The 144179-nt window shown below is 44.8% G+C and overlaps 1 protein-coding gene across 1 annotated transcript; it reads left to right on the plus strand.

Moving 5' to 3' along the window:
• Positions 1-12959: 12959 nt before the first annotated feature.
• Znf366 (zinc finger protein 366) lies at positions 12960-72931 on the plus strand. Its single transcript, XM_036207384.1, has 5 exons — positions 12960-13135; positions 54993-56329; positions 59748-59939; positions 70164-70338; positions 71934-72931. The coding sequence occupies exons 2-5, from the start codon at positions 55007-55009 to the stop codon at positions 72470-72472; spliced, it is 2229 nt and encodes a 742-aa protein (XP_036063277.1). The 5' UTR covers positions 12960-13135; positions 54993-55006; the 3' UTR covers positions 72473-72931.
• Positions 72932-144179: the final 71248 nt, after the last annotated feature.

Raw genomic sequence — 144179 nt, forward strand, 5'->3', positions numbered from 1 at the left:
TGATAATAGAATTTTAGGATTCTAAGTGGGCATCTGTTTTCTTTCTCTGGGCAGATAATACAGTTTTACTGCCTTTTGACTTTGAAAATTCCGGTTTTTACTCCTTTGAAGGTAACATGTACTCTGCCCCATGTACACACACTCCATCAGTTTTCTGCAGCTTTACTATGGTGCTTCTGGGAGTGCCGTGTGTCACACGCTAGTCTTCCTGGAACTATGGATTTATGTCTTTCATCGGCTTTTAAATCACCTTATAGTTGGTGACTAAGAACCCCAGGGCTTCCATCTGTCTGCAGCAGAAGCCATTTGGGAATCACAGCTTTAAGTAGGGTGGTCGATGAGAACCCTCACCTCTAGGAGACAGCAGATTTTGGCTTTGTCTCCCTCACACCGACAACACAATGCAGCTGAGTTACAAACCAGTTTTGTAAGGATTAGCAAGTGCCCTGAGGATGAGATCCAGTTGAATGTAGTCTTCTCTGGGTTTTCTACATCTAGCTTTTCATTTTGTAAACCTTCACTACCTTCTTAATACTTTGCCACTTTAAGCTTTTAAAAGTTCTTTTCATCCATTTCTTCCGGCACCTTTAATGGGAGACGTATCCAGATTGCCTAGTCTTCAATTATTGCAAACGCAAGTTTCTACTGCCATAGGTAGTCTTAAAGGCAAATCTCCATGATTTTCTAGTTCCTTTTTTTGATTGTAAACTTGTCAGTCCTTATTGGACATTGTTCTTATACAAAAGATTACTAGAAACAATTCAAGAGGGGAAGGATTTTCTTTGGCTCATGGATTGAGAAGGCATTTAGCATGGTGGAGAGGAAATAGTGGAGAGCGTGTGGTGGAGATAATGGTGGAGAGGGCATGGTGGATGGGGTAGCTCCAGTTGTGACTGTTCACCTTGTCTTATCTCTGTAGAGCAGGAAAGAGACATTGGACGGCAAGTAGGGCTGGCCATCAGTCCCAAGACCTCAGTGACCCACTTCCTTCATCGAGGCCACACTTCCCAAAAGGTTCCACAAGCTTCCCAAACAGCATGAAGTGCCGACCCTGTGGGGACATCATATGCAATATACACATATATCCTATACTACAGTGGAAATAACATTGTGTGTGCTCCAGGGAAGAGCACAAGTGGCCCTGTGGCATCCACTCATTTGAAATCCTGAGACATTTATGTCTTGAAATGAAAAATATCCACACATACAGAAAGATGTCAATGCCAACATAAGGAGAGGGGACCGGAAAGATGGTTTAGCATTTAAGAACACTGACTTCTCTTCCAGAGTACCTGAGTTCATTTCCCTGCACCCATATGGCAGGCCACAACTGTCTGTAACTCCAGTTCCAACAAATCTGATGCCCTCTTCTGACCTCCAAGGGCACTGTACACACAAGGTACACAGACCATCATGCAGGCAGAACACTCAAATACATGAAATGAAATCTCATTTTTTCCAAAGGAGAGAAAACCCCAAGCAAAACAGGAGCAAGGGGGAGATATCTGGTATAAACTGCTAAAGATCAAGGCAAAAAGTCTAAAGGAACACAAAAGTTCTCATCATGGATTCATTCCATACCAAGTAAAATACAGCGTGGCGAGTTCCTGAGTGGGCCAATGGAGGCAAAATTACTGCTCCCTAGGACTCCAACCGTGCAGGGCCAGATGGGAGTCAGGTTAGCATGGTTGGGGAGGAGATTCATAGCTCTTCACTTCTATTTGGGTGGAGAAATATCTTCTAGTGGTGACCGGCAGCTGTGAGCTTGATGAAGACAGGGTTGTGACCTTCGAGAGATGTTTAAATTCAGAACCAGACATGAAACTGAGGCAGGAGGATTCTGAGTTGGAGGCCAGCTTGGGCCACATGAAGAGGCCTTGTCTTCAAAACAGGAAAAAGAAAAGAGAGAGGGAAAGAGAAAGAGAAAAAGAAAAACTAGGGAAAGAGAAGGAGATCCCCACAATGGGCTTGAAAATGGCCTGTCCAGAAAGTCTTGTGTTTCTTGGAGCCAGGGGGATTTTTGAAATGGAATCAGAGGGAAAAAACCTGGGGTGGAGCAGGGAAAGCCGGGAAGGTTCTGATCACCTCACAGTGTTTGTCTCTCAGGAGGCTCCCTTCCACAGCTGGAGCATCCCTCCTCCTCTGGGGAGCTTCCTGCACACACACTTTATGAACTGTGCAAAGGCGGACGCCTCCCTGCCCTTTCCCCAACAAATCACGTCTGTGGGGAGGGGTCGTCAGAGGAGTCAGTTTCCCTGGGTTGTCACCCCGTTTTAATGACTGCGCCCCCCCTTTGTAAACGGCGTCCCATTTTTGTGATTGAAAGCACAAAGCATATTGTCAAATATAACTCCTGAATTTGCTTTTTTGTGATGATGTTTTCAAGAAATACTGGGAAAGAGGCTGGAGAGGTGGTTACAGGGAGTGAAAGCATTTGCTACACAAGCATGGGTTGGGATCCCAGCACCACACCTCTCTCTTTCTCTCTCTCTTTCTCTCTCTCACACACACACACACACACACACACACACACACACACACACACACACAACTCACTCACATATACACACATATGCACTCACACATACACATACTCACACACATGCACACACACATGCATACACACACTCTCACACACACACTCACACATATGCATTCACACATGCACACACACACATATGCACACACATGCATACACACACTCATACATATGCACACACACATGCATACACACACACTCATACATATGCACTTACACATGCATACACACACACTCACACATATGTACTCACACATGCACAAACATGCATACACACACACTCACACATATGCACTCACACATGCACACAGTCTGGGAAAGGTAAGGACGTTTGTATGTGTAATGTAACGCTCCTTATCCTCACCTCAACTGCACTTCTCCAGTTCTCCCCAGCATTATATTTTAGCAATATCGCTACGGGAAGGAAATAATCCAAGGAATAGCAGCAGGCTGAGAGCCTGATGTCAGTCAAGACAAGGGCCTGCTGTCAGATCCCAGACTTGAGCACCACCTTGGAGACTCAGGGACCCAGCAGAACCCAGGCCAACCTCCCAGCCCGTCTGCAGCTCTTCCTGTAACCAGAGGTCTTTTCCTGTGTTTGAACTCACCACCAATGGCTGTCCTACCAAAGGTAAACAGCAGAAGTCTGGGCAATCCTCTCTGTTCCCAAAAGAAAGCTTTTAACTTTTCTTTTGGAGGAGGAAGGAGGGGGTCGTTTGAGGACTGGGTGGAGGAAGGGAGGGAGGGGGTTAGACCAGAGGAGACACAATGACCCCAGAGGGTGCCCTGCTGTGACTCTTTCTTCTTGCTCTCCCTCTCTTCACCTCTCTCGTTATTTTTGGCTGGCTCCTTTGTGCAGGCTACCTTCCATTCACTGACAGCTGCTTTGAACATCAGTCATAGCGGGTCACCTGCCAAGCTGTGTGCCTCTGGTCACATCCCTCTGAGTGCTCCCATTTGTTAGCTTCAAAGCCAAGCACAAGTGCTAACTTGTCTCCTTCAGAGTGGGTATTAAAAGAAGAGGAAGCCTGGGCCAGAGTTACGAAACCTGTGATATTAAGGCTGGAAGAAGAAGAAATAAGAAGCGAAGAACAGTGGCGGCCCCTGGCAGGCCCTGCTGGCTGGTACGGAGAAGGTGGCAGGAGGCAGAGCGGAGCGTGTCTTGTCTAGTTCTTTCCACTCTGGATTTAAAAGCGCATCTCAAGGAGGCTCAGCCCGTCACACAGGTGACTCAGCACCAGTGACATCGCAGGAATGGGTTTGAAGGAGAATCAGAGAGAACGGCCGAAGGACAGCGCTCCACCCAGGCTCTTCCTTCTGCTGTCATTTTCATTTTTATTTTTTGTTCAGTCAGTCATTCAACAAATGGTTGTGGGGCAGCTCGCCCCCGGAAGTGACTTCCTGACACTACACAGGCAGCCCTGTTCAATTCCCATGAAACATTCTGTTATCTATATTTTACTTTATATATTACTTTAAAGTAATGTAAACCTTTAGACAAAGGGCTCTGCAGTTTTGGGTTTTTTTTTTTTCCATGCTTAAACATTTCTAATGTCTAACTTTCTGAGCATTAACTGGTATGCACAAAACAGGTATATATTTTATGCTATATAAAACAAATGAATAATTCTGTCACGACTTAAAAGTTACTAAGAACAGATACTTAAAAAGAACCTGCCTGAATGTCACTCCCCCACTCCCTAACCCCATGATGGAGAGAAACCAAAACAGCAAGGAGATGTCATGGTGTTGGTCTGTCATCTCTCAGGGGTCCCCACTGTCTCTGCCTATCCTCTCCTAGGTCAGGTATTTGAATGCTCTGAGAAGACTGAACTCAACCTCATTTGGTTGGTGTTCAGGATGCAATGGTTAGCAGTTCTATTTAGCGTCAGGGTCAGACTTTTAGAGAAACGCAGGAAGGTTCTCAGCTGGGATATTTGGTTTGCAAAGTTCAAGCCAAAAGCTGTCAACTAGAAGCCTCCTGGGAGCTAACTGTACTAGTTATCTTTTGCTGCATATCAAATTGCCCCAACCCTTAGTGCTAAAACCAGCAATAATGAAAACCAAAACAAAATAACCGGGCTGTGGTTTGAATAGATATCCAGAAATCATGTGTTAGAAAGTTAGTCCCCTAGTATAGCCATAATGTGAGGGAGTGGGGCCTTTAGGAGTGATTAGATCATCTTTGCAGGTGGATTAATACTGTTCTCTCAGGATTGGATTGGCCACCACAAGAATGGGCAATTATGAATTGAGACCTCCCCAGAGGTTCGACTCCTCTACAAGTGCCTGCTTGCTCTTACAGTTCTCTGTCATGCCGAGACAGAGAACGCTCCTCACCAACTAGAGCTCCCCAAACTTGGATAGCTGGTAGACCCATCAGCTACATGAACGTTCTTTTATGCATACCACAGCAAATGGATGGAGACAAGCAATTATTGTCTTATAGAGCCTATGCACCAGGAGTTCAGGATATGTGGGTGTTTTGTCTCAGGATCTCTCATGAGGCTACAGTGGGCATGGCAGAGTCTGAAAGGGCTGCTGTCACCTGAAGGCATGACCAGTGCAGATAGCAGACAGCCTGCGCTCTCCTCCATGTGGTCCTTTCCATAGGCTGCTTGGCTGTCATGACAAGCAGCTCATTCCCCAGTGCAAGTGACAGGACAAGAGTGGGAAGATGAGAAGCCTCGCTGCCTTTGATGACCTTGTCCCTTAGGTCCCTCACTGTCACTTCAGCCTGATTTATTTCTCCTTTAGGAGTAAATCACCAATTCCTGCCACAGGGAAAGAGCTAGGGCATCAGGTATTTTTGAGCCAATAAAGTAGTACCAAAGAATTTGTGGGCATATTTTAAGATTATCCTTAGGTTCCATTTACAGATAGAATTTGTTTTTCTTAGAGAATTTTATAACACATTGCAGGCACACAGCTCTTTTAATTTTAATTTTAAAATATTTATTTATCTAATGTGTATGGGTGTTTTTTTGTTTTTTGTTTTTTGAGACAGGGTTTCCCTGTGTAGCTTTGGAGCCTTTCCTGGAACTCACTCTGTAGACCAGGCTGGCCTCGAACTCACAGAGATCCACCTGCCTCTGCCTCCCAAGTGTGGGGATTAAAGGTGTGTGCCACCACCACCCGGCACGTATGGGTGTTTTATCTGCATGTGCGTATATGCACCATGTACAGACCCGGTAAACGCAGGGTGTCTGATCCCCTGGAACAGGATCTGTGGATGGTAGTGAGTTGCTGGGTGGGTGCTGGGAACTAAATTCAAGTCTTCTACAAGCACAAGTGTCCTAACTGTTGAGCCATCTCTTCATCACCAAAATATTACTTTATCTGTTGATACTTTACCGCATATTTTTAAAGCATCTCATTATTATAGTCAACAAAATTAGTGATAGTTCTACAATATTTAAAGAAATAATCTGTGGTTCTGATAGCTTAAAACAGGGATTCCACAAAGAAGTTCTTATTTCTGTCTTTTGTTTTTCTTGACGGTGGTGGGGAATGGTGTGGTGGTTCAGGACAGGGTTTCTCCATGTACTTCTGACTGTTCTGGAACTTGTTCTGTAGACCAGACTGGCCTCAAACTCACAGAGATCTCCTTGCCGCAGTCTCTCAAGTACTGGGATTAAAGGTGTGTACCACTATGCCTGTCTTTTGATTTTTGAAACAATAAGGTCTCATCACCTTAGGTCTGTGTTCTCACATAGTTACAGACCTTTGATGGCTTATGACTAACCAATTAATCCTGCTCCCCATCATACCCTCTTGTGTTATACATGAACATTATTTTACACATTTGTGTTAGCTGCTTGGCTCATTTAAATATTTGTTTTTGTGTCCAAATACAGTGCAGAGCTAAGAAGGCTAGATAATATAGGTTTGAAGAGGAAAGGACCCTGACTCTTGTGTGAGCTGAGGCTCAGAAGACAGAGAACAGAAACTTAACTGGGGCTTGGGTTTTATTAGAGTAGCCATGACCATCTTTCTCTGGGGAAAGGGTTCTGGGGTTAGTTAATAGGTCTTTGGCATTCTGAATGCATGTTCCTGTGACAAGTCTTGACGATGAAGGCCTGGAGCCACAAAGAAGCCAGCCAGCTTTTGCGGTCCAGATCAGGCCAAGGTTCAGTGCTAATTTCTTTTGTGTCCTCTGTCTGGGACAACTAAATGTGGCATCAATGAACAATAATGACTTGGAGCTGTCAGCCGATTTAATGTCTATGAAAGAAGTCTTTTCTTGGTTTTTATGTGGTATAGACACAGAGGCTCCTGGAATGCTCTCTAGAGATCCTGTAAGGAGGAGGCAGGCCTTGCCTTTTGTACTACACTTTTGTACTACAGATGTGAGTGAGTACTAGAGGACTTGAGTGCTAACCTCCGGAATTACAATACACCCAGTTACTTCAGAATGCAGATAGGGACAGTATTATACACAGATTATATATATATATAAAATTCTCTCTCTCTCTCTCTCTCTCTCTCTCTCTCTCTCTCTCTCTCTCTCACACACACACACACACCCCTTTTTTAGTTTTGTGAATGTATATCCTAAAATTCTTCCTGAAGATCCAGTTCACCAGTGGCCAATAATTTAACCATGACCACATAAATGAAGCGCCCATGAGTTTGAGAGCTTGTAGATAGCCTAATATGGATGCTCCTAGACAATGGTGTGCCCAGAGACTGTGGAAGCTTTGTTTTGTTTCTCCATATCCCTTTCTACTTATCTCCATCTGGTGTTCATAGTCATCCTTTGTAGCATCCTTCATAACAAAGAACTGAACAGCTTGTCACTTTCCTGAGTTCTGAATTCTGAGTTCTGCTCTGTCAAATTATTCAAGCCAAGGAAAAGGTTATGAAAGCCCCAGCTTATAGGCAGATTGTTAAAAACCCATGTTTGTGCCTGGAACAAGGGAGCAGGCTCATGAGACTGAGCTCACAGCTTTTGGCCAAATGGTTTCTCTATGTAGACCTTGTCAGGATTGAACTGAATTAGAGGACACTGATGTCTGATGCAGAGATATTTGCCTGCTTAGTGTGTATGGAAATGTGTGTTCTTGCAAAGGTAGTTAGGTACTGTGTGGCCAGAGAAGCTAAGTCTGTATTTTTTTCCTTCTTCTTAGTCTCAGATAATCCTTACAACCATGTGTGCTCAGTTCTAATACTACCAATCCACCGTGTATAGCAGAGTTTGCTTAGACAATGTTCTAACACGGAATAGCTAACATGTATTTTCTTCATCTCTAGCTGTTTCAACTTCTAATACATCACCCAAACTTGCCTTTTTCAGGCAAGCTTCAGAAGCGCTTGTAGCTTTCTGGCAACAGCACTGGGCGGGCCCAACTCTGGGGTGTGGCTGTTGATAAACTTAGGTATAAGGACACATGTTGAGACAGTAACAGAAAGGCGAGGCGATAGGACGCCAGAGTGGAATAAAGGCAGGTTAGGTACTCAGATTGGCAAGTGGGGGTGGAATTAAGGGTGTGGTGGAAGATGTTTGACACTATGGATCTTTCATAAACTATTTATGCCACACATTGTCAATCTTCATTTTCTTGTCATACAATCTATCGACATATCTGTCAATCTGTCATGGTTATCCTGTGTCCAGGTGTTAGCATGCCTGGTTGGATTTCTGATAGTCCTCACCAGGACCATCAACATAGCCTGTGCTTTACAACTAACTACCTGTCCACATTCACTCTTGCCTCTCCACAACCTGCCTTTGCATAGGGGCCAAGCTAGTCTTTCTGAAATGTCTATGTGGCAATCTCATCTCTCATATGAAAGCTTTAAGGGTTTTACATCCTTCTTGTGAGCAAGTACAGATCCGAACTCAGACCTACCATGCTGTCCTTATGTGAGTTTCCCCCTTACCATCTTCCCTTGGCACATGCTTGTTCTTTGGGCCTCAGTTGACACACAGTTTTCCCTGGAAAAGGCTATCTAAGCAATGATATTTGTTTAGGTATCCAGGCATGATTTGTTTAGTTTGCTTAATATAGCTCTCACCTCTACCAGGCAAACAAAATCCAGAAGCATACCGACCACTCACAGCATGAAGCCTTCAAACCCACAGACTTCTCACTAAATGATTGTCTAGTGAGCGTCTAGGCCATGCATTTTTGCTTCTGCAGTATAAAGCACAATTTCTCCAATTTTAGGGACCATTTGTTGTGTTTTTGACTACTTGACAGGCATTGCTTATGTAGAGGGCAAAACCAGTTGGTTCTGTGGCTTAAAATTAGGGGCCTGAACCAGAATTCCTGGGATTTGTCATTTTACTGATGGCGTGATGCTGAAATGGTGCCACAGTGCCATGACTACGTGTTCTCAGCCACAGAGGGGTGGACAGTGGCAGCACCTCCTTCCCAGAGCTGCTGTGCCTTTAGGTAGATCATGACATTCGAAGAATAAACAGTGTCATAGTCAATATATAATGAATATGACAGACTTCCTTCCCCAGTAACCCGTTCAAATGAATCCTTCATATCAATTTTCAGGCAAACAAAACAAAATAAACTAAAACTAAGAAGGAAGAAAGACATGAATGTTCCCAAGATTTTGAGAGGCATATTTTGAAAAACATCAGGGCTTGGAGAGAGAGAGAGAGAGAGAGAGAGAGAGAGAGAGAGAGAGAGAGAGAGAGAGAGAATGAACAAAGACAATGGATATTTCAAAGCATTTTCAGGCTGGGGATTCAACCAACCCTTTGGCACACTCAGATGATATGATAGGACTCTGCGTGTCCACATGGAACCCAGAAGGCATTAGAGACTTGCTGTCTGTAGAACCCCAAGAGACGAAGTCCACACCACGAGGCTGGAGAACAGGAGACGTGGTCTCCAGAAATGAGAACAGTGCCCCCATAGCTCGTTTCAAGTTCTCAGGCACTCTGCCAGCATCTCCAAGGTATCACCATATCCTCAAACCAAATCCATCTGATTAAAAAAGAAACCCTGACACTGCGTATCCCAGGTGTGAGGAGGAACTGGATGGCAAAGGAAGTCAAACCAACCAAGCAACCAACCAAAAAGAGTGAGTTGCTCTTCCCAGAGAGAAATGAGACCCGCCTCTGACCTTTAAGAAGACATCTGGTAGGGACAGACGCGATGCTGTAGAGTAGAAATGATTCAAAGCAGCAGACGTGTAAACGGTGGTGTAGTCCCAACCTGAAGTACCGGGCAGCAATGAGATGGAATGAGCTCAGTGCTGGGGAGGAATCTCGAAAAATGCCAAGGCTGAAAACCCCCAGGCAGATAAACAGAAGCCAGGTTCATACTTCACACAACTTCAAAAGCAGCTGTTGTTAGACATTACGACGATGATGATGTCCCCTGAGGAAAGGTGTGGTAGAAAGAACGTGAAAGCCCTGCTTTTGTGGCCGTGGACGCGGACCGCACAATTTGTGGACTTTCACTGAGCAAGACAAGAAGCTCTTGGTTCGCTTTTCAGAATGTACATTCTGTTTCAACCCTACCTCCACCATCTGGGACTGAATTACTCCCAGGGTGAACAGAAGGCCTCCAAATTCATTGATATCATAGCCGGAGACGTCCGTGAGTTGGGATGGTTTAGAAGTGGGAAGCTGTGATGAGCTGAGTTCACTGAGGAGAGAGGAAGCTGGTGCTGATGTTGGGTTGCTAGATTATTGTTTTGGTCCCATCCTGGCCTTTCTCCAAGTCCCATGGGTCTATGGCCCTTTCTGGCCTACTCAAATGATCTCTATAGTGAGTCCTCATGCTATGTGGCGATTATGGAGGTGGGAACCAACGTCCAGGTTACAACCATGCCACGCACACACATCTTCACACTTGCTCAGTACTAGTGCCCATTCCCCTCTCCCTCAATAGGATCCAGACCAGCCTCCAGGAGCTCACTAGAGCTTAGGGGCTGACTCAGATCTCTCTCAGGAGGCCTAGTGGGAGGGACTGAGGAAGCTGCAGTTTCTGGGTGTTGGGATGAGGCTCCTAGGTGGCTTTCCAGATGACTGGCAGTGCAAGGAAAGAGGAAGAAGCCTCCCTGTGGTTCTAGCAGGCAGGTTACAGCCAGGTGTCTGCATGGAGCAACCTCGGGGAGGCCCATGGGCATCCCAAGAGCCTACTAGAGGTTGACACCCGGAATCCAAGGCCAGCACACTGAGTGGACATGTTCCTGTCCAGGCTCTGCTGGGTGGGTCAGCTAGCCATGAGAAAACAACAGGGTCCAACGTGACAGTCCCCACACTCTGAAGACTTGAAAGGGAAATCCTTTGGATTGGGTCTGGACTCCTGGAGCTCAGCCTGGCCTGGCCTGAGGCTGCAAGAAGAATAGCAAATAGGAAGGGCCATGGGGTGTGAGTGGCTCCTGAGGTGGTGAAGGTTTCTTGGCTGCAGGGACTCTTGTCTGTTCCCTCCCACCTCATTGCTGTGATGACTGATGCCCACCCTCTCCCTATGGCTCCCACTGGCCTCTCTCTCATGACCTGCTTTGTATGGTAAGCCTCTGTGCTGCACAGCCTCCGTGCTCCACATCCTCTATGCTCCACATCCTCCGTGCTCCACATCCTCCGTGCTCCACAGCCTCCGTGTTCCTTACACAGCCTCCGTGCTCCACAGTCCCCGTGCTCCACAGCCTCAGGACTCTTCCCAGCTGTGCTCACTGGTGCCTCCCCTCTGAAGTCTCTGCTTCAGTTCTTGCCATCTTCGCTCTCTGGTGTGTGTTTCTCTGGCTTTCCATTTCCCTTTTCCTCCCCTCCCTGCAGATGCAGGATGCAGAGGAAGGCCAGCAGAGGGCAAGAGCCCTGGAGAGGACTCAGGAGGCAGATGAGTGCTTGCTCCCCACTGGCTGAAGGGCAGAGGAGTTCTGCTGGCTGTTGGGGCCCTCACCTGTGGGGATAGGCTCACTCATGGCGGGAGTCTCTGTGGGAGCCTTGGATGCATTGCAAATGCAAAGAATGGGGTCCTCCCAGTTCTTATAGACACCCAGACTACCCTTCTTACATGCCCTTTCTGGTCTTACACACATTTAACCCACAGGTAGATAGGCAGGCAGATAGACAGAGACCAAGATGTAGCTAGAAAACATGGGATAAACCCTCAATGTTGTGGACCATAGTACCTGGTGAAAGTGTCATATGGACTCTGAACCTAAGCCTCACTTTCTGTGAACTCACCTTCACATGGCAGTCCATCAGGTATACTCCCCACCCCATTTTTTTTCCACTGTCAAGTAAATCAAGGAAGCAGCTTATAAGCAATATTTTTTGTGCCACCAAAAAAGGACCACAACTATTGGTTCCTGTTTGTGGCGACAATGGTCTCAACTGAGTGAATGAATGGAGGGCTCGAGACTCACAAAGATAATCAAAGCTAATAGCACGACTTGAATCCAGTTCCCTCCGTAAGTGCGGGCATCTCTCACAGAGTCCAGGCCTGCCCATTGAGCCCCAGCTCCCTCCCCTGAAGTCCAAGCATTCCTCACAGAGCCTGGGTCTGCCCACTGAGCCCTGGCTTCCTCAGTAAGTACAGCCAGGCATGCTTCACAGAGCCTAGGCCTGCCCACTGAGCCCCAGCTCCATCTTCGGTAAAGGATGCTCAGTCCGTTTTTCTCTGCTCCTACTCAGCCTTCCCACCCTCCTTAAAAAAAAAAAAAAAAAAAAAAAAAAAAAAAAGACTGATTTATCTAAGACCTCGGCTGTTTCACAGTATTTTCAAAACAAATTAGCACTCTTCCTCCAGAGTTCCAGAGGTGACTATATCCAAGAGAGACAGGGCATGTAAACAAGAGTCAGATCTAACTATGGCCGGCAGCGCCAAGCTAAAGCGGCATCTTTTCCTTTTTCGTCCATCAGCAAAGATGGAACTGGACTTGGCCCACTGCACAGAGCTCAGTGAGCAGTGCGTAAATCTGCTTTTTGGTCGGGAGGAACTTGAAGAACCTGGAATCAGCCAAGGAAGGGTGGTTTCTCAAAGCAGCTAGGAAAAGCCAAAAGGCCTGGGTGGCCAGCCACCATGCCCTTTGTTAGAGGCTGCAGGTTCCCTTTGGTTAGCATAGTGGCCCCAACTTTGCCCAGCTGAGAGTCGACATGACATGATTTGTTCCTTTGGGGCTGTATCAGTTCTGCAAGCCAGATACCAGAGGCTGCGGCTCAGGAGAGCCTGCGTTTGTTTGGACAGGACAGGGCCACTCAGGAGCTCTCCTCTCAGTAAAGCTCCCAGAGCAGAGAGCATATCTGAGGAATTCTTTTCTGTAAAGATTTTCTTCCTTTCTTCTCTGCACCCCCCCTCCTCCAACATTTTTGTTTAAGAGAAAATGAGATGTCTATCTTCTGTTTCCTTATTTTTTTTCAGGAAAGCGAAGGGTTGTTGACTTCCTCCCTCTCCCCTCCCTTCCTTCCTTCTTCCCGAAGGTACTCATCTGAGAAAAAGAGAACGAAGTATTGTTCCTGTTCTCTGTCTTAAGTCATTTGAAACACTGGCCCTGCGAGTTCCCTAAGTTCCCCTGCAATCTGTACACAAGAGAAAGAGGGAGAGAGAGAGAGGGAAAGGCAGAGACAGCCAGAGACCAGGTAAAGCGGTGGGGCTGCAGCCACTCAGCCCTCAGGAGCTGGTAAGTGACCACAGAATCCTTTCTACCTTCATTTCAATGTCCTTGCGATGGAGGCTGACCCGGCATCTTCCACAGAAACCACTGGGCTGCTCTTTAATCAAAAGGTGTGACTGATGGATGGCCCAGAATGTAAACTCATGCCTCTTTGCAGAAGAGAATATGAATGCTTGGCAAAGCTGAGCCTGGCAGAACTGGAAATAGAATTGTATCGGGGCTGTGTTAAATCGGAATGTTTTGGCACGGACAACTTGGTTGGGTTAACCAGGAGCCACTGGGACATGTGGTGTGCCCTGCTGGTGGAATCGCTGCTCCCCCTGTGCTGCATCCTGGGAGCCCTCTCAGGGTGTCTGTTGGGAACTGCTATTTGCTAGGGGTTTTGTTGAATTGTCTGATGTGAGGCGCCCTTCTGCTTTTTTATTTCTCTCCATTCTGTATTCCACCTTCCCAAAGAGAACTGCTCATGTGTGACTGTTGCTCTGCCACTGAAGTGGGAGAAAAAGAAGGGGAACGTCGCTCTGAAATGGTGCTGCATGTGAGGGGGCTGATGGGAGGGGTCCCACATGTGGGTGAAATGTAAATGTACTGTCCACCGTCAATGGGGGGGGGTGTCATGTGCTACCCAAAATAAGGTGAAGATTCCTGGGCATGTAGCTTTAGTTTTGAAAATCGGCGTGTGACTGGAGCGGGAGGATTTAGATTGATTGCTCGTGTCAGGAAGAATGAAACACTAAGCCATGGATGCAATTGAAAAACAGTCACTCGGAGCCTGCTTTTTTAAGTGCCAAATAGAACACAGCAAGGTAGCTGGGCGTATACACACAGTGCCACCAGCGTTTAAACATCTCACTGTCTCCCACTGCATTTGTTAGAGAGGATAATGTTACCAAGAACTTATTATGGCACACCATGAGGGAGCCAGGATCATGTTGTCAAAAACAGGTCACCAAGGTCAGGCCAAGACTGGGGCATGCATGGCTGCGGCTACTGATAATTTAATCCATTGAGGCGCTGGATGGGTAGAAGGCGATGACCATGTGCACTTCTCAAACTACTCGTTTCTATGGTATGTATGGGTTGAAATCCTCAGGTTGTAAAGAGTGTAATAGAGGCAGCTAGCCATTTTAAGATTAATTTGGCCAGTTATGTTTTAACCATGACAAGTACTCAATCTTTATTTGAAACTGAGCCATCATCTTAATGAAGATGAGAAAATCTGATAGAACTGGATAGTTAATATAGGGTTTGTTCCATTAACAGGCTTATTTTCCTTTGTTTTGAAAAAAAAAAAAATGCTTCTCCTAGAATTCCCATAAAACAAGCTACATGAAAGAGGTGTGATTAGCAGTTGCCTACTTAAGGATGCAAATGAGTGTGTAACAGCAGTGCCCAGCTCTCCCCCCTCCTGCCCTAGCCTGTCCTCACACACCTCAGGGCAGCAGCCTCCAAGGCTGATCATCTTGGGTGTCTTGTATTAGTTCTCAGCAATTGTGACCCCAGAAGAAAAGCAGGGCTGCGCGGGGTGACTTCTTTTGGTTTCATTTCTCATGAAATTATTAATGTTGTGTCCAATTAAAATACTAGCACAGGACTTTGCTTATTGAGAACAAGCCTCAGATGTGATGTGATGGGAGACAAATGGCTTCAGGGTCACTCTGTTTAAAGACAAGTCAGGTAAAAGTGGGGAGACCATGTTTACCATGTCCCTTCATGGTGGCCAAGGCTAAGGAGCCAGAGTGGTGAAGTCATTGCCAGGATAGCTGCTGGATACTGTGGGGGTGGGCGGAAGTTCAGGAAAAAATCCTTCAGGGACATTAATTAGCCTAGGTCACTGCTGCTCAATTTATCTCTTATCCAACTCCAAAGAGCCAGTTGGCATTTGTGGAAATTTCCAGAGTGACTCTTCTTTAGGGACATCGTAGGCTCCTTTTTGATATCATTAGGGAAATTCCAGTTTGGAATGATATAAGACTTCATCAGTTGATTTCTGCCAAAACGGTACCAATAACTAAATTACCAATGGCCAATCTCATTTGGGGGTGTTAGGGGCTGAACTTAGGATGTGTGCTAGGCACTTGTTCTTCCGCTGGTCCCTGCCCCACCTTCAGTTAAATATAGTTTAGATCTCTCGTCATGGTATGTGTCCCCCAGGGCTATGTGTGCATGGGTGAGCCCAAGGAGAGCAAGCAGAGTGTGAAAAATACAGGCTGTAGCGATACAAATTGAGCTTGAATTTCAAATTTGTTGCCTGCTGATTGTGGGGTTCAGACCTGGTCTTTAAGTCTGTGTCCCTAATTGTAAAACTGCATTAATACAATATATTCTGAAGATTAAGTGGAATTACGGATAAGAGGCAGTCAGCACAATGCTCGGAAGGTCATAGGCATCAATCACTGTCAGCTGGGATTTTTTTTTTTTCAGAGCTGTATATTAGTACTTAGGTGGCCTGTGTTTTGACAAATTGAGAGAATAGACTAAAATTCCCATTGTTTGGGTAATTATTCTTGCTCGATAATATACCAATGATTTAGCAGAAGAAATTATTCCTTATAATTTTCAAGTTGGGCACACACCAAGTACACATATCCTGAACCTTGAATTCACCTGAAACAAAGGCTGGTATTGTAGGATAGGCTCATGTCTATCCTTGGGTTTTGTTGTTGTTGTTTTGTTTTGTTTGTTTGTTTTTCTTTCTTTTGAGACAAGGTTTCCTATGTAGTCTTGGCTATCCTGGCACTCACTCTGTAGACCAGGCTGGCCCCAAACTCTTAAAGATCGTCCTGCCCCAGCTTCCCCAGTGCATAACAGCCACATTCCAGCCTTCCCTGCTGGGAAAGGCTTCTTCGGGACCAAACTTCTCCACTTAGATGCACGTGGGAAGGGAATCGAATGATGCTGCAGACATCTGTGCCTCCTTTCACCCACTTCCCCATGTCCAAGCTTTTCACTGTGGGTGACCTTTACCCTGGCTGTGGAGGAGTACAGACATTCATTCTGAAGATGGCGGTGACTGTGCCATGGCTTAGAAGGAAAAACAGGGGAAGAGACTCAGAGCTCCCTCTCCCTAAGCATTCCAGCAGCAAGTCCTCATGCTCAGACTCCCCAGTAGGAAGGTCCCGGCCAGCACTGGGTGTGTGTGTTGGGTGGGGGAGGAGGCATGCATGAACCAACTATTTTTTTCTCCCTTGTTCTAAACTTCATAACCAGCATGTCTATTAGCTCATCAAGCAAAAATGATGCTTTTATTTAGCTCCCAAACTTCCTTCCACTTTCCGAAAAGAAAACATGGAACGCCAAAAACAGCCCAGACTCTACCCCACAAGCCCAAGCCCTTGAGATTGATTCTCTAGGATAAAGGCTCTGATACAATGCAGACTGGTACCCATACCAATGTGCTAAAGGTGCCTTTCAATGTGGTGTGGTGTTGGAGGAAAAAAAAAAAAGATTAGGAGCCAGAACACCTATGTTCTGATACAACTTTGGCCACTCCTGAATGATCCCTTGGATACCTGAAAGATGCAGATTGTTTTCACTTGTATGGACCTCTGTTTAGAGATGACGGGGCTGGACAAAGTCAGTGATGGGAGTCAGTGAGAAGACCCACACAAGAGGGACTTGCTTCTGTCAATTGCTGTATGCCCAGGACTAGAACAGCAGCACATAACATATAACAGACACATAATAAATATTTGTTGATTAGATGAATTATGAAAATGGGCTGTCCAGTAAAATGTGCTGTCTTTATACAATGCCAAATGAAGCAATTAATTAATTAAGGCTTTCGAGGTTGGGGAGGTCAAGCTTTGGGCAAAGGGAGGGTCTAGCTAATCCCACACTGCCAGTTTGGCAATTCCACACTGGTGTTGACTGGAGCTCTATGGGCGTGTTCTATTGGTATGGATGGGGCTGCTACACATGTATTCCAGGGTCCTGCTGGCAGGCAACCCACATACTTGTTCATGGGAGATAAACATTTATCAGAGAGATACACTGGAAGACTATTGGTTGTATTTTATTTTCCATTTGTTTTCTGGGCAGATGATGGGTTAGCAAATTGTTTTTGGCCAGGGAGTGGGAATGATTATTTGTTTTCCTTCGACTGAAGGTCGATCTACAAGCCAGGACTCGGCTTTGAGAGAATGAATGCAGCACTCTTGAGTTTACTGTAGGCAAGGCTGTGCATGCAAATGAAAGGGTGTCCTGGCTGGTGAGAGACAGAACACTGTGGGGTGAGTTCAGGGAGGGAAATGGGAAGCCCTGTTGGGTGTATCTCACTTAATTAAAAACTGTGAAGATAGGCAAAAACTGGTTCTCACCAGTCTTACATTCATTTGGCAAATTTCGTGGGGAAAGTATGAATGTCTAATAGCAAGCTGAGATTGGGGGTGATGTTCATTACCTTTCAGAACCCCGTCCAGGGTTTCTACTGTTGTAGTAGAGCCTGAGAAAGCTCTGCCTGCCCGTGTTGATGAAGCCTGTCTCCTTAGAACCAGGGCCACACAAAGGCTGTTCTGGTCCAGTCCCCTATTTCCTTCTATAGATTGTGGCCCCATGTTGACCTCAGTCTCTGTATCTGTGGATACCAAGTCAGGGCATGATGATGTAACCGGAGATCATGTTTGGGGTAGAGCCCATACCAGGTTTGGGGCCCTCCCCAAGCTTCACATGCACCAGAGCCTCCTGAGGTAGGTAGCAGGTGTTTTACTCTCCCATCTTTGACCTGCAGATGTGCAGAGAAGCCAGAGAAAGTGCTGTGCTTCCCCAAACTGAGCTTGCTGTGTTCAGCTTCCTCACTAAGAAAGGAAGAGCATCTGTAGCTGATACACCTTTAAAACTGGCACACCCCTTCAGGCAGGACCCTACAAATGTGGCCAGAGGGTCCTCAACAAGACATCACCTAAAAGCCTGTTAGGAGTGTGGAGCCTCGGGCTCCACCCCAAACCTGCTGGATGAGACTCAGTCTTTCAGCCATTGAACCCCAAATCACAGTTCCACACAATTCTGCTACCTGTTCTAATCCAAGCAGCACCAATAGGTGTTAGGCCTGCTGGACACAGGGTGAGGCAGGCCCCTGTTTCAAGGCATTACAAAACCATCTGAACTGTGACTCTGATTAAGACAATGGTAGTGGCATTACCAGACTAGTCTCTGATCCGCTCAGCTCAGGGCAACATTTGACTTGTATATGGTGGTATCGCCCAGCAAACAAATTCTGTCCCAAAGATCCCATTCCTGCAGGGTATTGCGTTTCTGGTGTATTTTAGGTGCCAAAAATCAAAGGCAGCCAGGGCAGATCCCTGGTTCTAGAAGATAGCAGGAATCTGGCGTCCAGAAGCAAAGCAATACTTTGAAAAGGAGCTCTGCCTTTTCAGCAATCTGAGAACCAATTAAACAATACGCTGATTTAATTTCCAGCACAGAAAAAGCCATCTAAAATGAGAGAGAGAGAGAGAGAGAGAGAGAGAGAGAGAGAGAGAGAGAGAGAGAGAGAGAGAGAGAGAGAGAACTCTCTTTCAGCTTCTTCTGTAGAAAGCTCCACAATATCCCCCGGTCAGCCCAGTGTCTCCAGGATCCTGTGTCCAGCATCGGAGCCAAAGTGGAGATGCCAGGACACACACTTCACGCCCCTCATCTAGAAACGTCTGCGGAAAGAATCTTTAGAGTTTCCTTTCTGCCGGGGACTCACCGTTCCCTCTCAGAACAGAAATCAAGAAGGGGCTATTGTTGGAGGGGTGGGGAAAGGAAACAGCGGAAGGAGCGAGGGAGAGCACCGGAAGAGCCGGTGCTTGCTGCAGCGGGGACCCGAGAGGGCCTGTGCCCGGAGGGACCCGGTGGCTTCTCCTCCCTCACTGCCCCGCTTCCATAGCAGTCCCGGGAGCAGAGGAACTTCGGGCTTCAGCGGTCTCGTGGGGCAGCTCTTGCAGCAGGGCCGGCCACTGTGTTTCTTGCTGACTGGTCTTCTAGTTCTGGCATCCTCCTGTAACCTCCCCGAAGTTCTGGGGGCAGGGCACAGAGCAGGATCTTCAAGTATTAAGATAAAAAAAAAAAAAAAAAAAAAAACGTGTATCCTGACCCATTTGAATACTCTGGGGCTCTGTGCTTAAACTGTTGAGATGGGGGTTCCTGAAATACTGGAGGTGGATGTTGTGGGTTCAGAAGCATGCATGAAGGGCTAGCTTCATCGGTAGGTTTTACAAGACCGGTCTACTGTGTGTATCATCTTTTCAGCCCTCTAGAGAAGCTGGGATTGCGTATGCCTGTGGTCATCTCCTCCCATGTGGCCCATAGCCCTCATATACACCGGCTGTTTCCTACTCAATCTCTGGTGTGTAGTCATCCAGGCAGAGAACTTCAGAAAAAGACAATTCTCGTGTCCTGGCTGCAGCTCAGGCCCCACATCTGAGCACAGAGGTTGAAGTCTAGGTTTTAGTACACAAGACCCTGCCCAACACTGCATTATTTGGAAGAAGGTGACCCCACTTCACGTGTCTTCAAAACCTTTCCCTCCCACAGGGCAGTATGGTATGACTACCCTCTGGCTCTCCTGAGAGGAATATGTCTCACGACTTTAGTACATTCCTTTGGGAAGGATGATTCATGCAGAGCTAATCCCATTTCACTGCCTGGATGTAAAGTGCTAAGTGCAATTGTTCTTCAATTGCTTTGGATGTCTTGGGAGGGAGAACTGGTTTACTTGATAAGATGCTGCCACTTACTGGGCATGCCAGAGAGTCATACACATGTCTGTGTGAACACTGAGCCATTTCAAAATCACTGGCCTTCATAGAAGACTAAGAGACCAAAGATTAACGTAAGTTACTTATCTAACTGGAGAACATCATATCTGAGAAGGTGGACCGATTCTTAGTGTTCTGTATATCCAAGCCGATATCCTTCATGTTTTCCTTAGCACTTGAATTTCATCGGCATGAGGCACTGGGGAGAAGGTGACGGACGAGCCAAGGGCTCCTAGAAACAATTCGTAAAGTGTTTCATCTGCTTACTGAGTGCAGTTGAAGAAGGGGTAGGAGTCATGAGAATTAGGCCCTTATTTTGGGGAAATAAACTAACAGCATGCTGTGTTCCTTATGTTAAAATAAACTGCAAATAGACTAGGGACATCAAATGTTAAAAATGAAAACATTCGATGACTCTAAAATTACATTAACATGATGTCTTTTAAAGAAAATGAAAGAATGGGGATGGGGGTGGGAAGATGGTTTGGGGGTTAAGGGTTTTGCTGCTCTTGCAGAGGCCCCAAGCCTGGTTCTAGCCACGTCAGGGAGGTGGGGGGGGGAATCTGAGACCTCCTTCTGCTCTGTGTGGTCACTGTGCTCATATGCACACACCCCCACCACACACATACATAATTTACATTTTTTTCTAAGAATGGTATGGTGACAAACACCTTTAATCCCAGCTCTTGAGAGGCAGAGGCAGAGAGATCTCTGTGAGTTCAAGGCCAGCCTGGTCTACATAAGGAGTTTCAGAAAACCAGAGCCACATAGTGAGACCCTGTATCAAAACATATCTCTTATCCTTAAATGAAAGAATACATATTTTTTTAAAAAGAGAAAGTTTTTTTTCTTTTTTATTTATTATATTTGTGTTTTAATTTTACATATCAGCCATGGGTTCCCCTGTCCTCCCCCCTCCCGCCCTCACCCCCACCTCCTCTCTGGCCCCTCCCCTCCATTCCTATCTCCTCCAGGGTCAAGACTCCCCTGGGGATTCAATTCAACCTGGTGGATTCAGTACAGGAAGATCCAGTCCCCTCCTACCAGGCTGAGCAGTGTCCCTGTGTAAGCCCAAGGTTCCAAACAGCCAGCTCATGCACTAAGGACAGGTCCGGGTCCCATTGCCTGGGTACCTCCCAAACAGTTCAAGCTATTCAATTGTCTCACTTATCCGGAGGGACTGATCCAGTTGGGGGCTCCACAGCTTTTGAATCCAAGATTAGGGAGGCTCCAGTTGACCCAGAAGAAACCTTAGCATATATTATACATTTTTTTTTTTTTGAGACAGGGTTTCTCTGTGTAGATTTGCACATTTCCTGGAACTCACTTGGTAGCCTAGGCTGGCCTCGAACTCACAGAGATCCGCCTGGCTCTGCCTCCCGAGAGCTGGGATTAAAGGCATGTGCCACCACCGCCCGGCTATATTATACATTTTATTGAAGTACAATAAAGGGTGTCTTCAGGCCCTGAAGGTAATGAACAAACAGAGTCAGGTGGGGTGAGGGCGTTTGCAGAGTGGATCACAGAATGCCCAATGGAAACAAACACGGGGAAATAGCACTAACCACACACTTCACGTAAAATGAAACACAGCTGACTTGTAAACATGTAAAAAAAAAAAAATGAACAATACTCATCCCACTTCATAATAGGAAAATACAAACTAAAACTCAGATGTCAGTTTCTACCCACTTGATAGACCCAGATAAACACATGGAGTGTCTAGACTCTGGTGTGACTTAAACATATCAGATTTCTAAAATAAAAAAATATTTGTAACCTTGGTTGCACAAAGATGACAAAGATGTTTTATCATCATCATCAACACATACATACACACACACACACACACACACACACACACACACACACACTGACACACACACACACAGACACAAAACAGCAAAAGGAAAAATGGATAAATGGGATTTATCAAAACTAAAAACATTGTTCTTCAAGAAAAAGATATCACTAGAAAAATAAAATGTCAAAAAGTAGGAGAAAATATTTTCAAAACATTTATCTGGTGAAGGCTTTATTTCTGGAATATATAAAGAACTATTTGAATTTCATAAGGATACACTAGCCCAACTAAAAATGGGGGACATTTTCTGAATGTATAAGTACAGAGGAAATATAAAACTGGAAAAGCCCTTGCTGCATTATGAGAATGCAGACTTGAATTCTGCAGGGATCCTTTGGGCACCTGGTTAAATGTTCCAACCCAAGAGGATGGAAAACACTGACAGGGATATGCAGACTGGACTCTCCCTGTGCACTGATGGTATGGATGTAAAGGGTTACCGATACTTTGGAAAACAGTATAGGTATATACTCACCATATAATTCAACTTTGCTTCTAAAACAATATGTTTATGTGAAAACTTGACATATTCCCAATAGAACTGTTTGTAATAATTCCAAGCTGAAAATAATTCAAAGGGCCATCAGTTGGTTAGTAGATAGACTCTGGCATGTTTATGCAACGGAATACTCTCAGGCATGGGAAGTGGCTTCTGATACATGCGTTACTGTGGGTGAATCTCCGTGTCAGAGGAGCCAGGCACAACATTATTGAAAGACACTGGCATACAAGAATTGCTGACAGCTTTTGTTTGCATGAAATTTCTAGAAACACAAAATGATGGAGACAGAAATTAGATTTGTGATTTTCTGGAGCTGGGGGTGGGATTATTGAAGGACTGTTATGAAGTGTGAAGGAACGTTTGAGGTTGATGAAATTATTCTAAAAGGATTTTAGTGATAGTTGGACTTTCTAAAATGCATCACACTGAATATTTAAAAACACTTAATTTTATATTTTGTAAATTATAACTCAGTAAAGTTGATTAAATAACAAGAGGGGGTAATATTATGGAAATCTGTATTTTCTCCTAAAGGAATACTATCCAACCTGTATGGTACAGGGGAAAGGCTCTGGTGCCTTGATGAGATAGAATGAATCATTTTTATAAGCAAATGGAAAACCAGAATCTAGTTTCAATTTGCATAGAATATCTCTAGAAAGATATGGTAGACTTGCTAATAGAATTTAACTTTGGGAAAGAGAGAGAGAAAGAAAGGAATCTTGAGCTCCAGGTCAGGCATGCCAGGCCCCTAACCCTAGGACCTTAGCCATGTGACAGAGCTGCTGTTCCTTCAGTCAAAAAATGAACAAGCTGGACCAGTAACGTCTAAGGATGCATCTGGTTTTAAGTTCTGTCGTTCTTTAAGAATGACCTCATGGTTCTCTTTTCGTCTTATTATTCCATCACCAACTTGTCATGAAATGCCACATCTAAGGGCGGGCAAAGCCTCCTCGTTTATTAGTTCCCATCCTCTTGGCAACACGTAAAATCTGGGTGAGCTGGCAGCCTAGGAAGCCAGCAGAGCGCGCGTGCGCACGCGCGGTAGCTAGACAGGATTCAGGAGTAGTCCCAACCGCACGCTAAGACTAGCTCTTAGAGATGAACCGCCCCCATCTTGCTTGCCCGCGCTCTACGCAGGCATTGTTATCTCTCCTATATCTTATGTATGGCAGGAACTGGAAGGCATGGCACTGTTTAGGTGCCAACTGAGAGGACCGATTCTTGGGATCACTTAGTGCAGTTAGGAACTCACACCTGAGTGCTATGTGGGAATCCTTTGATTAAGAAGTGGAACTGTCTTTTTTCATAAGACAGGTGCTTTCCTGAGGGTAGAGAAAAGAGAGGCCTCGAGTTCAGTTTGAGGCTTAGCCCTGTGAACTGGACCTCCTTAGGTGGATGGGTTGACTTTTTATTTTTGTGTGTTCCAACAACCCCATGGGAGAGGCTGCAATATGTTCTGCTGCCCTTTAGCTGATGTCACAGAGGGAAATGTCTTTTAGGAGTCTGTCCTTTGGCATCAATGCCAGCCTAGAACTGAGATAGATGTGGTTGGAAGTTATGAGACTGTGGCTTTGTGCAGTGGCTTGACACCATTAAGTTACCATGAGTTTCAGTTTGCAAGCTGAAGGTTTCTTAAATTCGATAGGCATGAAATGCTATCAAACATTAATAGCATTGTGTAACCTCTCCATAGCAGCCATCCATAAAATCTGAATATGTCTTCAGGTCAAAGGGAAGCAAGCCATCAAGCCAAAAATCTCCTATCACTTGATGAAGTATAAACCCCCTGTTTCAACTGCAGTTTTAGGCCAGAGAGGAAGCCATCTAAATACAGATGGCTCTCTGTGGATGCCTGTGACTTCAAGCATCTTGGCCTTCCTGGCAATGCACCCTGCCCCACACACATCTTACTGCAGAAGTATCTCTGATGCCTTTTAAGTGAGGTGAATGTCCCCTGTGTGCCTGTGAGGTTACAGTGAGCCCCTCTGGCACGCACTCTGTCCTATTCTTGACCTAGAATTTAGAGAACACATTTAGTACTTTGCTCTATGAACCCATCTTTCAAGGGTGTTTGTCGTTCTTAACCACATGAAAACTAGACAGGCCAGAGACCGTACGGTAAACCATTTTTGTACTGTCCCAGACAGAAGCCCTCCGAACTCATCATGGTTTTACACTAATTCTGTGAGAGGCTTAAAACAACATCTCATGGGGCTGGAGAGGTGACTCAGAGGTTAAGAGCATTGGTTGTTCTTCCAGAGGTCCTGAGTTCAATTCCCAGCACCCACATGATGGCTCACAACCATCTATAATGAGATCCAGTGCCCTCTTCTGGCATGCAGGCAAAACACTGTATACATAATAAATAATTAAATCTTTAAAAAAATAGTTTCTAGAAGGGTCCAAGACATTCAAAGTGTGGGAAGATATGAGAAGCTCAGATGGGTCAGGCAGTGGTAATGTATGCCTTTAATCCCAGAGCTTAGGAGGCAGAGGCAGGGGGATCTCTGATTTCAAGGTCAGCAGAGTAATCTACAGAAAACAGCCAGGGCTAGACTGGGAAACCCTGTCTCAAAGGAAAAACAAAAACAACATTTCATATCATCCCTAGAGATGGGGAAGCTGAGGCCCCAGGCACAACAAGGACCTGGGCAGAGGTCAGCATAAAGGATCTCAGAATGTTGAGTTTCCATAGAGTATATCCCGGGTCAGGCTCCTAGTGTCTGCAAGCCAGCTGGTTGGGAAGGGTAAGTAGCTGTAGTATTCAAACCTGGTTTTACCATGGCAATGAATTATCTAGAAATCAATGTAAAGATGTTACGGAATTCAAAGTAGCTTTTATTTATTTTGTGGGTTTTTTTTTTTTTTTTTCAGACTCATTCAGGATTTGTAAAATAGGTTTATTCTTCAAATTTGTAAAGTGTCCCCATGCTGAGAAGTCTGGGATCTACTCTTGGAACCAAACCTGGAGTTTACTAACACATTGTAGAGGGATCTTGGGGGAAGGATTCTGGTGACAGTGAGCTTTTCCACCTTTGTGTGTTTGATCAAAGTATTTGGAAGTATTCGTTATTTAATAATTCTTTCTTTTTTTCTATTTATTTATTTATTTATTGGCTTTTTTGAGTCAGGGTTTCTGTGTGTAGCTTTGACTGTCCTGGAACTCATTCTGTAGACCAGGCTGACCTCGAACTCACAGAGATCCGCCTGCCTCTGCCTCCCGAGTGCTGGGATTAAAGGCCTGTGCCACCACCACTAGCTAGTCTTCGTTATTATTGCCGTATTTCTTCTTTTATCAACAATCTCCAAAGTCATAGTTCCTTCTTTTGTTGTCCATATGACCTTGGGCAACCTTCCAGCCTACCCATATTTTAGTTCCTTCACTGAGAAGAGTGAAGAGAAGAACCTTACTGCCTTGGATGCTGTGACAGTCATCTGAACAAGCACATGTGATGTCTTCAACGAGGACAACACTGCTTTTGACACACTATTGAGGCCAAATAGACATTCTGGCATGGAGTTAACGAGAGAAAACGTGAAGGAGGAAGCAGGGCCGCTGGAGATGGGCAGTTCCTCACCCACATTCCCTTGGTCCCAGCCAGGCAGTGAAGACAACCTTCATGCAGATGCTCCATTTGTGGAGCGTGGGCTTGGGGGAGCTCAGGCTAGAGGATGGGAATGTTCCTGGATCTTCAGGCTCAGGCGCCTTTCCAGGTTCATATCCCTATTGTGTTGATGCATCAAAACCCACATGTAAGGGGCCAGCAGCTTGAGCTTGGGCCTAGAGCTTGTGTGAGGCACACTTTTCTCTCCATCACCAATGGCTGTGAAAGGAGACAAACCTATGAGCCCCTCTGCACCAGAGGACAGGAGCCAAGTGGTGCTGTATTGCCACAAACCAAAATGCTGAGGGACATGGTTATCCGAGGGCCAAGGGGAAGTGTGAGTGAACTTTCACCGCACACTCAATATTTAGCCAGCTGATAATTTCGCTTCCAGATCATCTCACGGAGGGATATTTAACTTTAGTATTATCAGCAACCTTCTGGCTTAACAGAAACAGTTGGCTTGGGGGTTAGAGTGTTTGGGGGGGGGCTGTTAAATTATCAATTAAATCTATTTAACTGATACATAAAAATTGCACGTATTACTGGGGTGTCACATGAGTTGAGGTTTTTGAATATAAGAGAAAAGAACCTAATGGTAGAGTTTAAAATGGACCACTTTATCCTGAGTTTGGTACAGGCTGACATTGTTTTTAAAAACAGAATTCTGAGGCAAGTCAGACAACCAGTTTCTGAGAATCAGTCATTTTTCTGAGGATAATTATTCTTATCATGGCAGCTACTGTTCCTTGGGCACCCCGTGTGTGGGGGGGGGGCAGGGGGGTTATGTTGATGCTATGGACCTTAAAATAAACAAGATTAAATTCAAGCCTTCCAGAAAATTAGCAGCAATATGGAAAGGAATTCAGACGAATGCTTTCACCAGCCCTGTCTCTGCCCAGTGCCATCCATATTTTCTAAGTATCATCTCTTCCAATATTTAAACATAAGGCACCAAGTGTCCAAGCTTCTAACAGGATTCCATAACCTACAGGTGGCCTCATCCATGTCCATAGGCTGTGGCTTTCTGTCTCCTTACCAGCAAATTGCACTCCTGTGTGCCTGCTCTCTGATTTTCCTGTCCATCACGGCTGACCCAGAACATGTCCCACCTCTTGTCATCCACGATGGCTTTAGCCAGCAAAGAGAAGAAGCAGGCATCTTGGGCCCATTTTCAAGGTGAGCACAACCACCGTGGCTGTCTTTTAGAAAGCCCAGGTGAAGAGCACTGGGCTGGGCAAGCAAGAAGATTGGAATGAAAATTATAGATTTTTTTTTTTTTTTTAATCTCCAGCCCTAACCTTGTCTCCAGTCTCTTTCCGTCACTTGTGTAGCCCTGAGACTATTCCCCTCACCAGTATGTCAGAAGATCAAATGTTAGCATTAACATTGATCCATACTCCCTTGCTTGATAGCCTTTCTCTTTTATACTTTATAATATTGTAATAACCCAACAGGTATCGTTTTTTATACTCATTTTTTTTTTCTGCATGAAAGAAACAACTGAGGCTCAGAGATTAAGCAGCTTGTTATAACTGGTAAGACAGAGTTCAGACCTGAGGCCCCTGACTTCTAAGTGTATGCTCCTCCTTTATCAACCTTGGTGATATAGCATGCTTGAACTTACTTAGAACCCTGCCTGACTGCACAGATGCTCTGCGAACATTCCTTTCTCATCTTTCATCTTCTGTTATCTCCTCCCCAAGAATCACAACAACCTAAAGCCCAGGAAGAGAGTTTCCCACAGGCACGGCAGATCCCCAGGTGGGCAGTTGCTCTCCCACCTGAGCCTCTTCTGTGATCGGTAGCACAGCCTACAAGGTCCCTGCGACAGCTGCGGGGACGAGTAGCTGAGGGCCAAGGAAAGTCAGAGCACTCATTTTAAACAACCCCTCAGCTTCTCCTTTTCCCTTTCTCTACATCTTTCTACTCCATCCCACACCATGCCTTCAGAGCTCCATGGCACTCTACACTGGTCCTGCCGTCTTTGAACTCCAAGTTCATAGGTCAGTGCAAGATGCAGACAGCACTGAAGGTCATCTTAGGGTGGGCTTTTCCTTGGCTGGTTCTTCCTCCATGGAGTCCTTTATGACCTGCTGGAGGCTTTCTGTTACATCACTTCCAACAGCTCCCTCACCCTTGTTCTCAACTAAGAGCAATGTAGCACCCCCTGGAGGCATGTGGGAGTAAGAAGCGTGCTTTTGGTGGTCATAGTGACCAAGGCCTACTGTTGGTGGGTAACGGTTGGTGGTAGGCAGTGGTGTCAGATTTTTTCCATGTACACCCTATTATGGCATGATAGAAAACAAGTCCCCTGGAGAAGGTCAGGGCCATCACTGCCTTCTCAGCATTGACCCTCCATGCTGAACACGATGTTCCTTCACAGTTCTTTGGAACAACTCTTGAATAAGTGTCCTCCTATGTCACCTCCCTACATTTCCTCTTGTCTCTGAAGAGAGGCACTCTGCCGCTGAGCACATTCCTTTCATAAGTAGATGTGCTAGTCAGCTGTGGCATCCACATTCCATTCCTCTTTCCTCGCATCTCAAATTCATCACCAATTGAGGTCCGAAGCACCAGTGAGTGTCTTCTGAACTCATCACCTGGGATTACCCTTCTCAGTATAGATTAAGGACACCGCTTTGTAGAGTAATTTGGGGCAGGAGGTTTTCTTTCAAAAGTAGATTTAGGTGCTTTAAAAAGGTATCGAGTGGATTGTTTCATTGACTATCTTGATCAGTGAATAAGTCTGTGCCCCATGTGAGGTGCTCACTCCCTGATCTCAGCACAGTGCTACACAGCGAGCACCCTGTGATGCCTTCAGCTTCCGTTAATCTTAATCCTACCTTCTGAGTAACCCTGTGGTAAGACCCCTAGCTCCTTTTCCCTTGGCAAACTTCAGAGAGAAAATTCTCTTCCCAGGGTGGAAATGCACAACCCCTTTCTTTCCATTAAGTTTTTCTCATTTTGTTAAAGGGTTTTACGGAATACTTTAACAGGTCTTAGAGTTCATTTTCGTCCTTCCTAAACTGAAAACACACCAAAGAGTAGTCTAGCTTGTGGCTACTAGGCACAGGCAGGCAAGGCCCACATTTGCCAACAGAAGCAAGTACTAATATTTAGTTAGCCCTGGCCTTCTGCCATGCATAGAGACTACATTTGAATTCGTCTGCAGATCCAAAGTGTATTTGTCAGGAAAGAGAAAGGTATGATTCAATACAAAAAAGTCCTATTTCTTCACTGGGAAAGACAAAGGAAAACAAGGATTTATTTTTGCTTTGCTCTATATCCATTAAATGAATAAACTGTGGCTTTGACGCTGGTATCTTAACTTTGGGCCCTAGACCAATATAATAAGTGTCATTGAAAAGTTTCACGTGGCTACAGTAGGGACAAAGGAAATGATGTGGAATCGTAAAACCACTTCTCGAACATTCTAAAGAAATGGCCCATGACCCTTGTGCTTATATTGCATCAAGTGTCATGTTCGTGTCTACTTATAATGGGCATCAGGAAGTGTAGCCTGAACACCTGGGGGATGGGTATTTGGGGTAGTTGTGATTCTTGTTCACTGAAGCGCTGGAAAGTTAGTAAGTGGCAGAACTGATTGCCAAACTCCGATTTTGTGATGTTGTCTCCTGAGCCGTGGGTATCTATCTCCTGAGCTCTGAGCTCCTTCGAGGTGGGTGCCTTCCACAGAGCGCTGCATACATGGCACCTGGCCTGCCTCTATATGCTACTGTTGAGATAGTAACTCAGGTTCAAGGGCGTATGCATATGCCCTTGAGAATGTCTGGGCTGAAGCAAACTCAAAATCATTGCAGATCAGCCACTATTCAATTTTTTTCTCCCATTTTGAGTTCCCTTCAGGGGCTTCGACACATCTAGTGTGCTATGTAACAGAATCTTTATTTCTGAAAACATGGCAGGTTTTTCTCTCAAATCTCAGGTGTTGTTAGGTTTCTTTGCTTACTGCTTTTATTTGCTAAGACAGCCATGTTCTCCTCAGTTCAGCAAGGCTTCTGCCTGGTGGATCTTCAAGATCCAAAGGAAAGGTTCCAGAAGGCTTCAGTTACTTTCAGAACAAACAAACAAAAACAAACAAGCAATGATCTCCAGAGGGAAACCCCTGCTCTGAGGAACAGTGAAAGGAGACCAGCTCTTAGAGAATCATTCCTAATGTCTCATCCCCTGGGGCACAGTGCCATCAATTATGTCACAGTTATGTTAGGAAGTGCTCAGTGAAGTCAGTCCACCTCTGACTTTTCTAGTCCAAGCTTCCCCAACAGAAGTGAAAAACTTGAGAAATACTGAGTTGTCTGTAACTGGCAAATTAGACTTCAAACTGTGTCTCCCATGTCCTGTTCTGTACTTACACTCAAAATGAAAATGTTTTAAGTTAATCATCACTACAGAAGATGGTACTCTATGGTTCCCACCATCCCTTCCACAGCATCCCAGCATGTAATGACAATATACTCATCATCTGAAATTGGGGCTCTGGGGAAGGCAAGGGTTGGGGCCAGGTTTGTGATATATGAGTGTACCCCTTAGCAGCTACAGCACCTTAGAAAGCAGGAAAGAATAAAGCAGAGGAGGATGTGAGGAAGAGTAGAAGGAACAGCAGGAGGAAGAGGACCAGGAGGAGGAGGGGGAGGAGCAGGAGGAGCAGGAGGAGCAGGAGGAGGACTATGAAATGACATCAGGAGACAAAGAGGACTCAATACAGACAAGGAGAGCCCCCACATATGGCCGACAAAAGTATATGGCAATAGCTTCCAACCAATTTACTGATTAATGCAGTTACTAGAACACTACATTTTTTTTTTATTAATTATATTTTTTGTGCATTAAAAAAGACAAAGTACTTTGTTAGGAGCAAAACAAGCTGTGGGTTGAGGCAAATGGTTTAACCTTGCTGGTGTCCAACCCATAACTCAGGGGCTGCCCGACCTAATGAAGCATGAAAGCACAAAAGTCTCTCAAGGTGACGAGTGCAATTTCAGTCTCATGTATTATTAAATAAAAATGTCTACTTAGGAAGGAAACTCTCCAGTCACATTCCATCGCCCTAAGAAGTCATCAACACTTAGAAGAGTCAGTTGTTCAAGTTCCAGGGCAGAGGATCTAATTGTTGATCACTAAAAATGGAAAAAATATAAGAACAAAGACACAAGGCGGGTTGTAACAATTGACATGCTCCATTAAGGCATTGGCTGCATTCGGAGACAGGTTCCTGAGCCGAAGAAGGCTTCATTTACTGGAATGGAAAAACCTAGGGCCAGGAAATTGCTCAGAGGCCTCCTGTCTTCCTGTGAACAGTGAGATGCACTGTGTGTTGGCTGTTTGGATCAGAGTCTCGGTTTTAGAAATCTCTTGAGTGGTGTCCTTGGGAAAGAAGGGAGTTGTGTGGTGTGTTTGTGTGAAGTTGGAAGAGGAAGGGGAGCTGGAGAGGATATAGGGAGGAGTCCTTTATATTCTGTCTGGAATGAAATTAGCACAGTACTGTGCTGGGAGATTCCTAAGCCAATCTGAGTTTAGGAAGTTGCCAACTTCCTGATCCCCTGAAGATATAGGCCCAATATCTAGGCTAGGATGTTAAGCTCAAGATGAGACATGTCAGGAAATAGTTAATGTCCATGTGCTTATGGAGCCTACATTCTAGCAGAACATCAGTGAAAGATGAAATAGGATGCTGGAAGACATGACGTCAGGGTCCATAAGCTTTGCTATATACAGAGGATCTCAGGTGCTCTGACCAGAATTAGGCTAATGAATGATCTGTGGATAAATGCCCATGAAGGCTGTCTGTTCTCTCTCCACCTGAGGAATAAAGGAAGAAGGTACATTAGCTATGGGGTGGGGGAGGGGGAGTCTCTTCTTCCTTCCTACCATAAACAGCAGTGCCTCTTACATTTGAAATTGAACAGCTGTGGAATTCGTGGACATCGGTGTAAGACTATCTCAGTTTTCCATAAGGAAGGCTCTCATCACTGACTCTAGGCTAAAGACAGTTTTTCCTTCTTGGCTTGCATGTGGTTGGTCCTGACCGTTCTTTGCAGACTCTTTTATGACAGCTGGAAAGTGGGGAATTGTCTTTTTGTAAAAAAGTGACAGAACCCCCAAAAGACTTCTCATGTTCAACAACAACAGAACAACAGCACAAGATTTTGTTAAGGGAAATTTGAATACTGACTTGACACTTAAATGGTTAATGGTTTTGTTTTTGTTCTTATCAACAATACTGTTGATAAGACTAAAATAATCAGACTAAAATAATTACAAATAATCATCTTTCCACATCTTCAGGTTATGCCTCTACAGATCAACCTTGGATTGAAAAGAAAGTTTTCAAATTGTGTTTGTATTGGACATGTACAGACATTCCCCCCTTTATTTGTTTGTTTGTTTGTTTGTTTATTTATTTGGGAGACAGGGTTTCTCTGTGTAACTTTGCACCTTTTCTGGAACTCGCTTTGGATACCAGATTGGCCTGGAACTCACAGAGATCCGCCTGACTCTGCCCCCGAGTGCCGGGATTAAATGTGTGTGCCACCACCGCCCGGCCCCACCATCATTTCTTAAATAATACAACAGTTTACACTTATGATGAATTAGGAATAAGTAATCTAAAGATGATGTATATGGAAGGTTTGTGTAGGTTATATGCAAATTAATTAACTTATTAATTTTTATTTTGAGACAGGGTCTCACTATGTAGCCTTGGGTAGCCTGGAGCTCAGTTTGTAGACCAGGCTGGCCTTGAACTCATAGAGATCTACTTGCCTCGAAGGTGCTGGGGTTAAAGACACGGGCCACCATTCCCGACTTACTATGACATTTTATACAAGGGAATTTTGATAACTGAAGCAGTCTTGACACCAATCTCCTATGGATGCCTAGGAGCAGCTGTATTTTTTAGTGAACTAACATGACATTATGGATCTGTTTCCCAATTATATATTTAATTGGAAAGCAGAGTGGGTAGGTAGGCGTGAAAGAAAATTGGTCATGGAATGAAACTGGATAGAAGACCAAGTATTCATTATATTACTCTCTCTACTTTCATAGGTTGAATTTTCCCATGATAAAAATTATTTTAAAACAATCAGACTCTTGGGGCTTTTTAAGGCTCTATTACTTGTCAGACTTCAAATATTCTCCTTCAATGTTGTGTATACCTCATGTTACAGAAAAAAAAAAAAGCCAATGAGGCTCCAAGAATGCACAAACCTTACTGAAGGCCATGAAATGAAGCCCCAGGCACAGGACTCCAATCATAGTTTAAATATCTTGCTAATTTTATTGATAATTTGACTTTATCTTCATTGTCCTTCCCCTCGATGCTGCTTTAGATCAATATCTAAAGTGTGTGTTGGGGGAACCATGTTCCCATGATTCAAGGAGAGCCAGTTACCACCAGAGCCACACAGGTGCCCAAGAAACCATAGCACTGACTTGGACAAAGCACATTGCACTCAGGAGGGCGCTGGCACCTGGGTGGTACTAGCCCATTTCTTCCTCCTTGTATTGTGGAGGCAGCATGCTATAGAGATGGGTTGAATCTACTGAGCGGGGGATCTCAGAAGGATGTGAGCTCAGAGTCTCCGAGGACCAGCTTTTGGGTCTAGATGGGGTGTGTACAGAAGTCTCTGACCCTAGTTGCCTGCACATTGCCTGAGTGACAGGCATAAGACTGTTGTTGAGTTTAGTGAAAGAACTCAGCCCTCCTTTTGGTCTTGCTTTCTCAAATGCCATGGTGGGGGAGGAGGAGACTGGCCTTTGCCTCCAAGTTATGACCCAAGACCTGTTAAAGAGATGTACCGGTTAATTAGGAACAGAGAGCAGTGTGGCCAGGCAGACACCTCAGGCAACATGGCTGGCAAGCCTGGATTTTCTGTGATCAGCACACTCCTATGTCTCAGCTCTCACCAAGAACGAAGCAGCAGATCCTCGTTTTTTTGTGAAGGAGTCCAGTTGCTGGCATCTTTAGAGGAGTGTCTACACAGGAAGGGAACAGGACTCAGTCTGAATGTTTTCCTTTTGCATTTCAGCCAAAGGAGTATTGAGTTTAGGGTATCAACATATGGCACAAGTGTTAATGTTAAGGATAATTTGGCATAATCAGCACATTGAACTGTGCATTACTTTCTACACACGGGACATTTGGCTCCAGTGGTAGCAACATGGTGCCAGATTTTCTTAAATGTCAGACATCTTCAGAAATGATTTCTCCAAATTTAAAACCAAACACACACACACACACACACACACACACACACACACACAATCTATGGATCTGCTACTGTGGTGCTTCTAAAGAAAAGGAATTTGGCCCCAGAGACAAAATGAGGCAGCTGCTGAGTAGAGTTCTTGGTGGATCACTGGTGGGGAGTCCAGCATCAGCAGAGTGTTGCTGGGACTTCTAAGCCACAGGTTCTAATCCCATTGTTAATTATTCAGATAAAGACCTGCAAGTCTGCACAGAACCAAGGTCCAGAACTTTGGGTTGGAAGGATTGTGGACAGTTTTGACACATCCCATGACCTACTGAAAGAACTCTTTGGTGCTACATAAATGGGATGATCAGGTGAGAATTAACCAGAAGCATGGACTTCCTCTGTGTCTCACAAACCCAACATGTGTCAGTCCTTGTGGTCAGCCATCTGACACTCAGGCACGTCGGCCCTGAAACTACACGTTCTTCCGAAATTTCCCTGGAACGGTTTGTTTCTACCAAGTTCACTCTGAGTTCAGATATGACCCTCTCCACTGTTGTGGGCTTATTATCCTCTGCTCTTGGGGGATCTTCCTGGGAAATCATCCACACCATGCTAAAATGTTCATCTTGAGAATGTGAAACCTCTATGACTCTGATTCCAGATTTCCAGTTTCTTTCTTGTTCCCGTCAATGAGGGAGAAGTCTCAGGCTTGCTGGGCAGGCTCTGCCACATAGACTCCTCCTGAACCACAGAGAAAAATCTAATCATGTACTTCCTGGTGGGTTTGTTCGTCAGTATGGGGAGGAGGGAATGGCAAATGCTACAGAACTTCACAAGGACCAAGCTAGAGGCATGGTCATCTAGACCAGTAGTTCTCAACCTTCCTAATGCTGTGACCCTTTAATACGGTTCCTCATGCTGTGGGGACCCCCAAGTATAAAACTGTCTCGTTGCTACTTCATAACTGTAATTTTGCTACTGTTATGGAGTGTAATATGACTATCTGATATATGGGATATCTGATATTTGATGCACAGGGGTCGAGACCCACAGGTGGAGAACCACTGCTCTAGTGTCCAGTATTGAATGAGCAGAGATTCTAAAAACTGAGTTCTAGAATATTAAAACTTTCCTATCTTCTTTATGCCATTGTCAGATGGAAACATCCACTAAATCTGAACAGGATGGTATCAGAATCCCTTTCCCATGCCCTGAGCAATCTTCTTCTCAGGAAGGTTTGTGAGGATCAAAAGTGATCATGGTCATGGTAGTTCTTGAAGATGTCGAGAAGGACCTCAGTGTTGCCATGGCACCATGACTTCAGTATCGGTTTGCATTTAGGAGCTTACTTGAGCTCATGTGGACGATGGAAATAACCGTAAAAGGTAAAAAGATACATCTAAAGAGATAAATGATATAAATATGAATTAGATTGATCTGGAAAACAATTTAGCACGGTGTGCCAGGACCCAGAAATTCAGACTTTTACTTCATAACTCTAGTTCTAAAGACTCTAATTGGAGGAAATAATACTCAAAAGAGATTTATGAATGAAGTTGTTTATTTTGCATATTTATTTGTATACCGCACAGAGATTTAGATTAAATAGTACTGTCAAAGGAAACACCCATGCATAGTAAAAAAAAAAAAAAAAAAAAAAAAAACTAACCAAAATATTAACATAGCTACTTTGGGATTATTGATTATTTTAATTTTCTTCTTCAGTATTAAATTTTACAGTGCTAATGGATTTATATTATTTAAAAGTCATTAAGAGCAAATTATGTAGGATTCTTTACCATAGCCAAGTGCTGGTGCCAACCTATTCTGGGGTTTAATGTGGCATGATCAATAGCTGGTGTATCTCAGCTGCATTCTGAATTTTGCTCTTTCCATCTTTCGGGGTGGACTTTATGTGACAACTCCCCTCCCCAGCAGCTTTCTAACACCCAAAGAGATGAGTCCTGTTGCTTCCTGGATGTCTGAACTGTGGCTCTCCCTTCTAGCTCCTACACACCTTTTCTTCCCATGAAGTTCACGTGCTAGTAATTAGCTCACAGCCCATTTCTTCCAGGGTAGAATGCTCCACAGGCCATTCACAGTAAAATTCAGTTTGCCCAGTCTTCCCTGGGAAGTTCTAAAGCGGGAACTTTCTACGTCCATACTGAATTTCACAATGGTAAATAGCTATTTACTCTGAAAATGTCACAAGTTCCAGACATTTAATAAAATATCAAAACCCAGAATTTAATATTTTATTATTAGCAAATAGCTCCAAATGTGTACCTCGACCACATGAAATGTTCCATAGAAAGGTCTTTGTTACTTACTCATTCTTCTAGATTAGTTGTCTTAGGTTGGGTTCTCTATTTCTTTAGTCAACAGAAATCAGTATAATAACTTGATAAGGGATGTCTAAAATGCACTGTTAAATGATGTTAGAAGCGTGGCCTTCTTTTCTTCCTATCTCTTTCTCTTTCTTTTTCTTTTCTTCCTTTCTTTCCTTTTCTTCCTTCTTTCTTTCCTTCTTTCCTCTCTCTCTTTCTCTCTTCCTTTCTCTCCTTTTCCTTCTCTCTCTCTCTCTCTCTCTCTCTCTCTCTCCCTTCCTTTTTTCCTTCCTTCCTTCCTTTCTTCCTTTTTTTGGATTCAGTTTGACTTGGATGTCGAATATTACTGTCCTTTAACTATGGGAATATTTTCTGGAAAAGATACTGTTTGTAGGTTTCATCACCATGCATATACCACAGAGTGTACTTATACAGGCCTGTATGGCTATAATGTCAACAGGCAATATAATCATTTAGATCTAATGGGAGGCCTTTCCCTGACCTAAACATCTGTATGTAGTGAGCTACTGAATTTGTCAGATGATGTAAACACTTTCTGTATGCTGTTATGAATTTTATGTGATTTGGGGCATATGTGATTTTTTCTTATGTATTCATACTATCCAATTTTCTAGTTCCTACTTCAGTGAAGGGCTTAAGCGGTTGTAAGTTTAAACCAAGGACCCTAATGTGTAGTTGGAATCTTAAAAGTTCTTATTAATAAAATCAAACCTGAGGCCAGTTATTGGGGTGAATGCTGGAAGATCAGAGACACAGAACAAGCCACAGCTTCCTCACCTTGCCAGTTCCTCAGCTGGTCTTGTTTCCTCAGACTGCAAGCTTCTGAGTCCCCATCCAGAATGGATCTCAGCTGAACTTCTGCTAGAACCCTAAAAGCTTAACCAGCCAAATGCTTCTAGTTTCTGGTCTTCACACCTTATATAATCTTTCTCTTTCTGCCCCCACTCCCTGGGATTAAAGGCATGTGTCCCCATGCTGTCTGTATCCTTGAACACACAGAGATCCACCTGGCTCTGCCTCCCAAGTGCTAGGATTAAAGGCATGCACCACCACCACCCAGCATCTGCTATGGCTTGCTCTGACCCATTTTCTAGCCACCATTTTTGGTTCTGTATCTAGAGGCTGTCTGTTCTCTGACCCCAGATGAATTTATTAGGGTGCACAATATTTTGGGGAACACAATAAATACCACCACACTAATGGTCTGTCTTTTAGTGATCAGAGAGTCTGCTGTGGATGAAGCTGATCCAGTATTCTATCATGGGTTTCTGTTGTCCAAACATCTGGGCAGGGAGTGGGTGTGGGAGAAGGGATTAGTGCTAAACTCATGTCAAGGAGGAAAAGCCCTCCGAAACAGAAAGAATGGAAGTGGGAAGTGGCCTCTGGGGATGAAGTGAAGGTGATGACTGTAAGGATTGTATGTGCTTACAAGAGTCAGGTATGTGACTAGTAGTTGAATGACTGTCCTATAACCTTTACCAAGCTCCTCAGACTTAAATAACCTGAATGATTCAGTGATGGTATTTTTTGGGGTGGATGGGTAAGTCCTTTATGGGGCAAGCAATGTTATGAGGAAGCTAAAGGCTGGCCTGGGTCCTATGGCCAATTCCCTGCAGATCCCCTACTTAACACGTGCACAAAGTTGTCCCCCCCCCCACACACACAAAAGATCTTTCACATGCCAGACTTAGGTTGTTCTAAGCAATCATGTAAAGGACATAGGGCACCTCAGGACTTCCTGTTCTTTGTAGAGAGTAAAAAGAAAAGACTTTCAACTTTAACTGAGATTCTGAGCTCACATGGTGGTGGTTGAGTTGATAGGCTGGGTGAGGTGTGCAGACCATTATAGAGAGCCTGTGTGACCTAAGTGAAGGTACACAGCAAGCCTGTGGTTCAACCACACACTCTGACCTCAGGCAGGTAGCTTCCCCTCTGTACTTTTATTTCTCTCCCACAGAATGGAATAACAGCATCTCTCTTACAGAATTCATGTGAAGGCCTCAGTTATGCAATATTTCACTTCCCTTGACTCTTGTATTTATTTATTCTGGTGTTGTGCAGTTTTGAATGCTGTCTGGAAACTTAGGGAGAATCAGTTGTGTAGAGACGGAATCTGGCCCCCAGTGGGTGCTGCATGAAATTCCCAAGATGCACTGGCAGATTTCCTCAGATAGGTCCTTGTGTGGTTTTATAACTCACACTTTGTGGCCTGATTCACTGAGAATAAGACGTATTTGAAAGAGCTCAGTTATTCACCCAGTAGACGCTATGTACCAAGCTTTGTGTCTGCTCACAAGAGTTCACATGCAGAAGTAAAAGATTCCCAGTGAAGTGAAAGACTCTAGAAGTGAGCATCCAAAGAGAACTTGTTGTCAAGATTAAAAGCAGAAAGAAGTCAGCAAGTTATAGCCCTAAGGACAAATCCAGCCCACTACCTGTTTTTTGTTTGTTTTTTTGTTTTTGTTTTTTTTAATAAAGTTTTATTAGAACACAGACACTCCATTTATTTACCTGATCACTTGGGCTGCTTTCTTTTCAATAGCAATGTTGGTCAGCTGTAACAAGAGATTGTGTGTCTCATAAAGCCAAAAATACTTACATCTGTCCTTTTAGAGCAAATATTTGCCAGTCTCTGGTGAAGACCTATTACTTCCGGGCTGTGTGACCTTACACAGATCATTTAAACTCACAGTACCTCAGATTCCTAATGTATAAAAAGGGATGGGTTGAGTGTGGCAACTCACACCTATAACCCAAGCACTTAAGAGGCAGAACTAGTTCAAGCCAGCCTTGGCGACTTGGTGAGTTGGAGGCCAAACTGAGTTACCTAGCAAGACATTGTCTCAGTAAATAAATAAATGAGTGACTAATAGCCAAAGGTATACTATTTAAACCAGACAGTTCACAAAAGAGACTTGCATGTGATAATCCTCAGCTATCACAATTATGAGTAGTGCCACTGACTGACAGCTAATCTTTTTGGGTAAAATACCCTGGGCAGGTTTTCCACTCCCCATAGATATCATTGCAGCTAGAATTGTCACCTTTCCCTGCCACCAGTGTGATTTCTTAAGATCAGCCATTTCAATGCTATCAGCTCAGCATACGGTCCCATTCCTCCACAGGCTGTGGAGACATTTGGGTGAGTGTCACTGACTATTTCCCAGGAGTCTGTGCATCCTATCTGGAGAAGAGGGATTGAGGAAGGCATTCTGTTAGAATTAAATGTCAGGACTACCAGCTGCTTCTTCCTCAAAATAGGAGCTAAATATTCCAAAAAGTGTGAACCATCAATCAAAGTATCAGAGAATATTTTGAATTTACTTGCTGTTGTTAGGGGGAAAAATTTAAAAATTTTTAGAGAAAAAAAATCAACCTCTTGACAAATGGCACTGAAAGCCATTAGGACGCTGAAAAACCCAGCAGCCCCCCTTCGACTCCTCTGCACAGTGGGAAACGCTTGCTCAGTGTAAAGAACATGCTTCATCCTGAAGCTCTGTCACATATGGGGGTGATTTCCAAGAGAGAAGTGAAAAGCAAACAAAACCCCGCAGCCCAACCTTTCAGAAGTATCACAGTCATGCACAGAGAGGGCTTCTTCAGCTCTTCCTTACTGTTAACCTTTGCAGATTAGGGAAAAAAACAAAAAACAAAAACAAAACCTGGACCAGGCTAGCCTTCTACCATGCGGCAGGGCAGGGCTTTGGCAAGAAGGGATACGGGAGAGGAGGGGAACCGGGGCCGTAGAGAAAGAGAGGGTGTGGGTGAGAAAACAAAACATCTCCAGCTGAAGACTTGCACAAAAAGCAACACATCTGTGGCACCCTCTACCACCATCAGGGTACAACAAGGCTGGCTGGGGCATTTCCATTTACAGATTATTGAACCCAGAATGGCCATTGCCAAAGTGTATATACTTCATCAACTCAGACTTGGCACAGAAATGTCCTCCTCCCCCTCACCCCCAATCCGCAATGTTCTGGGCAGGTAGTATGAAGACAGGGATGATGGGAAGACACAGGGCTTTTCTCTTCGGAATGCTTCTTGGTCACCATTGCCCACTGGCACATCTTGTCACACTTGCTTTCCCTTTGCCTGAACTCTGCCGGTGACATTTGGCAGGGGCTCAGTGAGTACTTCCCTTCAGTAGTCCCCAGCCATGGGTGACAATGAGAGTCACCTACCAAGCTCTTTAGAGACAGGGATGCCTAAGCCTCTGCCCACAGGTCCCCAGGTCATTGATTCTGTGGAGGAACAGAGGGCAAGGAATGGTATATCCTTAAAACTCTCCAAGTAGTTATAACGCATCAAGACCTACTATGTGCTGGTTCCTCTTCTAGGGGCATGAAACAGAGAACCCTGGCCAGCTGTCTGATCTAGTGGGGCAAGTCAGATAATAAGTGAATGGCCAAGATACTCTTTTCTGATAGTGTAACACACACACACACACACACACACACACACACACACACACACACACAAACACACACACATTTGAGGCTACCAAAGAATGAGGGTGGGGTAAGGGTATCTTGTGATTTTGCTTGAACTGTTCTTAGCTCAGAATTTGCTTCTTTGCTTGGTGAGCTCTCTTAGTGTTCAGGACCAGCTAAAAGACCAGGTTTCTAGTCAGGATGGTTAGCCTCCCTCCCCCGAGCCCAGGTTTCACAGCTTGATAAATACTAGCAAGCACACTCTCACAAGGCAGACCTTAGTTCTAGGAGGCCTCTGCCCTTTACCTTTTCACCCAGTGGACACATCTTTCAACCAGTGGTGCACATCATGAACTATACTGTTTTTTAAAACGCGATTTCCACTTATTTCTTCCACTAATGCAAACTTCTTTGGCCAACCGCCGAAGAAACACCCTATTGACAATATTTATTGAATGAACTTTTCTGTCTTGTATAATGGCAGTAATCAAAGGGTTATTTATCGCGCATGGGCACACTGCACAACAATTCGCTCAACTCAGCCACCGCTAAGATGGGCATAATAAGCCAGGTTTGGTCAGCATGGAAACTGAACTCCTGTAGGAACTTGGGACTCGGCTTAGCTTTTCAGACCTTTTAGATCTCTTCCAACTCAGGGAGCTTGTACTCCTTTGGTCTCTCACAGATTTCCCCAGCTGGGAGGAAGCCCCCAGGGAAGGGCATCTGCCTTACATACTTTGTCTAGACTCCTTTCTCTCCTACCTGTCAGGAGTCTTGCTTGTGGCGATGAAGGCCACCCAACTTTGATAGTCTCTCCCGAGTCCCTGAAGGCCCAAGAAGGTTTTCTTTGTAGAGTCCCTGAAGGCCCAAGAAGGTTTCTAGTGTCCCTCACAGGATCCTCTGTGTCTGTGCAAAGATGTCAGCTCCAGGCTTTGTCAAGATTCCCAGGGGAGTCCTCAGCAGACAGCACTGGGATCCCACAAAGCATGCTGGTCCCAGAGTGCCTCCCCGGTGTTTATAAGGGACTCGTGTGGGTGTTTGTGCCCTGGGAAGAAAACTTCAAAAGAAACATTCTTTCTTACCTTTCTTTTCTGTAGCTAATTTTTCCCCCTTTTAAAGATGAGATTAAGGCAAAAAATGGAGTCATTGTAATCCTCGGGTTAGGACTCATTATTCAATAAGGCAGATTGAGGGTTTCAATTAAGTGTGTTCTGTGCTTAAGGTGCTGGAGGATTCCACACATAGAGAAGTTCAGGTGAGGTCTTCAAAAGGAATAATAAATTTTGTTAATTTAACACAAATGATATGGTAGGTTAAATGAAATGTGTTTTTCCTAAGGCGCGCGTGCACGTGTGTGTGTGTGTGTGTGTGTGTGTGTGCACATGTATGAGTGTGCACATGAGTGTGCACATGAGTGTGTGTGCACATGCATGAGTGTGCACATGAGTGTGTGCACATATTTGACACAGAAAAGAAGAAAGTGAGGCTGTGACTGTGGTGATATTTCATGGGGAAAAAAATGAAGAAAGAAAACTAAGAAGTTATAATAACCTGAAGACAAAGGGACATTCTCTAAGACGTCAAGTCTGTGACTAAACTGAGAGGTGAAATCAGTGATGCCTTGTTCTCTTTCCTCTTCTCTGGTCCTTTGCATAAATGACAAAACCTAGCAGTTGAAATTGATGGTTCACAGGAGCCAGGTAGCTGAGTGTCTTTTAAAGGCTTTTGTGGGGTTTTTGTTTTGTTTTGTTTTTAATGTCAGGATGCCATAGTCTTCATCTAGCTTCCTCTTGGTGCTAAAAACCCAGACTGAAGGAGTTAGAGGTTTATTGTCAACATCAAGATCTGCCCTATACACAATATGCAAATCCAAACATACTTCTCACTGCAATAAATAACACACAGCTATAATGTTGGCTGTTGCAAATATCTCCACTTAGCGAATTAATTCATTCCGACTCTGAACTGTCAATCAATGCAAATATTAAGTTATCAGATGGAGATACAACTTGCAATTCATAGACGCTCTTAAAGCCACAGGCAGATCTGCTTTAAGATGGTTCAGCAGCATATAAGACAACCACAGTCAAGCAGCATGAGGGAAGGTGCAGGCGGAGCTCACAATCCATGAATGTCAGGCTGCTGGAAGCTTAGGCAAGAGTTGAGAAAGCAGAACTTACCCATAAAACAATCAGAGTGAACTGTAAGGGAAAACTTGTATTTCATATTGGTCTCAGTTACAGGGGATGGGTTACAACAGGATTTGGAAGAAAGGAGACATAATCAGGCATGAGCATAGAAAAGGCTTCTTGTCATCTTGAAAGAATGTAGTGAATCAATTTAATTTTATTTCCCGAGTGGCCATCTAGCCTATGCAAAGTGGAAGAGGTAGGATGGTAATTGGCTTGTCTAAGGTAGTGAACAGAATGCAGCAGAGAGGAATTTAGAGAGACGGGATCTCCTCCCTTGAAAACCAGGAAGAGGAGCTGGTACTTCATTTGCTCCTGTAGAGATTCTCTAGCTGAAGGCGTTTGCTCAACACAGTACAGGACTCATTTTCTTCGAGAGTGCAATGGCCAGCATCACATGGGCACGGAGCTCCACATGCTTCTTTCTCCTCCTCCTCTGGCTTAGTTGTCAGGAAGCAGGACTCTTCAGCCCTTAGCTTATGGTTGCAATGTGACTGTTCTGCTTCCAGCCTCATTTCCACATTCCAGATAGAAGGAAAGAGGAGAGCCTTTGCCATGAGGGGCACAAGAATATCCACATGCAGTTCTCTGTATATCCAGCTGCCAGGCACTCCTGGCTGATTGGAAAGGCGGGTGTGTTTCTCCCGGATACATTGTCATCATAAGCAAGATTGGGGTTCTGTTTCTTAAGGAAAAGGGAAAATGGGTAACTGAGCACAATTAGCAGTCTCTACACAGTATGTCAAGAAACTGCTGTATGATCAGAATTGTCTTAGAAAAACAAACAACGTATTTGTGGGTGGATGAGACGTTATATGAAGAGGACATTGGAGAAAAGGGAAGAATGTCCAGGAGGATGGTTGGAAGCTGTTGGGAGCGAGTTGGGTGTGTGTGAAGTGGCCATTTGGACTGGAGTTCTGGGTACCGTGATGGAAAGAGAGACGGAAGGTGTTGATAAACTGACTTTCTGGTCCACTATCTTCTTTCTATCCACAAAGCTAACATGTGGAGATAGATGGGAGAGAACTTACTAGAAGGAAGAAGTTGGTAAAGAAAACTCAGAAATATCACAACAGTAACAAACCCTGGAGTGTTACTGTGCTTTAATACTGAAAACATCTGAAGGGCCGGAAAAGGATGAGGAGCCCAAGGAGGGCATTCTACAGGAATCCTCACTCTTGGAGACTGAGAATCTCTTTCCAGGGATATCCTCATAGCACATAGCAGGCCATTAGCAAACCTCTAGGATACATCTGGGCTCAAGAATCAGGCTTGGAAACAGCTCACATTCCTTTCCATGACTAATCCTAAACAAAGCAAGCCCTGGGCCTATCTGCAGGAATCAGAGCAGAAGAGAGGAGGAAAAAGGAAGGAATCCCATAGACTGGTGTGTGTGTGTGTGTGTGTGTGTGTGTGTGTGTGTGTGTGTGTGTGTGTACTTTTCATTACTAGTTAATTATAAGGGAACAGAATACAAATTGAAGGCTAGAAAACTATTGGACTGTGAAAATATGTCCCTTAAAAGTGTCAACCATAGCACTAGAGAGATAGATGCAGACAGGCTGAGACGTGCTTCTGGCCCTGGGGAGGCAGCATATCACAGAGCCCGATGCGATGCAGAAGCTCCCTCAAGCCAGTGAGCCCAGACCATGGAAGTTGGCAAATGGAGGAACTAACCCAGCCAAGGCCTGAAAGGAGTTCCAAAGCATCTTGGGGGCGTTAGATCCCTGAGAGAGGACCTGGCATGGTGAGAGATCGGAGAGTGTCACCGTAGCATCCCAGAGTTCTGTCAGCCGAGGAGAAGCTCCAGGATGAGAGTGATAGGAAACCAGATTTGTACGCAATTCTGCCATGACCAGGGATCTTCACACTGTGCTCATCTGTCTGAATGCTGAGTGTAGTTTGGCCCTTTCCTTATATAAACATGACTTCCTGAGGGCAGTCCCATGTCTCAGGTCCTCCTCTGTTGCCCAGAGCACACAGATAGTGAGGCTGGGTCATTGGGTGGCGAAGAAGGTTTTTTTCTCTTTCCTCCCTCATCTGTAGATACCCTTCACTCTTTATCAGGTGTCCTGATATGTTATGGTTAAAGAAGGAAACACTTGGAAAGGAAACAGTTCATTGAATCAGTCAAAGGGACAGAGTCCTGCTTCTGGTTCTGTTGTATTCAGAAAATCAAGCTTCCAAGACAAGATTCTTTTTCATGGTAGCTCCAACATTTTTCCCCACATCTGGTTATCACCTGCTCTCTTGATGGATCTGGAGTTCCTCGAACATGTTTAGCTGATAGGGCCCTGTGTTCCTGGTGCCTACCCTAGAGCAGGCACAGAGTTGCTTGCTCAACAGATGTCTATGGAGAGGTCCCTCACAGTCTCAATCTGAGCTGCAATTCATACTTATTTTCCCAATGGCTTGAGCCTAGATTATAATACTGCATATCCAAGAAATAAAGCCAGGATGAACTCTATCATCACAACGAAAGACCTGGGGAAGAAAATCAAAGATAAATCAAACCGTCTGAAAAAGTGCTCTAAGGGGAGTCTTCTGAGCTATGAGGGGGATGCGGTATGTAACTTTGTCTGAACATTTGATCCTTGACAGCCGATATGAAGTTGCATTTTTACGCATACGTGTTTGAACAGCTACGCTGGTGTCTAAGAGTACTGGTTGGAAAAGTGCACAAATAATCCCACCCAAGGAACTGCTCAGCTGCAGAGCCACCTTCCCGTGGGCTCTGATGGCAGCAGCTCTTTCTACAGTCAGTAAGTCTGCTGCTTAGCTCCCAAGCTACCCCTCCTAGGCACTCAGTCCTCCTCTGAGACATCAGGCTTTCGTATTTCTGTCCAGGGAGAGGCTATGTGTCCATGTTCCTGAGAAGATGTGCATGTATGTTTTCTAAGTGTGTGTATACTTCCTTTACTGAGCTTGTTGAGGAGAATCAAGAGAAAAAGATGAGTGCGAGGATACAGAGGAGGGAGTAAAGGTATGCAGATGACTCATCATCAAAAAGCAGAAACAGAGTGGGGGTTCAATCCACATAAATAAAAGGAAAGAGCGGGTTCCAGGTCTGTGTGTTCATCACAATGGACATCCCTAGAGCTAACAGACACTTACCCAGTGTCACAGAAAGCTGCTGCTGTTGCTCACATGAGACAATCACCATGGCCTGCCTTCCAAGGACACTCTGGGGTGACACACTCTCTTAGAGGCTCAGTGGCATTTGACCACTGTCCCCTTGAGTATTTCCAGAGACCTCCCACATTAATTTATATTAGTTTAACAAGAGAGAATATTCTTTCAGGCTAAGAACTATGGCACACATTCACCAAGGAACTCAAGCCAAGATGAAGCAGAGGCTCTTGGGAGCTTCTGAGCAGCTACCATTGTCCCAGATACACGTTGGCTAATATATCATCTTCATTAGAGATATTCTTGGCAGTGCATGTGGATGAGGTTAGTTTGGATGAGTTAGCATGGATGGGCTGGAGAAGAACAATTTGAACAGTTAATCCTTTCTTCAGAGAACACCCAAATTTGCTTGGGATCAAGGAGAAAGGAAAGCCAGAATGTGGCATTACTGAGTAAATTGCCAAGTAATTGCTGGTCTCACACATTTATGGACCACCAAGTTTCTGGCTTTCTAAGTGTGTTATATTACAAATGTAGGATATACACACAGATGTGTGTGTGTGTGTGTGTGTGTGTGTGTGTGTGTGTGTGAGAGAGAGAGAGAGAGAGAGAGAGAGAGAGAGAGAGAGAGCAGGGCCTGGTGAGTTCCATTCTTATGACAGAACTCAGTTACTCAGATTCAAAGAATAATGAACTAGAGTGATTGGTGGGCCTGAATATTAATATCAGTCAATTGATTTACAAGGGGCACAAGTATGTTTTCTAATGACCAAAATGATCTTGTTAACTCATGGTCGACTACTTTACATTTAAAGGATTGTTGGAGTAATTAGAGAAGATTGCTTACTGAGCGTGCAAACAGGGCCCAGAGATTAGAAGCTTCACGTCAAGTGCAGCATTTCTGCCTTACCATATTCTTGTTGAACTGGACACACACACACACACACACACACACACACACACACACACACACACTGCTAGTTTATGCCATATTTAAAGTTCTCCCTTTGGACTGAGTAGGAATCATTCTTATGACCCAGTCCATGTTCATTTCTACAAACCATATGAAGTTATTAGACACATTCCATAGCTAAGAATTTGTTAGGGGGTCTTCGCCACCATGATTACTGTTTAGCCATTTGACAAATAGCCTTAGTTACGCATTTAATAATGGTACACAAACTAGTATTTTTTTGCATTTGAAGACTTATTTGAAATTTATATTCAGCATAATTTCTTTTTTATCTTTTGAAATTATAATATAATTACATCATTTCCTCCCTTCTATTTCCTCCCTCCAGCTCATCTCATACAGCCCCCTTGCTCTCTCTCAAATTCACGGCCTCTTTTCCTTTAATTAGTTGTCATATTAATTCTTTAATTGTTGTTATACATATTCCTAAACACATGAGGACAATTTCTTATATGAACTATACAAACTTTGACAAATATAGTGTAACTCCACAGTCAAAATACAAAGTATTGCATCGTCTTCCCCTCAGAGAAATACTGTCTCAAATGACATTTTCAAAATAAGTTTCTTTTACATAGAACCTACAACAGTTGGTTGCCCCTCAGAGGGTCATATTTTCCAGCCATAACATTCTGCCATACCTGCAGATGGACATAATGAATCTTTCTAATGCAAGTGTGCATGTTTGCGTAGCTACAAGTGAATCCCTTAAGCTCCTCTATCTATGAACATAAAGCAAAACAAAAGTTGGCACACATTCTAAGAATATTTTTCCCGGGGAGTTGGGGACAAATTCCATCTAAATGAGATTCATTAATCTGAGGGTAGGGAAAAACTGCTAAGTCATATCTTCAATTCACTTCCTCCCTCTAGACAAGCCACATGCACACAGATAACCCCAAACTCTCAGCTGCCCAAGCACCCAAGCCACCTTAGTCACCCCGCTTTTCAGAAAGGAGCCCTACAAGTTAATGTCTGAATTCATTTCAAAGATTTTTTTTTATGTGTGTGTGTGTGTGTGTGTGTGTGTGTGTGTGATGGCTTTCTCTAAAATGGGGCTGGTGTGATGACTTCCAGGGTAAAGGCACTTGCTGTCAAGCCTAATAACCTGAATTGGATCCCCAAAGCCCACGTGGTAAAAGCAGAGAATTGACTCCACGGATATATGCTCTGTCCTCCATGTGTGCACTGTGACACACATCCACACATGCACTTGTGTGCTTGTACAACACACGCACACAATACCTAATGTAAACAATTTTAGGACTTTCTTAGACATTTATAAACTAGTATATATCCATTCACGTTCTGGAGATTTTTAAACAATACAAAACTCCTTTGTGTTGTCTTTTGTGTATTTGGCTTTGTATTGTCTCGTGGTGCTACTGAAGAACTATTTTGGTTTGATTTTTTTTTTCCAGACATCTGTCTACAAAGCCCTGGCTGTCCTGGAGCTCACTCCATAGACCAGGCCGGCCTCAAATTCAGAGATCCACCTGCCTCTATATCCCTAGTGCTGGGATTAAAGGTGTGTGCCACCGCACCTGGCTAACATTTTTTATTTTATTTTATGAGTATGAGTGTTTTAACTGCATATATGTCTGTGCACCATGAGTGTGCCTGGACTGGTTCCTGAAGAGGCCAGAAAGAGGATGTATGTGTGCATGGTATCTGCGACTACCTGGAATTGGAGTTACAGACAGTCGTGAGCCTCTGTGTGGGTTCTGGGAATTGAACCCAGGTCGTCTGGGAAAGCAGCCAATCCTCTCAACCACTGAGTCATCTTGCCAGCCCCATACTGAAGAAGTCTGATGCACATTCAATCAACTGTTTCATATGTGACCAAATCTTACAACCAAATAATGTATTTTGGCCGCTATCAGCAGACAAACTATTTCCTTTAAACAAGTAGGAGAAATGAGGTGGTAAGATAAATGGGACATAGAAAGGCTTCTGGACACCTCTTTACTGCAGGCATAGAGGGTGGCAAGGCAGAGGACACACTGCTCCACCAGCAGGATGTATGTGGAGACCCCACAATTCCTGCCAGTCCCAGGACACAAGACTGACCACTGCCTCCCATTACCTGCACAGAGAAACTCAACAGACTGATGCTTCATTTTTATCGGGCAATTAGAAACTGCATTTTAATTCTCAAGGTCTCCAGCTAGGTTCAGAAAGAACAGGAAAACCTCTCTCTAGAGGGACCTATGATGAGGTCCCTTATAAGGAACCAGGAGAGGACAGTCCCACCGCGTCTTCTGTTATTTTACACACACCCGCTCCTTCTGTTCCCCTTGGCACTGCTCCACATCCTCACACTTCCCCTGATCCTCACCTCCTCCCTCCTTCCCCTTTGAGCTCCCTGTTGAGAATGGAGCTCAAAGATAAAGTGCAGAAGCAGACCACAGGGCTTCTTAACACGGAGCTTCTTGCCACAGAACGTTGGCAAGCTTTGTGGAGTAAAGAGCAGAGTTCCTCTCTTTCATGCGAGTGCGAACAGTCTTTGGTCTGTTTCAGGATGTACAGAAGTCAGTGCAGAAGAGTGGGGATAAATCTGCCCCTCACATGCTGACTCACGGTGACTCTTCTAATACCACTTACCAGAATGACCTTCAGTTCAGATGAGAACCACAAAATACCAGTGATTTTATTTGGGGGAATGTTTATATTTTTGGTACAGTAGGTGAATTCCTAATGAAAGGGCATTATTAGGAGCATTTCCCTCCAAATCCCATGTGGTTTCATTTTAGTTGGGCTTCTAATTGGTCCACATGGTGGAAAAAAATTATTATTATTATTTTTAATTCACCCATTCCCTATTTCCTCATAACTGACTCCCAGGAATACAGTCTCTCATGGTAAGTTCCAGACTGCTGTGGGACAAATGAACCCCATCCCTCCCTCCTCAAAAGGTGCTTTCTGGTTCAGCACCCACCAAGTCTGGTGACTGAGTGTGTAGTGTTGAGAGCAAATTGTTCTCTGCTCAAAGAAATGAGCGATGGGTATTTTACAGTCGGTTCTTCTGTTGATACAAAGGGCAGACTAACTTCCTAAGGGCTAAAAGGGGGCATGCCACCTGTTCTCAGGGCAGGAGCCCTATCGAGGACAGATGACCTTTGGGCTTTTCAGAAATCTGCTCCCTGGCTAGGCACCTGGAGAATGGCATCAGGGGCTGGCTAATGCTGCATCTGAGGGTTAGCCAGAGACCAACCACTCACCATGGGGTTGTGTGCAGAGTACCCCTACAGTGGCTGCCCTTTGTGGGGTAAGACAGCGGATAGAACAGGAGGACTAGGGTCTGCCCTAGAACTCGTGAGGATACCGCCGATTGTGTTCATCACACACCAAAAGTCACCATAACCTGAATCGTGTAAGATCAATTGCACACACTTAGGCTTCCTGTGGGGGCTTTATACACACGAACAAACTAATCACTTACCTCAACAGCTACCTTGAGCCAGGCCCATGGTGGAGTCTAGAGACACAGCATCAGACAAAACAGATCAGCTCACTAATCCCCCACAACCTAGAACAGTGGTTCTCAATCTTCCTAACACCGTGACCCTTTAATATAGTTCCTCAGCTGTGGTGATCCCCTAGCCATGAAATTATTTTTGTTGCTACTTTCTAGCTGTAATTTTTCTATTGCTATGGATTGTAATGTAAATATCTGTGTTTTCAAATGATCTTAGGTGACCCCTGTGAAAGGGTTATTCAACCCCAAAAGGGTTGAGACTCACAGGTTGAGAACCACTGGTATATAAGGTCTGTCAGTATTGCTCTGGCACTACCCTAGCAACTGTACCTTTGGATTTCCCAATTAAGTAATCTCCAGTATTAGACAGGGACAATCCTTCAGTCTCTAACACAAGCTAAGGTAGCTCCCAATCCTTCAGTTCAACTCGGTTTCCCTAAGCAGTCTGGTATTAACATAGGCAGGAGGGCATCTTCAACATAGGAAAAGAGACCTGGGGAAGGGTGGGGAAGTATTCCTAAACTCAAGAGCTATCACTGCATGCAGCTAGTAAGCTCTTCGGCTCCTTGAGTGTGTACATCTTCATCTCTATGACAAGACCAATACAACCTGAAAGAGTAAAGCCTTGGTTCTGAATTTGTAGAGTAGAGGCCAAGATGCCAGTTGGTGGTTGACAGTGTCTGTTTAGAAAGCAGAAGTTTCAGCCAGTATCAATCCACTGATCATGGAGCCCACTCCTCCCATCCGATCTACTCTCTTACCTCTCAAGGGCACACTGTTTAATACTCTTTCTCACACCCTATTTTAAGCCTGTAACCATATGGGGATATCCAAGCTCCCATTTGACAGATGGGAACAACAGACCTCAAAACCATCTTGCTCAATCTTCCACAGCCACTAGTGAACCCAGCATTCAAGCCCAGACTTCTCAGGCTCCAAACCGATGTTCCTTTCATGATCCCACAGCTGTCCACTTGAAAATTTCAGTTCTTGCTTTCTGTGTGTTGTTTCAACATGTATGTAACAGGTGAGAAACTGCCTTACAGCCTGCTGGTTTTCTCCAGAGTTCTGGAAGCAGCCTGCAATGACCACCCCAGGAGAGGCTGTCTGCTGTTCCCAGATGCAGGTCTCCCAGTGGGTCACCTGTTCTCAAGTTTCTCTTGCCTCCCCCACAGGAATCCTGCAGATGCCTGGATGCCTGTGGATCTATTTTTAGAAATAGGGGAGGGCATGTGGGCGGTACACATTTAAGGTGTTGTAGGGTCTAGTAATAATATTCTTTGCTGAGGACACCTGGAATTGTAAATTGACTAAGTTCAGGACAACGAAGGAGAGCTAGTCCTTCAGCACCGCCCATTCCCGGCATAGCTTCTTTTCTGGGCCTTGTTGTTGTTCTTCTATCCCCAAGGGCTTCTCCTAGCACCTGGCACTCCAAGCCAGGGGCATTAGAAGCTAGCAGCAGCCTCAGCTGACAGCTCTCCATGAAAGCCAAGCGGGAAGCAGGGCTAATTCTCCTTGACCTCTGTAGGGATTGGCAGCGGTCCCTAAGAGCCTTCTGCAGAAGGGGCCTGCTGCTTTAAAGATCTGAGCAAACATCTATGGGTGGATCCCCTGCTTTTTAAAACTTCCTGGGGTCACTGACTTTATTCCAGGGCACATAAGATACTCTTTTAGGAATGAGAGACTAGGAAGGCAAAACAGGAGGAAATGAATTTTAAGGTCTTCAAACGAGTATGATATTAGGATAAACATATAAAATCTTTGCCTTTCTGAACAGAATAGTGGCATTTATATATATTTTTAAATCCTTGTTCAAAATATTTCTTTAACTTACCAGATTAACAGTGATGATGTAAAAATGAAAACACGTGCTTTTGAGGTTAGTTTTATGTTGAGAGTGTTGCTATTAATATATAAAAAGTTGACCAGTTCATAACATCAAACTAAATATTAAACAAGACAATATCTGTGGGAATAAACTAAAACATCTTCAGTTTCGAAATCAGTGGTGGCCTTCCTGTCCAAGTAGATTCCCCATAGAAGAGAGAGCATGTGATAAGAAGAAAGGACCGTGTATCCCCAGCCACAACCTCTCAAGTACCTTCTTAATAATGTGACAAAACATACCAAAAAAAGTCGTTACATTCCATTAGTTACAAATTCTCACATCAAACTCTCTAGTGTGAACTAGAAATAATTGCTTATTTTAACCACATTGGAGTAAACAGAAAACCACTTTGCTTGGGGCAGGCTTTTCAGATAGTAACAGGCACTACCCTCCTTCAAGCCTCTTGGCCAAAGGGAATCTCTCTCTTAAGGGATTCTGAAAGCAGCTCTGGCTTAACATGAAACTCCAGAGAGTCACTATTGCTCTCTCCAATGCCATGGCCTTTCCTGAAGGCTAATCTGGAAGACCCTTGGTTCAGATCATACTCTTAGAGCTCTGTGATTCTAGGGACCAGAGCCTAGCAAACATGGGAAGACACCAAGGAGCCTCTACCATCCCCACCTCTGGCCTGTGTTACTTGACAAGAGCAGTGCCCAACTTTCATTGTAATGCCCACCTACATACATGTTCTCAGAGACACAAAGCAAGGCATCTCTCCTCCTCCAACCCTATCACTTCCTACAACTTCCTGCGGTGCTTAAAGATCTTGCATTTTGTAAACAAGAAATCTTTGAGAAATCAGGACTTGTGTTTGCTGGACACACAGTCTCTCTTTCTTAATTACTGAGCCCCAAGCCCAAAGAAAGAAAAACAAAATAGGACCATCCCCCTACTTCCTAAATGCAAAATAAATGTTAAGGCATCCTCCTCCTCCTCATCATTGTAATTATTGTTTTAGTTCTCAGGCCAATTCACTAAGAGCTTTAAATATTTATGTAATAAGAATATTCCTCCCCTCAACAGATTGTTTGTGTATGGACTTGGTAATCAAATATTAAAAATCCTTTTTTTTTTTTTTTGGAGCTGAGGATCGAACCCAGGGCCTTGCGCTTGCTAGGCAAGCACTCTACCACTGAGCTAAATCCCCAACCCTTAAAAATCCATTTTTATTTTAATTGCACTATACTTCTCAAATGTCTCAAAAAAAAAAAAAACCCTACACATAATTTAGGAATGTCTGTATATCTGTAAAAACTCAGTGTCTCACCAAATGTTCTAGGAAATGAGTAGAAGCTTCCAACTCTCTCATCCTAGGATCCTACACTCTGACCCACAGCCTCCAGTCCTTTAGGTCCCTATTCCAGCCCCTATCCACTGGCTCTAGTTCAGCCCTTACACGTAGTAGGCCTACTATCTCTTTCGAGCCTCTGGTAATCAGGGAGGACCATCAGAACTCCACGCGTTTGTGTAGCAAGAACCCTCATTGAAAAGACAGAAGTGGCCACTGGTTTCTTGTCTCCATGTCCTTGTGGAAAATGAAGAATGGCAAGGGGATCCATGAAAAGAAACACGTCCCTTGGTCCAGATTCGGGTCTACTGGTTCTTTTAGCAGTGCCCAAGAGGGTCACCATGGTATGGAAGCTGGCTTAGTGGGAGACATGGCAGGCTCTGTAGGCTGCCCTTGACTTGAACATCTGCATGAATGGAAAACACAAGTGTGGGTTTAGAGAGTCGAAACACTGGAATTCCCCCCTTGAACTTGCTTCTGATTGAAGATCTAGGACATATGGACTGACAGAATGACTTCAGAACGCGGAAATGCCCGTACGTTTCCTCGATTCATGTACCTTAGCAGCTTGCCTTGTTCAGAGTGGATACTCATCCACATCATGTCTGAGCTCAGCAATGAAGTCTATCCTCTTTCACGGGTCTTTGAGTATCCTAATCCAGTGTAGCCCAGACTCCAGCACAAGCGGTGGAAACTGGTTTTCTTCCGCAAGAAACTGACAGATGAGGCACACTAAAAAACGTCTTGGGTAAACACAACCACACCTCAGATAGAAAACTGTGGCGGCATGTGTCCGTGTTCTGCCTCCTCCTCCTCCAAGTAGCTGTGTGACTTACACAGGCCTTTTCATCTCCAAGGGCCTTGGGACGCTCACTGTAAACAGAAGGGAGGAGAAGGTGGGGGGGGGTCACACAAGGGACAGATGAGTTTTCAGGTTTCTTCCAGAACAAATCCACGCCCAGCCTCTGTGGTCCTGAAGATCTCTGGTTCTGTAGTTGACAATAGGCCCTCAGATCTCACTCTCCTTGGCCAGTGCTTCCCACATTAGCAGCTGAGTTTAGAAGAACTCAAAGGGTCAATATATAAACAAGTATTACTCTTTAGAAGTTAGTATTGATCTATAACCCAAACCCTAATTCAGAAAAGAAGGTTGAAAAGCGATCAAAGCAAAACCAACACAACAGTTTCTTTCTTGTTCAAGGGACCCTGCGAAGGATGCAGACCGCAATGAAGATGATCAAAGATGAGGAGGGACCCTTCAACGCTGCTGGGAAGAACATCCCCTCCTTTCCCCACTGCCTACAGCCCGAGGCTTCCCGGGGAAAGGCTCCCCAAAGACACCCCTTCCCTGAAGCTCTCCGGGGCCCCTTTTCCCAGTTTCGCTATGAACCTCCTCCAGGAGACCTTGATGGATTCCCCGAGGTCTTCGAGGGAGGAGGGTCCCGGAAACGGAAGAGCATGCCCACAAAGATGCCTTACAACCACCCTGCGGAAGAAGCCATGATCGTGGAGGAGAGCAAGAGCCTGGGCCCCCCGAACCTGGCTCTGCTTTTCCCGCAGCCACAGCGCCCCAAGTGCGACTCTCAGATGATCGACCTGTGCAATGTGGGTTTGCAGTTCTACCGCACCCTGGAGCACTTGGGGGGCAAACCCGTCAAGCAGGAGCCGGTGAAGCCCAGCGCCGTGTGGCCCCAGCCGACACCTCCTGCCTTCCTGCCCGCACCTTACCCCTACTATCCCAAAGTCCACCCGGGACTCATGTTCCCCTTCTTTGTGCCCTCATCCTCACCCTTCCCCTTCAGCAGGCACACCTTCCTGCCCAAGCAGCCCCCCGAGCCAGTGTTACCCCGGAAAGTGGAGCCCCAGGAAAGCGAGGAGACCAAGCAGAAGGTGGAGAGGGTGGATGTGAATGTCCAGATCGATGACAGCTACTACGTGGACGTGGGTGGGGCTCAGAAGCGCTGGCAGTGCCCCACCTGTGACAAGTCCTACACCTCCAAGTACAACCTGGTGACCCACATCCTGGGCCACAGTGGGATCAAGCCGCACGCGTGCACCCGCTGCGGCAAGCTCTTCAAGCAGCTCAGCCATTTGCACACCCACATGCTGACACACCAGGGCACGCGGCCCCACAAATGCCAGGTGTGCCACAAGGCCTTCACCCAGACCAGCCACCTGAAGCGCCACATGATGCAGCACAGCGACGTGAAGCCCCACAACTGCCGCGTGTGCAGTCGGGGCTTCGCTTACCCCAGCGAGCTCAAGGCCCACGAGGCCAAACACGCCAGCGGGCGTGAGAACATTTGTGTGGAGTGTGGTCTCGACTTCCCCACCCTGGCGCAGCTGAAGAGGCATCTCACCACGCATCGCGGCCCCATCCAGTACAACTGCTCCGAGTGCGACAAGACCTTCCAGTACCCGAGCCAGCTGCAGAATCACATGATGAAGCACAAGGACATCCGTCCCTACATCTGCTCCGAGTGCGGCATGGAGTTCGTGCAGCCCCATCACCTCAAGCAGCACTCGCTCACCCACAAGGTATGGGGGGAGGGGCACCAGTGGAGGGGCAGCAGGGGGGCTGCTGGGCCATCAGGAAAGGAACAAGAGCTGGGGACCTGTGAGTGGGGAGACCCGGGCCGCTCCCTCCTAAAATGCAGAGGAGCTGTGTGACCCTGGTTAAGATACTCGCCTTTCTGGAGTCCTGGGACCTTCCCCACTTCACACAGCAAACAGTGAGTGACATGATAGCAGACAATCCATTAAGCCCTTTCCCAGAATAGCCTGAGAGTCTAAGGTGGGACTGGAAGTTACCAGTGCAGACATTTGGAGAGGACAATGAGGAAGGATGCAGGAAGCAGCTGGCTGCCGTGATATTTCTGCTTAGCCCCCAAGAAGCCCTGGAATTTTGCCTCTAGAAACTTCTTTTAGGGAACTAGTCAGGGGGAAAAATACATGCCATCAGATCTCAGATCAATTCCATGCCTGGGCTATACCAATGAAAGCCACCTGGGAGAAGTCTCTGAAAGCTGCTTCCAGCTGAAGCAAGAGCTCCTGGCTTGTTAGCTGTCTCTGCTGTGAGACCTTCTTCCTTCAGGTGGAAGAGGTCTAGTCGCTCAGGGCTAGCTAGCTCTTCTCTGTCAGCTTGGGTTGGCTAGTCTGCGGTATCCTTGTGGGAAGCAGGAGGAAGCTTCCTCCTCTGCTTGGTTTTCGTTTCTCTGGGCTCAGATCTTCATGGAGAAATACAGACCCAAGGCTGTATTTCGAGTTTCTGCCTTATTTGTTACTAGTACTCTGTAGTTCAAGGCGGAACAGGCAAGGCCACAGTGGCATCTTGAGATCTCACCCCATCTGAGCTGACCTGGGTCTGCTTTGAGATGCCCAAAGGGGACTTTTGCCCCCACTGACCTCTAGTCTCACCCTTGTTCTTAGTGGTTTCTTGGCAAGAAAGACCTCTAGGAAGCCAGTCTCTAAACCAACCTTTATTTCCAAAAGGCCATGAGAGGATTGCCCAGCTGAGGAAATGATACCGCTCTCCTCTCCTGGGTTTAATTTGTTAGGTTAGGACAAAACACAGTGCCTTCTGGCTCTGCAGCAGAGAGATGCTTCCTGACAGACAAAGGGCACCTATAGACACCATCTGAGGGGAGCTGCCTGCCAGGGGCAGGAACCATGGGCAGAGCACCTGGACTTAGATTTGGCCATCAATGCATCATTGGCTTAGTTCGGGGTGCCTGTGTATGCGGATAAGGAACCAAGGCTTACAGATTTTAGACCTTATGGATTCTGCAAGGCAATAGAAAATGAAGTTAAATGGGAAAAACAACCTGTTGTCTGACATGTATTTCCTTCAAGTCAATAAACAAAGTGTGTTTACAGTAGAGAAACCAGCAAACAGTGAGAGGTAGTGTTCACTGAATGCTTGCTTGGGGGTTCTTGACTCATTTATGCTGATTCTCAAGGATGCAAGGATCTGCTTCCCACTGAAAGTGAAGACACCAAAATATGATGAGGTCTCTTGGGAACGCCAACACCGGCACCCAAATCTTTATTTATTCATTTGCTTTTTTATTTTGTGCTCATGTGCATACACACGCAAATGACCATGTAAAGGCCAGACATCAGGTGGCTACTGTGGCTCTCCACCTTATGTTTTTGAGATAGGTTCTGTCACTGAACTGGAGTTCATCAGCTGGTTAGAGTGTCTGACCATCGAGCCTCTGGGCACCCTCCTTTCTCTGCCTTCTAGCTGTAGGATTGCAGACATGCCTTACAGTGCTCGGCTCTTTCTGTGAGCACTAGAATGCTTGCAGTGTGTGCCATCTACCTGGTTTATGCGGAGCTGGGACTCCATCCCAGGGCTTCATACATATAAAGCATGTACTTTACCAGCTGAGTTATGGTCCCAGCCCCCACCACTTCATCTTAAGAAGACAAATCTTCACCAGGAAAGACCATGGAACTTGTTTAAGGCTTCATAGTCAGTAAAGGGTTGGACAGAGATGTGAATCCACTCTTTAGTGCTTTGGGCTTACCAAAACTAAAGAGTGTATGTGGATAAGGAACCAGGGCTTACTGATTTTAAACTTAAAATCACACTCCAACTTAAATAAGTAAGAATATAGCTAGAGTTAGAGCTAACTTGGAATGTCTCCTTCCTTAGGCCACTTACGGATACCAGACAGTATGAACTTTTAAGGTGTTAATTTGGTAACTTACTCTAATCCTCATGTTAGTGCCAAGATTCTTTGATTCTGGCTTTTTAAAAGTCATTCTTGCCTGGAACAACAGTGCACACTTGCAGTCCCAGCTACCCAGGAGGCTGGGGCTGGAGGATTACTTGAACCCAGGAATTCAACACTAGCCTCAGCTACATAGTGAAATCCTGTATCAAAAAGTCACTATGGAGCCTGGAGAGATGGCTCAGTTAAGAGCACTTGCTGCTCTTGCAGAAGACCTGGGTTTGCTTGCCAGCACCCATATGGTAGTTCATAAGCTTCTGTAACTCCAGTTCCAGGGGGCATTTGATTCCCTACTCTGACCTCCTTGGGTACTAGGCATGTAGGTGGTATACATACATACATACATAAATACATATAAGCATTCATACACACAAAATGAATCTAACATTGTTTTGAAGTTGTTGTAGATGGACACCTTTTTGTCCCGGGCTTTTCTGGGAAGTGAAGGTTGTTGAGAAGGCTAGTATTCTATCTGGGGGTCCCTGGAAAGGCTCTGAATCGAGGGCATCAGCATTCCACATGGAAACACTGCTCTATAGACAGTGAGGAAAGCAGGCAGCTGCGCCTTGTGTTCCATTTTCCAGTTTAGAAGGTGGTCCCATGCCAAAAAAAATTCTCCAACAGAAGCAGCTGCACCGCATAGAGGAGGCTCCAGAGCTATGGCCCCCACGGGTCAGCATGGCCGGTGGGAACACAGGGGACCGACCAGAGAGGGCGATTTTCTAGTTGTAATTGATTGAAGCAAGGATAAATGGCTCTTTGGGGATTTCTGAGTCCATTAGTGAGAACTGGTGCGACATTTGCTTTCCTTTTGGGAAACGGTAATATCAGTTTAGATTTTTTTTTTCATCTTCATGAAAGCCAGATTAGACTCATTTCACATATCATTCTACCATGCTCTTTCCAAAATCACATTAATCCTCCTGATCTGTTGCTGTAGAATTAACCCCATCAGCAGTGGAAACAGCAGCAGCTTTCTTTTTGCCTAGTGGCCAGCTAGTTTATGATGTTCAGGGGAAAAAAGGACACATAGCTCATATAAACAACACTTTCCAAGGAAATCACAACTTCACATGGCTTAAGCTGTGTCATTTGGAACTTCGCTTCTGCTTCCAAGTTTCTGGTGGATTTCTGTGTCAAAGAAGAACAGCCTATAACACTCGTGGAAGCCCAGTACATGTTCCACACTCACTCTTTTGAATCTTGCCTCTCCACAGGGTGTGAAAGAGCACAAATGTAGCATCTGTGGGCGTGAGTTCACCCTGCTGGCCAACATGAAGAGACACGTGCTGATCCATACCAACATCCGTGCCTACCAGTGCCACCTCTGCTACAAGAGCTTTGTGCAGAAGCAAACCCTCAAGGCGCACATGATTGTCCACTCTGATGTGAAGCCTTTCAAATGCAAGGTGGGGAGAAGGGAGGACTCTGGGGACTAAGCAAGTGTCTGACAGGCAAGACCCTGGGGAACCTTCTACTCCGTTTCCTCAGTGATACTACTGAGGCGCAGAGTAGGTCTGTGGCCAAGTCCGAGTCGTGCCCACCACGTGGCTCCTGTTTCTGCCACATGTGCTCATAGCGGTTCTTAGCTGGTCCCTGTTTATGTGACTATGGCGTTAGTGCTTGGGTTGGGGGCAGGGGTAGGCAGACAGTCATGAGTGTAGAAAGCTTGTATAGAATTACTTAGAAGAGGAGGAAGATGATGGGGGAGGCACTACTGGTCTAGAGTGGAAAACCAGGCTGGCCCTGTTTCCATAAGCCGATGAGTAGGCACAAAAAGGACTCTGAAAAGCTAACATATCCCCCTTTCCTTCCTTGCCTTCCCTCTTCCACATTAACACTTGGGCTAAACCTTACAGTGTGAAAGCTGACATCCCAAAGAGGATTCTGATGTGCTGACTTCCTTCTCTGTGGATAGACTCCTAGTTCTTAAGAGAGTTGCAGCACAATCCATAATAGTTAAGACGTGGAGACAACCTACAGACACATCAAAGGATGAGGTGAAGAGAAGGTGGTCCATATCCAAGATGGAGTACTAGTCAGCCGTAAGAGGAACAAAACCCTGGATCTGTGTCAAACATGAACGGAGTCCATATTGGAGGATATGATGTTAAGTGCAATAAGCCAGGCACAGAGAGACAAATGTTGCATGTCCTTGCTCATATGTAAGAGCTAAGTTGACCTCATAGAAGTAGAGCTGAGAACAGCAGAGTAGCGGCTGAGAAGGGGGTGGGGGAGGAGAGGTGTGGTCTAGTGTTCCATAGTACAGCAAGGTGACTAGTTATCAAGACTTTACTCAGTATTTCTCCAAAAGATTTTGGGCAACCCCAATATCAAGCCTGATGACCTTGATCTGCTCACCACATGCTCTATACATGAATCTAAATATCATTCTATACCCAACATACATGTATAGTCATTATGTGCCAGTTCAAAATATTCTGAAAAAGTAGAAAAGGATCCAAAGTTAGCCCTTCAAAGGACTCCTGAAATGCTTGTGTGGACTGAGGAGTAACTGAGAACTCAGCCTCTACAGTATTTTTCCTTTATTCATAAGTACCACATGGCCCAGGGTCTAAGAACCTTTGTAGAACAGCTGTATCAGATTACTTCAGTTCATTCTTATTTTCTCAGCTGAGAGGATGTGTGAGCTAGAGATCTTTCTTACAAGACCAAGGCTGCCCTGTCCTAGGGCTGTTTCCAGAGGGTAGCTTAGGCCTAGGTGGTTGGAGGTCTGTATGGATGGGTGCCATCCCACTCAGGAAGAGAGAGAGCAGAGGGAGAAGGGGAAATACTGCATTCAGACAGTGGAGTGTGTCTGTGTGAACACAAAGTTTTCCTTTTCTGTTGCTGAGTGTTGTCTAGAGTGTGGGTGACTCACTTTGCAAACCCGTATCCCTGTGATTGGATCCCCTCCTTCCAGGGATGCTGCTTTCATCCCTCGGTAGTGTGACCCCCACTTGAAGGAACCCCCTGCGAAGTTGACTTTTTTCCTGTGCTGGCAGCTTCTCCACGGGGTGAGGGGTCAGGAACCAGAGCTTCCCTAGGCCTTGTGGACATTGTCTAGAGAGGGGCCCTCTCCCCTGACTCCTTTTCCTGCCTCCCACTTCTGTTTCCCCTTCTTTTCTCCAAGCTTTCTGCTGTTTGAAAGTCCTGTTATGTCCATCTTGAGTGTGTGAGATCAAGGAAGAGAAAGCAGTGTGTTGGGTGGGGGGCAACACTTTTCAGGCTTCTTTGCAGGGGATGAGTAATTTCTAGAGCAAATAAAGCATTAACTCAAAGCCCATGAGCACCTCCTAGTCACTGGTTCCACTAGGACCTCTTCTCTCTCACTTCAGACACTTTTCTGCTTTTCTTCTCACCCCATTGACCTCCTCAGTGCTTCACCATTGACAGTAACAGAGATGCCCTGCAGAGATTTACTGTCTACCATAGTGGAGGTGCAGGCAGGCTCTCTTATGCTTGGATGGCAAGCATGACCTGCGTTCATTATCTTACCAACTGTTGGTTAGAGTACAATTGTTATTCTATAAAGGGAGTAGCTACCTCCTAGTTTCTTCTCTAAAGAAATACACACCTGCTCAGTCCTAATTGTATCTCCTCTGGTCCTCAGCAGAGAAATTCCTCCCTGATTTGGAGGGATAGATTAGGGCAGAGATATAAGTGGGGGGAGCCCCTGAGATGGAGGGGTAGATTAGGCCAGAGTTACAGTATGCAGGGGGAGCCCCTGAGATACAGGGATAGGTCAGAGCAGAGATACAGTCTTGGAAAGCCCCTGAGATGGAGAGATAGGTCAGGGAGAAGTTTTGTCTGGGAGGAGGGGTAGGCCCCGAGATGGAGGGGTAGGCCAGTGCAAACATATAGTCTAGGGGGAGCCCCTGAGGTGGAATTCAGGGCAGAACCAGTTTAAGCAGTGTGAGATCTGGGGATATTCATGGGACAGTTCTGCTTCCCTACCCTCAAAGCCATGCAAGCACTCTTGGGCTTGATAGTACACAAGCATCTGGAAAATTCTCTGTAAAACCAGGGCACAGAAAGTGTAGTTATAGTTTTCCTGCCTGGCCCATAGTCAGGACAAATCTCTCTTATCCGCCAGTCCCATAGTCGTTCAGACCCAACCAAGAAAGCACACAGAAACTTATATTGCTTACAAACTGTATGGCCGTGGCAGGCTGCTTGTTATCTACCGTTTCTATCTTAAATTAGCCCATTTTTGTTAGTCTATACTTTGTCACATGGCTTGTGGCTTACCAGTGTCTTTATATGTTGCTTTTTATGGCGGCTGTTGGCAGTGTCTCCCCCCAGCCTTCTACTTCCCAGCTTTCTCTTTTCTTTGTCCTGCCTATACTTCCTGCCTTGCCATTGGCCAATCAGAACTTTATTTACACAGAGCGATATCCATAGCAAGAAAGTGTGCAGAGTTGTGCACTCTGGGCCCCATGCTGCAGTGAGCCATCCTCGATGGATGTTTCTGGACTCTGTTTGCAGACAACTATGCCCTTCTCCTCAACTATGGGGCATCATACATGGTCCCAAGAGCATGGGATAGTCATCTGTATTGCTCAGAAACTCCATTTATCTCTTCCTTAAAGGCTGCTTAGGCTTTTTTTTTTTGATGTCTTAGGCTCTTTTACGTCACCAGATGCCATAAAAAAGTGAAATCCCAGCATCGACACAAGAGACAGTTTACACTGCATGGGAGAAGAGGAGCCGGACAGCTCTTCTATAGATGAATCTTCTGCATAATGTTTGGGTTCTCTCAGAAGGCCAGAATACAGCTCTCCACCTAGACAGTGCAGTCTGCTATTAGGCAAAGCAATTTGGAAGATAAAAGGCATTCTCATCAAGCTTAGCTGGCCCTGCTCCAATGCTTAGGCATTTCTGAAATAACAATCCATGTAGGTCACCTTGACCGAGCTCTTTCTTCCTGAAAGCTCCATAAGCATGCTGCCTGTTGTTTTGTTTTTTCTCCTCCTCATCCCCACTACCTTGCAGTGGTATTCTTTGAGCTAGTCTTTGGTACCATCACACTTCATTATTTCAACAGACTTTCCTGACACGTATGGGTTACATGTCATACAGGTCCCCCCATGTGCATGAGAACCACAGGGTAGAGATCTGTAAAGCCTGAGGTCCCGGTTCACATCCCAGGGTGGTCTTGGGATGTCCTGTGGACTTTGCTTCCTACACTTTGAGCTGGATGGAGATCTGGCCCTGGGTGAAGGTTGTAGGGGATTGGAAGGGTTAGACAAGAGATGGAGGCCATTTGTTCATTGCTATGTACTTTATAACCAATTGAGACAATGTCTGGCAAGCCGCATAGCGATGATGGGTTATAACTATAACTATAACTATAACTATAACTATAACTATAACTATAACTATATATATAGTTACACCCAAGTTTGATAGTCATAACAGAGGGTAGTTAGTTATTCTCTTCCCATGGTTGATGTGGCTGGGGCAAAAAGGCAAGGCTTGCTTCACTTCGGCAGTGAGCTGGCTCTATTGCCTCTCCCCCAAAATTTGCAACAAGAGAGATTCTTTTAGTATGAGAGTCTAATTTCTTGGGATTTTTGCCATTAAAATGCACTCCTCAACATAAATTCTTCCTCCTGTTGCAGCGTGGAGTGGTTCTCACTGGAAACAGCTGTCCCCAGTGAGCAGAAGTGTTCATTCTCTCTCTCTCTCTCTCTGTCTGTCTCTGTCTCTGTCTCTGTCTCTCATACACACATATATACATACATATGTCATATATTTATTTATGACTGCCCTTCTGGACTCTTGCTATTGGCTCGACTTCTAGACTTCTTGCTCCTGGGAGCCAGCTGGAGATAGTCCAGAGACCCAGCCTTAAGTGGACTCAAGCTATGTTTCACAAATACACTTCCCAGATTCTGCGTAAGCACACAGGCCTTGATTTGGATACTCTCCGTGTAGTGGCTGCACTCCATAATAGCATAGAACCAGCTGCTGTCTTTGGAAAACCTATCCAGGAAAAGCTTCCATCCAGAATTTCCGGGACAAATCCTCTTTTGAGATGGGTGAAGCCCAGAGCTGCCTAAGTTATGAATCACTGGGTCATCTACAGCTTTTTCTTCAGCAGAGAGCTGAGGGCTGGAGGCCTGTGAATGCAGCAGAGGGGTGAAGTCGCTTTGAAAAGGGTCTCCTCTTCCTCTCCCAAACTGACTGTCAGCTGTTTGGTGCACTGGAAAAAGTGGGCAGTTTGCAGGGACCCAGTGCCTGGGGTCAGGGTTTTCAGGCTGGCATGGAGGGGGTTAAGGCAGTGACCAGATAGCAGCCTTTTGGCAGCAAAGCCCTCCTCCTAGGCAGAAGGAAGGATATAGCTGAATGAACTGCCTGCTTAACAATGCCTAGCATGTCCCCAGGGGCCCGCCTGCAAATAGATTTCATCTTGCTTTCTCTTGTACTTTTCAAAGCTTCCTGTTTTCTCACGGTCCTTTTGGACAGTTTACAGTCTCTCTCTCCCTCCCTCCCTCCCTCTCCCTTTGAGGAAAGGAACACCCTTCTTATGAAAGAGAGGAGAGGGAGAAGAATGTAAAGGGGAGGGCAGCTGAGCCGAGGCCATTCTCTGGGGCTGGCTGGAGCTCTTTGACCTTTCCTCTCCGGATAGGAAAGAAAGCTTCCCTGGGGCATCTAGGCTCTGAAGCTCACCTCAGGCAATCGGAGCCAGGTCCAGGGCTGCTTGGCCTTCTGGGCCTCTGGACTCAGCCAAGTTCCCGCTACTGCCACTGCTGCATCTCTGCCCACAGCTGACCTCTGTGGTGGCTGCTGCCGCGGGGGCCCATGGGAAGCAAGTAACTCCAGGCCCTGTACCTCGGCGGTGGGGGGGGGGGGGGGGGTGGCAGATGGGAAGGGCACCAGGAGGCCAGATCAAGGAGGCTGAAGCAAAGAGGACGCGTGGCAGCTGTTTCAAGGGCATCCTGGACATCAGAGAGCCATCTGGTGGGCTCCCCCAAAGACTGTGGTCTATAGTGAATCGCCGCTTTCCAGCCATGATTCCTGGGCTGGGCTTGTGGAGTCAGTTCCAGGTCACCTGGCAGGGGTTTAGCCAGAAGATTCCCTTTCGGTTCCTCTGATGTTTGAAAAGGACAGCATTTTTACTGGGGTACTACGGCTCACATCTGGAAAGATGTAAACTGAGTCTCCAGCCCTCCCCCAAGCGCCTGCACTAACGTCTCTCTTACTTTGATGCAGACCTTGTGAGATCACTCATCCAGTCCTGGTTTGGGAATGCGCTAATATTTTCAACTCTAGATTAAGGGAAACCTTCACTTCAGCTGCTGACTTTTTCCCCAGGGAAGAAATGAGTTTTGCTGTTTCTCTACACTCTTCTTTCTGGTCTAAGTCCCTACTCCCGGGCTGTAAGGACTCTGCTTAGAGCTGACACCCTAGGACCCTATCAGTAGCAGAACCCAGGCTATTTCTCTAACCAACCCCTCTTTGCTGTCTGAGAGGGATGTTCTCTGTCACAGACATAAACAACAACAACAACAACAACACAAAAACAAACCCAAAAAACCTCTCTATACTTGGGCATTGTCATGTGAGGACACTCTTCCAGGAACAATGGAGGAGCAAGTGTTCTGATGAGGATCACAGGGCTCTGTGGAGGTCAGAGGTGGAGGGAGAAGCTGACAGCAAAGCTACTGATGAGATGAGAATGGAGGCCAGGGCCTTTAGGTCCTTTGTAATCCGACTCCATCCTTTGGGCCACTGAGTGTTTCCATTTACAAACTGGTGTGTGTGTGTAGGCTAGTGGGGAGATGAGAGCCAGGAATGACTGTATTTTAAGATTGTGTATGGGGTGATGATATTTCCTGACTTGTTTATATATTCTCCCTGCCTAATGCTTAACTACTCGTTAAGGGTGTTGTGTATGAAACCCTGTGCCTGATACTGAGGTTGGTTATAAGGAAAATTGAAGTAACCCTTGAGTTGAAAACTGACTGGGACACTTTGGGACTTTCAGAGCTGCCTTGCCTCCACCGATCTCCATTGAGACACCCAACAGGCTACCATCAGTCATGCAGGATAACTCTATTATATAAAAACTAAGCTTGCCATCATGACGGAAACTAGTCTCCTTTACCAATCAGACATAATAGAGCTGACCTGTCATGTTCCACAATGGACTTCCCTTCAGACCATTGGAATTACTTTAGAGGACAATATGATGTTTTTTGGTTTTATTGTTGTTTGTTTGTTTTGTTTGTTTTGAGACAGGGTCTCTCTATGTAGTCCTGGCTGTTATGGAACTCATTATGTAGACCAGGCTGCCCTTGAACTCACAGAGATCTGACAATATAATTTTAAAGTCCAATACAAATTAAATATAATTATGATGTCCCCATATACCACTAAACTGTCCAAGAAGTTTTATATTGAATGAATTGAGCCAGAAAATCTGTAGTGTAGAACCATTCACTAGGCTTTCAGAAAGGATCAAAAAAAAAAAAAAAGGTAGCTTGTCTGTCCTAATTAGGGTGACTGTTGCTGTAACAAAACACCATGACCAAAAGCAAGTTGGAGGGAAAGGGATTTATTTTTCAGTTTTCACGTCTAGATAACAGTCTATCACTGAGGGAAGTCAGGGTGGGAACCTGGATACAGGAGCTGATGCAGAGGCATTGGAAGAGTGCTGCTTACTGACTTGCTCCCCCTGGCTTACTCAGCCTGCTTTCTTATAGACTCCAGAACCATTACCCACAATGGGTTGGATTCTCCCCCATCAATCACTAATTAAGAAACTGCCCTGCAGCCAGATCTTATGGCAGAGTTTTCTCAATTGAGGTTCCCCCTTTCAGATAACTCTAACTTGTGCCAAGTTGGCATCAGTCTATCCAGCACAGTTGTCTGAAGCTGGAGAAGAATCTACAAGACACCCAAAGGTTCATTATGATGAACACGCACCTCTGGGTATAGACTTGTGGTGAGGGAAGATGATAAGTGGAACTTTTGAAGGTTGACAGGTGGAACCTTGGGGTAGATGACTTGCAGGACATGACCCCATGTTCCAGGTATGATGGATATGACAGCCATAAGCAGTTAATCCTCACCACGGCAACAGTAGGCCCCTCACCTGTGGTATAAAGTAGACTGAAGTGTCTACAAACAGTCATGAAGATGCCTGGTACTTGTACCAAGGCAAAAGTAAAGGGCATCCTTCAAGAAAGGGCTAAACTATTCGTGTGTGTGTGTGTGTGTGTGTGTGTGTGTGTGTGTGTGTGTGTGTGTGTGTCTGTGTGTGTCTGTGTTTGGTGATGTTCATGTGGAGGCCATAGGTCAACCTCATATGCCATTTCCCGTAAGTCATCAGGCTCTTTCTCTCTCTCTCTCTCTCTCTCTCTCTCTCTCTCTCTCTCCTGTCTTGGTTCAAAGGACAACTAGTCAGCCTAGGCTGACTGTCCAGTGAGCCCCAGGGACCTGCCCACCTCCACCTCCTAAGCACTAGGGTTGCAAGGGCATATCACCACACTCCGCTGTTGACATAGGTTTGGGAGTCCCACTGGGGTCCCCATGCTTGGACAGCAAACAGTTTACCAGCTAAGCTGTTGCCTGGGATCCTTCTCTCTAATGAAGTGTTTTCAGGCCAGTCCAGACTCTAATACCTGAGCAGCGAGATAATGGCTAGAAGAATGTCTCGCACCACAACAGAAGCCAGTGCTGAAAGCCTTCATCCTTCCCTTTCAATGATGTCTGTCTGCTTTAGAGCGGAGCATCCGACCATCTATGTCTGGACTTGCCCAGGGATTGAACTGATCTTCCGGCTTTCTGCTTCTCTCTCCCACTTGGGGCTTTTTCTTCTCTAAGTTCTTCTATTGCGACATGTCCCACCTTCTAGCTGAGGCCCTGTCATGTGTCAAGTACAAACAAGGCAAGTTGCAATCAAAGGCAGGCAGAGCCTTCACAGACTCAGCCTGCTGGTAGCAAACAATTGTACCAGCAACACACCTCCAAACACTCAAGAATCACCCCCACAAAACATAAGAGGTGTGTTTCTTTTCCTTAAAATGTAACATCGGTCTTTAGATCTGAACTTTTATTCCTTAGCTATAATAGAGAAGTGGGTAAACTAAGCTAACAATTATAACTTTACAAAAAAAACTTTAGACGTGCAAAACTGAGCAGAGCTCAGTGTCTTCATGAATACTGTCTAGTGGGATTAAAGAAAGTATCCATCTCTCACTTGGCTTCTCTAGTGGGAGTTGGAATTGGATCTGTTTTCTCATCCTTTCCTCCCCTTGGGGTGTCATTTTTTCATTGCCCCCCACTCTATCCTGGGGTTCAAACCTAGGGCTTATACTTGCTATGTAAACACTGTACCACTGAGCTGTATCCCCAGGCTTTGGGGGTCACTGTCTTCTAATGTGTGTGATGTACAGTTACTCTGAGCTTAGAAGTCATCCTGGGATACCAAATTCATCCTGCTGGCATGGAATCAAAGGGGAGACATGTTCTTCAAATCTTCAAATATAAATCACTCAAGAATACTAAGCCAGCCTCTCATCATCTGTATGTGGATTATTTGGGTGTGCTGTGCAGTCCCAGGCTGGCTGCTCTTACATCCAGCATTCTTTTGCCTAGCCTCCCAAGGTCAATCTTGTCAGCTCTGGCCACCCATTCTTCCAAGGTTAGCTCCACTGCCCTTCCCTAAGGAAAATAGTGTCTTTGGTAATAGAAAATCAGTCTAGAGTCTTCAACATTAGCCTTGAAGATATCTCTCAAAGAGAAGAGAAAGCTTATGTAAGCTGGAGAGGATGCCATCTCTCTCTCTCTCTCTCTCTCTCTCTCTCTCTCTCTCTCTCTCTCTCTCTCTCTCTCACACACACACACACACACACACACACACACACACACACTGTGGTATCTCTCACCACATATCACTGTCACCACTCCACTGCCTTGTTAATTAACACACTGGTCTACACACCAACACAGCATCCTTTTTTGTCTTCCTCATAACACAACCACAGAAGGGCTAGAGCTCCCAAATATTGCTCTCCTGAGGCAAAGGGACACAAAGTGTCCCAGAGTCACTTTCCTCTGTAGAGAAGTGTCAGGTCCACTCTTGAGATTCATCATGTTGACACCCATGGGTGGCTCACAACTGCTTGGTCACCTGCATGCATACAGGTGCACACTGGCACACATACACAGACTCAGACATACACACAGGCACGTAATTTTTTTTTAATGTTTGCTTTTTTAATATCTCACACAAAACTCTCACTTCTTTGGATCCCTACCTAGAGAAAAGACAGCTCCTTTCTTAGATTTCTGTTCCTTTTCTTCTGCCACATAGTGAGTTCGAGGTCAGCCTGGACTACATGAGACCCCACCGCAAAGCAAAACAAGCTTTAATTTAGAAGCTTTGAGATCTGGTCCTTGAGTTTAGAGATACTGGACACCTAGTATCTCACAAATCCAGTCCACCTGCTCCACTTCTGAGCCCAGGTAGCACCCAGCCCCTCCCTGACTGCCGGGGGACCATTGCCTTTGGAAGTAGTTAGAGCACCAAGCGGGTGTGGCCACTGCTCTCTAGTCCCCCACCACCAGCACACAGGTTCTCCCCAGCAAGATCATTGTGCCCTGGTCTCTGTCCCCAACAGCTGTGTGGGAAGGAGTTCAACCGGATGCACAACCTGATGGGTCACATGCACCTACACTCGGACAGCAAACCCTTCAAGTGCCTTTACTGCCCGAGTAAGTTCACGCTGAAGGGGAACCTGACCCGCCACATGAAGGTCAAACACGGAGTGATGGAGAGAGGCCTTCATGCTCAAGGTACCCCCCACCCCCCCCCCCCCCCCCCCCCCCCCCCCCCCCATCAGAAGCCCTGTCCACCAAGCCCAGCGGGTGACACACAGAAGAGGAATGTGCTTTTATGGGGGCGTGTCTTGGGGGGGGAGTGATTCTTGCCCCAAACAGGGGATGTATTTTAATGACCATGGCATAGCAGCAGCAGCAACTTGGTACTGTTTGTTGCTGGTTCCTTTGTCTCCGACTCTGCACGGAGTACTTTATCTCTTTAAATCCTCACATCCACACCCAGCTGGAGAGCATCTAGATTATTTCCATTTTGCAGGTTGAGAATCTGAGGCTTCCAAAGTTGCTTAATGAAAAAGAAGCAGAGTCAGGATTTGAACCCAGATCTTTTCAACTCAGTCTTTATTATATGAGTCTCCTTGTCCTACTGCTAGATGGCATGGGATTTTTCTTCCATTTTTTTTTTTTTTAAACAAACAACAATGACCAAACTAAGCGGCCTGCATACCCTGCACCAGCAGCGGTGTGTTTGCAGTGTGTTGTTTCTCTTCCTGTTCACTCAAGAGCAATTTTGCTATTGCCCCAGCTCCGGGGTTTGTGTCTCTCCTGTTGAGTCTTTACTGAACTAATGAAAAGCTCTTGCCTTACAGTCTGGTTTGGGTCACCACAGGCTGAGGCCTTGAACTCGAGATGAAATGAGCCACTGTGCCTAGTGATGGTCACTAAGCCCACCTTTCTTGGTATCCAAACTTGACCCTGCCCAGCACAGGGACATCTGTGATCCCACACAGGGACTTTGTGAGCTCCTCAGAGAACCTCTACTCTCTGTGCATGGGGACCACAGGCTTAGAGTGGCCTCCCGGGTGCCACAAGGAAGAGTCTGGGTTTGTCTGTCTTTTTTTTTTGAGGATGAACTGTCTTTGTTGTTACTTTATTTATTTGCTGTAAAGTAAATGCTCTCTGTGGAAATAAAATGAGAAATACTTCAGAAGTGAGGAGAAAATGCAGCAATCACTTCAGAGTTCACCAGTTTTGAGATCTGAGCCTACATCCTACCAGACATTTTTGATAAGGAAAAAAGAGAAGAGAATCACACAAAGTGGTGGGGGAGGGGAAGAGAGAGACTGACTATTTTGGACCCATATTATATTATCTAATACAGGCTTTATGAAATCCATTCTAGAACATACATTTTAACTTAAAATACATAGAGAATACATGTATGATCTGTAGTAGCCATCTTTATCACCCAGACATAACTCATTGTGTGGCTCTACCATTTATGTGTTTAACCAAAATTTAGATACTTTTTTTTTTTTTTTAACATTTTCAGTATAATGAAAAAAATTCACACATACGCTCTGCTCCTGGCCTGCTCTTTACTTTTTCATATTTTAAATTCTCAGTAGAGACATTGCTAAGTCAGGGCATAGTTGCCAGGTTTGCCTTAAAGGGTTGCATGGATTACAAGCATCCCATGCCCGTGTCCTTGATGGGAACCACTTACCCCGCCCCACCCTGTGTTTAATGTTTTTAAAATGGACAACCATGATGCTTAAAGGACCTTGGTCATTGCTTCCCTCGGGCACGTAAATTCTGCTCTGGTCCTGCAGGTCTGGCCAGGGGACGACTCGTCCTGGCGCAGTCCACTGCTGTCCTGAAGAACCTGGAGCAGGAGGAGCCGTTCGACCTCTCCCAAAAGCGCAATGCAAAGGGGCCGGTGTTCCAGTCCAACGTGGCCAGCACACAAGACTGCCTCTGCCAAGAGGAGGAGGAGGAGGAGGAAGGGGAGGAGGACACCTGCTATGAGGTGGAGCCCTACAGCCCCAGCCTGGCCCCGGAGAGCCAGCAGCTCTGTGCGCCGGAGGATCTGTCCACCAAGCAGGAGCACACCGTTCGGGCCCGGGGCCCCGGGGAAAGATGCAGGGACCAGGATGCTCCGGAGGAGCATCAGGAGGAGAGTGTGGATGACCATGAGGGCAGGGACATAGACTGCACCATCAGAGAGGAGCACCTGGGCAGCCGGCTGTTACAAAGCGGTAGGCAGGGCCCCTCGTTTTCCGATTACTTATACTTCAAGCACAGAGATGAGGGTTTAAAAGAATTACTGGAGAGGAAAATGGAAAAACAAGCAGTCCTTTTGGGTATCTAAGTGGACGGCTTTAAAATTACATTTGGAAAATGAGATCTAGGCAGTTCAAATATAGCTTTCTGCATGAACTGTCATTTGCTGGGGACGGGCGAGTGGCGCCGGTCTTTACAAATGGCTCAGACTAAACGTGCCGGTAACACAAATGCTTCTCAGGTTGTTCCTTGGGCACTCAGCAATTTCATACAGGTGCAGGGGCCCCTCGAGGATCTTTCTTTACACATCACCCTTATGTTGAACTGTGCTTTCATCTAGATACCTAACTGCAAGCTGAACCTCAAGGTGCTTTTAGAAACCGTTTCCTCTAACATGCAATAGAGTAAATGTCTTTCTAGTTGCAAAACTGTGGTGCTCATGTTACCTTATTAGTGACTATTAGTTACATTTATGAAGGTTACAATGTCATAGATGAAATTATTAGCAGTTGTATATAATAATAGCCTCTATTAAATAATAGAAACATGGGAGAGGATACAAGAGATGAGTTATTGGGAAGACTGTTCTTAGTTCCTGCAAACGTGAGCTAGGGTTTCAGGGCATGGTAAATTGTTTTGACTAAGGTGAAACTAAATTGCTTAGACCCCTGGTTGGATACTCTGTTCTGCTTCAGCTTTCCTGTTCAGTGGGAGATTTGGAGCACCCCTGTGGATATCTGGACAATGCTTGGGGGTCCCAACTCTCCAGATCAAATTCCCATCACAAGAAGAGCTTCCTCAGAGAAACCACTGGCACCTTGTTCTCAGGCCTCATGCTCCATAAAGCAACTGAAAGGGAGGTTGCCACAATGAACAGTGGGGGCTTGGGCTATGAAATGGGGTTCAGGACTTCTCCCTAAAACAAGCTCTGACTTATTTAGGGTAGAGGAATGATCATTCGCCAATCGCTATAAGCAAGACCTGAGCTATGCTCTCAGAGCTGGTTACACATAAGAACCATCCACAAGAACCTTTAAAAAACACTGATGTAGCTAGGCATGGTAACTCACAACTGTGACCCCTGCACATGGGAGACTGAGGCAGGAGGATTGCTTCGTGTTTGAGATCAGCCTGGGCTACAAAATAAAGTCTTTCTGAGAGGAAGGAAGGAGAGAAAGGAAGGGAAGAAGGGAGGGAGGGAGGGAGGAAGGAAGGAAGGAAGGAAGGAAGGAAGGAAGGAAGGAAGGAAGGAAGAAGCAAGCAAAACCCACCCATGGTGAAGCTTTACCCTGTAGGTTTCAGGTCTAACACATCTGGAGTGGTGCCCCAGCACTGGGAGTTTCCAAATCACCTCTAGGTGCCTCTTGAAAAAGAAGCACATTGTCATCATGTAGGCCGCACCCAGTTCTGTGTCCCCTGGGACTCCTTCCCACTGTGCGTAGTTCTGATCCTGACTTCAGACTCACTAGGAGAATGGGAGACCAGCCACCACAGTGCTGACTTACACCTTTGTTCTTATTCTGTCACCCTCCCCAGGAAACACACACACACACACACACACACACACACACACACACACACACACACTGTAGATATACACGTGTGTGTGTGTGTGTGTGTGTGTGTGTGTGTGTGTGTGTGTGTACTACAAAAACAACGCCTGTGATGTTTGCAGCCACCAGTGTGTTGAAAGATGCAGGATGACGCTGATTCTTACCCAGGTGCTTGGACTGTTGTCACAGTGAACTGTGAGCATTTGATGGCTATGCTGGGCCATCTTAGACCCTGCCACCATGGGAAGCAGTATTACCAGGGGGTTGAGTCCATGTCACTGACTCATGGTGGGTACCAGACCCTGTTTGGGTAAAACCTGCCTCTTGGTTGAGTGTCAACATTCTTGGTAAAGCCAGGTTCTGGTGACTGTCTTGCTGCTTCTCCTCCCAGAGTGCCCAGCACACTCCTTGAGAAGATCCAGTCTAGCTCCAAGTGCAGGCAGCTTTCCCCATCAGCCAAGCTAGTCCCCATGGCCCTCGCCCTTTTGCCTATGTGCTTTGACAACCTTTCACCCATTTCTCCTGCCAACATCCTAAAATTCCTTTCTCTGTCATGATTGCCACTGTGAATTAGGAAAGCTTTATGCGTTTCCTACTGTCACTTGAGTATATCCCTAGCTCCCAACACCTGCAAAGGGATGGATGGTGGAGAGAATGCCCTGGGTTTCACAAGCAGAACTCTGGACACAGAATTGTTGCAGGTCTTCAGATGGGCATGATTCTTTCCATTGACTATGAATGAAGCTTTTTGGTGCCTTTGATAAAAGTGCCAAGAAAGCTTCATTCAGAAACCAAGAGTTGAAGACCTACTGTGTGCTGTGCCTTACCACAGTTCCACATACTTCCAGGTGCTTCTGGGTATGTCCTGTTGGAATAGAAGGAACCAGGAGAATCTAGGGGAGCAGAATCTAGCCCATCCCAAACAAATTCTGTGGGACTGTTTGAGGAACCAGTTATGTCAGGGAGAGAATGGTCTAGCATGTTTTGAAGAGTGGGAAGTCTTATCATAGGTTCCTCCAGAGCTGCTAAGGAAGGAGATAGCCAGCCCGTAGGCCCATTTCATTCCAGTAGGCTCCCTCTGTGTGGTATAGCATCCCGAGTAAGACTTCGTGGAGGGAGAAGATCCCGGGAAAGTAACCACAATGTAGTATGGCCTATGCTCATCCTGGCTCTAGATTCTACTTCCGGGTATAAAAGACTTAGTAGGCTTTAACCAGCCCAGCACTGACCCGAAAGTGAAGCTAGCCCCAGGTCTCATGTATGGAAAAGGCAGCAGCCCTCCTTTATACCTGTTAGTCCAAGACAGCCACTAGTAGCGGTCCCTTACTTCTCAAAGGCATCCCAGTATGTTTGATCAGTTTCCTGACTTTGGAAAAGGTGTGGCCAACCTTGATCCATGATCTGAATAGCCAAATACAAATCTGAAAAGGGCTCCTGGGGCCCACCTCAGAAAACCAAAGAATAATATCACCCAAGGTCACCAGCACTCCAAAGCCAAACTCTTCATCCCACTATAGAATCCTGGAAATGGATTGGAGATAAATGCTTTCCGGGCTTCTGACCACCACCACTTTGAATCTGCTAACAGTGCAGCCAAGCAGCATAGTTGCCTCTTACCTTTTGATTCAGGCTTATGATGGTCCTTGTCATTTTTGTGTCCTTCTTTCATTATTTTTTAAAACTTGGATATCCCTTTGGCCATGACACTTGAGCCTACCTTTCCTAAGTCAAAAGGAGTTAACGGGTATATCTGGATGTATGTAGCTGCTGGAGAAAGCTCAGTGTGCATACTAGATTTATTGAACCCCAAGGACATCCAATAAAATATTAACATTGTGTTTTGAATTATGATCTTTGTCTGCTTTGCTGAAACAAAATGTAACCAAGCTAACATTTGAAATCCTTCATATATTTGGATTTTGAGCAAATGTTGCTTTTTCTGCAGAATTTTGGGCTTGCCAGGTGAAAACTAAGCCTCCAAGTGTCTAGCGCCCCAAGTTGTGAATATTGCTTCCTGTCTCCAGGCAGTTTACCTGGAGATGGCATGTAACCTATATTTTGTTAATTTAAGCAAATAAAAAAAAAAAGTTGGAAAGAACTGTGTTACTAATTTGCAAGTATTTGAAATTTGGGACGGAGGCTGCCACAGTCAGTATCTCACTTCTGTCACGGTACTGTCAGCCTGGAGGCAGGGGTTCGGGATTCTCCTGCCCCAAGACTTTGGAAAAGATGAATGAACATCAGCCCATGTGTAGACAGATGACATCATGTTTTATCCCATTCCAGGTTCATGGAGTTAAGAGGCAATTATCTCAGTCTGAATCCAATGCTTTATAAAATGAAATTAAGACCAGAGTCGGAAGACTCCAGTATGAGAGTACCCAGGCCGGGCCCTTAGTTCTAATCCAGGCTGCTTGGTTCGGACTTCCAGCTTCAAACCTCTGCGACCTGAGACCAGACCATGAACCTCAGTGTGTGTCAGGTTCTTCACCCATAGACTAGGGCTAGGAATTACATCTTCTTCATTGGGTTACTGTGTGGGTTCAAGGGCTTAGACACAGGACACTGGACCATCTTGGGCTCACAGTTCATGCTATGAAAGAATTAGGTATGATAATGGTCAACAGCATGGCCAGAAAACTATAAATTGGTTTCTTCCTCCTCTACAGAGAACCCACAAACCATGTTAGCACAAGTTAGCACCTTTTCAAGGAGCTGCCCTTTAATATGGCACTAAATGTGCAACCCATGCTCTATTATATGCCAGGCATTGTGCCTGGTGGTTCACTCAATAGATTTCATCTCAGCCTAACAACACCAGGAGGCAAACATCTTTTTTTTTTTTTTTTTGCCAGAGCTGAGGACCGAATCCAGGGCCTTGTGCTTGCTAGGCAAGCGCTCTACCACTGAGCTACATCCCCAACCCCCTTTTTTAAACGAATATTACCAATGAGGAAATGGATGTTTAGGACAGTGAAACAATTTGCTCCTAAAAATACCTAATTACTAAGTTTTTCCCTAGGTGCCTCAAAGCACACAACCCGGTGCAGGGTTGGTCCCCTGGAAGCAGATACTAAGACAAATTTGGAGGCAAGATGTTTGTTAAGACTAACACAAATGAAAAGGGCTGAAAGATTGAGCAAACAGGCCTTGCCTATAGCCATGGCTCTCCTCAGTCTGCACTCTTCCAGGGGTGGGCTGCCCTGAGATGAGCACACCCCAGCATTGAAGACTGACTCTGGAGGATCAGCAGCTGCAGGCTGGCTGTTAACTGCATTCCCAAGGCAGCTGCAGCCCTTTCCTTGGAGGGCCACTGAAGATGGGGGCGGGGGAGGTCATCTGTATTTCTCAGAGATGCCACCTCTGGCACCATCATTCCAGGCCACTTCATGGAGATTCGTGGACCTTCTCTGGCAGGTTCTGACAGGCTTTTCTTCAAGATGGAATCTTGGGTTTTTGTTTGTTTATTTTGTTTTGTTGTATTGTGTTGTTTTGTTTTTCGAGACAGGGTTTCTCTGTGTAGTTTTTGGTGCCTGTCCTGGACCTCGCTCTGAAGACCAGGCTGGCCTCGAACTAACAGAGATCCGCCTGCCTCTGCCTCCCTGTGGCACAATGGATAGCACACTGGACTTCTAGACAAGATGGAATCTTAAGAGAAGAAGGTGAAAGCAAATTCCAGCCCCTATATCCGCAACACATCAGGGTTCAAAGTGTGGGGATACTCTTGTTTCCACTCCTGGTCCAGGACTCATTCAGTCTTCCTACTGATATATAGCACCCTCAAAAGTCTTTGATCCATGAATATACTGAAAGATGGGACCCAGTCCTTAGACTATTTCCTCTAACCAGGAAGACTCAACTCCTGGGTATCACATATGTGGTTCAGTCAATGGGCCCATCTCTTGACTTTACCAAAGTCAGGCTCACGGTTTGATGTGATGGTGAGTGAGGCTCTGTGCTGGTGGAAACAACATCCCATCGCTGACTGGCATAGTAGTGCAGGCTAAGTTCTTACATGCAGCACAAAGCAACTTAACACCAGGAGTCTGTGTCTGTGCTGCTGGCCCTTCACCGTCAAAGGCGGACCTGTCATCAAATGATTGGCTGTTCTTCTTGAGCAGTGGGGCCATTGGGGAAGCTCAGCATCACTCTTCACTGGTCCATTCAGGAATGGGAGCAACTAGTTAGGTCTTGGTCGGTGCAGTTCAGGCTGCCAAGCCTACTGGCCGCGCCCAATGTGTTCTTTGTTCCAGTACTGTAGTAGCTATTGGCTGAGGCTGACGTCTGCCATCAAGGTCATTGTATCCGACATGTTACTGAGCGTCTCTTCCATGGTGGGTATTAACATAGTATACAAAGATTCTCATACTTTTATTCATTCCCATACACACATCCACCTAGCTATCCTAGATGGAGGATCATAAATACTACTGCTTTGCTTTTTTTTTTCCCCCCAGAATGTAGCAAGAATGACCTGTAGCTCAGCTCTGGATAGAGGTTTTATACCCTTCTTCATGAACTGGGCCTCCACTTTCCACATTTCTCCAAGAATTCTTATAGTCCTAACTCCTACCATGATGGTGAATCTCTGCTCAGAGCATTTGATGGATTTCCTAGCCCAAAGTCCCAAGTTCTTCCACATTGCTCCTCCAAACTGGTCCCAAAGGTCTAAGAACCTCATAGTCACAGCAACAGCCCCCTGCTTGACATAAGCGTTCTGTATTAGTTACTTTTCTTATTTCTGTGACGAAATACCATGGCTGTCTCAATCAGTATTCTGTAGCTGTGAAGAGACACCATGACCAAGGCAACTGTTAACAAAAGGCATTTAATTGGGGCTGGCTTACAGTTTCAGAGGTTTAGTCCATCATCCTCATGGCAGAGAGCATGACTGAATGTACTCAGGTTCTGGAGCAGTAGCTGATAGCTAGACCCTGATCTGTAGCGGGGAGGGAGAGAGAGAGAGAGAGAGAGAGAGAGAGAGAGAGAGAGAGAGAGACTATGGGATTGGAATGAACTTTTGAAACCCCAAAGTCCCCCCCCCCAGTGACATATTTCCTCCAAGTCCACACCTCCTAATCCTTTTAATCCTTTCAAATAGTGCCCCTGCCTGATGACAAGCATTCAAATGTATGAGCCTATGGGGCCATTCTTATTCAAATCACCACAGGGACCAAGCAACTTAAGGATGGGAGGGCTTTCTTTGGCTCACAGTTCTGTCTGCCCCTCTGAGCAAATGACATTTAACTTGAAAACTGAAGGACAGAAAGACAGCCATGGGAAAAAAGATGGAAAGGCTTTCTAGGTGGTGTCTACCACATGAGCAAAGGTCCTGTAATGTAAAGAAGCATGGCAGAGGACAGGGACGGCAACACAAGGTGAGGATGATATAAAAAAAAAAAAATTGAACAACAAATACAAAATATTCACATTTTTGAAACTCATTTTGTCTATCATGTAAGAGAATGATTTGAAAGGTAGCCAGAAGAATGCTGGGGGATACTCAAGTAGCAGCTTTAATATCCTGTGAGAGACAATATTAGAATCAGATGATAACAAAGAATTAAAAAATAGGCACAATGGCATATATCTATAATCCCAGAACTCAGGAGGCTTTTTCTGAGAGAGAGAGAGAGAGAGAGAGAGAGAGAGAGAGAGAGAGAGAGTGTTTTGGAGACCCTTTGACTTATTATATCCAAAAGTGGGCTGGGTGATGTGTCAGCTGGTAAAGAGCTTGTCTTGCAAACATGAATACCTAAGTTTGATGGTTCAGAGCCCATGCATGGGGCAGCACTGGGGCCAGGGACTAGATGTAGCAGTGCTTATAACCCTAGAGCAGGAGAGCTGGTGAGGGGTAGATCCCCTGTGCTTGCAGACCGGCTAGATGAGGCAATTCAGCAAGCCCCAAGCCAGACCAATTACAAACCCTGTCTCAAAAACCAAAGTGGATGGCACCTGATGAAGAATAGCCTTTACACATGTGCACATATGGCATACAAGCATGCACATGTATATATACAGACACGCACATACGCACACAAAATAAAATGCATACTTTTCTAAATACAAAACAAAATGCCCCTTGATATGAAGTCCTGCCATAATGACTAAAGGGGTCAGTTAGAGTCTATAGCTCCCGTGTTGCCCACATTCTTTACTTGGTGAGTAAAAGGCACACTTACTAAGTACTGTGTGGTTCAGAATTAAGTCCTTCTGTTCTCTCTGCTTTCTCCTAGATTTCAATTGGTGAGAACTGGTGCAGGCAAGGAAGGATTGCACAGCACAGTTAGAGAACCAAGGACTGTAGGCAGAAGCTAGACCCTAAGACCATAAGAGACTGGGAAGAGTCATTTTCATCTCCAGGGCTCTAGAAGCTACCTCTGATCCAGGAAAGCAAGTGCATGAGAATGAACTTTCATAAGGAGAATTCACGGCCCAAAGACATTTTCATTTAAAAAAAAAAAAAAAAAAAAATCAGTTCTCCAAATCTAGCAGAAATGTTGGGCCAATGCACACCTTACACCTTAGTAAGGTGAGGAATAAACACAATGTTGTTATGTTACAAGTCACAGAGACAATTGTCCCTGGGCACCCTGATAGCACTTTAAGAAGAAACCAAAAACAAAAACATGTGGAAAGAATTTGACCCCACCCTAAAGGAACACACAGTTCTGAGCCAGACTGGAGAACAGCAGGACACAGCTAAAGATTCTGCAGAGCTCCTTCTCCAGATCCCCAGGGCCTTAGAGCTGAGACTATCTGCCCTATGCAAACCTAGCTGTGTTTACAGCCGGCTTTACCCAAAAGCACTGTCTCTTACACACATCACACACACATATCCTTCACATACACACACATACACACCATATCATACACACTATATAAACACTCCACACATCAACACACTACACACACACACACCGTATCACACACACCATATACACACACTCACACCATACATCACATATCACACACACCACACACATATACATCCCACACATACACACCATATCACACACACCATACACAAACATGTACCACACACACACACACACACACACACACACACAGCACAGCACACACCACACACACATACATACACACCACACACACACACACATACCCCACATCACACACTATACATACACACACCCTACATCATACCACACACACATACATACACCACACACACAACACATAACACACACACTACACACCACACACACACACCATACGTCACACATCACATAAACCACACACACACATACACACTCCCATTTCTTTTTCTTCTTTCTTTTCTCTTTGTTTCCCAACAGAGCAGCGCCAAGAGCAACTTCCACATCCACGACTACAAACTCCCTCTGTAAGCAGAGGAAGACAAGCCCCTGTGGTAGCTGGGGTGTAACCCTTATGGGATCCCTGGGGGCCCAGTATCAGTGGCGCTCACTGCTTCCTCTTCCCTGGATGCAACAATATATTAAGGGAGAGGAGAGAAAAAAAGAGGTTGGCTCTTTACATGCTTTTCCTTTTTAGATTTTTGTTGAAAGAGGGCAGTGTTCTCTTGATCCTTCAAACAAATGGAGGGGAGTTGGAAGCCCAAAAAAATCTCTCTTATGTTCCCCGGAGAGAGTGGCTGTGTTTGTAGTGTGATGTGGGCAAAGCCCTCGTGTATCTGCTGCATTGTCAGGCTGTACTGAAGTGATTTGCACAGGGAAACGTGGCTTGCGTAAGATTTCTGTGTCAGGGAAGGAGAAGGAGCCATGGCCTAGAATCAAAGATCTCAGTTTGCCCTTCATCTCTAAGACCTCCCCCGCCTCCACCCTCCATCTTTATCCCACAAGGACATCCTCTGAACTTGACCCAAACACGGCATCCGAGCTGGAGTCCTTGTTCTTCACAACGCCCCTCAGCAAGGCAGGTGACAGGGTGAGGGGGTGCCGGAGTACCCATAAATGACAGGGGCCATGTGAAGTGGAGAGGGCTGTTCTGGCACTGTACCTAAGAATCCTTTTTAACTGATGCATGACATATGCAGCGAGTCTTTTCGAATAGTGGATCTTAATAAACAATGGGCTTTTAAAGGAAAAAGAGATACATTAAGAGGCATATGGAAGAATCACAAGGCTATTGCTTCCAGGCGAGTGATTCATCATATTGAGCTGGCGAATAATTTTGTTTCTACCTCTAGAAAGCGGTAAGAGCAAAACCCGGTCTCCAATCTTGTGTCAGGTGAGGGGACAGATGAGGTAAAACCTATTAGTCATTTTCGACTTGCAGAGACAATTGTTGTGTCACTCATGGTGTACGGAAAGCTTCCCTTCCAACCTGTAGCGAGTCTGATGAAGAAAATGGCTTCGCTTTGAGTGGCAGGTTAGTCAAGTCAGAATAATATGTAAAGCACTCAGTTGTCACTTTCTGAGATGGTATACATACAGATTCGAGTCAATTGCCCTTTCTTACACTTTAAAAACTGAAAATAAGAGAAATATGAATTCTTTGGCAGTGGGAAATGCCTTATGGGAAGAAAAAGCAAGAATCAAGGCACAGTTATGCAGAGCTTTAGAAACAGCCTGTGACAACGCCACTTCCTAGGGGATGTTCAATAAACGTTCATCGAGCCACGATGCATTTCTCTGAAGAGAGCACAGCTGGCCGAGTCCAAGTCTCTTAGCGGTCACCCTAAGCCCCCATCTGAAGATGTGGATAATTTAGAAGATTGTCAAGGGTGTGGGTGTCTCCCACTGTTCATCTCCTCACATGATTGAAAGAACTCTGCACTTTTGTTATCGGGTTTATACTCAAATGTTTTACTTTACTCCAGCTATGAGCTCACTGGGCAAAGAACTGGGCCAGGTTTTAGAGCAATTGGAAGTTGGCCAGAGACGTTCTCTATGATGCTCCTTGGGAGAATTCTCCTTTATGAGAATACTGTCAGGTTGGTATATGAACTTACCTGGAAGTCTTCAGGAGGACACACACAAAATGCTGCTACTCAAAAAATACGCATCCTTCCGCTATGGTAATTTTTTGAGACAGGCTCAGGTGGGCCTTGAACTTCCAGACACAGCCAAGAACGACCTTGAACTCCTGTTCTCCCCCGCACCTCTACCCTGCATGCTGTCACTTACAAACTGGCTTTCCCACGCCCAGTTGATGTGGTGCTAGGCAAGCACTCTACCAACTGAGCTACAACCTTAGTCCCTCAGCATGGTGAATTCAAACACTGTGGGGTTTGGGTAGATTTTCCAGGATACTGGTATGAGGAATCTAGAAACACTGCTCTTCCTGAGACATCAAATAAAATAGGTAAAAACTTTGCATGGACACTTCATTCAAAAATGTGGTGATTGACCAAAGGGCTTAGAACAATAGAAGAGTTTTTCAACAAAATCTCTGTCAATCAACTCAGTAGGAACGGTGAGGAGCTAACATGAAGCATCGGTTGCCTGCTTCCCACATATCAGTTTAATGTGATAGAAGATGAATTCAGGGAGCCAAAGGTAACTCCCATCTCCAAACTCCACAAGGAAAAACAATACCACAAGCAGGACGCCAGACACTGGCACCAACACCCCATCCACAGGCCTGGCTCAACAGGAAGGAACTGACCTGGGCAGCTCTCTCCTCACCTAGTTTGTTAGGTATTCTAAGTTGACTTAGTTGCCAGGCAAAATTGGCACATCCATTTTCCCAGCTCTGTGCTGTGATGGGTAGCATCAGGAAAAGGCTGGAGGTACTGGTGGTACAATACTGTGAGTATAATTACTATAATTGCAGGCATTAGCATGGATTTGTATTGAGTTGCACATACTGTATTGTTTACCTATTTTTAGTGAAAAGTTCACTGGCATTGAGTATAGTCACACAATAGTGTATAACTATCACCTCTATTCATTGCCAGGAAATTTGTATCATTCTAAAGGAAAACTTTATACCCATCTATTAAGTAGACTTATCTAAATGAACTGAATTGAGGGAGGGAGAATCACACACACATACACACACACACACACACAGAGAGAGAGAGAGAGAGAGAGAGAGAGAGAGAGAGAGAGAGAGAGAGAGAGAGAGAGAGAGGAGACTTAAATAATGGGAGCTAGATAGTCCAACCTTAGCTATCTGCACACTGCGGGGGTTGAGAACCCAGTAGACAGTCTATGAACCTGGATGCTTCAGCAGTTCCAATCCAGTGCTGATAGGCTGGAAACCCCCTTGAAGTCACTGATACAAGAGTCCATGTTGGAAGGCTGAAGAAGCTGGAATGTGATGTCAGTGGAGGATGTTGGATGGTGACCCTGGTGGTAGATACACTCATTCAGAAAAAATCAGCAAAGGCAGGCATACGCTGCCTTTTCCTGGGACCTCCTCATAGCTGTGCTGTTCTCCAGAAGGTGTCACTCACCTTGAGGATGCATCTTCTCCCCAAGTTAATCTTCTCTGGAAACACAAGCTCTGAGGTGGGACTCCTAAGTGACTCTAAACACTGTCTAGTTGACAATCAAAACCAACTTTCACAAGTCCACTCCTTGGCAACTTGACACCCAACCCTATCTCCTTATGCCATGATCAGATTCCAAATAAAGATAATAACAAGGTCATAATTCCACTTAGCCCAATATAAATATCCCATCATGAACAGAAAGTATGCCAATTCTCTCAAAATAGAAAGTCCCGTGAGGAATGCTTACTATTTTAATATCTCACAGTTTATAGACAATAATAGAGACTTACCAACAGGTGAGTGCTGATATTGACTCAATCAATGTTGTGTTCTATGGCAAGAATAGGAGAGGCATGAAAACATAGTTACAGGCTTAATATATGCAAATAATATATGTGAATATGCACAAACATACTCTTAACAATTAAGAAAGAAACACACATGACAATTAGAATCCTTGTTTCTCTAACGGGTCACATGTTTATAATTTCTCTCCACTACCCATTCCATATTCTCCTACCCTCAGCATGCACATTAGCAGCGTTATTCTTTATGGGAAGGGAGATCCACACCTTCATTCCTGAAGGGTCTAAGCTATTTCTCATCCTGCCTAGACAGAGCTGTGGTTTTCATGGACTTTAACTGAAGGGCGTGTTGTCTCTAAGAGATGCCCTGTGATGACTCATTTTCATCGCTAACTTGACTGTATTTAAAAGCACCTATCACATAGCCCTTCTAGGTTTGTCTGTGAGATGAGGCTGTTTAAGGCCAACTCTCAGTGTGGGTGTCACCACCCCATGGCCTGGGTCTAGCTCTGAATGAAAAGAAAAACAAAAACAAGCTGACTGCCAGCATTCATCTCTCTCTTCAGCTTGACCATGGACCCAATGTGACCAGCTGCCTTAAGCTTTTGCTAGGACACCTTCTCTGCCATTACTCACTCACTGTACCCTTAAATCATTTTAACTATGCAAAGGTGTGTTGCATTTGTTTAATTATGTAAAAATGTGTTGCTGTTTTACCTTGCCTGCCTAAGGCACCTGATTGGTCTAATAAGCTGAAGGGCCAATAGCGAGGGAGGAGATATAGGCGGGACTTCTGGACAAGGAGAGTAATAGGAAGAGGAATTTAGGTTTGAGGAGGAAAGAAAAGGAGATGCCAGGGGCCATTCAGACAGACATGGAGGAAGCAGGAAAGTAGGACATATAGAATGGAAGAAAGGTAAAAGGCCCCAAGGCAAAATGTAGATGAAGAGAAACAGGTTAAATTAAGTTAGAAGAGCTAGTGGGACAAGCCTAAGCTAAGGCAGAGAATTCATAACTAATAATAAGTTTCTGTGTCTTTATTTGGGAACTGATTGGTGGCCCAAAGAAAATTCTAGCTACAATCATGAGCCAAAGTACACTTTCTCCATTAAATTGCTCTTTTCCAGGTGTTTGGTCACAGAAATGAGACAAATAACTGATACGTGTCCTACAGGATCTTTGGCACTCCAGATATACTCTTCCTACCTCCATCATGAAGAAGCAGTCCAACAGCCTCCAGTAGTCTGGATCAGTCACCCCCACTGACACTGAAACCCCTTTCTCAGTCTAGTGACTCATAGATACCACTTCCATTTTATGAGAGATTGCTGCTGTGCATATCCAACGTTAGTTGTGTCGAATACCATCCAACTCAGCTTGCATGGTAATCAGGTAGCATATTGTCAAACGTCCAGTTTCTGCTAATGCCCAATGGAAAGCCGAGATCTGTTTCTCAAAGGGTGACTACTTGTCTGGAGACAACAGCGGGGCCTTTCTCTAAAATCCATGGACCTCTACTGTGATCCTTGTATGGAGGCTGCCAAAGGCTCCAAACAGCATCCCCTTCTGCCATTGATAACCTGAATACTGTTTGGCTTGCTGGATTGGGTTTGCTGCCAAAACCTATTCCCCTAGAGTGGGAGGGTCCAGAAGATATGATGTTAAGCCCCATCAAATTGACAATGAAGATCAGCCATCACAGTCTACAAGGCTAACAATAAGTCCTGGTCTCTTTCCCCCATGGCCCAGCGGTCATTCTATTCTATTCTATTCTATTCTATTCTATTCTATTCTATTCTATTCTATTCTATTCTTTCTAACTCTAAACTTGACCAGCCTGAGCACCCACCTCACTTAATAGGATTCATGCTACATGTTCTTTGTGTCTGCCTTATTTTCCTTAGTATAATATTTCCAAGGCCCAGGCTGGCCTCAAACTCACAGAGATCCGCCTGCCTCTGCCTCCCGAGTGCTGGGATCAAAGGCATGCGCCACCACTGCCCGGCGGTTATACAGTCTTATAGTACTGTCAAATTCTTTTCCACCAAATTTATAGCAACAACTTCTTTTACATTAATACCAGGGTTCTATTTTCTCCATAGACTAACCAACACTTATTATTTCCTAGTCTGGGTAAGTATCATCCTAATGGTGTAGAGTAGTATCTCACTGTGGTCATAATTCTTAATGGGTACATTTGAATTTCTTTTCCTATTTAACTGTTAATGCTGAGACCCATATTTAATTTTACCTGTTTTTTTTTTTTCTCATGAATGTAAAACTAGAAGCTAAAACATGAGGTCCCAGGGATTTGTGTGGTTTTGTTTTCATTCCCAGGCCACTGTACTTTGGATCTTTTAAAGACAAGGACCTTGCTTAAGTCTTCATCAGAGTCTTTCATTCCAATAAACACCTTTGCCCTATTTTATCATCCTGTTTTCTTTTCCATTTTGGTCCCATTTTCACTTGACCCTGTACCACAAGATAGGCCAGTAACTATAGCAAGTGGACAGTCTTCTTGACTGATCTTTTTATTCTATTTTTGAGAACTTCCTACATAACATTGTATCTACATCACCCACACCTCTCCTCCCTGCTCAAACTTCTCCCATGTTCCCCTCCCCAATCCTCTTCTTTAATTATTATTGTTACGTGTACATACATGTGTGTGTTACACCTACTTTAGCGTTGTCCATATGAGCATGTATTCCAGACTGACCCCTTGGGATTGGACATCCCATTGAGGAACTCATTACTGGAGGAAATAAAATCTCCCTCTCAGCAGCCACTGATGGTCTGTAGATCTTCATCCAGGGGTGGGATCATCTGTATCTACTGTCCTCATTGGGACACTGCTGTTACCATTACACTGATCTTGTTTGGGCAGCCAGAGTGTGGCCTGGGTGGGGGTGGGGTGGCATGATTTACACAGAAGCAATAGTGACTCCAGTTCTGAGAACTATATATCTCCTTTGTCCATGCACGCAAATTTTTAACTGTAAGAGCATCAAAGCAAGCAAAGGGAGGAGGAACCTATGGGACTTTTATTTGTTTAGAGAAAAGAGCCAGTGTGGCTGGCTACCTTGGAGATGTGGAACAACATGCATCCACCAAAGCCTTGATTCTTTTAGTCTCAAATTTATAAACAGATGTGTGGCGTCTGCCAGCTGTGATTTTTCTGTTTGAACTCAACAAGACTGACATCTTCACTTGTCACGGAATGTTTATTGAACATCTGCGGTGTGACAGGTGCTGTGTTGAGGAGCCGCTACCATAATAAGCATAATGGGCACAGTCACTGTCCTAAAAGACCTCATGGTGTGGTGAGGTCATTATACAGAGGTCATTACATACAAAGGCCATTGCCATGACTCTCCTAATATAGAACAATAAGTTCCCAAGTCATTAGCATAATAATTCAGCTCCTGGGGCTTGAGAGATGATGAGCAGTCCCCAGCACCTACATGATAGCGCATAATCATCTGTAAGTCCAGTTCCAAGGGATCTGATGCTGCTTTCTGACCTCCGAGGGTACTGGGCACATACATTGTGTACACATACATGCAGACAAAACACCTAGACACATAGAATAAAAATTAAAGCTTAGAAGTTGTCTAAGAATTAAAAACCTGTTGAGGCAATGATTCTAGAATTCTCCTATAAATTAACTGTGATAATAACAACTACTACAATGACTACTTAGACACTGTAGTGGGGTTGGCAGAGGCTGTTCCTCTTTTCTCCAATGTTTAAGTGGCTTCTCTGACACTAGAAATTCCTTTTGGGGGCTTATAGTGTAACAGTGGAGTAGGAATTGGGTGCTGAGTATTCGAAGAACCACGTAGCATGGCTCTTGCCCACAGCCAGTTTATTTCTGTTTATTTATGTGCAACAAATGTAACGTTTTTCTTGACCTCTTATAAAGCAGGTAGTCAAAAAAAGGATTGTAAGAGTCAAGTTTTACCCTTACTTAGACGTTGTCTTGGTCTTTAAGGAGTTCAGAGGGGTCCTCCAGCTTAGGAGATTATTACCCTGAAGGCAGGAAATCGTTTCTGGGAGACTTACTCTTCTCAGCAAACTGGTTGAGAGTTACCCAAACAAGACAGGATTCTTTTTTAGCCACTCTGTTTCTTCCTTCCTAATATACTCAAGCTTGTATTTGAAACCACATCCCCCTTATCTTCCTCCAGTTCACTGTGGACTCCATAGAGCTGAGAGGTTTTGATGGAAGAACATGGCACTGGTGTCAAGGTAAAGTTTGTGTGGATCTAGGTTCCATCACCTCTTAGCTGTGGAACCTTGAATATATGACTTAATGTTTCCGCATTGTTTTCCCATTTATAAGCAAGAAGGTGCTGGTAGGTGCTGGCCTGGGCTCTAGTCTGGGCTCCATCTCACACTAGTTTGGACAATGGTGGTTGGTCATGAAGGCTTCAATCTTCCCACCTACATAACTGGGAGCCATATTATGTGTACTATGTGGTGATGTGAGGTTGAAATGGGAGAATGCTTGTAAATACTTAAGCAAAAGAAGCATTGAACATATGTTAGCTCTTACTAACATACTGCACTGACCACACAGTAATGGCCAGAGAGAGACCTGACACACAGGTGATTCCTGTAACCACATGAGCCTCCCAGCCCTGTCCCATGTCCTGGAACTGAACTTACTTAATTCCAAGTGTGAGTTCATTCCCCTTGCCTTGGGCGAAGGCACAGAGAAGGGAGAACCCACACAGGTCTGTCTGTATCTCTCTCTTGCCTTCTCCCTTTTCTCCCTGCAGCAGATGGCTCCTCTGAGGGACAGCAACAGAAGCCTCCTCCTGTCAGGAGCCCAGTCAGCTGTGGGAGATGGATTTCTGGCCGGGGCTGGCTCCAATTTGCATTCATTCCTTCCCTTGAGATGCATCAAAGGGCATCTGCAGGGAAAGCATCTCCCCAGCTGTGACAGATAATCAAGCAGAATGGCATCGCCAGGTGCACTCACTGATACTCCCAGAAGTAAAGACAGCACAGCAATGCAGCTCTGAGGGAGAAAGCCTCAGGTAGATGTTGCTTGGTATACTTGGGGTGGAGGAACTCTTAACTTTTAAAGGAAGAACAGATAGCGGAGGCTTTTTATTACATAGGTAAACACCTAGATTTATGTCAGGCCCGTGGGTGGCATAAAAAGCAATATTTTTGAAACAATTCATGACTCATTAAAGGACCATAAAATCAAGGGGGCTGAGAGCAGCACTTTTATAAAACAAAATACACTAAAGTAGAAAATGCCAGAAAATACCATGCACTGTAAAGCCAAGTGCTCTTGATGAGGTTTGGTTTGGGATATATGGAAATGGAGATGGATTACATTGTCAAAGTTTTTCTTATTGTTGACTATGGTCAAAGCAGTTTGAAAGTCACTTGAACACTGGACACAGAGTACACATGTAAGATTTTTATTGAAGCAAATAAAACCCACTTGAGAGATGATGATAAGAGAAACTCATCATTCGGTCAACGTCTTCTGTTCACACTGTGTAGTGATGCAACCACACAGTCACACAGTTACACGCCGATCACAGAGTGAGAGGGAGGATCTACATAACGTCTACCTCACAGGCTGCTGGCAGCTTCACTTTGGATAACCAGAACCCTGTCAGGGGGAAAAACCAGCTTACAGACTCAGCTCTTCTGGGTCCCCGAGTAGTGGACAGGGTTGGTTGTCAGCTCCTGGAGAGTGAAGACCAGACCATAGCTCTCTGCGTCTTACCTCAGCAAATGTTTGGGCACTTTTATTGGCCTGATGTCTGTGTGGCACAACAGTGATGGGATGTTGACATGAGGCTACCCTACTGGACCATCTTTAGGTGTTCTCCCGTGCTTCTGATTGATGAGTACAGTGAATTCTCCAGGAAGTTGGAGTGAAGTTCCAGGACTTAGCTGAGAAGCACGGGTGCATAGACGGTGGGTAAAGATGTGCTAAGTCCTAGAAATTAGCACCAGATCATGGATGGAAAGCCTACTACCTACAATTCTAATTCTAGGGATTTCTTGAATGCTTTTAGATGTACTGGCATACAGATACATACCTTATGTATACATGTGTACTTGAAGCATACTTTGAAATACAAAAGTAATCTAACTGTCCACCCATGGGGGATTATCTAAATGAATCATGATAACTATAACTACCTGCTATGGTTTCGATCTGGAACATTTCCCCACAAGGCTCGCATGTAACAGGTTTGGTCCTAGCCCAAGGAGCTACCAGAAAATGGTGGAACTTTCAAGTAATGGAACCTAGTGGGATGACATAGGTCATGATAAGGCATACCATTGCAGGGGATGACAGGACTCCAAACCTGTCTTGTTTCTCCTTTACATCCCAGTGGTGAGGTAAATAGTTTTGCCATGTGCTGCCACTATCAAATGCTGCCTAGCCAGCAGTGCCAATCAGCCTTGGATGGAAAGCTCCAGAAAAATAAGTCAAAGTGTCCTTTGCTTTTAGATCATCTTAGGTAGTTGTTCGAGAAAAGAAGCTGACTGGCACCTAGCTGCATTCAATGAAATGCTCCCTACTACACTCTAGGTGGAATAGTTCATACAGAAAACAATAAAGAAGCTCTTGCTGTCCCCAGATGGAATGGACTCTAACAGAGTCTCTCAGTGTTCTATTGCTTTGAAGAGACACCATAACCATGGCAGCTCTTATAAAAAGAAAGCATTTAACTGGGACTGGCTTACAGATCCAGAGGTTCAGTCTATGATGCTCATGGCAGAGTGCAGGCAGACATGGTAGCTGAGAGTTCTATACCCGGATCTGAAGGCAACAGGAGGAGTGAGAGAGACACTGGGCCTGGCTTGGGCACCTGGAACCTCAAAGCCCACCCCTTATGATGTACTTCCTCCAGCAAGGCCACACCTCCTAATTCTTTTAATCCTTTCAAACAGTGGCACTCCCTAGAGATTGAGCACTCAAATACATGAGTCTATGGGGTCCATTCTTATTCAAACCACCACACAGAGTGAAAAAGATCAAACCACTGTAGTTCTTTAGAAGGTTAATTATGGCTCTCCAAGCCTCTAACACTCTCACAGGGTCACTGGAGATGACGTCAGAGCTCCACTGCTCCTCCTGTCAAAACTGCTTCTTTCCCTTCTATCCCATGGGGGTCACATCATTTACTGGTGGCTGAATAAAATACTGCCACAATCAACATTATTCTCCTGTAGATCAGGAGTTGCAGAGTGGATGATCTTAAAGTCTCATGTCATTCTAGCCAAGATGTCCCCTGGGTCTGTTCCTACTACACCAGGTAGAGTGTGGATGTAAGTGTGTTTGGTGAAAAGAGGTGACTGAGGCCCGAGGGTAGTAATGTCTGAGGCCCGAGGGTAGTGCAAACACTGTTGAGGATGGATGAAGCTGCAAAAGAGCCATCTTAGAGAAGATCCATCTCTTCTAATTGATCAGCCCCTGGGAAGAAGGGTCTGTAACCCCGCTCCATCATCTCCTCTGCAGGTTGGCTGCAGTGTGTTTTCCCTTGGTAATTCCTCTCTGAGCATGGAGAATGAGCTTTAATTCCACTCTGAGCATGGAGAATAAGCTTTAATCCCACTCTGAGCATGGAGAATGAGCTTGCCATTCTTACTTCAATATCCCTTTTAGAAGCTCACAGCGATTAGTTCCTCCCAACAAAGTAGAATGACCTCATTCCTATTTTAGTGTTCCTCTTCACCATTCTTCTCATTAGTGTATATCTGCATGGATAAAAGTAGAAATGTAGCCTGGAAATTGAATGCGTCCTCTTGAAATAATTTTTATCTATTTTACATATTAACTAGGGTCAGATAGTAAGGCAATGTGTTCATTTGTTCCATTCTCAATTACCATCCCAATAACCCCCCCCCCCCGCGCCTCCAAAAAACACCTTTTTCACAGGCCTTCTCTACATCTTTCCCAGCATGCCTTACTCATGGTTGAAGTAAAGAATTCTATTGTGAAAACAGTGGTACAAAAGGTGGGTTCAAGGCCCTGGTCTCTCTCTGGCCATTTGACCTTAGCAAGTGTCAAGCCACCTTAAAAATAAGTGCACAGTCAAACTAAATCTACTTTTAAGTAAGCCCCCACACCATTGTTATCCCTTACCACGCTAAAAAAATGTCAAAGATGGCTACGGATCTGGGCAGATGTTAAGGCAGACTATGCCTCTGCCTTCTACTTCCACTCTAAGGAGCACTGCTCACTGCGATTCCAGAGGCTCTTGAGTTCTACTTTGCTGCAGATAAAGAAAGTGAAGACTGTTCCTTTGTTTGGAAACAGGGGTTCTTATGAAAATTACCTGGTGCCTTCAGTCCAGGCTGAACAAGCCATGACCTAGCAGTCATTCACATAAAAGAGGGCACTGAAGTCCCCTAGCCCTGCTCATGGCAGAAATGGCATTTCTTTATTTCTGTCTTTTCTAGTCTTATGTTGTTCTTGAATCTCTGGATCAGAGACTCCCCCACACTGATACTTGGCACAGTCTTAGACTATATTTTACCCTCAGTTTTCTGTGTACCCCTCACCTAGCTGCTGCAGAATATTTGTGTGAATATATGTCACTATGATTGGTTTAATAAAGAGCTGAATGGCCAATAGCTAGGCAGGGAAGAATAAACGGGACTTCCAGGCAAAGAGGGGAGTTTTGGATGAATCTAGTGGAGTGAGAGATGCCAGCCAGACACTAAAGATGTTGGACATATGGTAGATAGGAGAGGTAAGCGAGCCACGTGACAGAATGTAGTTAAAAACAAAAAAACAAAAAAACAAAAAAACCAGGTTAGTTTAAGTTATAAGAGCTAGTTAGGGGGAAAAGCCTAAGCTAAGGTCAGCTTTCATAATTAATAGTAAGTCTCTGTGTTGTACTTTGTGAGCTGGCGACCCAAAAGAAAAGTCTGACCACACCTAGCAGTTGGAAAACTGCTTTGCCTAGTAAGTGTCAAAGCCTTGGGACCCCTTCAGTGGTCTCCTGCTTGGCCAGGATCAGATCTTGTAGCTTCAATGGCAGAAAATGCAAAACTAAATGATGAGCATCCACATAAGATGACTTTGAAGCTAAAAGGTCACTCCAGTGACAAATGCCAGTGTCAGAGACTCAACTCACCCTGGCACTGTGGTTTAGCCTCCTCCACGGACTGAAGACTCCTGCATGTGACAGTTGGTGCTATTTGTACACTCTGCCTCATTTTCAAAACAGTGCCTAGAAATCGGAAAGCTTTAAAAGATGCTCTTGCAGTTCTGTTGCGATTCCGACTTATAAAGCAGTAGAGCTCCAAGATGGTCTGAGAACACTCCTTATTAGTAAGATCTGGGCCTTGAGAGACGGCTCATCAGTTAAGAGCCCTGGCAGTTTTCCAGCACTGGCATGATGGCTAACAACCAATTTTAACTCCGGTTCCAGGGGATCCTCTAGCCTCTGTGGCACCAAATACTCATATAGTGCACAGACAGACATACTTGCAGGCAAAACACCCCTACACATAAAATAATTTTTTAAAAAATAGGAAAATTGATCAAGTCATTTGTTCTTTCCTGATATCATATTCTTTCATTAATTCCATGCTTCCTACCACCATCCCCAGAAAGTCCCATTTGATGTTGAGTCAATGGTTCTGATCATTCCCTTTATTCATTCAATAGCTATGTGTGCATTGATATTCTATGTGGATGCTGTGTTTTATGGACTGTATCCGTGGTGATGATACCTGCAGTTAACCTGGCCAGTTTAGAATAATGTCTGTTTGGAGCTGTTTAGAAAGCACATCCTAGGTTAGTCACTATGTATCTACGTCCTCACATGGGAACAAAAAAGATTGGGCCGTCCAGGTGGTGGTGGCACACGCCTTTAATTCCAGCACTCGGGAGGCAGAGGCAGTTGGATCTCTGTGAGTTCAAGGCCAGCCTGGTCTACTGAGTGAGTTCCAAGAAAGATTGGGCCTGGAGAAGCATATTCATCTCCAGTTCTAACTAGGAAGTTTAAATACAAGGTGCCACTGTGTATACATTTTAATCCTTCTTGTTGACATCCCAATTTAAGTGAACGTGGTCACGAGAACAGAGTGGCTAGATACAGGGCCGGGCTATCATAGTTCAGCATAAGTTTCTGGCAGAAGTCAAAGGTCATGTGTGAGGTCTTGAGGAAACATATTTAATAAGGGAAAGATAGACGATAACTCTGAAATGCTGGGAAAGAAGGAAGAACCTAGGAAAAACTATCAAATCAATGTTGTGAAGTACGTCAGGCATGCCAGACGACAGAGGACTATGAGAACCATACAACCAGAGGGTACCAACAGGACAACTAACCATTTCACAAGGAAAGTGGTAATTTTAGGTAGAAATAATAATAAAGTTCAGGAACAATATTAATTTTCTCAGGGTCTATGTCATAATCCAAAATACGCTGTTAAAGTGATTCGATATTTTTTTAAAGACTTATGTTTTATTTATGTGTGTGTGTGTGTATGTGTGTCTACATGAATTTATATGCATCGTGTGTCTCTACTAGTGGCCACATGGATCAAGGAGAGTCAGATCTCCTGGAACCAGAGTTACAGGCAATTGTGAGTTGTGTGATGGGGTATGCAGGCTAGGCACCAAAGCCAGGTCCACCACAAGATAAGGACTTGCTCTTAGCCACTGAGCCATCTCTCCAGCTGCTTACCCAATATGTCAGCATGAGGTAAATGCATTTCTTTGTTGATACTCAGGGCAACAGAGTTACGTAATTGTTGTTTGAATAGGAGTAGAGGTTGCTGGTACCTGAGATTTCTCCTAGTAAGACGCCTGCGGGAAGCCTTATTCTAATAAAGCTTCCTTTATTATGAACTTCTGTCCACTGTCTTTCACTAGTAACACATTTCCCCAGAAGCAGACAAATCAATAAAAGCAATACAATCAACACTTAATTCTATCCCAAAAGGTAGAATTTAATAATAAATTGGAAATGAAGTGAAGGAAACCCTGGGAGTTGTAGCGGATGTCTCTTGTTCTACAATAGTCTATCATATATCTGCCCCAGTAGGAGTAATTTTATCCCAGTTCAACCCAGGAACATAATCCCTCTTCCACTACAAGCAGCCTTAGTCGCCATGCAAATTAGGGTTCCCTGCTTTTCCCTGATCAAGGGACAAATATCGGAACTCAGTTTGGCCATTCAGACTCTGTCTCCCTTAGGATTTCTAATCTTGGGTATATGGCATGAAGGCAGATTAGTCCCTGCTGAGTGGAGTTCTGGAGCCAGCCTGGTTCTAGTGGAGCTAAATTTGGAGGGCTCCCAGCAAATTCCATTTTGACTTAGCCACACTCTGTTTCATCCGCATGATGTAGCAATCTTATTGCATGTGAAAGCCCTATGGTGTTCCATGCTGGGCTAGCCAGGAGGTAAGTGGAGAGTTCTGAGGCAGACATCTGAAATTTCAAATATTCTAGCCAGGGATAGGAATGTCCATAATGCTGGAACCCATGAGTGCAGAAATAGCTTAAGACTTGAAGAAAATATGGAAATCAATAATCTTAAAAATGATCTTGGTATAAAGGAAGAGGGGCGGGAATATGAATGTCTGATGGTCAGGTCAATGGAATCAGGTTAGAAAAGATCATGGGGATGGGGGGTGTGGAGGGAGAAAAGTGCATTCAGAGAAAGACTGTTGCTGAAGAAGAGAAGTCATGCCTGGAAAACAGAAGCCAAGAGGGGGTAAAAGACCCCCTACAATAGCTTTAGCTTGACTGCAGTAACGCCATTTTGCAAGGCTTAAACATAAAGAACAGGATATCTGCGGTTCAGGGGAAGAAGGCCAAACAGGAGTTCATAACTATGGTCGGCCACCCGGCCTTGGGAGAGAAACCATTGAGTCAAAACAGGATATCTATGGTGGGCCACCTGGCCTTGGGGAATAGACAGTTGGGCTAGGAAAACACCACTGTGCCCTAGACAAGGCCAGGTCAACCACACACATCCAAATTCCGAGATGTCCCCAAGTTCACCCTGGCCTTATTTGAATCAACCAATGGGAACCCTGTAACTATGCTTCTCGCTTCTGTAACCGTGCTTCTGCCCCTGGGATCCTATAAAAAGTCTCCCTTCCCCTAGGAAGGCGCGCAAGTCCTCCAAGAGACTTGTCGCCCCAGGTACCTGTGAATTCAAATAAACCCTCTTGCTGTTTGCATCTGATGGATGGTTTCGGCGTGTTCCTTGGGTTCGGGGTCTCTCCTGAGGGAAGATCTCCACTGGGGATCTTTCAGGGGAAAATCAAAGTGTATAGAAGCATCTAGAAGCATCAAAGGAATATTTTGTTGGATATGGCTAGTGCAAAACTGGATAGAACCATGAGGTGAGGCTCAGTTTCCAAAACTGATGGATAGCAGAGAGAGGGGAGGAGAGGGAAAGGGAGGAGGAAAGGGAGAGAGAGAGAGAGAGAGAGAGAGAGAGAGAGAGAGAGAGAGAGAGAGAGAGGTGGGGGAGGACTTTCTTATACCTCCCAGTTTCTGTCTGTTCTATGGAAGTGAAAGGCTTCAGATCTGGACAGGTAGGCTAGCTGCCGTGAAGTCTGCGAGGGTGAGATAGGAAGAGAACAGAATACCCCTGTCAAGAGCTCAGTTCCTCAGACCTGAGTGAATTCCACCCCACAGTGCTGAGGGAATTAGCCGAAGATGTGCAGAATTGTTGCAGTGTCTTTTTGGAAAATAAGAAAGAATGGAGACAAATGCCTGAAAGCTGCAGCTGAAAATGATTATTTCTGAGAGAAGTTAGGGTGGTGAATAGTGGGGGTTGGGATCTACAAATAATCTGAAACATCAAACCTGGTTAGCTGAGAACTCTGACACTGAGGATCGTGATTCTGCAGGCTTCACGGTGACTGTCCTGTTTTAAACAGCTAGAACCCCCTTGCTCTGCCCTTCAGAACAGCATGGACAATGCCTCAGCACAGCTCTGTGCATTCCTACCTGGTCGGTAACCCCCACCCAGTGAGTGTCTGAGGAGTCAGCAGCCTCTGGCGGGTGGATGGTGGGCTGTACTGCAGGAGTCCGTGCTTACCCACCCCACACAGTGTTTTATCAACAACTCTCACAGAGTGCTGGAGCCACTCTGTGGCTGAGTCAGCTAGAAGGAACAGCCTGTACACTGAATATACAAACACGTCACAAAATGGCCTCTGTGCGTCATTCATGTACAGAAATGCCTCTATTTATGGGTGACTGGAAAGCTGTTTATTGAGGTTCTGGGAAGAAGAACATCAAAGTGTTCATAATGATGAACACTGAGTGGGTGGCTTAATAAAAATTCTAATGTTCTTTCTGCTCATCTCCACTTTATAAACTTGTAAATGAACAAGTATTCCTCTCACAATAAGAAAATATTAAGAAGATATATTCAAAGAAAAAAATACCTCCATTGGTTGAAATATTATAAACATAAACCAGATGAACTATGTGGATAACTGTAAAGCCCTGGCTCAAGCCAAGAGTATACTACCACAAACATGAGTGAGAGGTAAGGTGGGAATATTTGGAAGTCTTCATCAGCTGAATTAGCACTTTCTAAAGGGACAGATGGATGCGATCATGCACTCAGGAAAGTGCTTACCTTGCAAGCATGAAGGCCTGAGTTCCAGCCCCAGAACCCATGTTCTAATAGGCAAGGCTTGGCTAGAGAGATGGCTCCATGGGCAGAGATACTTGCAGGCATGCCCGACTAGCTAGGTTCAATCCACATGACAGAAGGAGGGGATGGATCAAGTTTTCCTTTGACCTCTATAGCGCTCTCTCTCTCTCTCTCTCTCTCTCTCTCTCTCTCTCTCTCTCTATCTCTCTCTATCAAAAATAAATAAGGAAGGAAGGAAGGAGAAATTTCAAAACCATGTAATCCCAATTTTAGGGAGGTAGAGATAGGCAGTTAGTTCCCTGGGGCTCACTAACCACCCAGCCTATCTAAATCAGAGAGTTTCTAGTCCAGTGAAAGATTCTGTATCCAAAAAAAAAAAAACCATGGTGGACCACATCCTGAGAAGCAACATATGAAGTTGACCTTTTGCCTCCATACCCAAATGTGCCTGCACGTGTGTGCACGCGCACATACACACATACATACCAAAAGTTTTGAAGAAAGACTACAATGGTTTAGTGAGCTGTGGTCAGAACTCATATGGAACACTGTGACCAGTTCTGAGCCCCATATGCTAATGTGGGTATTGTCGGTCCAGAGAAGGAATAGAAGAAGTCATCTGAAGAGAGATGAGTTTGAAGTCCATGGCACCTGAAAGCATATGTCTTAGAATAATTGTGATGGATCATAGAGACTGAAAACAAACAAACAAACTATGTGATAGCTCTCTTAGAACAGACTGGCCATTGATGGAAAAGCACATAGTGGGAGCCATAAACGGGATGGACTCACTGTGCAGTGACTACAGTTGGTGAGGTTCCTAGCAGCTGAAAGCCTGGGAAGATGGTAGAAAACAGGACTATCTTGAAGATAACAACAGAAGTCATGAATGCCAGCCCTATTAGGTACATCTGACAGCAGAGTTGGGACCCAGAAACATTCTGGAAGATCCAAAAGTGAGAGAGAACCATCCAGCCCCTAAGGAGTTAGGATACTAAACAGACAACAAAGGAGTCTATTAAGAAATGGGGTTCAAGAGAAGGATCCAGTCTGGGCTTGGCGGCACATGTCTTTAATCCCAGCACTCAGAAGGCAGAGGCATGTGGATCTCTATGAGATTGAGACCACTCTGGTCTCCATAGTGAGTTCCTGTCTCAAAAGAAAGTAGAGAGTCCAGTTAGTGCCTACTACTACTGTGGTTTCCTAACTAGCACAACAAATATCACATGGTAACTAGTCAGAAATGAAAATGTCCAACTCCCTTCCTTGTGACCTAGGAGTCAGAGACACCCAGCAGTAGGTCCTAGCATACCCTCTGAAATCATGATGCATGCTCAAGTTTGAAGACCACTAGTTTGAGGGACTATATTAGTTACTTTCCCACTGCTTTAAGACACCATGACCAAGGCAACTTAAAGAGGAGAGAGTTTATTTGAGGCTTATAGTTTTGGAGGGTTAGAGTCCATGCCCATCATTGTGGGAGGCATGACAGGAGGCAGGCAGGCATGGCACTGGAGCAGTAGCTGAGAGCTCACATCTTGAGACACAACTATAAGAGAGGGAGTGAGGATGGAGTGAGGGATGAAGTGAGGGACAGAGGGAAGGAGAGAGAGACTGGGAATGGTACAAGCATTTTGAAACCTCAAAACCCACCCCCAGTGACACACCACCTTCAACAAGACCATAGCTCTTAAGCTTTCCCCAAGTTCTGTGGACTGGGAACCAAATATTCAAATAAAGGAGCCTGTGGGAGCCATTCCTGTATAAACCACCACACAGACTAAGCTCCTGGACGCTACAGCCAAAAGATCTAATTTTAAATCTCAGCTCTGCTAATTTTGTGTTCTGTTTGCTCATCTGCAAAACAGGGGTGCAAATGGTACCACACACACACACACACACACACACACACACACACACACGTATACACACACCTACCTTTAAATGGAAACTCTTGACACCTGTGTTTGTGAGCTACTATGGTTTGCATCATTAGTCAGTCATTAGGGCAAGGGTATATGGGTAAAATGGAGCCTACTATATCACAGCTTGATGTGGAAGTACAGAAGTTTGAGGATCCTTTCATCCGGTCCCTCAGTAGCCCTCAGTGAGGGGTTAGCAATTCCAGCTGTGTAAGATGTGTGCTTGGAGCCAGGAGGTTGAGTGCCATATCTGCTTTGAATATTCCAGCAAACTGAACGAGCTGCTTTCTGAAGAAGTAGAGGCTGTCTAGGTGAGGTGATCACAGACGAGGCATGTTAAAAACAGGTCTCTGGTGAGGAAAGATGTTAGAATCCTGGTGATTCTGCCCACTTGACTAATTTTGCCCAGCTCCTCGCACTGGGGCTGGCACCAGGCCTGCCACTGCCCTGTGAAAACCATCTCCATATCTCCGTTCACACAAATGCTTCCCTCTCCATTGCTGCCCACCATTTCCTCTTGGATAACAAACAGCTACTTCAGCTTTGAAATCCAGAGGAGACCTGATTTTGAATCCGGGACTCATGTAGCAGATGAGTGCTTGTAGCAGTGCTGTCTTGTGTGTGTTTTCTTCCCCTCACTCTAGATTTTTCCAAGGAAACAAATGGGGCTCTACTCTCTTCACATGAATAAAGGCAAGGCTGTGCGGTGCTTTATTAACATATGAGTGGCCATTTTATATGCCTCAATGAGATCACATACACACATAAGTGCATGCACATACATGCACACTGAAGGAGAGCTGCAGATAAGTCCCTTAATTTCAAAGGACTAGGGATTGTCTCAGAATGGAGAAACTCTTATATTTTCAATATAAAGTAGGGGAGTGTTTCTCATAAGATCCTTGTTTTCCAGGATTATAGGAGAAAGAGAAAGCTCGTGTGTTTCTGAGATATATGAAAATCTTAGGACCTTTGGATTCACTTTAATTTCTGAATTTCAAACCTGGAGACTATTCATAGTACACTGGTCATGAAGAGCATGTCACACTGTGTCTATGCTCTTGGAAAGTAAAAGCCAGAAAGGACACTGCTACTGTCTTCCAGCAATTCAGCTTCTTGGTTTTGCCCTAAGGAAATCATGGAACACATGCAACTAAATGCAGATACAAAGAAATAGGTTAGTGCTGAGAAATACCAATGTAAATAGTCAGTTGAGTAGATCTAGGTATATTAAAATAAACAAGTGTTAGCCTTTAATAAAGGTGATAAAGGTGCCTTGACATAAAAGTATGTTCAGAATGTGATGTCAATGCAGCTTGAACAACATGGAGAAAAATCTAGGAGGCTACACACCAAAATTTTACAGAGGTTAAATGTAACAGATTGCTTTTTTTCTAGTAAATCTCCTCTTGTTTCCCTTATCTGAATTTTGTTAAATGACTGTAAACTTGTCTTCCTATTATGACAATAAATGAACACTACCTAAGAGAGGAAGAAGAAGAAGAACTTCATTTCACAAACAGAAACTCCCTGGCCCCATGCCATTTCTAGCTTTGCTCCATTTTCTGTTCTGGTAGACAGCAAACCTTTGCCTCTTATGTGTTCAGTCCTCCTTTTCCTTTCTCTTGAGCCTCCTTCCTGCATGTCACTGCCCTGTCCTTGGGCCTCATCTGACTCATCAGCATTGGCAGGTCACAACCTCCAATGTGAAACAACCTGACTTTGTGTTGGATCTCTCTGTGTGCTCTTTCTCCCTCCTTCACTGATGACCCATTCTCTATCTGTTCTCTTGGTCCCTCTCCAACTTTTGGGGCACTGGCTCAGGCCGGAACTTCATGCTGCCAGAGTCTCCACCCCACCTGGTCTAGAATCCCTACCCACCTGGCTAAGTTTTTGTTGCAGCCTCTGCAGCAAACTCCACAGGTTTTGGAGCTCCCAAAACCCCAGGAGTTAGCCACTTTCCCACACGCCTCCGTGCAGACAACTGACACCACAGGTGTAGGCCCAAGCCCAGGCTCAGACACAAGCACAGGCCCAGGCACCTGCTCCAGACATGCCGGGATTAGCTACTTTCACATGTTCCCCTGTGAAGACTGCTGGCTCTTTGGCTTCCCCATCTTCCGATGGGTCATTGCTTTCTCTGGGCCCCCTCCCTGGGGCTGCTGCCACACAATCATCTGAATCATCATTCATCATTATCAGCAGATTTGGTGAGTCAATTGGGCTTTCTTAAAGGACGAAATTAGTTAAAAGAGAGCTCCCCCCCCCCCCCCGTAATATTTTTTTAAAACACTTACAATGGAAGGAGTTTGGTCTCTGTTTGATAATACACTAGACAGTCTGAAAATGGAACAACTAAATGAGAGGATAATTAATGTTAATGGGATTTATGTAATATCAATTATAAATATTATCTGATCATATCTATTTTGTCATTTAAAAAGTTTGTTAATATGAGTGCCAAGATAAAAGTTTTAGAAAAAGTTATTAAAATGGATCATAGGGATATTTAAACCCAGATAGAGGAATTTAAAGGAGAACCAATTTCAGCATTGCATTATAAGGTTATGGAGAAACAGCCCAAGGCTTTCAAACAGCCAACCTTAATTTATTCAGTAACCTTACAGAACTGCCAAATGACAGATTATCCCCAAGACTGATAAGAGCTGCATGGACTCCTGTGTAAATGTTAGATTTGAGGAAATTCAAAGAAACAATAGTCTCATATGGCATGCACTCACCATTTGTGAAGTAGATGTTAAATTCATGATCAACTTGTAATAGAATTATCCCTCAAGACTGGAGAGATTTGATTATAGCAGTCTTAGAGGTTGGTCCCCAATTACAACAGAGCACCTGGTGGATAGATGAGGCTAAGACCATTGAACAATGTAGTAGGGCTAGAGGTATTGAAATTTGCCAAGAACAACTTCTTAGGGAGGGTGATTATGCTGATATACAAAGACAATCTTTATATGTTGACCACACCCTGGCTTTATGCTGCACAGCAGCCTTGAATGCTTGGGACAGAATTGAAGAAGTAGGAAAGAAAATTGAGTCATTTACTAAAGTTATACAGGACCCAAAAGAAACCTTCACTGATTTCTTATGAAGACTGACTTCAGCAGTAAATAGAATGATACCAAATTCAGAAGCTAGACAGATAATAATTGAATCTCTGGCTTTTGAAAATGCTAATGTGCAATGCAAAAGGGTAATTAGGTAACTGAAGGCAAGGTCAGTACCCTTGGATGAATGGATCCAAGATACAATCAATATTGAATCTCAGGACCATGATGATGCTCGGACAGGTGATTTACAGAGCTTTGAAGAAAAATAGTAATGTCAAATGTTTCAATTGTGGTAAACAAGGTCACCTAAAAAGGGATTGTAAGCAGGGCATTTCTAGAAACAATGTTTTTTCAAGAAATAATTCCAACAGAATGCCCCTCTCTTTTGGATTATGCAGAAGATGTGGCAAAGACAGACATTGGACTAATGAATGCAGATCAACAATCCCTTGCCTTTACTGTAGGCAAATGCCCTGAGGGGCCTCTCGAAGCCCCCCCCCCCCACTGTGTCAAATTCTGTTCAGTCCTTTCCTGCATCATGGAGGACACTCCTTCCCAGAGCAATGAAAGAATCTAATGCCTGTTGTAAGAAACCACACTGCTCTGGATGATAGAACAGCTATAGAAGAAAGAACAAAAAGTCAGGAGAAACCATAAATCAAAATTGATAAAAAATAAAAATAAAAAAAACTAGATCGGAAACTTATCCAAAGTTAGGTTTGGGGAAGGGTTTTGTTTTTTGTCTTTCAGGAGAATAAAGGCCAAGGAATCTGAAGAACACTGGACAAATGAGACATCTGAAGAAAAAGGACAAATCATCCAGAAAAAAATGTCCCAAGAAAAAGAGTAAATTGGCCTATTGGTATATCGCATATCTAACAAGAGAAAATTTCATAATTCTTCCTAAATGTTTGTTTCTACTGTTCTCTTCTCTACAGACACATAATGCAAATAGTCTTTATGTAGTCCGGTTTAATTAAAAATTAAAGCTGGCTTTGGAGTTGGCTCTCTCCTTCTCTAAACCTAAGCATGCTTGTTAAAGGAAAATGCAAAATCTCTGTATTGTGTCAGAAAAGCCACCTGATATGGGATAGAAGAAAAACCAAAATTAAGGAACTATTCTATTGCTACTAATCTCATAATTATTTGGTTTTATTTTGACTCTTTAAAACTTTTTTAAGGTATGAATTTTATATCAAAATATATATATTAAACTTTGGTCATGATATTAATGGTCATATAGAATGCTAACTAACTCTAGAAAAAAAGGCTTCATGTAGCTTCCTGTATATGATTTTGAGTTTGAGTCTCTATCATTTTTCTTCAGTGAACCATGACCACACCTAACAACCACCTCTGAAGTCTCCAAAAGAATCATGGGGCCCCACAAAGATGATTCCACCAGGACTATGATGACACCACTAACTGACGTACCTAAAGATCAGCTTCGGACTACAAACTGCTCAGGACAATTTTGAGATGGCTAGCTGAGATGACCCAGCCTCACAGACTGCTATAGCCAGGACCTGAGACAAGCCCTGCACTTTCCCATTATGCAGAGACTGGACAACAAATGACACAGCTGCCTCTCCCAGGACTGGACAGTTAACCCCAAATTTTTCTTTTCAGGATCCCCTAGAGATGTCTTTGCCCCCAGACAGCAGGAAGTAAATTTAACAACACAACACCCACATTCCCAAGAGGTGGGGTAAAAGGTTATTGGTCATTCAGTGAGTTACGAATATTTGTCACTGTTTTGGTGGTTGATTACAAGTTGTTATTGATAATAGTCAGGAAAAAAGCTAAGCAAAGGAGATTAGATTCAGAGTTCTTAGTTTTAAAAGAAAAAAAGAATATAGATATGATAAGATAAAAAGTAGATTATTAAATTTACTCTGAAAAGAAAAAAAAGGGAGAATAGGGATATGATAAGACAAAAAGACTATTGAATCTACTTTTAAGAAGCAACTACTAATTTTAAATATTTTACATTGGATAGAATTTTTGTGTATTATATACAAATTGTGTACATTGATATAGAGTTGAGATTAATTTTGTTAGAATATACTGTACATATATTTCTACTCTTGTTCAAGGTCCTGTGCCTATGCAGCTCATTTAACAATGGAGTGCAAATTGTTAGTCCCTGAAAGTTATTATTACAGACTTTTTAGGATATAAAGAAATGCAGGTTAGTAGTTAGTCACCTATCACAATGGAACTTGTAATCATATTAGGTGTGTTTTCAAGGTCAAACAGAAATATATTCTAGATAGCCTTCAAACATTTCAGAGACCTGTGGAATATGGCATTCAAGATGTTTTAATAATATATATTCTTTTTTTTTTTTAATGACAATGAGACATGTTTGCTCCTGGCAGCACCAATCTACTTCAGAGAAGATGCCATAGGCATTGAAGAAACTCCTTATGGAGTTTACTTTTTTGTGGCAAAAGTTAGCCACTGGGCAAGAAAATGCCCTTGCTTCAACTGCTGACAGTATGCTGTCCAAACTGGACAAGCAAGACACAAAAGAAAGGACTGCTGAACCTTGCCAAGACAAGGTAGGAGGGCCCTTCAGAATATCTCACTTCACAGAAAAGTCTGTCTGATTTTGCTAAGCCTGTAGTCCAAAGATAGATGCCCCAACATTGCAGAGGAAAATTGGGTGATTGTCCAGGCAGCCAGCTGTTTCTGTCATTTCTCACAAATTTTGGAAGTCACTTGCCTCCACTTCCTGTTTACTTAGGTAATATTATTTTCTTATCTGGTCTCTGATGGACTAGTTAAAGTTATAGTTTTCCTTGTTAACAAATTCAGAAAAGAAACCCACTAAAGAGGTGTAAAGTGTGTAAGTTTGAAAGACATCAAAAGATAGTTTTTGGTTGTTACTACAAGTTAGGTTAGAAAGTGAATTAGGTACAACACTTTGGACTCACCAAAATTGGATAAATAATGGAGTACTTTTTTCTGAATTTGTCAAATGTTAATGGACTTGTAGTTGAAGAGCTTCTCTCCAGGTGCCACCAAGCCCCTGTGGTCCCACAACCCACATATAAAATAATCACTCAGACGCTTATATTACTTATAAACTGTATGGCCATGGCAGGCTTCTTGTTATCTACTTCTTCTATCTTAAATTAACCCATTTCTATTAATCTATAACTTGCCACATGGCTTGTGGCTTACCTGTACCTTACATCTCGCTTGTCATGGCAGCGGCTGGCAGCATCTCTGCCTCAGCCTTTCTGTTCCCAGAATTCTCTTCTCTGCTTGTCCCATCTACACTTCCTGTCTGGCTACTGGCCAATCAGCATTTTATTTACACAGAGCGAAATCCACAGCATGGACTGGACATTTTTAATGTAATTCTTGACTGTATGTATATATTGTATATAGTTATTGTACTTATTGTATATAGTTTTTCTTGTATTAGTTATAACCTTATTTTACTATTTTAGACCAAAAAAGGGGGGAATGTAGTGATATATTGCTTGTAATAAAGCTTGCCTGAAGATCAGAGGACAGAGCTAGCCATAGAGTTAGCCGCAGAGGTCAGACAGTGGTGGCACATACTTTTAATCCTAGCACTTGGGAGGTAGAGGCAAAGATCCATCTGGATTTCTGTGAGTTCAAGGGCACACTGGGCTACATGAGATTAATCCAGTCTAAAGAAAAACACGGCCAGGCAGTGGTGGCACACACCTTTAATTTTGGCACTTGGGATCACACACTTTTAATCCCAGCACTAGGAAGGTGGAAACAGGAAGTGATATGGCTGGGAAGAGAAAAAAAAAATGTAAGGTTGGAGGAAACAGAAATTCACTCTCTTGCAGAGGCTCTGTCAGGCTGAGGAGTTGGTGAGTTAAGAGGTGGTGGCTATGGCTTGCTTTACTTCTCTGATCTTCCAGCTTTCACCCTGATATCTGGCTCTGGGTTTTTATTATAAGACCGTTTAGGATTCATGCAAAGGGATCCTCTACATGCAGCCTGATTTTGGGGAGTTTTGAGACATTCTCATTGTGTAGCTCTGGCTGGGCTGGAACTCTCTATGTAGACCAGGCTGGTCTTGAACTCACAGAGATCTTCCTGCCTCTGGCTCCCAAGTGCTGGGATTAAAGCTGTGTGCCACCATGCCTGGTTTTAAATGAAATGCTATCTTTACACATATTCTCTCGAGACTCAGGCTAGCATTGGCAATCCTCTACGGTCCACTGCCTTCTCTACATGCCTAGTGAACTATGTAAACAATATATCAAGAAACACTCAAATATTTTTGTATCTCCAACCTGTTGATCTCCTGCACTCATGTAAATGAGCAAACCTTCTAAGCACACTGTGAATCAGTCCCTCTCTTCCACTCCTACTATTACTACCTGAGTTCAAGCCACCCCATGCATCCCTGGGGAGAGCTGCCACAGACTACCACATTCATGTGTCCCACGTACTCTGACCCCCTTACTGCTCCCCACACTGATCATAGTCTACGCTAGACTCAGGACCCTTGTCCTTAACGTATCCTCTACCGAGAATATTCTTTCCTCTGCTGTTCCGTGGCTTGTTCTCCTGCTTCCTTCTGTCTTCTGCTCAACTGTCATTTAACAGAGAGACTTGCCTGTCTTTGACATCCCATCACACCCACACTTCTGTATCCCGATGTACCATATCCACAATGCTCACTGCCATCTCCTACGAGGTGAGCACGAGCCACAGAAACACACAACCTCAAGAAACCGCTCCTTTGCAAACATTATGGAAAAGTTGATTCTCCCAAACCATATTCTGACAAAGCCGTTTGCTCCCTGCAGGGCAGTGGAAAAATGCAATCTGTTGATGGACAAGTTGTCCGTCTCTCTGAGATGTGAAGTCTTCGTTGTAAGGAATTTGCTGTTCATTGTTACCCCCTCAGTACCTGAAGTAAAACCTGAGTTATAGTAAGAATTCAGTAAAGATTTGAGTGGCCTGCTTGCCTACTCTAAGACTTGAATTTCTTCTTCCTTGCAACTCTCTTAAGTCTCAAAGCTTGGAGCGGTAGGATGAGGTTAATAGTAGTGTCCATACACGGCACAGTGAGGAAAAGAGCTGTGGCTCTCTTCTGGACATCTCTGTCAGCAACTGAGAGGCGGTGACAGAAGAGTGTGGCCCAGTGGAAGCACGCTTGAAAATACCACAGCACTTCAGTCTGGGCTGGGGTCTCAGTCCATAGCTATGAAAATTTCCTTTTGAGCACTTTAGCTTAAGAATAGAAGGAAGGGAAGTCCATTCTGCAGCAACTAACCCTAGACCAGATTGATTCAATCTAAATAATACTTAAAACAAGACAAGCTCAGCATGTCTAGCTATAATGAGCCTGCCCTCCCACAGCCCCCGAGAATAACCCCATTTCTGTACCTGTATCTCTCACTCCTGGCTCCTTTAACTCAGCCTTGGTCCTGCAGATGTCCCAAGTCACCCCCACATCAACGTTAGTGTCTGCCATTGCTCAAGTCCTTTATACAATGGAGTATTTGCAAATAACTTGTTACCTACTTCCAAACACTTCAAATTATCTCTAGGTTGGTATTGGTGTGTCTGTGGGGCAGGCAAATGTCAATTTGGGAGCACATGTGTGTGTATGTATGTGGGGTGGGCAAGTGTCAATTTGGGAGCACATGTGTGTGTATGTCTGTGGGGTGGGCAAGTGTCAGTTTGGGAGCACATGTGTGTGTGTGTGTCTGTGGGGTGGGCAAGTGTCAGTTTGGGAGCACATATGTGTGAATGTATGTGGAGGCCAGAACTCAGCTTCATATGTTGTTCCTTGGGAGCAGTCACCTCATCAGGTGGGCTAGGCTGACTGGCCTGTAGGCCCTGCCCCCACCTCCTCACTGCTAGGAATACAAGTGTGTGCCATCATGCCCAGCTTTAAAACAAACAAACAAAAATAAAAACCAACTTTTTCTGAGGATTTCATACATGAGTACTATATAATTTTTGCCTAACCCTCTCCACCCTCCAGCTCCTCCCATGTCTCCTCATTTTCTCTCAAATTCATGACTTCTTTTGTGTGTGTGTGTGTGTGTGTGTGTGTGTGTGTGTGAATGAGTGTGTGTGTGTGTGTGTGTGTGGTGTGTGTGTGTGTGAATGTGTGTGTGTGTGTGTGTGTGGTGTGTGTGTGTGAATGAGTGTGTGTGTGTGTGTGTGTGTGTGTGTGAGAGAGAGAGAGAGAGAGAGAGACAGACAGACAGACAGACAGACAGACTAGATTTTTTTTTTTGCATGAGTTCTGGAACTCAGCATTTCCACATAGCAGCAAAATGCCTCTGGCTCCTTACAGTGACTATATTTCCTCTCTGTCATCACTCTATTGATTTAGGGAAATTAAATACAAACTAAGAGTTCAGTGACAGGAACTCCAGAGCAGTTTGCACCTTTGATTTGCTAGGCCTCTGACGCTATGCTCTAGGAAGCCTGAGCCCAGGGACTGGGGGCATGGGGACAGGCTGTCCCTAACACACTGTCACGTATGGACATAAAACTACTTCCCATGCTTCCTTTCCACAGGCTCCTAGAATTCTTTATTTACTTAAGATGACAGGGTCTTTGGTCTGCTCTACCAAGTGTTAATGGATGGCTTTGTTTGAAATGTGTTTAGACACAGACTTGGGAAGCAGTCTTCCCCTGGGAAGAGTGAGTGCTGGCATCTGTGGTGAATTCCAGAGCTGAGACCTAGTTTGTGTTCACTTGTTTAGGGAACCCTGGGAAACGAAACAGTAAGCTAGTGGCTAGCAATCGTTTCTGAAGAACTGGATTCACCCTGAGTCTTCCTCGACATAAATATAATCTGTCAGAATAATGGGAATAAAGTTAAAGGGAGAGCTTCTTACAATCCAGGTTCCTGGGCCCTGCGGGGGGGGGGGGTGCTATTCTGGTGCATTAACTCTGGCTTAGCCACTGGGAGTGTCTTCTGGAGATCAGGAGGTAGTGGGGTTCTCAACATCCTGGTTGGTGTCAGTCAGAACTGGACCCTAATCTTCTTCCCCGAAATGGGAATGGTTTAAATGGTTTAAGGAGAATGAGCAAGCCTCTTGTCTTGCTTTTCACTCTCAAGTAGTTTCAGACCTTAATGGACTCTTAATTTTTAACTGATGGACCTGTCAATCTTTCTTAGAAGTAATTGGTTTTCTTCATAGTTGAGAATACACCATTGAAGCCTGAAGAGGTATTTCCGGTTTTCTTGCTGTCTTGGATAAGGCTCTGCTGGTCTCCGATTATAGAATCAAAGTCAGTTAGCTTAAATCTAAACAGCAGATAAGGAAAGGAAAGCTGAACAAGGAGCCTGTGAGACGGCTAGACACAGGGCAGCGCAAGTCATCAGCGACTCCAACCCTGGACTTCACTCTGGAGCTCTTACTTCAAACTCAAAAAGTCCTCAGAGATAAACCTGATTGGCCCCATTTACGTCAGGGGTCTCCTGCACAAGTCCCCTACAGTTAAGAAAGAAGAGGGTCACGTGAGTCAGCACAGCAAGTGAGGACCCTGCATGTGAAGAGAATCCAGTTCTCTAAAAAGAGGTAATTTTCTTAATTTTGTTTCACTGTGACCAAAATAACTGACAGAAACAAACGTGAGGGGGGATTTAATTAGCTGGGGGGGGGGGGTGTCTCAGTCCATCATGGTGAATGTATTAGTTACTTTTTTATTGTTGTGATAAAACCTCATGACTAAGGCAACTTCTAGAAGAAAGCATTTAATTGGGCTTACAGTTTCAGAGGGTTGGCATCCGTGAGGGCACAGCAAATGCAGCAGGAACAGCGGAGAGCTCACAGCTCAAACCACAAGCAGGAGTTAGAGAACACACTGGGGAGGAGAGGAGGCTTTTGAAACTTCAAAGCCTCCTCCCAGGCCACGCCCCCTCATCCTTCCCAAACAGTTCCACCACCTGGGGCTCAAGTATTCACGCATAGGAGCCTATGGGGACCATTTGCATTTAAACCACCACAGTGGAGAAGCTCAGCAGAAACACTCAGTTCACGGCAGTGGACATGTGTGCCAGAGGCCATTCATAGCACAGAGAAAGACGAGAGGGTCTTAACAGTTCCAACAAAAGTCTGAGTTCAATGTCTCCTTGAAACTCTCAGCCGTGGGCCCCTTTAAAAGAACATGCCAAGCTGTAAACCTCTAATGCACAATGGCACAGAGGCATCACTTTTCTCAGGGAAATGTGTTCATAATCGTATACCACTGAGCCCAGGATGCACAGAGCCTTGCCAATTTCCCATAGTCCTAGTATGGAGTCCTTGGCTTCTCGTTAATGGAGCAAATCTAATAACCCAGTTCCTTGTCCACAGCTTTCAACTTTCTCCTTTTCTGGACAGATCAAACATTTGAAAATCAGTGTAAACCCTGCTAAAAGCAGCCAGGCAGTAATGGTGTTGCCATCTGAATGATGTGATGCCTTGAAATTCCATCTTAATTATTAATTATCCCATTGCTTTTGAGTTTTCTGGATTGAACTAAGAGAAAAACCCAACATACATGCTTAGCTTACAATGTGTGCCGTGAATGCCAGTTTTATAGCCTCCAGGTGACCGCCTTCTCATTGCCTGCCCCTCCTCCCTGAGGAGATGTTTGAGAAGATTGAGTGACTGTTTAAAAGAAGAACCTAGACTAGTGCCTGTCATGTAACAAACACTTAAGGCACGTTAGCCACCAGAAGCGTTTGTGACATCCGAGGGTAATGTTCGTGCGCCTTCTCTATAAAAGCTTCCTTCACTCTGCCCCGCTCTTTCTCCGCCATTAGACAAGGGCACCCAATTGGAGCCCTTTGTACTGCATCTCTGGTACCCAAAGTGATGCTGGGTGTGCGCATGAATGCTCAGTACAAAAGCCTGCTGTGCCACAGGACCAGAATGTAATAAGGAGCACTCCGCGAGTCTTCAGTCTGGGAAGGGTGTGCACAAAGATTCCAGAGGAGTGGAGAGGACTGGCTAGCAGCTTTGTGTGAGCCTTGCATGTTGTGTAGCTCCCTTGGTTGTTTTCTGTTGGCACCTTGCTGTTATCAGACAGTGACAGATGCAGCCCAGGCTGGCCTTGGACTCCATGTGACAGTTGATGGCCTTGAATTCCTGGTCCTCCTGCCTCTGCCTCCCAAGTGCTGGGATTATAGCAATGCACCACCATTCAGCAGCACTGTAACCCTTCTTAGCCCCAGCTTCTTCGTCTGTAACATGGCTATTAAGACTTACTCAAAGCATTATATGAGAGCTGGATATAGTATGGAGAGTCTAGTGTTTGATGTATAACAAGCATAAATGATAAATGTGCAATAAAAAAAATAGCTGTACCAGAACTTCCTTATCCCAAAGTAGGACAGCTCAATGACAAAAGCTGATACTATATGATCACTTAATGCCTCTCAGTTCGATTTACCTTTACCAAATACTCTCTAGATAGTAATCTGGTTTCTTATACAGGCGCCTAGAGAGTTGGACTCCAGTAGGAATTCTGACTCTTTTGAGCTTTGTTTAAAAGGGACAGGCATGGGGCTGGAGAGAGGATTCAGCTGCAAAGAGTGTGGGCTGCTTTTCTACAGGACTCCAGCATGTTTCAATTCCTAGCACCCATATGGTGGCTCCTAACCATCTGTCACTCTGTTCAGTTCCTTGACATCTGATACCCTCTTCTGACCTCCGTGGGCACCAAGCACACAGGTCAGTATACAGACATACACGCAAGCAAAACATTCATACATATACAAAAATTAAATTAAGTATAAGTAGTCGGGCAGTGCTGGTACATGCCTTTAATCCTAGCACTCAGGAGGCAGAGGCAGGCAGCTCTCTGAGTTCGAGGCCACCCTGGGAACAGAGAGAGTGCCAGAACATCCAGGGCCACACAGAGAAACCCTGTCTCAAAAAACAAAAATAAATAAATAAAATACAAAGTGGATAGGTGTTTATACATTTTCTCTTGGAGTCTCACTGAACTGGACCAATTCCTGGTAGAAAAGGATATGGGGGGACCTGGACCTGATGCTAGCATATGGCAGTCCCTTCTTGTTCAGACACTGGAACTTCACCAAAGCATACTCCACAGAGGCACCTGCTCAGTTCCCTCTTGTCTTGAGCAGCAGAGTCAGGATGCTTACAGAGCAGGGCTTTGCGGAGAGATCCTTCTCACATTTGTCTTACTCTGGAACCCAGAATGGCTGGCTCCCATTTTCATACAGAATACTTCATTTGAATGAGCTGAGAGACATGTCATTAGGTTTAAGAAATGAGGCACAGTAGACTGCAAGGTCCTCTGAAGAGCACGGCAAATTGTCTACATGTGTAGGGCAGAGTGTCCCCAGAAAGAAATGGACAATAAGCTGATAGCCTCAATGACCTGTGGAGAGAGGAGGTGGGTGGCCGAGGCCTGGAGGGAGACTTTCATGCACCCCCTCCGAACTTAACATTTTCTGAACTGTGTGAGTGTGGTCACTTGCTCAAATCTACAATTTTTAAATATGAAGAATTTAAATGGGAAACCTACTCCTACCACGTTAATTAAGTTTGATCTTCTGGCCGACTGGCTCAAAAATTACATTTTAGCTATTCCACTCGTGAGCTCTTTCAATGTTCTTTAAAGTGAACTCGTGCCTTTGATCACTGATCTCTGTGTTCACAGTTTTTAAACTTCAATTAACTTTTTGAGGGAAGAACTCTTAGATTTGAAAGGAAGCCTGTTAGTTCCTGTGTTGACCTGATATTATAGGAAGGGTGATATTAAAAACATAAAGGAAAAAAGAGCATTCTTGCTGTGTCTCTGTCTGTCTGTCTGTCTGTCTGTCTCTCTCTCTCGTGTGTGTGTGTGTGTGTGTGTGTGTGTGTGTGTGTGTGTGTGTGTGTGTGTTACTGTTTCCATTCACTGTGATGCCATTCTGCTATTTGTGTTAAACTTGGTAGATTTGCTCCATATCTCTCCTGTGACCAAGATGAGAGAATGACAAATCTGGATGCTGTAGAAACTTCTTTCTTGACATCCCTTTATTCCTTGGAGTGTGTGAACTAGAATTTGGTCCTGGATCCTACTTAGAGTTGCCCACCCCCCTCCATTTTCACTCACTTTCTCTCTGCCCAGGGTGACTTCTGCTTCACATTGCTTCCCAGGACCCCACCACCACCCCTGCTATACACACAAGAAAGACACACATGTGCTCTCAGTATCTCAGATCTAGCAACTGTCATCAGACGTGAGTATGTATTGAAATCATGTGAGGGTCTTACTAAGCCCCCTATCTCAGAGCTGTGTATCCAGAGTTTATGATCCAGAAAGTCTGGGGTAGGACTCAAAAATGATCATTTCTAACAAGCCCCTGGCATGATATCAATGACTTGAGGACCACACTTAAAACCCTTTTGTTTATGTAATTCTCTAATCTTTGAAAAATCTGAACAACCTTTTAGAACGGCTCTGTGGGACTGGAGAGAGGGCTCAGCAGATAAGAACACTGACTGCTGTTGCAGAGGACTTGGGTTCAGTTCCCAGCACCTACACAGTGGCTCACAACCATCCACAATTCCAGTTCCAGGGCATCTGATGCCCTCTCCTGACCTGCTTGTCTTCCAGGCATACACCTGGTGTACATACATATGTCCAGGAAAAATACCCATACTCATAAATAAATCTTTTTTTAAAAAAAATCAGAAAAGCTCTGTATCTTATCAATAAATTAGTTCTAAGGAGTGGAAAGAGCTTGGATATTTGGGACAAGTAAAATGGGTTCACAGCTGACCCTGTTATTTGTTAGCTTGTTCAGCTGATGATACAGCTTGTCCTTTGGCCTTGCTTCCAATCTCCTCATCTGTAAAATGGGGCCACTGGCAGGTACTTCATATAATTAACAGGACAAGTGCCAAGGGTGTAGACTGTTCCCTACAGGCTTCCCCGATGAGCAACGGACTGTGCTACAATTTGAAAGTTTCCCCAAATTTCACATGTTGGAAACTTAACCCCCATAGTCATATACTAAAGGCATTTGAGAAGCAGGACCAGTGGACAGGAATTGGCAGCGTCCTCGTGGATGGATTAATCTCATTTTGAGTCACTGGAATGACGGCTATGGGTAGAGTGGCTGTGTAGAAGAAGCAGTGGCCTCGGCAGTCTCGCTCCAACTCACTCTGATGTCTTCAGCTGTCTGGGCAGTCTTCTCCAGCAGGCAACCCTCAGAAGACGATGCCCCATCCTCTAAAACTGTGACAGATAAACTTTCCTTCGTTATAAATATCCCAGGTCTTCCATTATATGAACAGAAGACACACCAAAATGAGCCACTTAGCACTCAAAATATTAACCAGTCCAGGAATATCCCGGATGAGGGCAATTATTCAGGCAGTCACACCTCTTCAAACTCACAAAAGAGGCTGGTCTATCCTATCATGTGGAGGAAATCTAATTATTAACACCTTTAACAAACCCCCAAGATAATGTTTATATGTACAGAGCTTGCAAGCAACTAACATCTCACTTAAAGCTTGCAGTGACCTGAAGAATGGTATTGTAAGTCAGATTTTATATACAAGAAAGAGATATTTGATTTATCATAACTGCAAAGCAGGGTCCCAAGCCTGTGGCTTGATAAGAATACAGAAATACTTAATGCTAGTATTTTGAGCATGAGAGACAGGAAAGAGGGGTGGATATTTTTGCTTCAAAAGCTATTCTTGGCACCATGTGACAATGCCTGGTGGGTGATTTGCAGGGGAATTTGGGAGGCTGTTGAGAGCGGCTGAGTATGTGACTCCTGGGTTGTCAACTCAGGGAGGATGCACCTGATCCAGGTGTCTCACGGCCTTTCCACTCTGAATGGACAGTTGGCTTTCTGGAATGGAACATTCAGTGATCCTGCTGACAGACACACTTCCCCCTTTCCCTTCTTTCCTTTAAAGCTCAAGCCTTTATAAGGGAAGACGGCAAGCATTTGCTTCTAAACACGGTTTTGGAAAAAATCTTAACCAAGGAAAGAGCAAATCTTGGCTTGGACCTTTGTAAGTGGAACTGGCCATCAGCCAACATGCTACCAGTTAGGTTATTTATACTATAAAAGGAAATAATTTCATTGCAAGCTACCCCTTTTCTGCTTCTGTCAAATCCAAAACAATCGTGGATCAGTAAAGCAAAAGTAGGGGTCGAAATTAATAAAACAAAATACTCAGTGGCCAGCCACATAGCTTCCTATCATAAACAAAAAATCCCACATAATTATCATTTCTTAGGCTTAATGTCTAACTGGCCATATTTAATCAAGACTGGTTTGACCCTGTCTCCATCCTTCCCACCCCCAGAATCATATTTGCTTCTTGGAGATTTTCTTAGCACATATGTAAGCATGCCCATCGGGCTTTCATGGAGTTTTATTTTTAATTTTATTTTGAGTTAAGGGATGATTGAGCAAGAAATATAACCTGTGGTCAAGTGCACTGAAACTAGCCAAGGGAGAAATTAATTCTCAAGCTGGCACGGAGTTCATCAACTAGAAATGGGGTTCTCGTACTTGAGGACATTTGGACCTGAAGCGTAGTGACAACAAAATCACATGAGCTTAAAAATGTGCCCCATGAGCACTGAAAAGAAACCCTACTTCTGTCAAAGGGATGTTGTGTCTCCTTTCCTCCCTCCAGCTTGAGAGAGAACACAACTTGCCTTGATGTTGGCATGCCTAGAATTCACAATAAGTCCCCCGGGACCATGACAGCTGGGCTCAGAAACCAGATCTGATGCCTAGAGAAGGGAGCTTGAATGAGGCTGCCCGTGACATGTGCCAGGTTCAGAACCACCTTTTGCCCTCTTCCGGCAAGTGAGTGTGAGCCTCATTTGAAGTGAATATAAATGAACTCTTGGAGGAACCACTAACTGTGAAATGGGCCATTTTTTTTATATTATGAACATGGGACAATTTGTGGTGCTCACAGACCATGATTAAGTCAAACCAGAGATGTTAGAACCAATTTCTGAAGTCTCACAGGGGAGCTGAGGTAAAACCCAAGTTTATGAGGTTGTTGAAAGGATGAGCACAGATGTGTCCCTGGGAAAATTCCTATGGTCATGAAAATATGAATCATGAGACATTGCTGTCTCCATGTCGTGAATTTCTCCTGTTGAGAGCGAGTGTTGTTGGGAAGGAAGACTGACCAGTTGAGTCATTTGACATCCAAAGCACAACTTGTCTCCTGGGGATGTACAAAGCCAGTTTTGTGAGCTGTCTCTGAAGGCGTGCTGTTTCCCAGCCAACTGGGGTAGCATCTGCCGCTGGAATTCTCGGTCAGTAATCCACAGCAAGAAATGAGCCAGACACTCCTCCATCCCTGCAATGATTTTTAGTTAGTGCTAGACCTGCAGTAATTCGCTCTACAGAATTCTGAACTTCAACTCTGTCTAGACTCAAACAAAGCTGACACGTGTCATAAATAAGAAAGACAGATATGAGACAAACAGTGCAAACAACAGGCGTGTAACACGGAAGTGTGAATAACAAGGTCAAGAAGTCCCTCATCCATTCATTCAGTAAACATTGACAGAGCCCCTAGTCACAGGGGCTCTACACCAGTGTGGGGAATGCCATTCACAGATGTGTCTATACTGTGTCTGAAACACCAAAACACCGGAGGACAAAGGACAGCCCCTGCCTTGGGCATGGCGGAAGAGAGGGGCTGTCAGGTAATTACAAGACAGAAAGGAAACACTCAGGATGGAATGTTTACCACCAGAGGTCCTAGTCAAGTATCGTAGGGAATCTGCATGGAAGAGGCCGCCCCCGAGGACGGGACCTGGGACCTAGGAGAGAGAACCGCTCCAGATCAGCTGCAGCCTGTGCAGAGGAAAATGGGAGAAGAGATGGGGTATCCAGAGCAATCCAGAGGATTTGGGACCAGCTGAGCAGACAAGGGAAGGGAGAGAATTCCAAGAAGGCGAGAAGAGGTGATTGAAGGATGAAGAGGAAGGAACTGAAGAGAGAGGGTAGGAGGGCAGCCACAGGCACAGATGTCTTGCTCCTCAGCTCCCCTTGGCCTAGCAATCAGTCTGCTGGGGGTGTCCATGGTCTTGCTGTCCATTCCTACCAGAACAGGTCTAACTCCAACAGGGACTCTTGGTGTTCAACAGGCTGAAAGGCAAGTGGGCCTTTAAGAAAAAAAAAATTAAAATGCATTTAAGAGTCCCTTTGGTGGCCTGTGCCTGCAGTCCTAGATACTCAAGAGGCTGGGGAGGAGGATCCCTTGAGTCCAGGAGCTCAAGGCTAGCCTCAGCCTAAATAACTGGAACAGGAAAATAAAACAAGTGGGAAGGAGTGTGGTTTGTATCCAGTAGATCAACTGACCTTCACCATTTGATAGTCTGGGCCCATTTAAGCCACAGAGGGCTACAAGCAGAAACAGCTAATTTTGTCCCACCATGTTACAGTGTGCATCCCTCTTCACTGGCCTCCATCTGCTCATTTGAGGAATGCTTGCTCTGAATTCCTGGTGCTGGCTGCTCCCTGGCTCAGCATCCTTTTATAGGATAGCTGGAGGGAAATGCCGACTGGTGACTTTCCAAAGCAAAATGTTCACCCGATGTTGAAATACATTTTAGTGAGGAACGTGTTATAAAAGAAGTCAGATAAAAACAACAAAGAGAGCCTATGTCCCCCATGCCTTTTCGCTTCCTAGTTCCTATACTTAAGTGGGGGAAATGGAAATCCGGTGTTGGAAAGGCAAGGAGTCCTGGGATGGCGAAAGGAGACGGGTTCTCTCGGCAGCTCCAAAGTTCCAACTGCTGCTTAGTGAGAAATGAACCAGAAGAGCAGCCTGGAGCCTGCAGCTGTGGATTCAGAGATGACCAGCAGCAGTCAGCTCAAAACGGACGGTCAACCGATACCTGCAAACAGCACTAATTGTTCAATCCTGGCCCAAAGCTAACACAAGCTAAACTGTAAAGTCATGGTAACGAACGAGATGACTCTCTCAGACACTCATGCTAAGTGTTGAGCTCCACAGAACAGCTGTTAGCCAGCTGCAGAGTTAAAGAACTAGATCATGGTTAATCACTCCTTCCAGGGTTGGCTAAGGGAAGTAGAGCAAAGGTTTTATGTCCAAGGAACACACAGTCTTGGACAGAATGCAGTTTTGTGCCCAGGTCAGTAAAAACCTCAATAAACAAAGACTTGGTGGACACGGGCAATTAGTTCTTTGTTAATTGCCTAGTTCACCTACCCTCCTGGCCTCCTGCAAAACAAGCTGTTGTTTTCCTATACTCTGGTTTCATTAAAATCCCCTTAACATTCTTCTGGTCTCCTTTGGTTGTTTGGAAGGTACTTGCAGGGTAGCACCCCTAACTTTAGCTCACCTAACCCAAGAAAGGCGATTTTCCAATTTTGGGGGGCAACACTAGCTCAGTTTGGTGTTTGTTTTGTTTGGTGGGGGTGGGACATGTGGGTTATGTTGTATGTGTATGGTGTACATGATTGTTAGTGTGTGTGAGGGCATGTGTACATGCAGATATTCACATATATGTGTATGAAGCATGTAGAGGGGGAGAGGCCAAAGTCAGATGTCATTCCTTGATCATTCTCCACGTTTGTTTTTTTTGAGGCAGCATCTCTTGTGGGACCTGAAGCTCATGGATTCAGCTAGGCTGGCTGACCAGCAAGCTTCAAGGATTGGCTGGTCTTCCGTGTCCCTCAGCTATGCGTCACTGGGGTTACCTCTTGCAGTGGCAGGCCCAGCTTTTTGCATGGGTTCTGGGGCTCTGCACTCAGGTCTGAATGCATGTGGCACTCCACTGGCTGAATCATCTCCAAGCCTGAATAATACCTGTGGAACAGCAATGGTAATAAAAAAGCATGAATCCATTCTTCTCTCTCCCCTTTACCTCTTCCCATGTGCTCACCATCTATGAATTCTTTTTTAACACACTCAGAAACCAATAACGCAAAGTTAGCCAACACAAACATCTCTCCTCTACCTCTTTCTTGCAGTTTTGTTCCTCATTTTCCTTCCCACTTCCCCTTAAAGAAGATTTCTGTCTCTCCTACATGGGCTGCAGCCCACAATTAGTCCTGTGAAAGTGAGCAGGATCTGGGTGTATTCTTTGCTCATGCAAACTGGCTGTAGGGTCCCAATCCCAAAGCAATGAGCTCTAAAACTACTTTTAGCTTGGGATATCTGGGGGAAGAAGTCCAGAGAAGCCTAGTTGTAAATCCCCTTAGAAGATATAACTGGTGAGAAGTTGTACTCATAAACTCAAACAGTAAAAATTCCATGTGTGCAGTACTTGAGAAACATCTCGGTCTTTCTTAGCCACACCCTGTAAACATAATCATCATCTTCAACCATTAAACAGCAACAATGTACCAGGGAAACCATCAGCATGGCCTGGCAGGATGTATTCCTGTCTGCCTAACGTCTTGTTACTAATTGTTTTCAGCCCGTCCCACTATTTCCTTTCTGCTGCTGAATAGACTGTGCCCAGCTGTGGTTAAAATCGAGCACCCAGCAATGAGATCCAGCTCTCATCCCACTGCCAGCCGCAGGAGACCCTATCATGTCCGGCAGAAGCCCTCACAGTCCCATGTGACGTGAACCACACTCTGGCTCTACTTCTCTCTGGAAGTTTCAATTCTTAAAACTTGGTCATATTGAGTCTCTTCTTAGTTTCCCCCAGCCAGTTGAATTCCTCTCTGTGGGTGCATTTCCTCTGTCTTCTAACCTTTCCTCCTTTCCTCTCCGCTGCTTCCCATTTTGTGAGCATCATTCTGTACTTGAATCCATTTTGTTGTTTATGTGTTATCTCTTTCTGCTCATTTTAACTGAGCAAGATATAGGCACTCTCTTCTTCTTCTTCTTCTTCTTCTTCTTCTTCTTCTTCTTCTTCTTCTTCTTCTTCTTCTTCTTCTCTCTCTCTCTCTCTCTCTCTCTCTCTCTCTCTCTCCCCTTAAAAACAATTTAATTCTTTTTACTATATATTTAAACAATGATTACTCCTTAGGAGTGGGATTAGGGTGGTTTGGGGTTAAGGACTGAGCATACTAGAGTGTTTTTACATTAATTTAAACTATTTTTCTATTGTTGAAAGTGTTGTGTTTGTTTGTGCTTATGCAAAAACCACAGCTCTCATCTTAAAGGGAATAAGACACAGTTTATTCTGGGGCCATTCTGAGTGACCATGGCCCAGGAACACAGTTAACCATAGGTTAACTCAAATTCCACGTCCCAACATGGAAGCAGTTTCACTAAGTTTGATAGCTTTACAGAACAAGAAAGCCAAAATCAAGGCAAGTTTAGAATACAGGGGTGAGGACATCGGAGAGGTAGACACAGCAAGATGGGGAAGATTTTCTACGGGCCCAAGATGCTGTCTAAAGACATTCTTAGCTTTTGAGTTAGTGGGAGGTCAGCTAAGCTAATAGATTGCAAAAAGTTGTTGTTGTTTTTTAAATTTATCACAAGATGTTAATTCTGACACAGAGGGGGGCAAGGAATGGCTATTCCAGAGGGCTGGAATAGCCCAAGGTAAGGTGGCTAGGCTCTGACCCTGTTAACACTCTTTCTCTCTATGTACTGAAATTCTAGCCAGGCGATCGTCTCTATGAATACAGCTTCTGTCCAGGAATGGCGGTTCACAGTTGGCCAGCTCTTTTTGAAACAAGCCTGCCTAGGTGAGATCCCAGTTCTCTTTCCTCCGTCTGCCAAGTGCTGATGTTACAGATGTGTGCCACCACACCTGGCGTGCTTGAAGTCTTTACAGTTACATGTTACTCTTGTGGTGAAAACAGTATTTTTCTTCAAGAACCCCTTTAAAGTCTTCAAAAGGGAAAAGAGTTCCTGCCCAATGCTTTAAAAAACTCCTTTAAAAGTAAAGTATGGTTTTCTTTAGTGATGGCTTCCTGAAAAGAAGAGGATAGGCAGAGAGAGAATTGGAGGCTGGGGAGCGATACTATTTAAAGGAACACTCCCTGCCCTTGCTTGTGCGAAACTTATTATTTCATACACAGAGACTGACCTGCAGGCAAAGAGCCATGCATGTAACACACAGACACACAGACACACAGACACACACACACACACACACACACACAGACACACACACACACACACACACACCTGCAAACCATACAAGACTCATGTGTACCATGCCTAAGTCCTGTGACCATTACCTTTGAAGGCAGAGTACAGAAGTAATTTAGATTATTATGAAATAAAATTAGTTACGTTACTTTGAACTGTACATGGTGGTTCACACTTATAATTCCAGAGTTTGAGACCAGCCTTGGCAACATAACTTCATCTTCAAAACAAAACACCCAAATGGGCAGTTATACTGATGAAAGATTAAGGAAAATTCTGGTTCCTAATTGCCCCTCATACATGTAGAACATTTTCAAAATCTGTATATGTTGTTATTGCAGTTACACACACACACACACACACACACACACACACACACACACACACAAAGATGAGAAGGAGAGTCTAGGATGTATTTCAAAATGTCAGCTCTGTTTCTGGTTATCATAAGCAGTTTCCATCTTATATAGATACTTTATAACTTGCCATTGTGTAGACTCTTTGCAGTTTGTATATATTACACTTACTGGAATATATACTAAAACTTATTATTTCACACACAGAGAATGACCTGCAGGCAAAGAGCCGTGCAGGTAACACACACACACACACACACACACACACACACACACACACACACACACACACACCTGCAAACCATACAAGACTCCTATCCTCACTGGAGGTTGATGAGTTACATTAGGGTTCTTTTGCTCACGCCTCCCACTAAAGTGTAGGGATATCGTGGTCCTCACAGGAATTGAGGGGTCAATGGATGCGTGGATACCATCTACCCGAGCCTATATTCTAGAGTGAGTAGTGAGTGGAAGAGACAGAAAGAAAGACAGAAAAGATCTAGCACAGGCATGGATGTCCAAACTGCTGCTTCTTAATACATCACCACACACAAGGAATGAAACATACATTTTTAAAACTCATTGACAGCTATTATTATGTATGCCACAAATAAATCTGCCTGTTGGGTCTCGGCTGGTGGGGGATAACAACTAGATTTGCAGGCCCAGAGAATTGCAGAGGAACCTGCTAATGTCTAGAAATAATCTTTCAATGCCATTTATTTAATCATAACCTGCATGGACCATGGTATTGCTCCAAGCTCAGATGTCAACCCAGGTTTGTAACTGAAAGTTTTCCTGTGTCCTGGCTGGCCATCGGTCAGGACAAATCTCTCCCACTCGCATCCCCCAAATAAGCACATAGAGGCTTATATTAATTAAAATTGCTTGGCCATTAGCTCAGGATTACGACTGACTAGCTCTTATACTTAAACTCAGCCCTTTTCTGTTCATCTATTATATTGCTACACATTCCATGGCTTTACCTGTATGTCATTACATGCTGCTCCCTGGATGGCAGGCTGGCGTCTCCCGACTCAGCCTTCCTCTTCCCAGAATTCTTCTTGTCTGCTTATCCCGCCAATACTTCCTGCCTGGCTACTGGCCAATCAGCATTTTATTAAACTGGTGTACAAAAGCATTATCCCACAGCACAGGTTAGGTGATCAGTCAACTTCCTGATTCTGATAAGCTACTCACAAATCTCTTTCTGCATCCAAATACTGTGTGTGACGTTACCATTCAAAGTTATCTATAGGAGGAGTGCAGCCAGCTAGCTCTGTCCCAGGTAGTGCACATAGGCATGTGTGCAAGCTACTGCCCACTGAGCGAACTTGGAGTCTGCCACTGTACCTGGTGATTGGTGACGCACAACCATCAGAATGCTGGTGGCCAATGAGAAAGACCACCCAGCTAAGATCGGGAGGGGGTGTATAGGTTCACCCCATATCCACAATAAATGAGTCACTGCTTGCTTCTTACCTGACTCCTGATGTCTGTGTCATTGATGTGGGCCTTCTCACCCCCTCCCCCAAGGGGTTTTCAGATAGGGTGACCCATAGGAGTTATCCACTCCTTGCAGCTTCTACTGGGTTTCTGGGGATTTTTTGTTTGTTTTAACTAGGTTTCTGTGAAAACAGTCTACCTATATAATTAATTTTGTCTTTAGTATTTTTTTTAATGTGAGCTGGACATGGTGGTGCACACCTTTAATCCCAATACTCAGGAGGCAGTCAGGCAGAACTCTGAAAGTCAAGGCCAGCCTGGTCTACACAGCGAATTCCAGGACAGCCAGGGCTACAAAGAGACACCCTGTCTCAAAAAATTCAAACAACAACAATTTAATATGAGCTTTTAAGCACTGACAGTGTCTTCAGGTGGGAGTTTTTTAATTCCTGTTTTTTTTTTAATAAATAATTTTTTTCTTTATTATTATGTGTTTTAAATTTTATACATCAGCCATGGGTTCCCCTGTCCTCCCCCCTCCCCCCACCCCCACCTTTCCCCCAACCCCTCCCCTACATTCCCATGTCCTCCAGGATCAAGGCACCCCTGGGGATTCATTTAAACCTGGTAGATTCAGTACAGGCAGGTCCTGTCACCTCCTTCCAGACTGAGCAAAGTGTCCCTGTGTAAGCCCAAGGTTTCAAACAGCCAGCTCATGCACTAAGGACAGATCCTGGTCCCACAGACTGGGTGCCTCCCAAGCAGATCAAGCTATTCGATTGTCTCACTTATCCAGAGGGTCTGATCCAGCTGGGGGCTCCACAGCCTTTGGTTCATAATTCATGTGCTTCCATTCATTTGGCTATTTGTCCCTGTGCTTTTTGTAATCTTGGATTCAACCATTCACGCTCTTGCAGACCCTCCTCTTTCTCGACAGTTGGACACCTGGAGCTCCACCTGGGGCCTGGCTGAGGATCTCTGCATCCACTTCCATCAGTTATTGGATGAGAGTTCCAAGACGACTGTTAGGGTGTTTAGTCATCTGATCACCAGACTAGGTCAGATCAGGCTTTCTCTTGACCATTGCCAGCAGTCTACAGAGGATATATCATTGTGGATTTCTGGGGACCTCTCGAGCACTCTGCCTATTCCTGTTCTCATGTGGTCTTCATTTATCATGGTCTGTTATTCCTCATTCTCCCTTTCTGTTCTTGATCCAGCTGAGATCTCCTGCTCCTCTAAGCTTTCTTTCCCTCAAATCTTGCCCTTCATTACTCCCACTGTCATCCAGGTTGTTCATGTAGATCTCATTCATTTCTCTGTCATTGGGTGATCCCTGGGTCTTTCCCAGGGTCCTGTTTTCTAGGTAGCCTCCCTGGTGTTGGGTAGCAGTCTAGTCATCTTTGTTTTACATCTAGTATCCTCCTATGAGTGAGTACATACCGTGTTTTCTTACATTGCTCAAAATGCTTTCTGTCCCAAGTGCAATTGGGCAACTTTGAGTAGACAACATTGTATCTTATTAGTCACTCTGCAGACTCTTTTAGGCTCTCCTGGCCAGTAGAGTTGTACAATGAAATCTCTCGTGTGGTAGGATTGTAAACAAGAAAGAGTCTCTGACCTTCTCCCGGCAATGACTTCATTTGACTAATAAAACTCTTCCAGGTTTTTCTTTTCTAATGATACGACCCAAAATTTAAATGAAACTCTACTACTTGCTTCGCCTCTCAGCAGCTAAACTTAAGATAGGAACAAGAACATTCTTCCCCCCCCCCCCACCGCCACCACCCCACCACCACCACCCCACCACCCCCGGCCCCAGTCTCCATTCCCTGCATGACACAGTGCTGGCGTCCTTCTCCAAGTATCTGGCTGCCAGGAGCAATGCCAAAATTTCACTAGGTCATTGTTTTCCTCACAAGTCTTCTGGAACCAGATGCTAGCACAAGGAAACTCCACCTGCAGGCGCTCTGGTACAGAATTTTCCTGAATCTGCGTGGTGAATCTGCAGGGTTCTTGGACTGCAACGGCACATTCAGAAGCATGTCTCCACTCCGGTTCCCAGTGTGGAATCACTGCTTCATTTTAAAGGGAAAGAAGCAAGACTTGGGGATAAAGTGTCCTGAGATAACGTAGTTAGCTGGGGACAGAACCAGGAAACTTGCCGGTTGTACCCATCCTGCTGTAAGTAAGATACTAAGACCCAAAACAACTTAGGGAGGAGAGGGTTCGTTCTGACTTATGGTTCCTGAGGGATAGATAGGATCGATCCATCATGGCAGGGAAGGAAGAGCAACAGACAGGGAAAGCTCGGTGACGGGAGCAGGAAGCTGGCTGATCACATCTTCATCCACACAGGAAACACAGAGAAAGACAGAAGATGCCACCAAGCCGTCAAAGACTCAAAGCTGACGCCTAGTGACAGACACACTTCCTCCAACAAGCTCTACCTCCTAAAGCTCCCACAACTTTCCCAAACAGCTCTACCAACCAGGGGAGAAATTGTTAAACACGTGAGCCTATGGGGGCGTTTCTCATTCAAACCACATTCTGCCCCCGGCCTCCATTGGCTCATTGAGATCTTATGATGCAAAAATGCATCTAGTTCAACCTCAAAAGATCCCATAATCTTTAACTGTTCAAAAGCCCCAAGTTTTTTTTTGGACTCAAGGCAAGTCCGACACTCTGTAAAATTGCACACACACACACACACTTTCAGCATACAATGGCATAGAATATACTTTCACATTCAAAAAAGGAGGCAAAAGGGCACAATGAGGAGGCAATAGATCAAATTAAGCCGGGAGCCCAGCAGGGCCAATTCCAAATTCTGCAGCTCCATATCCAGTATCTGGACTGTCAATTTCACAGGTCTTAGATGGCTCCACCACTCTAGCATGGCTGCCTACAATATACGTCTCTCTTGGGCAGTAAGCAGCTCTCCTTGACATGACTCTGCTGTCTCCAACATCTTGAGGTCTCCCCTGCAACCCAGGCTTCACCTTCACGGCCTCATTCAGTGGCTTTTCAAGGCCTCCTTGCAGGGGCACCAACCCTGACACATATTGCCTGGTCTCAGTGGTTCTCTGACACTGTGGAGAAAGAGTGCACAACCCCCTCAGTTTTGAGCTAGGACCGCATGAATGACTCTGTCCTGTTTGGTCTCAGCTTGGGATGGACCCCGCCTCCCCCAGAGCACAGTGGCAGCAGCTTCTATAAGCTGAAGCTCCCGGAAAAGCATCCCTAGGTGGTGCTTTCTAGGGGCAGGGAACCCCGTGGGCTCTCTTTTCACATGTTAGGGCTTATGTTGGTGATGTCTTGCTTTCAGGACATGTTCTCTCTTGTTTCAGAAGGCTTCCCCTGTACAATTACAGCCTCCTTTCCAGCACATGACTTTATGCTTCCTACTGCTCTTTCCCCTTCCAAACTGCACATTTTCCTGCCCCACTTACTGCTCTTCTTCATTGTAAACCTGTATAAGAGTTATCAGTAAGAACCTCCCCACAGACTCAATTTTATGCTGTATTGGAAAGTCCTCTGTCAAAGAAATTAGTCTAATGCTTTTAAATTCAGCCTCACACAAAATCTCCAGAGATGACAAAATACAGCCATATATGTATATGTGTGTATATGTGTACGATTGTACGAACGTGCGTGTGTACACACACACACACACACACACACACACACACAAACACACGAAATTATCATGAGAGTCCTGTAGCTGTTTCTGATAGAGGCTTTCCCCTCTGAAACCCACAACCCAGGGCTCTATTGTCCACATTTCTTTTTAGCATTTTATCTTCTAAGGGCTTCATTTTAGCTTATGATTCCAGAGACAGAGAATCCACAATGGCAGGGAAGGCAGAGAAACCCTCTGGGAAAGCACGGCATCAGGAGCAGAGAGCTGGCTGGTGACATTTTCATCCGCACACAGGATGAGAGAGAACAGGAAGAGGGGACCAGGCTATCAGTGATATTTCTACTCCATCAAAGCTCCACCTTCTAACCATCCCAAACAGTGCCAGCAACTAAGAATCAAGTCTTGGAATAGATACACCTATAGGAGATATTTCTCACTTGAGCACCACAAGTAGGAGCCGAGTGTCACCCAATAATGTGTGTGTAAACATCTAGTCCCTATTGAGAAGTTTTAAGAGGGAGGAAACCTAACCTGAATGTAATGTTTAGAAATGGGGCTCCTGGGGAAAGACCGTGGTTCAGTGGAGGCAGAATCCCGGTGGCTTTATAAGCAAAAGAAAAAACACTGCCATGCGGAGGAGCTGCTGCTCTCTTGGGGCACTGGACACAAGAAGCTACCACCCAGGGTAGCCTCCTGAACCACCACGCACTTCCAGAACCAGGTGTGGCCAAATGAGCCTCTTCTCCTAATAGAGTTGCTCATCCCCAGATGTTTTGTTATAATAACAAAAACAGATTAATACATCCTTGTTTGCTTAATATAATACTGAGTACCATGGTTTCCCTGCCTTTTTATAATTTATGAACCATTCTCATCCCAGACAATGGGGGGGGGGGGTTAAAAAAAGATGAGAGAGCCAAGGGGTGAGGAAATTGCATTCCTGTCAACCCTCTTGGACTCAAGCTCTTCCAAAAGGCTTCTGATGTTTCTGAGTTATCCCAGAAAGAATCGATGATGCTGAATGTTGCCCACATCCTTCCTTCCTCTGCCTTCATCTTCTTGTTGGTATTAATTTAACTTTACGTTTGGTGCAGCACGCCACTCATAACACATTGCGTGCTGTGTTTCAGCTCCCCTGATCCCTTATCCAAAGTGAGTTCTTGTACTCTGGCCATCTGAAACTCTATTTTTCTTCAGCAAAATACTTTTGAGCAGCTTTGGAAGATTTCTAAATCATTCATCTGGTGCCAAAACCCAGGACTGGCCTATATGAATTCCCTGCCTAGGGACTCGGCCTCCCTGAACCCAGCTGCTGATCCGCCTCTCCTAATGTCTGTATGGATGGATCATTTGTTTCTGAGGCTCCTGCCATCCATCAAATTTGACCCCCACTTCTGGAGTCCGCCTTCTCAGCTACTTCTCCCTTCTCCATGCTCTAACCAGTTCTCTCTGTCGACTCCTAGAGCCTTCTACACCCTCCCGAGGCACCCACCCGGGTACCGGGGCGCTCTGGCACCCGGCTACCCGGGCATTCGGGCACCCGGGCGCTCTGGCACTCTGGCACCCGGGCACTCTGGCATTCGGGCACCCGGGCGCTCTGGCACTCGGGCACCCGGGCACTCTGGCATTCGGGCACTCTGGCACCCGGGCACTCTGGCATTCGGGCACCCGGGCACTCGGGGCACTCGGGCATTCGGGCACCCGGGCATTCGGGCACTCGTCTCACCCCTCTTGGCTCTGGCCTGCCATCCCCACTCGGGTACCTCTACTAAAGACATTCACCATCATCTCCCTTTTGCCCTGCTCTCTCGTCCCTTTCTGCTGGATAAGTGTCACCCTGAGCCGCCTGCTTTGTCCACTGTTACCACAAAAGCCACTTCGGTGTACCAGGAAGCTCCTCTCACCCTACTCGGACCCTGGTCACGTGGGAAGGGACAGCTTTCCTCTGTGATTTGGAACATTTTTCTCTTTGACAAGTTTCCCATTCTGCGGGGGGATGCCCTGCATGGGAATTCTGTGCCACAGACACTTCATCCACTCAGCTCAGCCATCTTCCTCTGGCCTCTCCCTAGGAACTGCAGTCCTGTTATGCTATCTCTTGGCTCCCACGGGCAGCCCTGCAGCCTCTGCTCTCGCTCAGCTCCCTCCTAAGGTTTCCTGTCCACCTTTGGAGCTGCCTGCTCTTTCCTCCTTAAGCCCGCCTGGGTCTCTCCTCCCTCTGTTCCCTCGGGCACAGCTCCTCCCCTCTAAGCCCGCACCTGTCTGGGCCACTACACATCCCTTCTCTCACAGCTCCCTCTTGGCGCGTGTAGAAATTCTCCCCTGTGGAATTTTTGCTTTTCGACCTGACCTTTTCTCTCTCCTTCCATGGACTCGGGGTTTTATTGGTACAAACAGCTTGACCTCAATACAGATCCATGGCCGAAGACTGGCACATTCAATTTTCAGATTCTCTCGATTAGTGACAACCTCTGCCACTGCACAGACAAATGATCCCCAAATCCTTGATATCCTAACTTGTTCAGCTCTATACGTCTTATACTTCCCACTCTTAAAAATCTTTATCTCTACAGTTTCTCTGTGTTCTGCTAATAAAATCTGTAACAAATATTTGCCTTAAAACTTATAACAAAAAATTTTATACATACTTAATCTTAATTTGCTACAACATACTACATATGTGATTCAACTCCGGTTTAGAATACACTGAGCCAGGTGTGGTGGCACATAGCTTTAATCCCAGCACTCAAGAGGCAGAGGCAGGTGCATCTCTGAGTTCGAGGCCAGCCTGGGCTACAAAGTGAGTTCCAGGACAGCCAGGGCTACACAGAGAAACCCTGTCTAGAAAACAACAACAACAACAACAACAAATGCCAGGCTGTGGTGGCACACGCCTTTAATCCCAGCACTTGGGAGACAGAGGCAGATGGATTTCAGTGAGTTCAAGAGGCCAGCCTGATTTACAAAGCAAATTCCAGGACAGCCAGAACTATTACACAGAGAAACCTTGTCTCCAAAAAGAAAGAAAGAAAGATAGAAAGAAAGAAAGAAAAAAAGAAAGAAAGAAAGAAAGAAAGAAAGAAAGAAAGAAAGAAAGAAGGAAGGAAGGAAGGAAGGAAGGAAGGAAGGAAGGAGGAAAAAGACAGAAAGAGAGAGAAAGAAAGGCAGAAAAAACAAAAAGGGGGAGTATACCATAAATGTAACTTAGAGTCAACTCTTGTTTAAAACAGATCTACAAAAAAACAGATATTTTAAATAATAGCCGCATGGCTGGCAGCCATCTTTGCAAAGGTTAAAGGGTACATGCCGTGTGACTTAACCATCATCTTGCGATAACCGCATAGTATAAACCAACTAAGGAAACACTATATAACTTTTCAGTCCTACTCAGCCCTCTGCTTCTGCTTTTAGACCAAGCACACAAACAACAGGTCTCCAGAATATTCCAGATTGGAATGGATTTTTGTATGATGATAAAAATTTTGATGTTATAAAGGTCTACTCTGATTAACAAAAGCAGACTTAGACATTTACACATAACTACTATGTCTTTGGTAACTGTTCAACACCAGACTTCTAGAAATTTTAGATAAGGAACAACATACATTTGATAAGTAAGGTTTATAAATTCCTAAGATTTACTCAGGTTCACAGTAGTATTGTATAGCTTCTTTGGTCTTTACTCACTTTGTTAACCTCTAACTATTTAGATAAACTGAGTCATACAAGAAACTGTGATGTTCTGTAATGGTGTACTATAAAAGGATCAGGAAGATTCCAAGTCTCTCCATGGACTGTATTTATGGTTTAAATTTTACTGTATTTATGGTTTAAAGTTTTATTTTTATGCTAAGGGATCTTTAATTAAATCTTGAACTCAAAATTTAAAAGCTCAAACTTAACAGGGATAGAACTGTAAAATTCTTGTCTTATAAAAGCTACCAACTTAAACTGTTAAAGATAATTAATGCACACAAGTTAATTTATTACTTACTTAGTAGATGGTCCTCAAACGCTGGAGAGAGATGCTGAATGTGGCATTTAAAAAATTTGATGAAAGAACAAAGTACAAAAATCCTCCTAGTGGGAACCCAAAGGTCTCCAAAGAAGAGAGATGGGGCACAACAACTCCACCTCAACTATGGAAACACTAACCACTGGGCAAAGCTGCCCCATGCTTCGACTCCTGCCTGGGCTCTGCCCAAGCTGTGGCACTTCTGGGTTGATTGCCCTGCTCTGACTGGTCAAAGTAAGGTCAATACCCCAAGATCCTCCTCCACAGGAAAATCTCTCAGATCTGGGGCTGGCATTCAAAGGCTGGTACTGCTTTATCGATATGACAGCTGAAGATTAAATGCTATCCTGCATGAGAGCCAAAGACCTGTGACCACTGGCCCCAATGAAGCCATCAAGACCATTAAAGCCTAGGGCAGCCATCTAGGTAGTGGGTAAGTCTCTGTCATTTTAATGGATACATACGCTATTTAGACTACACCTCCCTCTGTAATTTATCCTTCTCTGATCTCTGATGATATTGACTAACTGCAGCTTTAACAGCAGTAAGCACACCACCAGCTCCTCCCCCAAGGCTGCAGCTGCCTTTTCTGCATACCTAAAAACCAGGCCTCAAGCCTGACTTTTCCTAGGTCTCAGCTGAGAAAAGCTTACCTTGCTTGCTCCCAGACTCTGAAAGGTGATAAGCTCACAGGTACTTTTTGTTGTTGTTTGTTTGTTTTTCAAGACAGGGTTTCTCTGCGTAGCTTTGCGCCTTTCCTGGAACTCACTCTGTAGCCCAGGCTGGCCTCGAACTCACAAAAATCCGCCTGCCTCTGCCTCCCGAGTGCTGGGATTAAAGGCGTGCGCCACCACAACCCGGCTCACAGGTACTTTTAACCCCAAATCATTTTTGGAGTTCTCAAGCTTTTACTCTGACTCCAAGGCATGAGTCAACTGCCTTTTCTACAATGTGGATTTTAGTGCAGATCACAGTGGGAATGCTAACATATCTAGAATTCTTTGTGTAAAAATTTTTAAAAATCTTTTAAGCTTCAGGGAATCAACTTGAATCTATCTCTCACAGGTCAAACACACTCCAGGTAAGCACTTCCTATCAACAAACAGCCTGAGTTTCCCTGCCTACTGCCTATTCCTGAGGGTGGGATTTCTTCTCCTTTCCCTGGGCTTGGGATACTCTACCCCAACTACCAGGACCATGGGCTTGGAAGTTTCAAATGTACACCCAAGATAAAATGTTTTACCCTAAACTCCTTAACTTTACCTTCTGTCCCTGATCTATATCTGTTCCAACAGATTTCCAACCAACCAGACTGCAAACTTCTCCAAACTCACCAGCCTTAGATGCTGCTGACCAAATTCCCAACCAGCTTGAGCCCCCATGTCCTAGATGGCTCCAGAGCGGCCAGCCCCATGGTCCAGTCTCACAGACTGTTCCAACAGGTCTGTACTTCCTTAGCCCCAGATGCTCCCACAGAGCCTGGACCTGCACAGCGAGTGAAAGAGCCTGCTCTTCCCAGCTTTGACCAGCATTTCAGCTTTCTTGGGTCCCCAACAATAACACCTTAATGTCAGCAGGAAGTAGTCATAGAAAAGATTTGTGTTGCACCTAATCTTTTATTACCAAGAAAAAGGCTGAGATGTTAGGTCCCAAACCAGGACAAATGGCTAACTGAGGTGCCTATTTAACAAACCAAAGCAGGTCTGGCTGCCATGTTCTCCCAGCATCCCTCAGTCCCTGCCTGTTACAGAGTATGGCTGGCACACCCTGCTCTGTACCCTAAACTTCTCCAGCCCAGGAACTGAACTGTCCTTCCCCCAGCTGCCCTTCCCTATATAACCCGAGCATTTTGGTTACCAGTCCTTTTGTCTACCCTGTATTCTCCTGGCTCTCCCCTTTCCCCTCTCTCTCTACATGGCTCAGGGTCATGTTCACTCTGGACTCTCCCCAATGTCCCTGCCTCTGGCTATACCCTCCCTTTTATCTACAATAAACTTTCTCCTCCTCCATACCTAGGAGCAGACACGTCCTTCCTTTTTTATTTATTTATTATTTCATTCAGAGATAAAGCAAAGACCACAGAGGAGAATGTATGTTTCCATGCCACAGCTCACGGAGAATGGTTAGAAGCAAAAGGGGAGCTGGCCACATTGACAGCAAAATCCATAAAGCAGGAATAATTTTAAAAAGCTTCTGTGTTTTAAGAGACCCTGCTAAGAAAATGAAAATTCATACACTGGGAGAAAATATTTCCAAGTTATATATCTAATAAGGGGCAGGTTTCAAACCACAGTGTTTAAAGAATTCATAACTCAACCATAAGAAAAATACTCCAATCAAAAATGGACAACAGTTCTAAATAAATATTTCACTAAATAAGATACAAAAATTTCTAATAATCATAAGAGCATGTATGTTGGAGAAATGCAAGTTAAAGCCATGCCTATCTCTTTAGAAGCATTATTTTTGTGTGTATTGGGGTTTTGTCTGCTTGTATATTTGTGCATCCCCTGCAGGCCTGGTACCTTTAGAGACCAGAAGAGGACGTCTGATTTCCTGGAATGGAGTTATGGATGGTTGTGAGCTACAATGTGGGTTCTGGAACGGCACCTGGTCTTTGACAAGACCACCATGTGCTCTTAACCACTGAGCCATCTCTCCAGCCTCATTGGCTATGTTTTTCATACCCACTAGCATGACTTAAGCCAAAAAGAAAGGCAATAGCAAGTGTTGAACAGGACTTGGAAAAATGACAACTTTCAGATCTTGTTGATGGGGATGGAAATGGTACACCACTTGGAAAACAGTTGGCTAGTTTAAGAACAGACTAACACAAGTGCCATCCATTCTGAAGTAAGTGCCTCAGAGAAATAAGATTAAGCTGCTGCACAAGGACTTGTTTTTGTTGTTTTTTGAGACAGGGTTTCTCTGTGTAGCTTTGCGCCTTTCCTGGAACTCACTTGGTAGCCTAGGCTGGCCTCGAACTCACAGAAATCTGCCTGCCTCTGCCTCCCGAGTGCTGGGATTAAAGGTGTGTGCCACCACCACCTGGCTTGTACAAGGACTTGTATGCAATGCTCGCTGAGGTATTCCTAACAGCCAAACACGATGATCACTGAAAGAAGCCAGATCATAGAGGAGGATGCTGGGCACTGTATTCTACTTACATGTATGGAGATAGATACTAGATTAGTGGTTGCCTGGAGCTAAGGGCCAAATGGGAATTTACTATCAGAGAGAGGAGGTAATTTTCAGAGGTAACAGCAAGTTCTAAAACCTGGCTGTGGAGCTGGTTACATAACCCTGTTATTTATTGAAAGTAACTGAAATAGCTGGACTTAGTGCTGCACAACTTTATTCCCTAACCTTGTGAGGCAGAAGCTCATTTTGTGAGTTCAAGGCCAGCCTAGTGTACATGGTGAGTTCCAAGGTAGCCAAGGGTATGACGTACGACTCAGTCTTCAAGCATAAAATAAAGTAAAATAAAATCGAAGGGCTGGAGAGATGATGGTTCAGTGGTTAATAGTGCTTGTTACTCTTCCAGAGGACCTGTGTTCACATCTGGCCAGTCACAACCACCTGTAACTCCAGCTTCAGGTGATCTGACACCCCTCGGCAGGTCTCCTCAAGCACCTGTATACACATGTGCATATACATACAGACACACTTGAATACATACAAATAAAGATAAAAATTTAAAGAATAATTGGATACCTACAATGGTCACACAACATGTTCAAGAGTTTTTAAGATTCACCTCTGCAGAGTTTATCTTCACCTTATTGACTGGTGTCTGAACCTATGAGCCCACCTTAGTTTGTTATGCATTTCTTCATTTCTGAGAAGGCTCACACCATGAAGGATGGTGTCGAAATCCTATTACTGCTTTGTCCCAACATCATCTACCCTCGATTAACAACTGAACACCCAAAGCTCTGAACAGACTTTAAGTATACGCTGGCTTCTATCAGTGCCCAGCCTCAAGCTGGACAATGTTAGGCAATGTCTTCAGACTCTCATATTTCACAGGCCGATCTGTTTGAAATGCTAACTCTTAAGCCCAAAAGAATAGCTTCGCTTTGTTCATTTAATTAAAAGCCAACTGCTGAAAAGAGATTACGTATTTTAATTTTATTATGATCAACTTGTGCTACCAAAGTCAGGATCCTCTTTTTCCTAGCAGAATGGGCTTCTTCCCACTAAGAGGGCATTAGCTGACTCGGGTTTCATGTTGGTAGCAGGTCAGCAATGTTTGCCATCCACCCTAATACCATCCAGACATCCCATGGCCCGCTTAGAACTGTGCTATTTTAGTCACGAGAATTACCCACCTAGAAGATGATCCAGAGTAATAAGTGGCCAATAGATAGACTCTTCCTGCTTAGGTTTTAGTAATCAGAATGAAACTACATCCCCTTAGCAGACCATTTACACAAATGTCTTTTCTATACAGGCCTTCCTTGGGCTCTGTCCTGTACACAAGTATGATGAATTTGTCCTAAATATCAATTCCAATCTTCCCTTTACTCTAAAATTGAGAACAATTATTTTCAGATTCTTTTCATATGGGATTCCAGATGCAAATTAGAGTCTCCCAGTTGAAGAAAACTGAACAAGATTTGGCAGTAGAATGAGCTGGGGGCCCCAAAGTCCAACTGTGCAAAACCAGCTCCTCCCCTTGCAACATGCCTTTTTATCCTGAACTACATCTTGTCACTTCTGAGTCCATCCCAAGGACTTAATCACGGGTTGCAATGTCCTTCCTATGTGGGAACTTTCTGGCTTGGCCTTCAAATTGTATTTTGGCAACAAATTATCCTTGGGGAAAGAATGGAGCCCATGATCTCATGTATCGCCTGGAGCTCCGAGTGCCCCATGCCCCTGTGACTTCCTCCTTGGGGACATAGGTGCCTCCCGTTAAATGTTCCACTCCCTCATTCTTTCCTCTTCCCCTGTGAGTCGTCACTTTCCTGCCTCTTTTCCTTCCATTATTTTCTCCACAACAAGCTTCTTCCTCCTCTCGGTGGCCTTTCCTTCCCCCAGGGGACCGTCACACTCACTGGACCCGTGAGGGAAGACACCAGGCTGAGAAGAGAACAGACCAAGCTTGATGACTTCCTTCATGTTTCAGGCCTCGATTCTCTAGAAACCCAGTGTTTATCATTCTTTTTAAAGCATTCATATAATAACCCACCATAGCAAATTCTGTTACATAGACACTTTGTGTATTTGAAAGTAACTTTCCCCGTGTTTACCCACAGGATCATGAATGGTAAAATAAATACCTCCAAAGCTTGATGATGACTTCATTAAAAAGCATGTGGTAGCTCCTCAATTACCGACATAGAACAATGGCCACACAATAAAGCCGGTTATAGAACAATATGGCCAGAGTAATCCACATTTTTCTAACTATATGCTCTTTGACTGTTGTTGGAAAAGAATCTGCAATGATTTAAATGGCACACAGAAGCATTTACCTTGGGTGGGAGTCGAGGTCTGAGAAATAAGGAAGGAAATTCATTTTTGTTTGCACACATCTAAATTGTTTGAATGCACATCTATTTAATAATTTAACCACAACACCCATTTTGGTTACCTTTTGGAAACATCTTCTATATCCTGGGGTAGTATTTTCTTCATAAGTTTTAGGTACTAAAATAAATTTTCTTACCTAAGCATTATTTTAGCCTTCTTTAAAAATATATCCTTTTATCATAGGTAGAAGAAAGAGAGAGAGGGGTGGATAGGCAGGTAGGCAGAAAGACAGACAAAAAGACAACTGTTGTGCCCTAAAAAAAAAACAAAAACAAAAAACAAAAAACAAACAAAAACAAACAAACAAACAAAACAAAACAACAACAAAAAAAACTTCAAAATGGCCCAGCTTTTTTATTTTGCCTCCAAAGGACAAATCTTCCTCCCTCTGGCTTCTCCTCATTCAAACTTCTTAATCACCTAACCATAATTAGCATCTAGTCCCATGTCCTAGCAGGCCACAGATCCCAGGGACTTGAGAAGCAGCCAGCAGAGGTACGTTTTGAGAAGGGAGCCTGGAGAGCTGGCTCAGTGGTTAAGAGCACCTGTCCTTCTTGCAAAGGGCCCAGTTTTGATTCTCAATACCCACATGCAAGTTCACCACCTCCTTGGGTGTCAGGCATGCGTGTGGTGCAAAACATTCATACACATAAAATAATAATAAAATAAGTCTAAATAAATAAAACATTAAAAAAAATTTTTAAAATTTATTTTTAAAGGTTTATTTATTTATTATGTATACAGCATGTATGACTGTAGGCCAGAAGAGGGCACCAGATCTCATTACAGGTGGTTGTGAGCCACCAAGTGAATGCTGGGAATTGAATTCAGGACCTCTGGAAGAACAGCCAGTGCTCTTAACCTCTGAGCCATCTCTCCAGCCCTTAAAAAACATTTTAAATGGAAGGCACTAAGATTTCTTTTCCTTATTGGACTAAAATCAAAGTGTATATAACTTTCTATATAGCTCATATAATATGTGACTATATCTGTTAACTCACCATCTAAAGAACAGACGCGAGCTACTATAGATTGATTTGAAAGGTTATTTAAATCCTGTTTAATTTGTTGCTAAGAACTTTCAATACATTATGAGGCCTACTGTGGTGAGGTTTGGTATTTATATCACCAAATAAAGCCATTTCCCTAAGAATTTCCTTTCTTTCTTTCTTTCTTTCTTTCTTTCTTTCTTTCTTTTTTTTAAGATTTATTTATTTATTATGTATACCGTGTTCTGCCTGCATGTTCCCTCTTCTGCAGGCCAGAAGAGGGCGCCAGATCTCATTACAGATGGTTGTGAGCCACCATGTGGGTGCTGGGAATTGAACTCAGGACTTCTGAAAGAACAGCCAGTGTTCTTAACCTCTGAGCTGAGCTAAGTCCCCAACCCCTAAGAATTTTTTTGAAGGGGACTTTTATCAATTGGTTTTGTTTGTATCGAGCTATGGTGACACAGTCTACTACAACAGCAGGTGATTTAAACACTAAGGGTAGACACATATCAGCGTCTCCCCCGACACAACCTGATGCATCTTTATGACAGAACCCTCCCCATGCATCCAGTGCCCAAGGAGGAAGTTAGTAAGACTAACCTGAGAGTGTGATTTCCTCCCACTTTCCGGTACTGTCCAGCCTGCTTGAAGACAGCCCCACATGCCCAAGTTTATTGCCGTGTGACTGAGGCTCTGTTCATTTTCCAGACAGGACAATGGCTCAGCACCTCAGAGTTCCTATGTTTAGGGTTAGGGTAGGCAGTCTCTTCTGTCCAGATGTGGTGAGTCAATGGAAAATACATGTCTCATCCTACATGTCTCTGGAGGAGGGAGCCATTATTTACTCTGTAGTAAGTGTGTTTCCTGGAACCAGCACAGGCCCAAAAATACTCAGTTCTCATAACTTAAAAATCGTTGATCTAACTATGAGATATCATTTGTGTATCTCTAGGTTTATCCCACTTTCCTCCTGAGAGCTCTGTTGACACTGGCCTCACAAAGCCGACTCCATTTTACTTCCTTGACCCACTACATTGTGTCCTGATTCATCTCCTGCTTACACTTGGCCCCACTATACCCTTGTTCTCGGTGTAAGTTGAAAAATGTAAATCAGACCCAATCCTAAACTTCCCATTGAGCCTCTTCTGCTATGTCCCAACCGTGGACCACCAACACCCCCCTGAACCCCCCCTCCCCCCCTCCCCGCCGTGACCTTGGCACTGTTCTTGTACAACAGCTGCATGCCCCAGCTCTGCTTCCTAGACCACACCTTGCTCACCCTGCCTTGGCACTTTGCCATGCTCTCCCGCCACCTCCGGCCCGAGACTTAATTTCCAGAGCTCTTCCTGGGACCTGCTTCTTTTCTTCCCTCAAGTTTTCCTCAGAGACACTTCCTCTCACCACCCTGCAGAAGAGGCTCTCTGTTCTCCCCCGCAGCCTCTCCCTCTTCTCTTTGCTCATACTTGTCATTCCTACAGGTGTTTATGATCTGCCTGTTCTGTGGAGGTGGGCTTAGGGGTGTATGTGCCCCCACTTAAGCCCTTCCAGCCTAGAAAGCATACCTTATCACCAGGGCAAGTTCTCATGAGCTACTTTTCAATACAAATAGTTTTCTGTCCCACTAACACAGAGAAAGCAATGAGCCTTGAGAAAAGAGGGGTGCAGTGAACTGTCCACCAGTTTGAAGGGTATGTTGGCCAAGAGTTGTCGTGGGGAGAGATTCGGATACAGTTTTAGGACAGGATGTAGAAGGCTCACTCCCTTGTCCCAAATAACACCATGAAAACATCACTGTGACCTCACTACTTTATCTGAAACAATGAAAATTTCAGAATCACCCAGGAATAATGAGAACACTTTAATCTCTTAAACTCATTGTATAACTGCACCCTTCCCTTTATATAAGTCACCAGAGCAAATTTTATTTTATTTTTTCTAGTTTAGTTTGTTTGTTTGGTTTGGTTTTTTGAGATAGGGTTTCTCTGTGTGGCCTTGGTTGTCCTGGTATTTACTCTGTAGGCCAGACTCAAACTCACAGACATCTGCCTACCTCTGCCTCCTGAGTGCTGGGATTAAAGGCGTGCGCCACCACTGCCTGACTAGTTTTTAATAATAAGGATTATTTATATATTTGTGAAAATTTAGTCAAAACTAGAGCTGTGACTGTTTTATGGGGACCTAGGTTTAAATAAAAAAAAAACTCAACATTAAACTATCACTGGACATATTTTACTTTGGCCAAACAGTTCCAGTTTTGAAAAAAAAAAAAAATTGTTGCAGACCAAGGGGAAGGCTAATCAAGGCAAAGGCCTATTATGAATCCCACTGCACTATCCAGATGAACCTGGCACATGCCACAGAACCTCTACAATGCCTTAGCAAGTGTAGGACATGCCTCAGCCTCTAAAGAGCTACATTTGGGGAAGGGAGGCACAGGGACTAATGTATTTTGCTCTTGTTTACATTAGTAAGTGCCTTCTGGCATTTATTGGGCGCTTGCCAGTGCCAACCTCCCCACTAAAACTCTACATGAGGCATATTTTGATTTCATCCTTATGACACCACTGGGTACTTTGACTACGTGGCAATTTAACATCTCAAACAACCGAGACTCACAGCAGTTCACTGACTGTTCCACCAGCTAGTGAGTGGGAGAGCTTAGGTTCTTCCCAGACCAGTCTGACTGAAGGGCTTAATGCAATTCAAGCTTGATTCATTCTTCTCACCATATTTGAGAGGGATCGTGAGCCTTTTCTCCTGCAGAGCATACAGGAACTTGGGTTCCTGTCAATAAATGGCCCTACCACCTTAGAGACTTCCATCTCCAGGAACATAATCAGGGGGAAGTGGGCAGGGAGGCTAAAAGGAACGTTACAAGACCTCACTTCCATCTGTATCCCATTGGAGAGTCCTCAGTCATCTGTTATCATCCATCTGCAAGGGAGACAGAGAAATGCCTGAGAACGCGACCACCGTACTGGTCCATGTGGGACTGTCTTCATTCTCACCCTGTTCTCATCCCAGGAAAGCCCTGGGTCCCAGACCAACCAGGGTGGCTAATCACCCCAGTGCTGGAAGATGGGATGTAGCTTTAGTGAAAAATCAAAGGCTGTGTGAGGAGACAAGGGCAGATGGAGAGCCACAGTAGTCACCTGTCTCCTCAACGAAGCTGACTCCAGGAACAAAGCTCTGACTTACAGCTGCTGAGAGAGAAGACACTGTCCACCCGGGAGGCCTGACTTGGGGACTCGAGAAAAATCTCACCTTCTGCAAGCAGATCTGCCTCCAGTAAGAAACCCTGAGCTGATCTTTGTCCATTTGCTTATTTCCTTCACGTTTACCAACAGAGAAGCCACTCAGTCTCCCCGAAGGGAGAGACAGGGGAGAGTTATGAGGGGTAAAGGGTGGGCGTGGAGGAAAGGCCAGGTCAGTGTCTCAATGGCTCTTCCCTCATAGAGAAGGAAATACCATGTTTCAAAACCGGGTGGGGGCAAAGATTTTTTTATCAGAACAAACTAATTATACATAAAAATAGTAGAGTTTATTATGACATTTCCCTATATGCATGTGTACATATAAATATTAAAGAATTTTAAGCACAGATGTCAAAAGCCATTGGAATCATAGACTTCGAGGTATATAGAGGTCTTAAGAAATCACAGAATTCGTAATGAAAATGCCCTTGTAACAAGAACACATCAAACTCTTTGTCTCATAAGTTAAGTCCGGGTAGGCAAGGAAGCTGCTGTGCTTGCCCAGCCAGCCAGTGGCAGAGCTCCATGCAAGGTCCCTGACTCTGGACCACAGTCTTTCTCCTTGTAGACTGACTGCCTGCCTCCTTTTCTAATCTAACTGGAAGAAGAACTTTTCGTAGAAGATCATGGTTTTGGTTGACTTGTTTGTGTGTTTTGAATCCCAGAGGTGACCTGAGTCACTGCACTCATCAAATTCCCTATAATGAAACACCTGAAGCTGGACACTTAGTGAAGCAAAGAGGCTCACAGTTTGGGAGGCCAACAGTCCAATCAGCCCTGGTGAGGGCAGCCTCAGCTGATCACTTCGTGGTAGACAGTCTCATGAGGGTGGAAGAAGATATGAGCAGAATCACCCAGTGGGGCCAGAGAGCACAGTGCAAGCGGGACATAGGAGCAGCTTGGTCTTCCTAGAACTAACTCGGGGTCGCAAGAAAACTACAATAATCCTCCCCAGTGACATGCGAGCAGTTACCTGATGGCCTTCTCAAGGCCCTCCTTCTTCAAGTTGGTTCTCATCATCACCGCACTCTGAACCAAGCTTCCAACCCACAAACACTTAAACACACAACATACAAACACACAGCCATCTCAAAGGATACAGGACAAACCAAATTGCTTGTCCTATAGATTCCCACAACATAGGCCTCTGCCCAATCAAACATGTAGGCGCAGAGGGTGGGGAGATGTCCTGCCTCACAACCAAGCATGACATCAGCATGGAGGCAGGCACCAGTTCAGTTCTGATACTGTCAATGGGCTTGTAGCATCAGATCCCAGGCTGAAAGCTTAGTCCCACAAGACAGTTCCTTCTTTAGATGCCGTTTCAAACCCTAGGTTGTTATGGCTGTGCTTTCAGTTAGCTGTATGTCAGCACTGGGCTTGAATAATGTGCCACAGGGGCTTACAGAACTCAGAGAAACATTTCCATTCACTGTTGGAATTGTAACAGGTACCATGGAGGATGCAGATAAAGAGATGCATAGGACAAGGAGAGCTGAGCCTCTAGACCTCCCTGGATAACCTCCCCAAAGGTTGGGGGATGGAGAATGGGGGCTGAACACCCCAATGCACCAATCCTACCTTGGTCTGATCAATAACTAATCCCCATCCTGAGCTTGCTAGAAGCTGCTAGCCATCATTACATTATGTACAAAGGCATCACTTTGAAGATTCCAGGATCTCAGTGGTTGTATACCAGGAAACAAGGCTGGAAAACAAATCCATATTCCATAATATCACAGCACAGTCCATTTCTACTCCTGTTACTATGGGTTCATTCTTTTTTGTTTCCATATCCCAGTGTTTGAAAGACAGGGACTCTGATTGGCTCCACTCATTGTTTTCAATAGTGTGTATGTCATAGATACCCTTTGGCTGCCTGTCAATCAAGTGCCCACCTTACACCAGTCAAAGACAGTTTCCATCACACAGTAAATTAAGGGTCCACTGGTGGGGCGATTTCTTGAAAAAGAAGCAGAGACACTGCATGTCCAAAGCATTTGGTTTGTTTGTTTAAATATTCCAGAACTGAATGTCTTAACTGGCATTTAACTTCTCATGATTTACACAAATACATTATTTGGGAACTCTTTATTTAACCATGAGTCCCAGCAATGCTGCTCCCATCTGTGAGCTGGCTGGTACTTTTCCAAGAATCTGTATTGGATTCCACCCCCTCAGGCTGAAATTTCAGTGTGACTCAGGTAGAGAGTGAATCCGTGTGTTCCGGCCTCTGAGCTTTGTGCTGAGGTCTGGTAATCTCTGCCTTCCTAAGCTGGGCCATTCCTTGATGGCATCTTTCATAGAGGCCCTTAAATACTAGCCCTAACCTCCATTCTCATGTACAAACTCCGTCCTATGGCCCCTGATAGGGGCTGGTTGATTTAGGATCTGGAGAGGACACAGGGAAGTTAGAAAGAGAAACAGAAGAAAGGATTTAATATTCACCAAGCATCAAAAATGGTGTGAGGTTCTCATCACATAGATGAGGAAGATGAGACCCGGAAAAGATACGGCAGTGCCTAGCAACCCACAAAGGGTAGGGAGGAGAGCTGGAAATTAACTTCCAT

Source organism: Onychomys torridus, chromosome 15 (assembly GCF_903995425.1).
Source record: "Onychomys torridus chromosome 15, mOncTor1.1, whole genome shotgun sequence".
Classification (NCBI taxonomy): domain Eukaryota; kingdom Metazoa; phylum Chordata; class Mammalia; order Rodentia; family Cricetidae; genus Onychomys; species Onychomys torridus.

Coding starts and splice junctions, on each gene's coding strand:
- Znf366 (XM_036207384.1), top strand. CDS start 55,007: ATGCAGACCGCAATGAAGATGATCAAAGATGAGGAGGGACCCTTCAAC. Junction 56,330..59,747: donor AGCACTCGCTCACCCACAAG/GTATGGGGGGAG, acceptor GCCTCTCCACAG/GGTGTGAAAGAGCACAAATG. Junction 70,339..71,933: donor GAGAGGCCTTCATGCTCAAG/GTACCCCCCACC, acceptor CTGGTCCTGCAG/GTCTGGCCAGGGGACGACTC.